This window comes from Falco rusticolus, chromosome 3 (assembly GCF_015220075.1).
Source record: "Falco rusticolus isolate bFalRus1 chromosome 3, bFalRus1.pri, whole genome shotgun sequence".
Lineage (NCBI taxonomy): Eukaryota > Metazoa > Chordata > Aves > Falconiformes > Falconidae > Falco > Falco rusticolus.
This window is the reverse complement of record NC_051189.1, coordinates 31,996,311-32,140,489: the sequence shown is the minus strand read 5'-3', so window position 1 is coordinate 32,140,489 and position 144,179 is coordinate 31,996,311. Positions and strand designations below refer to the sequence as shown.

General features: G+C 40.7%; 4 protein-coding genes across 7 annotated transcripts in view; 1 reads left to right on the top strand and 3 right to left on the bottom strand.

The window, feature by feature from the left end:
* TMEM64 (transmembrane protein 64) overlaps positions 1-12,198 on the bottom strand; it is a 14,050-nt gene extending 1,852 nt beyond the window's left edge. The window contains exons 1-4 of the mRNA XM_037379084.1: positions 12,182-12,198; positions 9,865-10,909; positions 4,101-4,256; positions 1-730 (exon numbers count right to left, since the gene is read on the bottom strand). The exon at positions 1-730 is cut by the window's left edge and continues 1,852 nt beyond it. Of these exons, the coding sequence (XP_037234981.1) occupies positions 536-730; positions 4,101-4,256; positions 9,865-10,909; positions 12,182-12,198 (1,413 nt within the window). The 3' untranslated portion in view covers positions 1-535. The remainder of the gene's footprint in view (positions 731-4,100; positions 4,257-9,864; positions 10,910-12,181) is intronic.
* Positions 12,199-41,664: 29,466 nt separating this feature from the next.
* NECAB1 (N-terminal EF-hand calcium binding protein 1) lies at positions 41,665-108,170 on the top strand. Of its 2 annotated transcripts, XM_037382200.1 has the most exons (13): positions 41,665-41,707; positions 46,240-46,264; positions 58,409-58,517; positions 74,598-74,623; positions 76,978-77,075; positions 89,694-89,830; positions 92,289-92,401; positions 95,427-95,503; positions 99,807-99,860; positions 101,489-101,601; positions 103,692-103,769; positions 104,773-104,864; positions 107,797-108,170. In XM_037382200.1, the coding sequence occupies exons 1-13, from the start codon at positions 41,666-41,668 to the stop codon at positions 107,823-107,825; spliced, it is 993 nt and encodes a 330-aa protein (XP_037238097.1). In that variant the 5' UTR covers position 41,665; the 3' UTR covers positions 107,826-108,170. The 2 variants fall into 2 exon arrangements, with proteins under 2 accessions (XP_037238097.1, XP_037238098.1); XM_037382201.1 differs by lacking the exons at positions 41,665-41,707; positions 46,240-46,264 and adding an exon at positions 72,544-73,588 and having other exon boundaries at positions 58,415-58,517.
* Positions 108,171-110,943: 2,773 nt separating this feature from the next.
* Positions 110,944-127,247, bottom strand: C3H8orf88 (chromosome 3 C8orf88 homolog). Its single transcript, XM_037381069.1, has 6 exons — positions 127,143-127,247; positions 124,733-124,825; positions 123,829-123,905; positions 120,470-120,554; positions 115,833-115,939; positions 110,944-111,207 (listed from the first exon to the last, which is right to left on the bottom strand). Exons 2-6 carry the CDS (start codon positions 124,809-124,811, stop codon positions 111,169-111,171), a joined length of 387 nt encoding a protein of 128 aa, XP_037236966.1. The 5' UTR covers positions 124,812-124,825; positions 127,143-127,247; the 3' UTR covers positions 110,944-111,168.
* Positions 127,248-140,430: 13,183 nt separating this feature from the next.
* PIP4P2 (phosphatidylinositol-4,5-bisphosphate 4-phosphatase 2) overlaps positions 140,431-144,179 on the bottom strand; it is a 24,758-nt gene continuing 21,009 nt past the window's right edge. For all 3 annotated transcript variants that reach the window (XM_037380917.1, XM_037380916.1, XM_037380918.1), the window contains exons 6-7: positions 143,141-143,231; positions 140,431-142,009 (exon numbers count right to left, since the gene is read on the bottom strand). In XM_037380917.1, the coding sequence (XP_037236814.1) occupies positions 141,866-142,009; positions 143,141-143,231 (235 nt within the window). In that variant the 3' untranslated portion in view covers positions 140,431-141,865. The remainder of the gene's footprint in view (positions 142,010-143,140; positions 143,232-144,179) is intronic.

Genomic DNA, 144,179 nt, shown 5'->3' with positions numbered 1-144,179 from the left:
AAAAAAATCAAAAAATGAAGCCAAATGGTCCCATCACTAGCTAAATAATACACTCCAAGTTCTGGAAGCAATTCTAAAGCAACAGCACATTCAAGAATAACATACATTGAATTGCATACCTTCTCATTCATCTTTATCAGTAATAAAATTCTACTGCATATAATTATTCAGCCTTATAAATAATGCTAAGGAGAAAAATATTTCCCTCTGTGCTACTCTTCTCAGTTTATAGAAGCATTTCTCAGTTTATAGGAGCAAAGGAAAAAACCTAAAGTGCAGACTACAGGCCTGACAGGCATATAAACGACCAAAGGTGCAACCAAATTTGCATTTACATCTTAAGTTACTTCGCCATCTCTCTTTTCTTGCTAGAAGTCACCCCATGTGCAATTGAAGAGCTGGTCGGTTGGTTTGTGCCACAGTACAACCTGTAACCACTTGTAATTATTTTTTTTTTAAAACTTGTTTAATTGTCCATAGATATTTCTAGGCAATAGCTTAGGTTCCCAACGCCTTACTTTATTAATACTTGATATCACACAATATTGACACCTCCTCCAGAGAATGCTACTGTCCTTTTGTTACAGTATGTTGTTGAACCACTGATGCTTGGTTGACTGTCTTTAACAAGCGATGTCTTCATTTCTATTTCACACGCTACAATAGCTGCATTCAGTTCCACTTGAGCTCGGTGAACAACGTAAAACATGAGTCCTATGCTTATGACAATCTGCAAATAAAACAAAAGAGTGCTGTAGGCTATATAAACTGTAAGCATGAATACAAAGCAACTGTTCTGAATAAAACAAAAGTCATCGGTGCAAAGATTGATGGAGGCATCTGATGACTCAATGCTTCACAGGCAAGACATCAGAAGGGAGATGAACTTAACCAATGAGTGGCTCTAATCCTACATATGCTACAAACATAAATAGCATATCAGAACACAGACATTACCTACTACTTAGGAAAGATTCTTTCTTCCATTGATATCCACTATTTGTTAGAAAGTAATCCCTTCACCTTCTCTCTCGGCAAAAATGTATCCACAAAGAAACAACATGGTGCACTTCTGTAAATCAAAAGGGCTGTTGGCCGCAAACCAAGGGAATAATAGGTTGAAATTGTACTGGGCATCTGCAACTAGCAAAACAGCAGAGACAGGATGCTGCAGACCAAAGGAAATAAGACTTCTTGTTTGTTCCCCCGGGGTGTGGAAGAGAGAGAGTAGACGTGTCACGCTGCTTCTTGGATATCAAAACTGAACAGGACAGAATCAGAGCTTCTGAGCTACTTATAGTAGTCTGTATGGGAAGAACTTGGTTTCTGGAGGATGGCTCAGGGAAGTGATAGGATGTTGGTGGTGGGGAGTTCTTTCATTTGTTTAAGGAAGAAATATTGTCCATAACTAGGGGTTTAGTTCAGGTTTTTGCTCTGAATTTTATTGCTAAGAATTTTTAAACTTTCACCACATAAGTTATCACAATTAAACAACCATTTTTGTTTTGAAATTACTCATTCAATGACATTGGCATGCACTGCACTCCCCAGAGATGGCCTTTGCTTTCAATAAAACACCAGTTAAGTTTTCAGCTGAGATCCTCCTTAAAAAAAAAAAATTAATCTTCAAATAAAAATCAAGCTGTCTTATAGCGAGAGTCCTTTCAAAAGAAGTAAATTCCTCTACCTTTTCTAAGAATGTTTTATGAAACTAGCTGGAATCTGTGACTTCCTTTCAAAAAAACAGAAAGGTTATATTGTTTACAACAGAACCTAAAGTTTTGAGTCCAAAATCTGAACTTCATTATTAATTGGTAGGGCTATGTTTTCTTTAACTTTAAGAACTACCACTTAAAACACCTGTCAGCATGACATACAAAATATTAGACTATCACCGAGTAAGATGATTGACAAGTATTGTCACAGGATAATTGCAGCTGGAAGGCATCCTAGCAGTCTAGCCCAACCTGCTGCTCACGGCAGGGCTGGCTGCAAGATCACACCAGGTTGCTCAGGACTTTTGTCAGTCAGGTCTTGAAAATTTCCAAGGATAGAGATTTCACCACCTCTCTGGGCAACACGCTCCATTGCTTGACTATCCCTGTGGTGGAAAAGATGTTCCTCACTAATTCAAGTTATACATTTCAAAAGCTGGCCAATGTAAGAGTCAAAAAGAGACTATGGACACCAAGTTCTGAATATACAGGAAAAATCCTATTCTAAAAGCTTGCCCACATATTTAAATTTGACTGGTTTGAGAAATATTACTACCAGTAGCCTGGTACCCTACATGAATAAATAAATTAAAAAAATATATACACACAGACAACAATGAAATGTGAAGGATTTTTACAGCTATTCACTAAATTAAAGTCACATCAAAGCCCAGTCAAGCAAAGCACCAGGCATACGCCCGAGAGAAAGTGGGAGAACTTAAATAATTCCTCCACTAACAGGCTCCCCTTCACTTATTCAGTCAGGTCCCAAGGACTGCTCAAGGAGGTGAGCATTCCTATTCAAATATTCAACCCTCTCTAGCTAGTGCTCATCTGAGCAACAGTTACGTTACAACCTATATAATCTTCAAAGGAGAGTCAATGTCATTAAAAAAAAAAAAAAAAAAAAAAGGGAAAAGACCGCTAAATACTATACTGGAAATAACAGTTCACAATTAAAATGAAAGCTGATCACTTAACCGTTTCTTTTCTCTTTGATCTACAAGGTTATTTACAAAAGCATTTTTAATACTCATAACCCTGTTCTATGAAGCCTATAAATTATATGGTCCATTTAAGAGCACACTAGTTTTAGGAGCAGGGGGGAATGGCTTAAACTGGTCCTAGACTTAGTTTTATATCTTAACATTGTTAAACATCAACTTTATGATTGTAAAAACTGAGGAAGATAAATGACTGCAGTACCAACTGAAAGTCTGCAAACCATGGTAACTGCTGGTCAAACACAGCCTTAAGTACTGGCACTGTCAGGAAATTTTAATATATCATCTGCTTCTGAAATACTCATGACCTCTATGCTCGTAATAGTCTCAGACTTAAGGCTTACCCCCAAGATTTACTGACAAATCACTTCATCGGCTAAGCTCATGTACGGGTACTAGATACTCCTCAGAAATTTACTTACTTGCAAAACTAGGATATTCAGATTTAGGCATTAGCAAAATTGTATTTTTACAGCACTTTTCATCCTCAATATCTATGCAAAATCTGGAGTGTTCAGTGCTAACACTGAACATTGCACAGGTGCTGGGTCTATGCACCCTGAACACACTATTTCACAGCTGGTGGCACACAGGCTTTTGCATAGGGGTGGTCTGACAAGTCTAAAAATCAGCAGGAGATTTACCACAGAGGGCAGGAGAAGAAAACTCGACAAAACTGTGGCAGAAAGGAAAAAAAAGAGAGCACTGAGTAAGTTCTGCTTTGTGTCAAGCACAGTACGAGAGAACTAAACTTTTCTAACAGAAGAAAACAAAATCAAAAGAAAACAGCACCCTCAAAACCCATTTCTCTGGGTATCTGGGAGTCAATAAGACTGTGAAACAGAAACAGCAGCTCAGCTTTACACAATCTACTGAAAATACCAGTAACAGTTATAAATTAAACACTTTATAAACCTGCTGCCTTTGAATACCACATGCCATACCTGCTTGACTCAGTCTGTAAGAGGTTGGCTGCCTCAGACTAGGAGCTGTCACACCAACAGAAAGCAGCTCTTAACCCCCGAGACATGCATTCCCCCAAACCTCCTGCAGCCCACCCCTTTTACACTTCAGGCTGTACAACCTAAAAGACAAACCAGCAATACTGAATCTGTCTCCCACCCATTTCTATGGGCATGCAGTTTCCAAAGCAAAGACTCAATGACTTGAAGAGACAGGAAGGAAACTTGTCTACTGCCTCCAGAAGAAAAATTCTGTCTTGAATCCGGCTGATACAGAAGATGAGCAAGATATTGGGGGGCTATAGAAATAAATTCAACCACAAGAAGATGACCGCCAAGAGTAATTGCTTACCCAAGCAGTCATAAATAGACTGACGTTACTGTCACCAAGGTCTGTGAAAGCAATTATTTTAACTTACCTGTAAACTGAATATAAAATAGCCACTAACACTTTGTTCTGCAATCACATCCTCCATGGTACGCAAGGTAGTGCCCAAGTATGAGTTCAGGAGCTGAGTAGGAAGCAGCCCAACTGAGGAAGCCATCAGGTAGTTGGGTAATGACAGATCTGTAATCTGAGTAAAAGACAACGTAAGAAATCAAGCACAGCTTCAACACAATCTACATGCACAAACAACCAGACTGCCACTCCCACAACCATCTGTGCAAAATAATGAAGGAATTTCTTACGTTCCTTCACCAAAACTTTCCACTGTGCATGAATCTTAAGATAATACAACAAAACAGTATGTGGCTAGTTTTCACCTGGCCTTTTTAAAGTTACTAGGTTTTATTTCATTCAATCTTACATTATGGAACATCTCTGTGTAAAAGTCATTAACTAAAGATGCAATTATACTGTTCATTGAAAATGTTTATTTCTTCATGGTGAATGGAGCCCTACAATTTATGAGAATTTGCTTGCGGGAAGAAATTACTTTATCAAATGTGAAGATCTAAAGCAAAAATCTATTTGCTTTGCATTTTACATGTATGGCAACTAATAAAAGGCAACTGTTCAAAACGTCACTGTACTAAATACAATCTAGTTAAACAGAATAGTAGATACAATTTGCCTCTACAAGGGAAGTTATATAGCTGGTTAAGATACATATATCTATCAGTGATCTCTATGAGCAATATCTATCTATATACTGATATACATGGGTATCATTAAGATTTCCTACCAAAGGTATTTTAGCATCACATTTTAATTAGTGAACAAAACAGTACATGTGGCTATAGCTTGTGTTAGTTTCTCTGGAAAAACCACTAATAATACTTCAAGGTGTTTTCCTCTCTGGTGTGAAATTTCTGTTGAGTCAATATGTGGACAGTTTATCTGGGAACAAAGTACACAGTACTAGCTAAATTAGTATCAGCAGCCATTGGGAAATACTAAATGCAAAAGCCCAGAGGTCAAAAGGTATTTATGCAAGCAAAATGAAAACAGGAGAAAACCATAGGTTAAAAATTAGTATGAAAAGGGCAATTTTGAAACAAGCAGTCTAAGGAATTTTCCAGACAATTCAGTTGATCACATTGTAATGAAACAAGTTCTAACTAAGAACAGCCCCTAACACTGGAAGTCTACGTGGAAATTATTGACCTTGACAGTTTTGCACAGTGTCAAAGACAAGAGAAGAGCAAGAAATTACTCATTTCATCATGCTATTCTTAAACTTTGGTTACTACCAAAGTCACAGTGCTGAATTCTTGGAGCTCTAAGTAGTATCAGTGGAAAGTTTTTGGGAAGGGCAATGGAGGAAGAGAATGCAATGAAGCATAACGATTAATTCACTGGAACAAGACCCAGTAAGCCAATTCCAAACTTCACACTGCAAATTATACTTCCCACAGACTGAAATATATAGTAGCATCCAAATAATACATTTCCCTCTCTATACAAGATTGATTTAGATTTATAATGAAAAAACAATACATAATTATGTCAGAACTTCACATTTGACCGATGCTTCAAAAAGACTTTTTTCAAAAAAAAAAAAAAAAAAAAAAAAAAAAAAAAAGAAGCATTAGTAATCTGGGCCATGTAATAAGAATGCACAAGCGAAACTTCCCATATTGCCAAGGGAATGAAGGAGCTGCTATTAAAAGTCCCTGAAATACTAATGCTGAGGGAAGATCTGCTAAGTAGGACACTGTTATTAAATCTAAAGGAGCTGGGAAATTTCCCAAAGATTGTTTTAACACTCCCAGGCACCTCTCATTTCTGTATATATATTAAGGACATTGTGGTTGCAGAGCAACACATCTGCACATCTGGATCTGTCCTGAAGCAACTGGACCTCCTGAGTCATGAGAGGGACTGTTTCCAAACAAAGTGGAGGCTGCCAATGGATATGCTGGACTGCAACTGAGCTTTCATTTTAGTGGGAAGCCCAAGGAGAGGGAGAGGAAATTTTGCAGGTGCCCTTTTAACTCCTGGTTTAGGCCTGCAGTGGTATCCCTTCACCCAGAAGGCACAGGAAGCAGATTGCGTTCCCACCTAAGAAACCTGAGGAATTTTTAATAAAACTTACAGCTTTCCATATTTTGCCTTCTATGAACTTTACTTGTTCTATAAACCTGCCAGACTGGGGTCTGCATGGCCAAGCTGCCAGAGGCTACCAAGACTTGTTTCTAGTGAAAGCTCGAGACAGCAAAAAATTAACAGAAGTCTCAAAGCAAGCATGGATGCAGTTGTGTTACGGGCCATACCTATGTATTTAAATGAAGTTAAGAACTACCTAATTGCTCTGGTGACAAGAGCATTAGGCAGAAACTCTCTCACTAAGCCTTGAACAGACTTTGTCTGGTAAAACTTTTGTGTATTCTTTGAAGCTGACACCTTTGGTTCAGTATTGCCAAAGAATAAACGCTTGTGTCAGGACTTTGTTGAGAACTCACATGCCTTTGGGGATTGCAGCAGATTCTACTCCCCTCAGCTTATGAATCCCCATGTTTTGGATCAGATAGGCTTAGCAACAAGAGCAAAGGACAATTCTGATGCTTTTGTTGTCCTCAAAAAACCCATGTAGCAAATAAAACCAAAACAAACTAAAAAAATCGCTATCAACTTTCCAACAAGCAGAGTAAGCAGCCTGCATGTTCCTGCAAAGCAGGTACCATTTCTTCAACTCTAATTTCACTGTGTGCATTTCGGGAACCAGAGGAGCACTCTTAGACACTCAGATATTTTTTTTTAGTCAATTTCTTCCATGTGATATTCCTCTCAAAGAGGGAAGGAAAAAAAAAACAAAAGAAATATGAATTCTGATCTAACCTACACCTAGCACTACAAATAATGTGTTTGCACAAATCTCACTCCAGGGACTCACTGGTGGGAAGGCAGTAATAACCTGCATACCAGGCGTCCTTACAGGCCTGCCTCCAAAACACTCGGAGCTGCCGAGAGCGCTGTGCGTGGGCAAACACTTCAGGAAGAACTATCACCCCTCCCCAGAGCCACGGCCACACTGGCATCACAAGGAGTGACAATTAGGCAAAACACACCCAAAGAGAAATACAAACATGCTTTCAGTTGACTGTTTTCTAGGTCTTCCAGAAAGGCAAGTAAATGCACTACCCCACTGCTCCCAATATCAGCGCCTTCCCAGAGCAGCAGAATGACTCTAAGAAGCATGTTCACATCTGGCTGGTGAGAAACTAAGAAATTTGTGCTAATTTTCTTCTTGTGCATTTCAAATAATGTGATCCCATCACTAATCAAATGTTAGGAAGCTCTTCCTTCTCTACACTCCTCCTGTAATTCAGCCTCCCCAAAACCCTGAGCAGATGGTATACACCACTGAACAAGTGCTTGTCGAAACCCATTAATCCCAGCCCTGCAGATGACCCCTCCCACATCAAGGTTATGCCTTGCCCCAGACCTCATGTGTCACTTCCTCCCTTCCTTCTCATTTATGTATTCTCAGTGTCTCCAGTTTACTTATAAATATGCACATAGAAGACACACCTAGACCAGATTGCTGGAAAATTAAAGACGCGTAGGTTTCCTCAAGTTTACTGTTCTTTCCTCTACTATTAAGAACAATCCTTTTCAAATTCATTACTGAAGTTGCTAGCTCAGGGAATGGATAGATGGTTAGGGCACCCCAAACCCCCTTGCATTTCAAACTTCAGTAAAACATTAAGTTTTCAAATAGGTCAGATCTCAAAGAAATGACAGCTCAGTCTGTGTGGGTAGCATTTTGTACTCTATATGTAGCTTAAACTTGACTCACAGCGAGAAACCGCCTTGACTTCCCTGATTTGCATGCAACGTTTTTATTTTTCAGTAATCTTGTAGTTCATATTAAATGTTCTCTGTTAAAAATGTAACGCGCCATGCTTTATTTGACTACACTGCAAAGTAGTAAATCTGGAGTAATAAATGCAACCCAAACTAATTTTAGCAGGCAACATCCAAGCTACTTGGCATAATCAAGAACCTGCTTTCATCTCATTTCCTATCTGTTATTTTAACACTGAAACCTTCCACTTGGAAAGGAAAAGATTTATCTTGCAGTACTTAAGAGAATATAAACCACTGATTTACAGCATCATTTTAATACTGCACTGGTCTGCTGAATCATGTTTCCAACAGAAATCATTTTAACTCTGTAATTGTCTGGTCAGTTCTTCAGATCCAATACTACAACATCTGCTGAATACTTCAGGTGACACCCAGAAACAGTGAACAACCAAAGCACAACAGCTCTCCCCACTTCGGGAACGTCACGCTACAGCATCTGCTACACTGGGACCCTGGGCTCTGGGGGGGACTCTGATCCCAGCTGCATGGGTTTAAGCTTCCTCAGTCCAGCAGTAACTAAATAAATGTAAAAGTAAATAAATGGAACAGCTGAGGTTCTTCTCATTCATACCAAAATACTTGCTTATAAAGAAAACATAACCTGTTACAGCTTTTACAGACAGAGATTGCAGCTCTTGAGACAAATGTCCCAGCACACCCAGTCTTACACATAGCAATTTTAAATATTTGATGCTCTCTAATTTGATCACCTCTAAAGATGGTGTGGATTAATTTTTTTCTGAAATGTCAAATTTGGTTTTCAGTAACCTACTGATTTCAACCAGATAGACCTGTCAAAATTAAGCAAGTGCTTCAGAAGGGAACAGGATCAGGACTGCAGACAGGAGAAGGAAAGTGTGCTATAAGAAAGTGGCAGACCAAAACACTTTTTTGGAGAGTCTTTTACAGTAAAGAATGTAAGTTACTGTAAAACATTTAAAATATTTCAGGATCTGGTTTGCTTTAGTATCACCAAGTTAGCAGACACAACTGAGGCATAACACACAGCCAAAACCAGATCCTTCAGACAAAGCACTCAGGAAGAGATGAGGGTCTGAAATTGTCATCATCAGCATGATGGTACTCAAAAGCGCACCCTCCATGTTCTTCTCTACTTTCTCTTTTAAGATGATCAAAGGGGACAGCAAGATTATAAATTTTAAATAACTAAAGAACATACCAATCTGCATCCAGAAGTAGAAAGAAAAGCAAGACTAATCCCTTTCCAAACTCAAATTTAAACTTGCTTTCAGTTCCATTCTGCTGCACAGTCCCTTTTTCAGCTCTGCCACTGCATCTCACTGCTCTGCCCAAGATACGCGTCCTCTCTCACGTGCACGGACTTAACATGCTGTATGGATTTGCCAGACGTATGCTACAAACACCAACCAACCAGAGTAAGAATTTTAATCTGTCCGCTTCTTTCTTTCCAATATGATTGTTTATACAAAGTAGTTTAGGGAGATCTGGCAAGACTGCTTACAAATACAACTTTTCCTCCCGCTTGGATGACTTTAAAAAACCAGGCACTTCAAAACAGTCGAGTTCTCCGCAGACTTTGCTACACAGCACCCTGGTGCTTCGTTCTAACACTGGCACACAGTCTTGAAAGCCCGAGAGCAACTCGTAACGCAATGTCACCAAGCAAGGCGCCTCGAAAACCTGCCCGCCGTCCCTCTGCAAGCACGGACTAGTGCAAGCAGGCGGGGGGGGTGGGGGGTGGGGGGTGCTTCTGCTGTTGTTAAAAGAAACCCAGGTTTCCTCCTGGGAAAGGAGGCAACCTCCACCAGCGACAGCGGCCACTACACTGCGAGCCATCCTTCCAGCCAGAGCTTCTTCCTGGCTGCAGGGCCCGGGCCGGGACTCACCGCGAAGACGGCGTTCTGCAGCCCGAAGGGGATCGGCGTCAGCCGCGCCAGGGCCACCACCTTGAGGCCGCTGCCGCCCTCCACGACGCGGACGACGGCGCTGAGCGTGTCGCTGCCCTGGATCCGGGCCCGCGCCCAGCGGGCCAACAGCCGCTTGCAGGCCACGTGGGCGACAAAGGTGCCGACGAGGACGCCGAGCACCATCAGCCCCATGCCCAGCACGAAGCCGTAGAGATAGCCGGCTGCCACGTTGAGCAGGATGTAGCCCCAGCCGCAGGGGAAGGACACGACGATGAAGCCCACGGTGAAGAGCAGCACGCCGGCCAGGCTGTCCAGGCTCTCGGCCCAGAGCAGCAGGTCCCGCAGGTACTGGCGCACCAGGGCGAGCGAGGCGAAGCAGAGGGCCGCCAGGACGCACACGCTGAGGCAGCTCTTGCACCAGCAGGTGCCCAGCAGGCAGCAGGAGCAGCGCCAGCCCCGGGCCTCGGCCAGCCCGGGCCCGCCGCCGCCCGCCTCGGGCAGCTGGCAGAGCAGCAGCTCGGCCGGCGGCAGCCCGCCCTGCTCCGCGTAGGGCCCCAGCAGCAGCCCGCCGGCCCCCGCCGCCTCCGCCGGGACGAAGCCGACGGCGTCCCCGCCGCCGCCTCCCGCCGCCGTCCCGGCGGCTCGGGACAGCCAGCGGCCCAGGTCCTGCCGGGCCCCCTGCGCCGCCGCCTGCTTCACGGCCCGGGAGAGGAGCTGCAACGCCGCGGCCCCCGCGCCCCACATCGCCCCGGCCCGCCGGCCGGCTCTAGCGCCGCCGAGCCGCCCAGCCCCGTCGCTCCCCGCCTCCCCACGCAGCCTGCGGGCAGCGGCGGCCGCTCCCTCATCGCCCCGCCATGGCCCGGCTGCCGGCGGCGGAGCCCAGCCGAGGGCCGGGCGGGGGCGGAGAAGCGGCTGCGGGGAGGGCGGGGAGCAGGGGGCCGCGCTTCGGCGCCGCGCGGGCCCGGCGGGCGACGGGGACGCGGCGGTCTCCGCGCCGCCTCCCCCCTCGGCCGCGCCGCCGGGGCTGCGGCGTTAGACGGCGGCGCCGCGCTCTCCGTCCCGGCGGTGGCAGCGGCGGCCCTGGCGGAGCGCGAGTCCCGGGGGGCGGCAGCGGCGGCAGCAGAAGCGGGGCTCCATCTCCCGGCACGCTGGGCTCCCGATCCGCTCCGCGAAGCGCCTTCTCGGAGCGGCGGTGCCGATGTGGCAGCCCGGGCGCCGCTCGCAGCGCAGGGGGCGGGGGCTGGGCTCCGGCAGCGGCGGCGGCGGCAGCGCCCGGCCCCGCTGCGGGACTCGGCGGTAGCGCTGCGGCCCGCCCCCGCCCCGCCCCGCCCCGCGCCGCGCCACTCCGCCCGCCGCGGGGCGTGGGGCCGGCCGGGGTGTGCGGCGGTGGGGCCGCCTCGCCCGCCTCGCCCTCGCCTCGGGGCGCCGCACGCCGCCGCGGTCCCGCCCCGTTCTCAGCAGCCCGCACCCGCGGCGGAGCCTTAACGGGCGGGAGCCGGGGGGCTGTGCCGAAACGCTGCCGGGGGACGCGCGGTGGGGACCCCTCTGAGCGGGGGGTTACGCCTGGGCTCCCGCGGCGTGCCGGCCGCTCGCCCTGCCTCACGGGCGGGCTCCGCGGCACCGGCGCCCCGCGTCCTCCGCCTCACAAGCGGGACGAGCCCCCCCGGCAGCAGCCGCTCGCACCCCGGCTGGCCCGGACGCGCTTTTGGGTGGTTTGAGCTCGACTCCTGAGCCGATGCTAGACAGAAAGAAAGAGCCGGAACGCGCAGCGAGGGCTCCGTTCCGAGGGGTGTTTCCTCATGAGCCTCGCTGAGGCCTGACAGCTTCGTAGGTCGCTGTTGCTCTGGCGTTACTAATGAGAGGAGCCGCGTAGGGCGGAGAGGGGTTTGTGTTCTTCACAGTGCTTAAGCGTACAGCGTGCTCCGGTGGAGCTATATTCCTCTGCTGGGAAATTTGCAAGCCTATACAAAATGAGAATGCGCGTGGGAGTTGTAAAGGTTAAGGGGTGATTTGAAAAAAGCGACCCTGAGCTGCATAACGAAGAGCGTATCTTGAAGAATGTGTTGCAAAAATGTTCACTTGCAAAATGCACCATTAGAAATGATACAACCTGGGCAATCAACACACCCGCCTAAAAAAATGACAGATGTCTTTGAGCACCACAGCAGAATAAAACGATCCTGGGAGACTGTACAACGGGGAAAGTTGTGGATAAATACCTCCAGCATAATCTGCTTTCTTGCCTTTACCTGTAGGCGAATGTGAGCACTTGATTTTGTGTGTGCTCCTTACTTACAATGCAAATGCATCCATCATCGTAATGATAATGGCAAGAAAGCCCTGCGTTACAAGGATCGTGGGCATACCTGTACATTCAGGAAGGCATTTCAGCAAACTGGGGATGGCTGGAAGTTCTGTAGAAAGAAAAAAAAAAAAAAAAAAGACAACAGAATATTAATTTCTGGGTTTATGCTATGAGCATGTATGTGGATTCAGCTTGTGTTATATTTATGTTCAGTACAGTTGCTTTCACAGAATATGAAAAAGCCTGAGTGGAAATGTCCATCAGAGTTACACGCTTTATGCTGCCACTACATTTCTGCATTGAAAGTGCATAACCTTGTGCTCAGAGCTGGAATAAATCTCCTACTGCCACTCCTAAAAGCTACAGGGTTCTGTATTTATAATTACAGAAAATGTACTTGAAAAGGGACCATGAAAGGGTATGAGAAACATAATGGTCTATCTAAGTGACAGTCCTGACATTACACTCCAACCTATAAAAATATTGTAACTGGTTAGTGAGCAGAGATGCTTCTCCAGTCCCTGGGAATGTACAGGCTGAAGCCTGCCCCCCCTAAAATAGCTAATCCTGGCATTGTACAGATCCTTGGAGCCGCAGCTCAGAAAGGAAAGGCAACAGGCAACACGCAGTCAAATTTTGAGTGACACAGTGCATAGTCGTGGAGCACAAGCTGAAGAATTTTTGGATAAAATCCAAGCGAGACCGCAGGAATTCAGCAAGACTTGGGCAGAGCTGGGATCCTCTCCTGCACGCAGAGCGGATACAGCTACAGAGCTAAGAGGCAGTGTCAGCTGGCTCCTGCAAGTCTTCCCAGCACTCTCACTGTTTGAAGGGGGAAAAAAACAACCTCACACACCCTTGAAAATGCACCAAATTGGCCCATTGCTGGACAAAATGCTGGACTAAATGATCCGCCTTTCAGGCTTACTAGTCGGTGAATCATAGGATATTCCCATAGTATGGATGATGCAATTCCAATGGTCTGATGATATAAGCAAGGCAAGATCTGTAAGGAAAAGCAGTTATCTTTTCATAGACTAATCACTACACTTAGAAAAACAGACAAGCTCTTGAGCACACAGCTGCTGGGCAAACAATCTGTGCTGCAAAAGATTGCACTTACCCCCCCCCCACCCCCCCACCCCCACCCCCGTTAGATTAGTTGATTTAGTGAATAATTTCCAACAGATGTTGTCTAACCTGTTCTTTAAAAAAGCACTGGTGGCCTGGTTAGCTTCAGAAATTGTTTGAAGTAATAGGAGTAACAATTACAGGTTTACTATATATGCATTTAAATGATTACATTAAATTAATTAAAACTGCTTTTATACTTGTCAGGCTGAGTTACTTAGATTCTCATTAAACTTGTCTGTCATCTGAGCTGCTTTCTTAGCTGTCTTTATATTTAATTTTGGTATTTGTCAGCGAAGCAATGTAAAACCTGAGAGGCACAGGGTAACAGCCAGAGGACTTCTGCTTCACGAAAAGGTGTTTCTAAAGATGCTCTCATGATGACATAGATAGTAATTGGATATTGAAGAATTTTTGCCCATGCAGGTGTTTTTTCCAGGCCTATGTTGTAAATCCAGGATATTTCCCTGATCTGGCATGAGCAACTGAGAAATGCTATTTTGCGTGGAATATTAGCATGCAAACACACCCAACTAAGCATGTGAGTTATCTCATTGAAATGAAAGACATGACTCATTTAGGCCCATGTAACTGGTCTGCACTGAACAGTGGTCCTGAAGCCGGAGAATAGGATATACTACGCCATGAACCAGAAGACAAAATAATTCTGAGTTGCAAGCTCCTGAAAACTTGCCATAGTTATTTCTGAATTGTTCTTTGGGAGAGAGAGAAGCACGACTTTTCTGAGAAGGTGATATTAAGAACCATAACTCCAGTGTATTGCTAAATGCCTGTTCTGTTTAATTTTGTCCTTTTAATGTGAAGGTCCTTTGGTGGGAACTGCAACACCGACTAATTTATGTCGGGAGTAACCGTTCCTTGGGCACAGCAAGCTGTTACTAGAGGTGCCTCCATCTTATCTGCAGTCTTCCTTGTCATACTTTCCTTTACATCCACATGAAGGAAACTGCATACACTTTGCTCATGCAGGGAATACACTTTTTGTTGTTTAACAGAGGATGAATTGCAAGGATTTAGGGGAAGATACTAGCAAGGAGCAAGCCATGACCAGAGAAATTATTCTGGCAGACCAATTTAGGTGTGCAAGCTACAGCCTGGGCACCAATGATTGGGTTGTTATATTTTAAATACATGTGCATTGACAGTTTTGTCAAAGCAAATTAGGAATATGCTGAAACAAGCTATCGAGTAGCTTTATATGAGATTGATTAAATTCCCAGTGAAAGGTGATAGTTCTGAAGTTGCTGCATCAGTAACAGGGGGTGTAAGAGAAGAACTGGCATTATTAGCAACTGAATGTTGCTAAAACAATCCAGTGTTTTAATTTTTTGGACAAATATCAATCAAGATGTAACAAAGTTTGCATTGCTTTCACCTGGAGATGTCTAGTTCAGAAAAAATCTTTAAATAAAGGATACAAACATAAAAAGTTAAATGCCTGTGAAACTCAATAAATGTACCCATTAAAGAGTGCAACTTTTAAAGTCTTAGGTTGGGAATCCAGACTGTGTTATTTTGCAGCTTGATTGATTAGGTGTCTACATGTAGGACTGGAAACTTTATTGCTTTATTTATAGTACCAGCGTCCCGAATAAGTGCTATACAATCATGTTAAAAACATCGAATGATTTGATATACTGTCAAAAACTCATATAATTCAGAAAATTAATGTGTTTAGTTTCTTATGAGTTTATACATAAAAGATATGGTTAATACAATGATTTTACAAGAAACGTTTCAAGCAGATTTTATTACAAAACAATTTATATGTAAGGCATAAACAAAAATTAATTACAGTAGGCAGTGTGCTGAAATATTTACACTGAGGGGAAGATTCTGAGACATCACTCTGGTATTAGTTATTGTATAAATAGTGACACACCTAAAACAAGTCCATTTCAGTAGAACTGAGTATTTATGACGACTTGTATAGTATTCCTGAGAGTGTCCTAGCCCAGAAACAGCAAATGGGAAACCTTAAGCATCCTTATAACTAAAGGCAAAATATGGCTATATACTTCATACATTTATAGCTGCTTTCAGTTGTCACAGTAATGGAAAACTTAAGCTAATTCATCTTAAAGACTCACACGGGATTCCTCCTTGTAAAAGGATATCCTGAGGTTAAAAGAAGAAACTTCCACTGTTTTTTCATTCCATGAAATGACTGCTTTGTTGCCAAAAGTAGCCTACAGTTTGGTAGTCATAAAATTGCTTATGAGGACTAGACTAGCACTGGCAGCCCTAGGAAATGGTAAACCATAGAAGAAAGATTAAGTTTATTGCATTTGTAGTGCCCTCCTGAATTGCACAGTGTAAACATCTTATGCACCATAAAATGTTAACCATGTAATTACTTACTTCTACCATACCAGGACCACAAACTAGGAATCTGCATTTTCATGCAACAGAATACTCGAGGCAGTTCTTGAGAGCGCTAACGTTTAGAAGGTATGCTTTCAAAATGAATTTTGGGTATCATGAAATAAGGTACCGTGAGCAAAGCATATGTGAGGAATAGGAAACTCAGTCAAATAATTTATTGAGGTTGTTTACACACAGATTATTCTCCACTCAAAAGTAACCAAAAGAAGTGTATCTAAACGTATGCCATGCTCAGGGCACTTTTAATGGGAGGGGTTTAGGAAAATGGAAATGTTAGCATATCCTTAGTGTCCTGTTTTCATCAGTTCCCACATATCTCTGTCTTTCTAGCAATACACTTTGATATTCTTCAACAAGCTATCACATTCCTTTTGGTTACATCTGCAACACTTCTTATACAATCCCATATGTAAAAGCTATATTTATCTTCTTTATATATATATATATATTTATAAAATTAAAATATTTTAAAGTATATTTACAAGTGTATATATATTATATATATATATATATATACTTTTAAAGTATACTAGACTAAGTTGCAAAGCAAATAAGACTGCATTTTCATTATCTCCATGGCAAGGATGTAGTTCTAGTAGGTTATGGATTGGAGGTCAGTTCCTCCTAATATTTTTGGATCAATCAGTGATTTTTGTAAAAGTAGTTAACAACAAAGTTTAACTCCAAATACAAAGATTCTGGTTTAGCAGCACAGTAATATTTGACTGAGTTTTACTATTAAGGTTTATCAAGCAGCTTTAAGGTTAGCTTCAAGTCAACACTGAAGCAGAACATCATATTTGAGTTGGGTTGGATAAACAACAGGTATTTAAATTTGATGGTATAAAGCAAACCACTGATATCAGTTATGGCAATATAAGATCAGGAAGAAGCTCATGGATTTATCTTTTTCATGTTGCCTTGATTTATTATTAGCTTTTACTTAGCAAAGTTTTAATAGCCCTTTCCCATCTTTGTTTTTCTTGCTTTGTGTGAGAAACCGCAATGTTGTAACCGCTGGCAGGCATTGAATATAGCAGGGTTTTATGCCTCTGTAGAAGGATGAGGATTGAAAAAATCCTAGCTTCTAAAATCAATGGCAGAACCCTTGTCTGCGTGTTACAGCGTATCACGCACTCTTGCTGCAACAAAGCACAATTATATCAGTCTACATGTTTACAATCCTTGTTGTAGTATATCTACTAAATTATTTATTTTTCTTAGTTTCCAGCTAGGTTAACCGATGAGTTACAAACCTCCTCTGAGGGAACATTCACATTTTACATTAAACATCAGTGAAAACAGGATCTGAAGCCTAATTTGCCTCCCCTTCTAATTGTTATGGCCCTAGTCCCAGGCAAAAAAGCATCTTGATTAGAAGCCTCAAAAGTCAGAGTTCAGCAGGCAGCCTGGCTCTCTGCTCTGTGTAGATTAAAGGACAGTCAGATTATGAATGAGTTTGGAAAACAGTTCCCAGTCTCTTCTTAATGGTCTCACTCTTATGTGCTAAGACTGCAAAATGGAAACTCCACTTCTTGCCTGCTTTTTCTAGGCTCTGATGTCTGCACCACTACTCCAGCAGCTAAGATCGGGGACACAATGAGAGCAATCCATTAGGTTTGTGATAAAGATTTTGCCAAAGTCTCGGAATGTCTTCTCTTTCCTCTGAAGCATTCAGTAGTCCTCAGCAGGCTTAGCAGCCACTCAGGAACTCACAAGAGGTGCTCCACATCAAGCAGCTTAGGAGATAGACACAGAACACAAATAAATGAATGGTCAGATTAGATAGTGAGGGCTCTCAAGATTTAAAAAATGTTAGTGTTTATAGGAAATACATGAAAAAGGGCTGTGTGTTCTTTTCAGTCCTGTTCCCCCTCTCCCCCAGCCACAAGAGGTGCTGTAAAAAATGCCTTTTAGTACTACTTAAATGGAGTTCTACAGAAGGTAAGGTACAAGACAGGGTAGAGGGACAGGGTCGGTTCATGAAAGAGCCTGCTCACTACGGCCCCAAAACCACTCTATCTAAGGCAACCTCTGTGCTCCCTTTCTGCACTTGAGGGCAGCTTTTCTGTAACGAGAAGGAGGAACCTTTAAAATCATAAGAAACAACATTGCACATAGTAATTAAGATCAGTGTGTTTGCTAAATATGAAGCCTGTGTACAGAGCAGATCTCTACAGGGCACACAGTTAGGCAATTAGGAGTCCAGGTGCATGGCAATTTGGACTTTTGGAAACAAACATCCCCAAATCACCCCTCTTATGAGGTTCAACAGAGCCACAATAGCTATGTTTAAAAATATTTAGACATGTTGAAACTATTTATTGACTTTGAGACTGACTTAAACTGCTCATACAGCGATACCCAAAAGCATATGTTTAAACTGAAGTTATTTAGTAAACCTCATTCAAATGATATTGTTAGATAAAATCAGAAAACGTTTTCCAAACCTTATCTTGCAAAGACATAGCAGTACATGGGTTTTTGTCATATTAGTAGATACTTTTGTCTGCCCTCTTTTGACTGTATCCTGGGCAAAATTGTGCTTTCTGTAGCCAATAAACCCCAAAGGAATATTGTAAACAGTTGCATACAACATTATTAAACACACAGAAAAATTATACATGTCACTGGTAAATGAGTTGAGGTAAAGACATCCACAAAACCTGAAAGCATCCAGAGATTTTGGTTGATATGCTCTACAGCTCATCTCTCCTTTAGCTCATGTCTTTGCCTGGATTTAGAGTTTATTTGTGAGCACGGTTGTTTGGGGTTTTGAGCCATCTGTACCATTGCTGCTCAGCTTTTATTATAACAGTTTCAATTTCAACATTTTTCACTGGGCTACAATAATTTTTTCAACTGTCTGGCTCTCCTGTACTTTGCATGCTCAAAACACTATATAAGAATTTTGTGTTGGATTTGTTGCCTCCATCTGTCCCCCGAAGCACTTCAAATTACCTTTATAAAATAGGAATACATTAAATCAAACACGCTGTACATTTGAATGAATCTGCTCTAAAGTGCTTTCCAAGTCATCAGGCAAAACAGGCAGTCTGCAAACCCAGCTATTCCCTTGGAAAATAAACACACCAGCAGCACATCAAAGATATCCCGGGAAGATGTTCACAGCCTAAAGTACAGTCTTTCCACATTATTCCTCCAAGTAACAGAAATGATTATGTGAACTGTTGTAGCAAGTCTTAATTTAGGTAGAGAATTTCTTCTTCATTGAAAGAGGACCTTGAAAGCTTTCTCTGACATTGACCTGGCTATCTTTATAAAACCTCCATGCAATGTCTGCTTGCTTACTTCTCGGGATCAGAAATAAGGCAGAAGGGTAAAGTTAGGCACAAAGGGAAGCAGTACCAAGTCTGGGATTTGAAATCAGTTCTTTGCTCCCATTATACAAATTCAGATTTTTGTGATTTTTTTTTCTTAAAAAATTTAAAGAGGATCATATTTTTTTAGAAGAAAGCTTGTGCAACAGTAAAAGTTCCCAATTTTTTTTTTCATGTTTTTCACAATTTCTTTAACATGTTCTGAAATCACTCTTTCAATGTAGTTTGTATTCCTTCCAGAAATAACATTTTATTAATATACAGACACTTCATACTTTTCCATCTGTAGGAAAACGTTAGCTTTCATCGTTAATATACAGTCCCAGTGGTAACACTTAACATCGTCCTTTATTCCCTGTTTAATGTCGATAACAGTGGGAGGTTCACCTCTTTTCCTTCCTCCTCCGTCTCCTTTCTGGCATTCTGCCTATGGCCATGGTGTAGCCGGCATATATTATTTCCTCAAGCAGTTGCACCAGTTACTTCAGGCATGCATATCCCATCAAATTAACTTCACCATGCCCCTTAGCATCTGTTGCTGCTTTATCACGTTACTGCCAGCTGGGCAGCAAGCACCAGTCCTGAGGCAGCACCAGTCGAGATGCCATTCCATCTTTACAGCAGCACTGCCGTTCAGTTCCTTACTAAAAACTGAATAACCTGATCAGCTATGTTTTTTTCATTAAAACCTAGGTTTATTCTTCATGTGTGTTATTAATATTTGTCAATAATTTTATACCAAAGGAAATACTGAAGAGCTATTATGTAGACATATATGTATGACTTTTATAATGAGTTCTGAATGCAACTCCACACCACTCCAGCACAGAATTTGCCTTAATCTGTAGTATTCCTAATTTTCCTCTTTATGTCTCAAGGCCTTCCAGATTAGTCTCACATCTAGCAAGACATGCAAAAATATTGAAAAGTTTTTCTATGAAATAGATAGATTTTAATGAGTAACATCTACCTTATTTCCTATGAAGTGCACAAAAATTTCCATAAAATAATTAGTTGACAAGGAAAAAAATGACAAAAAACATTTGGAGGTGACTTTGATATTTAATAACTTGAACAAATAGTTACAGTGTGTGATGCCAACGTTATCCTTCAGTACAAAAAACAGATGAAATTACACTGCTAAACCCAATATATGTACTTTCATAGAATCTTAGAATGGTTTGGGTTGGAAGGGACCTCAAAGACCATCTGGTTCCAACGACCCTGCTGTGGACAGGGACACCTTCCACCAGACCAGGTTGCTCAAAGCCCCATCCAACATGGTTTGATATTCTTAAACACATTATATGGTGTGTAGGAACTAATATGCTATGTGCTAATTATGGCTGGTATAAGACCTCAGCGTGCTCTATTATGAGCCTTTCCATTCCACAATAGCTTATTGCAGTCATAAGAAAGAGGCAGTGGTGTCTTTTTTCTTGACTGATGAAGTTATAGACTTTTTCTGTAACATGTCACCAATGGATAGCAAACACAAGCAGGGCCTGGATCCAACCCTCATCCACATCTGGGGACTGTGCTGTGTGTGAGCATTCACACCGTGTGTCCAAATCCATGTGCCACACTGGAAGAGGCTAAAGAAGGGCGGACAGGGAGAAGGAGAAGGTTAAGGGACATGTTACCTATCTGGTCTCCCTCCCGGTCACCCTACCTCTTCTAGTAAGCCCTACCTGCAGGGTACTGTCCTCTCATTAGGAACTATTTCTGGAGGAGGGAGATTAATAAAAATCCAACACAACATGTAGCTACATAGCTGAAGACGTGATCTGCTTCAACAGAGCATTACGATAGCTCTAGGACAAGTTATCCTCCTTGACGTCAGAGGTTTTACGTGAGCAGAAAAGCAGGGAAGCAGAGAAGCAGTCAGGCTTACCTAGCCTTCAGTGTAACAGGAGGCTGCTTCAACAACAGAGGCAGTAAAGTAGCTGTAACCGCTGCAATGAATTACAAAGTTTCTGATTATGGAGAATTATTTAGGATTTCCTCCAAGGAGTTAATTTTAAAGAATACTGGAGATGATCTCTAAAGACCTCTTCTAACCTGTCACACTTAAAAGCATTCCAGCTCCTCAGATGTGCTGCTCAGGGGAGCTCTTTCTATTTTATTGGTATCCACTAGAGAAAAATAAGCAACGGCCAAGTCATAAAAAGGTTGGTTTTTATTACTCAACATCACAGCAATTTGCTTTTGCTAAACTCATTGGGAAATTGCAGGAAGCTGAAGATGAGTGGATGAGCTGATTCACTGGGGAGTATGATTGATTGATGGTGGGGAAATAATGAGAAGTCCCAGGGGAGCACATAGCAGAGAGAAACTTTAGCAAAAGGAGAGTTTTACAAAGAGGTGTTCTATTTTTCCTTTTTTTTTTACCTGTTTTATTTTTATTTTTTTTTAACAAAAGCACCCAGCATCTTCATGATACACTTTGATCTGCACAATTTGGACAGTTATATATATATATATAAACATTTATAAAAAAATGTATAAAGTCAGTTAATCCAAAGATGCCACACACTGTTTAGGAGAGGTTCAAAGTGAAACTGATCTGTTATTTGCAGTTATTTTCAGGTGCAGAAGGCCCTTTTCCCTGCGTGAAAGTGAAAAGGCTGTGCTTGCCACCCCTGGAAACAGCTGTGGGATTCACAGTTCACCCAGAGCTCCTAAGACAGTAGATTGACATACCTAGTGTGTATTTCTTTCTTTCTGGCAATGTAATCACAGCTGTCTTTCAGGTATTTGTCAAGAGTCTCAAGTAGGTCACCTGTGACTGGGGGAAGTGGACATATGCCACATACGATTGGACAACAAACTGCTCCTCCCCACGCCAGCATCCAGATCAGAGCACAGCACATGTTAAAAGCCCCAGAATATTTCTCCACCTGTTTCCTGCCCTTGCACAGGCTGTAACAGTCTCTGTGGTGGGGACGCGAGACTGAAGAGGGAAGCTGTGATTTCAAAGCAGCACAACGTGAGGGAGACGTTTGGTGCGGCAACGGGGTCTGCGGTGCCTGCTGTCCTGTGGAGGAGCGAAAACATTGCCCTGCCACTGTGGGACACTTGCAGATGCAGCATATCTGTGGCAAAGATCAGACTTTGTGGTCTGGAAGAGCATCTCTGCTTTGCCGCGAGGGGAAAAGAGGGAAAATCTGGTCAACTGGGGGGGCAAACTACAAAGCCAAGGGATTTCTTCTTTCTCAGAGTTCAAGCGAGACAAAAACATGGCAAGGGATGAAGACACTTCATACCAAGATCCCAGGGAGGAGAGGACAAGCATGCGTGAGTGTTAGAACAAAGCCATGATGGAGGGAAGCCAACCACCCTGTCTCCAGCAAACCTTTGCTTTCAGGGGAACTCAGGAAACAGGCAAACTTTCTGGTTCTTCCTCACCACTGACGTATACAGGTGGTACCGCATTAAGTCCTACCCTTTAATGTATAGATTACCACAAAACCGCAATTCTCCTTTTTCATTTTATTTTAATTAAATTTAAATAAACACTGTACTAGCACAACTAGTGTTACTACCGCTGAGGGGTTTTTTAGCAGTTAATTTAAAGCAATTATGCTTTATTTCCTATATTTCTGCAACAGTACGATTAAAAATCAAAAGAATGAACCTGATTTTAAGATAGAAGAGCCTCCTGCAAAGGAAATAACCTCATCAGCCTTCTGAACTGAACTAAATAGTCCTGTTTCAGTGCAGAGCAGACCAAAATTGCTACTCCACCAAGGTGACTTCAACTTAAAGTTGAGCCTTATGCTTTCTCAAGGGACTGCCACATGGGAGCTTTCTTGAAGGGTTTTTCAGAAGCCACATGTCTTGGATGTGGCACATCCCTTGGCCACACCACTGTCAACAAACACACAAAATCACCTGATGTTGCACACAAAAACCCCTCATATGACAGCAGAATCCAATGCTGAAATATACATCCTGAGATACAAAGATTGTAAAACTTGGCTGGAGGCTGCAAGGCTACTTTAGCAGCCATGCAAGTCAGCATGTACTGCGCAGCTCTGGAAAAGGGGAGCAGTTGTAAAGGGATTATTCCCAGTGTTTACTTCAGACATCACTTTTCAGCCTAACTATAACCAAAAATAAAGAAAACAAGCACTGTATCGTCATTAAGATGTTAATTAAGAAATGAGACAGGTTAAAAATAGAACAGGAAATTATTCTTTGTTTTCACTTCCCGAGTTTTATTAGCTCAGTGACGCAGGCCAGCTCCCGAAAAAGCACTTGTTTAACAATTGGACAAAAATCAAAAGATAAATTTGAAGGCCATCTCCTTGGCAGTGCTCATGGCAGGCTCTCTTCAGCGTGCAGTAAGACTCCTACAAAAATGTTTAAAGTCAGTCAATCCAAAGATGCCATGTACTGTTTAGGAGAGGTTCAAAGTGAAACTAATCTGCTTAGAGCCATCGTGACCCCGCACCAATTTATGCTGTCTGTCCTCATCTAATATTCAGAATATCAACATGCCAATCAGATTTTCCCAGAGCATATTATTAATCTTTGCCCTTTATAATAAAGTCTTGGGTTTAGCTGTATTGTATACAACATGAGCCCAGGATCCTGTTAAGGACTTATCCTCTATGAATCTCCCACAGCTTAGCAACTTGGGGTCCTCTGAGACTGAAAAAACATCCTTTGTGATTTACTTTAGCATATGAGAAGGAGGAGAGGAAAAATGCTAGTAACTGTACAAAAAGGAGTGTAACTCGCAGAGATTAGTGCCCTGTGTGTGACCATCTCTGCAGCAGTTTCAGGTGTACAGTGGGATGCATACATTGCAGCAGGTGGAGACACACTCGCACTTCTCTGTGGATGGACCCCAATTACTCCCTGAATTAGGCCAGGTTCCCTCTTGGGAAAAGCCCCAGGAATTAGCAGCTCTAATTGCTCGCTAGCTAGATTTTGGCCATAGTGAGTAGGGACAGCCATGAATGAGACCTTGATACAAACCTTTAGTATCTTGCCCATCTCCAGACACTTTTTAGAAAGTTTACCCATTCTAAGTAGATGTAATTTAGCATAATTATAGCTTTGTACAGCTAGCCTCAGTGCTGGGGACTGAAGAAAAAGGAAATAGGAAGACTTGGAGCTGTAGAGCCTGAGAAATAGAGCAGTGCAAATACAGCCCATCCAAGAAAAGATATGCTTGTATTTCACTTAAGATTCTGTTGCCATTTGTTTAAAATAATCTGATTAGTTCCAGTTATTCAGTACCTGGAATGTTTTCTTTACTGCTTGCCAAAAGTAAATTATTAAGCCTTATTCTTTGTGATAAAGTACACTGGAAAAGGAATCCATGGAGAAAAAGAGTGGAGAGTAGGCTTTGAGAAACACTCAGAATACTCAGCAATGGGTTTGTAAACATTTCTAAGTACACCTGAAGCCTATGAGAGACCAGGATTTCTGGTCCAGGTCTGGACCACAAGCATGAGAGACTTCAGGAGCTGCTCAGCTGGAGGAACACGTCTCACGGGAATGCCAAATGGTGAGGACACCTGAACCCTTGTTGTATCCTTAGTAAGGGAGAAAATGAGTAATTCTGTAATTTTCCCACCGATTAAGTATGAAATTCTAAGTGAAATCGAGTGTCTTTATGCTATTTCCCTGCTCACAGGAGATGCTTCCATGCATAGTTCGGTTCATATTTAATGCTATACCAACAAATGTGCATCAAATGCCTTTCCACTGCTGCTTTTTCCTCAGAACCTCTGCCAACCCATACAATCAATTTTTTTTTCAGTGTTTGCAGACAGTTTGCGAGTCTATAAACTGTACTTTCTGCAACGTACACACAAAAACAAAGGAAAGAGAGGCATAAAAAATATCTTGCCTGCTTTGATGGCAAAATTGTCTGTACAACAAGAAGGTATAAATTCTTTTATTCTTTTCTTTTAGGTTTCAACAGCTGCCAAATTCATCTTCTTCTAAACTCCAGTATTTCAAAACCAGAATGACCTAACTGCAAGGGATTTTGCCCATGAATTGGAGTCCCATGCCTCTAGTTATGAAGCTGTCTTTTCCAAACCAGTGTACACAGATACATTTTGTATCTGGGTATAGAGGTTCTCCCAGCCCCAGTCTCAGACGCCATCTCCTGCATTTAATGATCCTTCCTCATATTCTCTTCTTTATCTGATCAAGAACTACTTTCATCCTTCAAATTAAAGCTGGAGATGTTAATTTGTACTAATTAGATTATTATAGATGTTATAGTTAGTTACACAAAAGACTTGCCAGTGGAACCTGGGGAAGGAAGAGGGAAGGAAGAGGAGGAAAGGGAAGAAAGGGGTTTATTTGTGGAAACCACTTCATAAGCACCAAGGATACCTCCGGATGCTATTTCTGAAGTACAAAACCAAAGCAAAAATTTGCATTTAGACCCATAAGCCCGGCTGAAACCAGCACAGCTGCCAAATAATTAGGCCATCTTGGGAAACTCTTTCACTAAGCAGTGCTCTCCATTATACTGTTTGCAGAAGGAAAGGTTCCTGGTGTGAAGAGATGAGAAAGTCTCCAACAAAAGGGAGAATGCAGTTGCCACTAATACTAATAACTGCTATAAAATATATGATAATGAATAATAAGTTACCATCTGGATAATCAAAAGGTAATTTCCAAACCTATGGGTGTAAAGTAAATGGAGATGTTCTAACCCAACTGAAATTTAGCATACCCTTCTTCTCTATAGGTTTGCTTGAATTTGCTTGTTTTGGAAACAAAGCAAAGCTCTAACCTCATTTGTTAAAACTGGATAGGCAGCAGAATTAGCTGGTATTTTACTCTGCCTCATGACCTATTAGTAAAGTTCCCAGAATCAGCAATTTCCAGGTGCAGAAGTTTTAACTGGTGACAATACAAGGGACAGGAGTGATTTGTGCATTGTGAGATTTACAAAGAAATAACTAGCTCTGATGTATGTCCCAGTGCTGTATTCCACTGGTAGATATTTACCATTTTAGACCAGCACGTTTTTGTGAGATGACCTGAAGGTCCCAGGCATTAAAATTAAGACAACATAGTTGTCACTTACAACAGTGCAGATCTACATTAACATGAGTATTAAATGTACATCAGCAAGAGAATGTGAGACCAAGAGCATTTGGCCTTTTCAGGAAAGACCCAGAACAAAAAATGTTCATATGGCCCACAAGATTTTACATTGGCAGAAGTGATGAAGAATGTGGCAACTAATTCACCACCACAGAATTAATTTCTGAACTTCATTGTAGTCTCCACTGAGACTCTCAAATTACTTTTGCTATAACATCATTCCAATTATTTTCAGCTGCTCAGCAACCAGAATTTGTAGGAAAGTTCTGACTCTTTGAAAGCTGTGCTCGTTCTGAATGGGAACAAAATCAACTTTTTGTAGTTTTTTAGAACACAAGTTTCTGGAGGAGATGCTGTTTCAGGAATTTCGAAATGTGTTACTCTAAGATAATTAACTTGTAAAGAGCTTTGAGTTTCAGACATGACAATTTATTCTGAAAAGGTTCTAAATTAATCACACTGACATTGTTAAAATGCTTTTCAATGCTTTTCATTACAGAATTTCATGAAAAGCAATACATTTTTCAGATGATTCAGTTGTTAATGAAGCTTCATTTCCCAAATGAGAAACTTTCCTACAGCAAATTTATTACCTTTTTAATTTTATCCTTTGTTTTCTATACTCTGTTCATCTGACACGCAGTTATACAAGTACTGAAGACAGACAGACACTTGTACCAGCACCACTGCCACTTTTTCTAGGTATGAGTCTCTTACTCCACCTGCCAGTACAAAAATGTATTACAACACAGACTTTACAGCTGTATGTATATGGGATTTTATAGTATGAAGATTGTCTAACGGTTAAATATTGATAGAAAACTATACTAGTAAATGCTGTAAATCTACAGTACACCCCAGCTTTAAATCTAGTTTTGCATACTGGAAGTGAATGCTAGCTAAATGAGGCCCTTCTGCCTTTTAAGAGGTGATCAGAGAGAAATGGGTAGATTAGGAAAAGAAGATTATCTAAAAAAATTAGGAGGGAGGAATAAGGATTGAAGTTGCAAAATACACAGACAGTATCTCAATAAACAGGGAAAAGCTTTCCAAAGAACGGATGTACTTGGAGCATGGTAAAAAAATTAATTGGTTCCTTGAGGTTAATAGGGAATTAGACAGAGGATGGAGTCACATTGCAGACCTGTTGTGTAATTTCCCTGTCTGCTCTTACAAATGAAGTGGGTGGTGATTTGCTTTAGCTGGATGTCCATTTTCCCAAAGACAGGGAAAAGAACTAAGAAATAATGCTCAGCTACATGTACAGGCAGGACACAGCAGGGCCAAAGGGAGCTGAAGCAAAAGATTTGTAGCTGGGAAGCTGTCAGGGGTGACCACGGGCAAATATTTGCCAGGCTGGTTTCAGTAGATTCAAATCCAACGTCTGCTCTGAATGACAGGAAGAAAACAGTGTAAAAAAAATACCAACACAAGAATCAAGGCTTATTTGCCAGAGATTACAGAAATTTATGACTGAGCACACATATGGAAAACTGACCTTTGGCAAGAAGATACGATTAGACAGAGGAGCATGCACACTGCAGAGCACAGCTTTCCCACTGGAGGAAGATGCTAGAAGAAGCAGCGGCTGAAGTACTCTGGGGTTATAAAGTGGAGACCAATGCGTTCTGAGCATGTCACCCTCCTAGCAAACAATGTACGTGGTCCTTGGGAGGAGTAGAGGGTGCACACCCTTTTTGCAGCTCTGGCACCCCACCAAGCCAATGAGATGCATAAGATCTGGTTACAGCTCCTCCAGCAAGCCCAGGGTCTTCATCTTCTGCAGATGCATCTTTGCCCTTACTTTAGATAGTCCAGAGTTAGCAAAGGAGTTATTCCCAGGCTCCCAGAGACAGCGGGGATGTTCTTTTACTAAGGGGTGCTTTAGTTGCTTAAAAATCTCTTAGATATAAGTTGCTTCCTTTTCAAGTGAGATCCACCTGATAAGTACTTCTGTTTTTGTTCAACTGCCTGCACATTCCTCATTGTTGAAAACATAAAGCAAGAAGGTATGGTAAATTGTAGCTGTTAATTAAGGCTGTGCTGAGAGTTAAGGACTGTGCCATAAATGGCCATTTTGTTGCCACTTGCAGGACCCACGGAGCACAGTGCCGAGCATCTTAGTGTGAGCTACAAAATGTGAAAGGATAGTTTACATAACTCATCTGCAGCTGTCCTTAAATGTGTAGATGTTCCTCTGGTGCATGCTGCCTCCCAGGCAGACTCCTGTCTTCCACATATGTCTACTAAGCAGGCAGGCAGGATGGTCAGGACCAGGGTGGTCCGTGCAATGCTTTGCAGAGTGCAAAAAAGTTTATGGGAAGGAAGCTGGCATGGGGATAACACAGCTGCAGAGGTAGCTGAAAGGAGAAGTTCTTCTGGATCAAGGCCCTGGGGCTATAAGGATCCTGTCTGTTATAGACAAAAGAGGCATCAGCTGGGATCCTGCAAACGTTTATCAAAAAAAATATAAAAGGGCAAAAATACAGCTGCCACACATCTCCATAAAATTTCTAATATATACAAGGGTTTCAGCCATTTAAGTTCCCTCTCAGTCAAGAAACTGGAATTGTCTAAGAATATTCACATTGACAAAACAAGTGCTGCATAAAGGCAGATGGGGGAAAGGATTAAATCTGGCACTTTTATAATTTTTTGTGCATTGTATCTATCACAGATTTTCTTCTTATACTCATCAGAATTAAAGCTCCCTGATTGTAATCTTTTCTGATAATCCAGTCGCTTTCTGCCTTGAGAAACAGAAACAGGAGCTGACAGCTTTGAGTTATTAAAGATGATCCAGTTAAACACACAGGGCTACTAAGGAGAGAGCAGCATCCAACAGGCTGTGCCAGCTCCTGCGAACAGTGCACATGCTTGGTCTTCATATGGCCAATGCGGAGGGTGCCCTCTGCGTAAGCACTTCCCCTGCTTTAATTTGTGGTTTGTAGAAACTGATAGCCCATTAGTAAGTATCTTAGGTCATCATCCTGTTATCTGCTTTCATGGTTTAATCAAATACACAACAAACACGACTCACCCTTGCTAACTCCCAGATTCTTATTTGTGAGGAAGGCTTAGTGTGGGCAGTGCTCTTTGTGCAGATGGAGTTTGTACATGTATGCATTTCAGTTCCACTGCTCTCAGTTAACCTGGGCATACACTTTCAGTTGTAGAAATTTAAATGCAAAATGGTGCAGGAAAAAATATAACATGGGAACCAGATATGACTGAATAACCTCTTTGCATGAACCACAGCTTTCTAAAGACTAAACAAAATTGCTGAATGTCAGGCAGAGGGGAATAGGAGACTAGCTTCTCATAGCTTTAAATTTCTCATTTTAAGGACTTGGTCGGTAAGATTCTGAATTTCGGAAGTGTTCCATTTCAGAAACTCACTGGGAATGACAAAGCCAACAGAACAAAGTTACGTTGTTCAAACCACCTTTGTGCTGTTTCATCAGATTACAATTCTGATTTTTATTTACATATAATAAGCTCAAAATGAGTTAGAGTGAATATAGGCACCAGGTTTATACTTCAAAATATAAATTGGAGATTTATAAACTCTATTTTCTAAAAAGTTGACATAAATTTCCTGTTCCTTTTACATTTTAAGGGACAGTGAGCTGAGTATTTGTCAATGTCATTTTAATGCTTTACAACTTTTGTCAAATGCATTATTCACAAGCATGGTTGATGATTTACTTTTTTAGTTCTGAGCAAACACTTCAATGTGGAAAGTTGGAAAGATTATTCAAATATTATTATTCTATTCAGCCTACTCTTTGGAGAGACAGAAGAAGGCACATTTGCTGAAAATATGCTGTTCTAGCACTTTAATTAAAAGAGACTAGAGAAAATTCCCTAAAGGTTTTGGCTAGACAGTATTAGGCTGCGTTGTATAAAATAAAATCTAAATTAAAGGAGGAGGACTTCTTTCATAGCAGATTAGAGTTCAGATGGAAGACCAGAGCGTGCCTGCAGCCTGGGTCATTTTGGTCAAAAGGTGAAAACAGCTTGGGGTTTGTATGCTTTTTACAGCAAAATCACAACAGATGAGAAGAGAAAAATACCAGATTTCTGAGAGTTAAGACAAGAATAGACTAAAATAAAAATCTGAGAGCCATATGCTACTCAGAGACTCGATGGCGGGGCCCGCTGGCGACAGAGCATTTGCTCCTGCGGCCGGAGGAGAGCCCGTGGTGGTGCCCAGCTGGGGCACGCAGAGCCCTAGATCGAGACCCTTTAAAGCCTGTCATCTCTGTCCCGACCTCTCCAGTGCAGCCTGCGGCAGATGTGAGCGTAGCATCCCCTACGGCTGTAGCCTGTGCTGTACCTGATCTGTAGATTAATGGAGTCCAGCAAGCCCAGTCGTTAATCTCCTGCTTTTCAGTAACATATTATGTATATTTGTTTATAATCGCACTGATACTCATGAATGTATAAGCAAATATGAAGGGGACAAAAGGATACCACTAAAGTGGAAATAAAAATGAGACTCGTGGGAACTCTGATTTCTAATTAGAAACACTGTACGTCTATTATCATTTTTGCTCACAGAGTTTAATAAAAAATGAGATCAAGGGCAGCATGTGTTTACCAATGGTAGATCATGCCAGACTAAGCTGCTTTGATGTTCTATGAGATCTGAAGAGGAAATGCAGATCTCATCTATCTGAACTTCAGGAAAACTTTTAATGTGCTGCCGCTTGGGACCATATCTGTTAGATGAATGATAAAGGAACTCATAAAAGAACTATAAAAGTGCATGAGGTTTGGAACAGGGCAGATGACAATCTGATTCTATGGAAAGGAAATGACTATGCTGGAAGGAGGTTAGTAGTGGAGATCCTTGTGGGTTTGTGGTGGGTTTAGTCATCTTCCGTAACAGTACTTACACTGTTCCTCCTCCCCCAGCCCTATAGGTTCCTGAGGGTTGGGGTTTTTTTACCAGCTACTCCAGGGCTGCTCAGCGAAGGAATGCAGCGCTGCCCTGGACACAGCCAGTGAGAGCCCATGTTGCAAGCCCCTTCCCTTCCTCCTGGGGAAATCCTCACCCCATCTGCACCCGTTTGCTCCAAGGAGGGCTTCAGGACCCAGCAGGTGTGGGGATGATGATGCCTCCCACCTTCCCTGAGCACGGACACTTTCAGAAGAGTCCCACAGGGCCACACAAACACCACAAAACCTTCTGGACTCAAGTCCAATTAATGGATAGCACTGCCAGATCATCTTTCAGCTGGTAAAGAAAATATGTTCCAGTGTTGAGTGGAAGCAAATAATGAACACAGAAAAATGACTTTTGTTCATAACCTTAAAACATTATTTTCAATTGAAATTGCAGATGTGCCAAAGCAGAAGACTGCAATATTATTCAGAAGTAACTAGAGGACCTTAGGGCATGAAGTCACAGCAGTGTGATGAGCTTCCATCAAATATGTTGTAAGACTGTGCCCTTTGGACCTACAATGAGATTTGTGTTACAGACTGGAAGTTCCTCATTTGGGAAGATGATGGACCAGGGATGTATTTTCACAGAAGCAAAGACACCTAGAAAGTATTGTCTGAATTACTTCTAGCAAAAAGCAGGAAACATATAATGGCATTTTTCTTGTGAGCTCTTGCTGGAAGGTGGCATAAAACTCTTGTCCCTCGCTTTGAAAAAGAGAAGCAAACATGAACCAGAGAAGGCAGACATGATGAGGCAACTGGAAGCTTCTCTTAATGAGAGCAACACTAAAGAGTTTAACTTAGTCTAGCAAAATCAAGGCTGAAAGAAGAAGTAATTATTTTCTGTAAAGCTGTCAAGACCAAACTTCAGGGGACGAAAAAGACTTTGTAGCTGAGCAGAGCAAGACGTGGGAATAAACTGGCCATGAATATGTTTAGGCTGGAAAAATGGGGGAAAAAATGAACTATCAGGGAGCAGGGTTGTCTCCTAGCAGAGGCCAATAAAAGCACATGCAATTTTAGGACAGCAGCTAATCAGCATATGGAAGGACCACCTTGAACACTGCCATCCTGCAGCAGGGAAAAGAAACCATAAGAAGCCATAAGTAATTTCTAATTTGCACCTGGACATACAGAAGCCCAAGGTATACCTGATTACATGGCAGTAAGTAAACCCACCTCTTCACTCAATGGGAGAGACTACTCTGTAAGCACAGGTTATTGACGCTAGGATTAAAAGGCCAAACCTACATGAGAACAAGTAGTTTCTTTGTTCTGGAGTTATAAGTGAAACAGGAATCAAATCTATCCAGACCCTGTAGACGCATCTACTGCTGCTCCTAAAAACAAGGAGCAAAAAGAATGACAACAAGAAGAGCAACAATCCCACAATAAGTAATTTCAGACAACATTCAGATCCATAGCAGAAGCTGAACTGCAATAGCAAAGGGTTAGTTATAAATCCCCTGCTTTGTTAAAAATGCAGAACCTTATAGAAAAGCTTACATACACTTTTTCTATGAATTATTGAGACCCCAGGTACGACATGCATGCAGCTGGAAGACTAAAAGACCTCTGGACATTACCACAATGACAGCCCTTGCTCTCCCTGCCTGCCAAGCCAGGAGCCTGGAGATCTGAAACTTTGGTTTGTGCACGAATCTGTCTGTGAAGCATCCTCCGCTTAACAGAGTGGTTGGGCCATTTCTTAGGGGGGTGCCATGGGATTTGTGCCACCTTGGCTGTGGCAGATGACAAGTTGTTACAGTTCTGATCAATTTTCAATGATCAAATCATTTCCAAGCTACAAAACATTATAAGCTTTGTGCAGACCACAAGATGGCACAGCTGTAGTAGCTGTATAGAACCACATAAGGCATCCCAGCATGAATAGATTAATAATAAAAATGAACATACTATTTAACATCAGTTAGCGATGGGGTAGAGCAAAAAATATCCTATTCTGCTGGAAAAGCTGTTATTTCTAATGGAGGGGCAGTGCTCTCTGAACCTATAAACAACAGACAATGCTAAAATCTTTTATTTTCAATAATCATCTGCTTATATATTTACCAAAAAAATTAACATTTCAATGCAGAAAGGACTTTTGATCAAGGAAACCAGTTTTGTCTGAGATGTAACAGAATCCTATGACTTTAGATTCTTTTCAGCCAAATGTTGCAATGACTACGGAATAGCTTTGTAGAGATTTCGGGTTTTAAGCTGGAAAATTCTTTAATACCAACAAACTGTCTCTATCCTACAGACAATTTCATTTGCAATGACTTTCAATTTTTTAATAGCAAGAGTCTGAGAAAAATCCCTAATTAGATGTCAGATACCAATGACCTTTTGAAAATAGTCTTTGTATGATACAATCCACAAGGCAATGAATGCATTCTACGAGACAATAATTTTAGTAATATGGATTTATGGGATTCAGATTCCCTGTGCCGAATGACCCAGAAAATATTATGGAAGTTTAACCCAATCATCACTCTGGCAGCATATCGCAAGGAACTGAACAGTATAGGTTTATTGCCTCTGGGATATTTGCTTTTATTACCCCCTAACTACTGAGGAGATGATCTGAGGTGAAGAGAAGCAGACATATATTGAGGACTATGCAAGGAGTGGAATTTCATCATGTTTATGTTGTGGGGCTTTTTAACAAAAATGATGTGATTTGTATCATTCACCAGTGAGTTCTGCCATTTGTCCTGCAGCTGTTCAGCATCTAGCATAACAGGGTGATAACCCATGCTTAAGACTTCTAGGAGTGTCTGCAATAAAAATATTAACTTTCTATCCATTTATGTACTGCCATATTTGTCAATAATTGTCACAAATGCCAGGGATTTGGAGAGGTCCCATTATAGCAGAATAATCAAAATCTAAATATAAACTCATCTAAATACTGACATATGTCCATCAGAAATACTTATATCTAGTCATCTAATCTATATCTGAAGGGGAGGGAAATAATAATTTTATGAGTCAGGTCCTCTTGTAGTAAACCAGAATTCCTGATTAGCATCCAAATGTACAACTGGCCTTTCCAAATCTGCTACATTTCATCCAGGCAAACTGTTCTCTGACTTGGACAGTGGGGAGATTCACAAAAGCCTGCAGTTTTTTAAATGAGATCTGAAATTTTAATTCACAATTTTTTTTTCATTTGGGTTTGCAGTCTTCCTTATTTTAACTGGGAAATGGCTGTGACTGCTCTTGCTATGCCTCGTATAATATTTATAAAGAATGTCCTAGTAAGTAAGAATTTAAGACACTGAAATTCACTAATAATCATGCATACAATTTTCAAAACAACCTGAGGGATTTGAATACACAATGTTCTTCCACCTCTAACCCTTCCCATACGTCTGTCTTTATCATCCACTGCAGTGTCGTACCTACTTCAGGGCTCACTCCTCCAAACGCATAACGCAGTCGCAGTTCCAGGAAGCCAATAATGATGGAGGGGGGTGTGTGTGCTGTGTCTTCAGAGTAAAATCTTTCCCGGGGAAGGAATGCACACACAGAGCTCTGTCAGCAAACAAAAAGAAGGGAAAGGAAAAGCAGAGAAGAAATGGTGATTGATTCCTACAGCTCTTACGCTAACTGAAATGAGTCAACTTATCTTATGCTGTTAGATCCTCTACCCACATCAGCAGCATTGCTTCAGGGGGCTCTCTGGATCTCAACAGATGGACACCAAAGATCACAATTATTCTTTTCTTATGTTAATATAACTCGGCACAGAAACAAATCAAAAAAAAGTATAAACTGTCTGTTTATTTTTTAAGTCAGGATAATAAAGAGTCTTTAAAATTTCACAGAGAAGGGTACGTATCCCACGTAGAAAACTCAGTCTTGCAGTTCCCGTTAATTTTAATGTGATTTGTACAGTCAGTTCGTGAACGCCAAAAATACCTCTCACAGTGAAACACATACATGACCCTGTTGTTTTATTGCATCCTTTGATGATCAAGTTTGTGTATTTTGCCCTTTGTAGACAATACACATCCTAAAATCTTGTTTACAGTTCCCTGTTAGTATTACAGTGACTGACCACATTTTAAGATCATATGCAAATCTGTAGATTTTGTTTTCCTGCCCCTATCTGTATAGTTATTTGCACTGATGAGATCTCCCCCCTGAGTCTTCTCTTCTCCAGGCTGCAGACCCGGCTCTCTCAGCCTCTCCAGGCCAGCTGGAGGCCAGTCACTAGTGATACGTGCACCACAGGGGCTGATACTGGGACCACTACTATACAACACCTTCATTAATGACAAGGATGATGAGACAAGGGTGCACCCTCAGCAGCTTTGCAGATAATCCATGGCTCTATGGGCTCCCAGGCTCACCAGTGCTACCAAATTATTCATCTAGGACCCTACAGAAAGTCTGAAATACAGCCAGGAACTTACCCTAGTTGTCTTGGCATTGGGCTAGCATCGTGGCATTGAACCAGCCTTCAGAGGCCTGGCTCCAGGATAACGACAGCATTAGTGGGAAGTGTTTGTCCAAATCACTTACTGCTATTCTCAATCTCAAGTCCCATCTGTAAGTAGAACTTGTCTGGGAATATTTTATGCAGAATTTCTCCAAAAAAGCACAAAATTCAGAAGCAGGCCAGAACTTTGACATGCATTACTGGAAATTATCTCAATTTCTAATACAGTTTTGCGTTTGGATAGGAATTTCCCCAAAACTGCACTCTGTTTGAATTAAGGGGTTTGGTTCTGCCATTTAGACTGGGGTATTTTTTTATTATTGTTTCAAGTAGATGCCTATTAATTATATCAATTATTGACCTATATGTTGTATTAATTATTGTTAAAATTGATAACAGAGAAAATCACATCCTAACTCCCCTCCTCCTTTTTTTTGCATTTTGCTACATTATTCTCCTTAGCCTAGGAGCCCCAGTAACAGCTGGGGAGCAGAGTGCTTGCCACTGAGTGCTCTGGCAATATAAACTGCTAGAGATTTTATTCTTTTTTTTAATAAGATGGTTCCGTATCCACTTTTTCTGCAAGAATTCAGTTCCTGAAAAAAATTCCCTGAAAGCAAAAGAGAGTATCAGCTCCTGTTGTAACAATATGATCACACACATCAGTCAAAAAGACCTTGAAGAGAGCCCTTGGCTTTCCTTGAGGTGAGAAGTACCAGATGTGCCACCAGGCTGTCAGCATCACCTGTCTCGGGCAGAGCGGGTTGCCCACAGATTCTGAGCTGTCTGTGTGGCTCTCAGTGATGAAATCACTGAACTGGAATAAGCCAGGTAGCCGTTTCTGACAGCAGAATTTCAACAACTGCCAGGCTCTTTCAAACTGAAAAGCAAAGAGCAAAACTAGCATCATCACATCAGATACTATTTTGTGAGAGAAGTGTGTGTCTTTGAAGCAGCGGCAGCCTGGGAAGGGTACATGAAATTCTTTATTTCACAAAGCTGTTGGAACAATACAGTTTTTCTCAAATCCAGCTATAGAAATGAATTTGAAATACTCTTCTTCTCAGATCCACGATCTTGTTATTGGATTCATGTAATCAGATCCCTGTTGCATATGAAGGGTGATGGCCTGCACCTAGAAAAATATTTGGGCACCTAAAGCAGAGCTTAGGCACTGAAGCTTTGCCAACCCCCTACACCATGAAGCCACGTCACTGGTCTCAGACACGCTCTCAGATTGCTGTGCCATTCTGTGTACATGTGCATTTCCTTCTGGCCCTTTTGGGAAGCAGAAAGCCTCTGGCATTTGTCACAGTGGTGATCCTCAAACACTTCTTAATTCAAAACATGTTACTCAGAGGTTGGCATTGGTGGAAGGGTACATAGGTAAGGAAGAAGAAACACTAATTATTTACACAGCCCAACAAGACTCAAGAACCTGAATAAATTAACCAGGCTCCTAAAATTACTCTGTGGTCAATGGCTGCTTCAGAGCCAATATAGACCAGGACCCTTAAGACTGGACTTAACCCTTTGGTGGAGCCTCACTCTTTTCTTCAGCTGTATGGGAAACTGTCTTCCCAGGTTTGACAAATAATTAGTGACTAGAGTTTTGCAATACAAATAACCTTACGATCCCCTTTCTGAAGGAGGAGGGAGCTGGGGCAAATGGACTGCTCAGGACCGTTGCTCATATCCAAGTCTGATAGGTATTGTGAACTGGACCTCTTTGGTTTTCAATTAAATACGAAATATTTTTAGTTGCAGGCTAACAGTAGCAGTTTCCTTCTACTTTTTTTTTTCCTGGGAATGTTGCAAATAACAAAAAAAGCATCTTTTTTATTGTGCTGTTGTGTTGTTATGCTTCTGACTCTCTGTCATGTTTTGATCTTTTCCTTTGTTCCTTTGCTTAGATCTTTTAAGTAAATATCTGACTTAGCCATCCAGCCACACAGTAGGCTTTTTCTCCACATGAGCCATAGTCTCTGCTGGATACCCCATTAAAGTCATTTTTATTACACTGCTTGCTTCCAAAAAACTCTTGCAGGGCTGGTCATAAACAGAATGTGTGTAGGAGAGTCTACACGGTATATTAATTCTCATCACACATCTTATGCATTTCACATGTCTTTAAAAAGTTGCTCTAAACTCAACAAAATTGTCTGAATCTACCTGAAAGAGGGTGTAAAAAAATGTGTTTTACATCTTGCAAGGAGCAGTCAATATTCCATGTACAGGGATGTGCATATAGTTCACTTAGGCACTTCCAATGCACCACTGTGCACTACTGACCCAGAACTATTCCATCTTTGCTACGTTTATCTTTATAATGACACTTTTCTATCCTGGGAGTATTATGTGTCCCCTACAGATAGGAAGGGGGCCAGTAAAGAGAGACTGAAGTTCATAGCTGCTGGTCTAAAGACTGCCTTTAGATGCTGGGAGATCCCAGGCTTGGCATTTCCCACTGGCTGGGAAGAGTCTGTCAAAGGCATCAAATTATTAAGAAAAGTTAAGCTTGGGAATCTACATGAAAACTGAGTTGAATGAGCAGGTCTCCAACGATCTTCCCGAACATTTCTAGGAAGAGCGTGCAAATAAATAGAACAAAATAATGTTCTAGTGCAAGCTGTGTGGTTTCCTCCTGCAGGAGCTCTTACCAACATGAAAGCCAGCATCTCCCTGAATTCCTCTTGCGTAATTATGGCTTCACATTACATTTGTTTTCCTGATGATTTAGGAATGAGCTCCAATACACACAGACTGCATCCGATTTCACTTGCTGAGGTACATCCCACATCCCAGTTGTCTATACTGGATTGCCATTGGAACGTGATGTGGCTCCAGTCCGGTTTGGGTTTCTTTTCCACCAAAGGGTGGGTATGGGAGCAGAGGAGAAGGGCCAGAAGGGTATGGACGTAGGCTCAGGTCTTGCTCCAGTAGGTGTCAGGATGCAGGTAAAGTGCACTCCTGGAGCTGAGGACTTTGAGGTAATTTTCATCTGATGAACTAGATGTAGGTAGCCACACACTCCCTGTAGAGGTGGTTGACCCAATGTTTTTCCAGGCACACCATCACTCCTTTGGGAATTGAATACATCTATCCTTGCTGTCACTGGCACAGATACCGTATGGAAGGGCACTTTTCCACCTTCACAATCCTATTTATGGAAACATGGAGTTGTAAAGATACTGGCTGTTCACTTGGGTCAGATTAGCCCACGTGCACGACACAAGGTGATGGAAAAGAAAGGTGGCTTCTAGCATCCCCTGTTACTGCTCATATAACAAGCCATGGCCACACGCATACTAACTCTGAAATTTCTCTGTTTTTACAGCTGATGATCAAGAAAAGCCATGCGGGAGCTGTCACAGGGGGCAGCATTTGAGAACTCAAACCAGAGGCTCATTTAGCCTACAGAGCACCAGACCAGGTGGTCAAACCATGACAAAACATGTTTTGAGAGCTGACGGGAGACATCATATTATGCTAACTCAACTCTTTAGGTAAGTACCAATCAACTTCTGCAGTCAAAAAAGGACCATAAAGCAGATCCATTTCCTTAGCCAAGGGCAAATAGTACTTTTCACTGCAGACCTGTGGGGTACCCGAGTGTGCAAGCTGTTCCGTTGCTGGCAAGGTTGTATTTTGATGTAAGCATTACATAGTGTTTTTCTTGTCATTTAGAGATAACACACATAGCTGACCATTGTGGATTGATTTAGAAACTTGATCAGACAATCAGGCAGCTTGCATTTCCTCAGTAAAAAGGAAGGTTTGCTGTCTATCTGTCCAGCATCACTGGCTCTTGTTGCACAGCCCACTGCATGATGAGTGTAAGGTAGCTCTTGCTGCTAGTTTCCATTTCTATGTTTTTCCCAGATAAAAGGACAAAATCATTAAACACTGGCTGGCCATTTCGTTTCACATGAGCAAAGATGATGTCACAGTATGCTGGTTTCTAAATAAAAGTTTAATGATTTGACAATTGGCAAGAAAAAGAGCAGGCACTTTTAGGTTATATACTCGTACACACAAGAAACAACTTTATTTCTCGTAATAGATGATGAGCAGCATGGGTCTGTGGCTGCCAAAGCGAGCGTACCCCTGAGTGCTGACCTCTGCTAACCTCACCTGGCTATTTCACAAAGCCATCATCATCAAGGCAGCAAGTACCATACCTGTACTCCCACATCACGGGGAACCATGCGGCCGCATTTCCCTCTCCCCTGTCTCACAGCCTCTTGCTCAGAGATGGAGGGAAATCATTAGGAAGCTGGTAAAATTCAGAGCTTTCATCCTGCTTATGTTGTTAAAATTGAAATACTACTTCAGATAATTTTGAAGTGGTATAAAAAATTATTACCAGTAAGTTACTCATATACCCTACCCACAGATTTGCTTGCTCACCTGAACCTGAAAACTAAAGTCTCTGAAAATGGCTACCTAAACAGTACTTTCATGTTCCCATGTTAATGCCAAGGTAATTTGCAAATAATCTTTTTAATACTGTAAATAATGCTTCCTAATATAGTAAAAGGCCTATGAGTTGGTTTTGCTTCTTAAGTTTTAATTTTTGCCCTAAAAATGTCGGGATTATGCAATCTTTTTCTTGCTGTTTTTAAGGAACATTTCTCTAGACAAACTTTAAATATTCGCAGCGAATGTTAAGATCAAAGGGGAAAGATACCAGTCCTTCAACAAAAGTCTTTTCACTCCAAGATAGTAATTAACCAATAAAGTTAAACATGTAAATTATTATCGTTGTTGTTGTTGTAACAGTTAACAAAACCAAGTCCTACAGCCTAAAGAAGCTTTTCCTCGTCTCCACTCACCCTCCTGGCTCTTAAGACAACCTTTGGACTTTTTTTTCTTTTTTTTCTCTGGAAAGAAATAGATCCCCATACTTCCATCATAACAATCAGATTAAATAAAAGCCTTTCAGTATTACTAAAAAGCAAAAATAGCCTGAGATCATTTTTCCATCTCTTTTTCAAGCCATCTTTAGGAAGTGAGATAAAAATTTGTCATCCTGTGAAATGCCTAGTCTTTCCTGTTGGTGCTTTCTTCCCTCTCCCAGGTCTTCTCTTGAAATCAGGAAAGGGAGGTGGAAGAACTAGGAGCACCCATGGACAGCAAGTCACACCACAGCTGAGGCTTTTTATACAGGAAGGTGTGTTACCGTAAAAACTTCACTCTAACATTTATTATGGAGCATAATATCATCTATAATAATATATAATAATCTAATATATAATGTATAGTGTATAGTGTATAATATTAGGGTAATATATGATGCAATGGCATCCACTGGTGGTGTGTGGTGGGAGAACCAAGACAAAGCCCCATTACGTGATGTCCACATAAAAACCTCTCCGCACGTGTCTGAGATAACATGGGGGGATGTCCTCAGCACTGCTCTCTGCCGCGCCTCAGCACCCTCCTCCTCGCCTGGCCTCACCTGCAGAGCCTGCTCCTGCCCCATCCCTCAGCTCCCTACTCCCACCCCTCCACAACCACCAGCACTCCCAAGCCCCCCAAGCTTTTTGGCCAGGCCACTCTGAGGGGCATGCTGTACTCAAGGGCCTTATTTTCAAGCTCGAGCGCTTCTGCAGAGCGCAGCTTATCGTGGCGTCAGCACCAGCCGCGTGCAAGCACAGTTTTGCTCCCCCATCCCCGTCCTCCCCCATCACCCCCCGCAGCGCGGAGACTTCGCGGGACGTTCAGCCTGGGGTCCTGTGGCTCCAGAAAGATGTCCCCCAAGTGACTGCGCTGCAGGGGCAGGCGGCAGAAACAGATGAACGCTTGACCCGCCAGGCTGCAAGAGCCGAGTGTCTCTCATGGACAGAAAGCAGGTGCAGCCACGGACACACTCTGAAGATGCAGCAAGGTGGCTGCAGGGCAGCAGGGGCAACCGGCCCCGTGCCCTCAGGGGCGCGCAGCGCCCAGCGCTCCCCCCCGGCCGCAGTCGGGGCGCTGCCCGAGCAGCAGGCGAGGCGGGGCGAGCGGCTCGGCCCCCGGGGGCGGGGGGCGGTCCGACCCCCCGGCCCCGCCGCCGCCCCCCGGCTGCGCTGCCGCTGCGGGCGCTGGCGCGGCGGCGGGCGGATGGCGGCGGAGCTGGGAGCGGGGCTGCGCATCTTCCGCGATGTGAGTACGCGGCGCCCTTGGTACGACCCCCTCCCTCCAGCACAGGCAGCAACTGCAAGCCGGGGGGAGGGGGTGGGGGTGGGGGCGTCTTTTTTTTATGTTTTGCCTTTTTTCCTTGTCTCTCCGCTGCTTTTTTTTTTTTTTCCTTTGCCTCCCCCCCCCCCCCCCCCCCCTTTTTTTTTCTTCTGGAGCCACGATTACCTCCGTGGGGTGTAAGGGGGTGTAAGCCCCGCGAGACTGTGGGTCTTTCCCCTTTCCTTTTCATTTCCCTTTCCCTGTTCCCTTCCCCCTTCCTTTTTTTTTTTTTTTTTCCCCCAAAAAATGTTTTTACCATTTAAAATGTTAATGAGGGGAATGAGTTTGCTTCTGATGGCATGCATGCATGAGGAGAGCAGGTTAGCAGTTGGGGGTGGTTAGGAGAGGTGCTGGGTGAAAACACTGTTTGGATTTTTATTACTTTTAACTTTTTTCCGGGCTTTTCACTGAAGAGTTTCTCACCCTGCAAAAGTTTTTTCCCAAACTGTGCAGGCTCCCTCCCATCCCATTAGACCCTGACGGCTTTGAGGTTCCCAGGGTTGATGTGCAGAGCAACCCTGAGACCCTCTGCCCTTTGAGATAGAGGCCAGCGAGGTGCTGCCCTGTGCACCCGGCCGGCCTGCCCTTCAGGGATGCTGTGCTAGAGCATCACCAAGGTCTCAGCATCTCACAACATGCAGCTGGGAAGATTTTTGTCTAAATTTGCCCAGTACAGAGTGTTTCTTTGGCCCATGGCAAGTCCTGATGAAAGGCAGGCTCCCACCCAAAGATGTCCAAAGTATCCCCTGTCCTTGGTGAGACCTACGAAACTTTAGACCAATTCTGCTCCCAACTCTGATCTACTTCAGGCCAAATACTGGGGTTAGTCCACAGTATCAGCTGGAAATGACATGTTCTGTATTAAAGGATCCTTCATCTAGATGTTTCCTTGTATGTGCCCAGATTAACTTCCCTAACCTTTTCCTCAAATGATTTCAAGCAGCCCTCATCCACTTCTCTCCTGATTTCTCTAGCCTCCATGAGAAATCATTTAAATTAGACTCTTTGTTTACTTTTATTATTATTGTTCAAGTGTGTAATGCAAGTGCAGCTTTTTTGTCTTGTAAATACCACTTGTAAGAGAAACAGGACAATTACAGGCACACGTCACAAAGACAGGAGAGAAACCTAAGTTGCTAGGAAAGAGTTAAAAAACATGGAATGGAGCCAACTCTCCAGTTCAGCTCAGCACACTGGGTTGGGAAACTGTACATGGTCAGAATATCTGATAAACTGAAAACATTTAATTTCACCCAAAGGTTTAAAAAAAAAAAAAAAAAGGAAAAGAAAATCAAATTAAAATCTCTTGTTTAATTTTCAGCAATTTCTTAAACCAGTGTCAGGTTCATATTTATAGAAAAGCAGGTGCCTTTCGCAAAACTGGTGAAGAGGAGGGAGGGGGCTGCTGCCGTACTTCTGCACTTACATCTGGAGGAAAACCTTAAATTCAAACCTAGTCTCTGCCTGCTTCAAAGCAGGGACAGGACCCGGGGGGCCCTTCCTGTGAGAGTACACCCATGTCATAGGTATTTGGGGGTGTGCAGCCCTGTGATTACCACTCAGTGAAGCACCTCCACCTGCATGCACACTTAACTGTAGATTAGACCAGGCAGCAAGAGACAGGCGATAAGGCTGCACAGAAAGGGCAGGTGGTGAGGTCCTGGTCCCACTGGGGGACAGGCAGAGACCTGATTTCTCCTGCAACCTCCTCCCTAGTTTTGTATCAAAGTCCCTATCAGGTGTCCAAAGAACATTAACATTTCCTTAAGGGTTGGTGCTTTAAAAAAAATATTTAAAATTAATTATCCCACACTTTTAAGTAATAATAAAGACATAAAATTCATTAATTAATTTATTAATTAAAAAAAGGAAAAATTACTTACGCAGAAACTTCTGCCACCCTTGACCCATATTTGTGGGGCATTTCTAGTTGATTGAAACTCCGTTGCTGCAGCTGTCCTAGTCCTGTACATCCATAAGCCAAGTGTGAGAACCTAGCGCTCTTGCTCACAGAGAAGTCTTGAACAGGTGTGGGCTGCGTCACCTGGTGTGGCTGTAACACCTGTGTGGCTCTGCTTGGGCCCTTGCTACTTGCGGCCCAAGTCACTAGTTAATATAATATAATACAACATCTGTTAATATTGCTTGGGTTCACGCCGGGCGTATTTATCCCTTTGCTGAAGGACGTCTTGCTCTTTCCCATCAGACGTGCTTGTGCAGCGTGCCCGCAGCAGTCAGCTCAGCCCAGGCACCTGCAAGGTGAGCAGTGGGGTTTCAGCACTGGCCCCTTTGGTGTGCATCTACCTGGGGGCACCCACCGTTCCCTTTTATCAGGTGTAACTGGGCAGAAGAAAGCCATTAGATCTCAGAGCACTGTGTTTCTCCACCCTCCCCAAATTTCACAAATCTCTCCACTTCCAGCTGAAAATCTGCAAAACTTTGCGGCACGCTGGCTTTGCTATCTGTTAACACGTAGTTAGTAACTGCAGAGCAGGACCAAGTCCTACGGGCAGCACGGTGCTTGACAAGCAGGCTGATTTTTTCCTTCAGGTGACACAAAAAGGAAACGAGGCTGCTTGCCAGTGAGATAGGAGAAAGACGAACATTTCCCCAAAAATTCCAGCCAAACCTGCCAGGAATCTAGGAGTGTATTCTACCTGTTAGGGATTGTAGAAAAAGTTTTCATTTTGTTCTACTAATGCCTTTAATGATCTTTCCTTTGCTCTGCATTTAGTCTTTAGTTCTCATTAGGAGAAAATTTCCAGTTTAAGAGTATAAATTTTAAACACCTAAATAGTCCAACCCTCATACTGAAAATTGAGTTGCAAATGTAATTTATTTGGATGCATAGGGAGCAAAGATGTCATCTTGACTGAGTTTATTTCATACTCTGTGCTGTGAACTTGGTCCAATGCAAAGTTCAGCTTAGAGACCATCGGTGAAGTCCTGGATGTGGGTCACAATGCCGTTAGTTCCTCGCCAACCCCACCCTACAGAGTACAGTCACAAAGATGCTCTGACAGAGCTTGGTACCTGGATCCTTGGATTTCTCATTTGGTTTCACCTCTAGGAGCAGAGCAGTTATGGCATGTGCTTGAGAAGCTGTTTAAATACTCATTTCCATTGCCATCAGCTCTCAAAAATATGTGCCCATTTTGAAGCTCTTTACTGATATTCATAGCAGCAATAGAAAATACATTCTGAAGATTTGCTTCCTTCCCTTGCCAAAATTTGTTATAGCGCTGCCTGGATGACTCCCCATTGCGGTTCAGGCTGAAGGAGCAATGGGGACTACATATGGCAACATAGTAGGATGACAACGGATGGCAATTGCACATATCTGAAGTGTCACGTGGTGACCCATGCCACAGCAGAACCACCTCATCTGGAGAGTAGGGAGCAAAGAAACTGGAGGAGACCCCCTCTGTCACTTTCATTCCCTATCCCTGACCCCTTCTCCAAAGTGTGGAATAACGTGGTGGTACCAGCGGTGGGACTCCAGCAGGGACAGATGGGCACGCTGGCATGTCACCAGCAGTCAGAGAGGGCCAGTGCACCTGCATACAGTCCTGGATGGGTTGGTGCTGTGTCCCCTCACTGATAGTAGGGCTGTGCCTGAAAGGCTCTGCCATGTCTCCTTGTAGGATGCATCTCCCAGTATTGTCTTCTCAGACTTTGCGCAGTGAGTTGCAGACTATTGCCTACATATTTAAATAGCTTCTCCAGCAGGTGCCATTTACATTGGTGAGAAAAGGCAGACCTGCACACCGTGAGGGTAAGCTGGGGTCACACACAGTTTTTGTGGCAGAAGTATTGCAGGGAAGGATCTGCAGCAGGCACTCTTGTGCTGCCCTTGCCTTCCCAGCTTATAAACCTCTATGCTTTCCTTCTCCCCTTTCTTCTGTATCAGGTTTCTACTTGCTGGCAGAGCAGTCCTCAGATTTGCTCCCACACATCTGATCTGGCTGCCTCCCACGCCTAGTCTGATCCCTTCATGCCACCCAGCTCCTCACCTGACTTATCCCTTTGCTTCTTCCACCCACACAAACCCTGAGTCTTTCTCACCATCTCAGATGCTCAGCACATCCTCCCAGCTATCATCCTTGCTCTGTTTCTTTAAACCACTTCTCTCAACCCTGAATCCAGTATCGTGGTACCATATGGTATCAGGTTTTGTGCCCAAATATCATCCTTAAAAGCCATGCACAAACTAGAAAATAAAGATGGTTCTTGTTATGGTCTTGTTTTTCAGTGCATATGGTACAAGAGGAGTTAAAGAAAGCAATACTATGATGGAAGGATGGAGACACACTAAGGGCTTTTCAGTTTTATGTAGCCCTGTGAAAATATCATGCAGAGCTCAAACTATAAATGCCCACTAAATATAGCATTGTGTGTGATTAACTCATGAAAAAAAAAAAAAAAAGTGATACTGTTCTCTTTCTCTTTTTGTTTAGATATTAAGAAGAGCAGACAAGAATGGTAAGACCAGCCACATGTCTTTCCCCCGCCCCTTGGAAAAAAAATCCATCATTGATTCAGCATTTTAAGTCATGCTTTTAACATCTTAACAGGAAAACCAACCATCCCTCATGTCATTTTATGTTTTCTACAGGTTCAATGCAATGTATTTTGTTGTGCAGTGATCCTTTCTATGGGTTCTTTAAGGGCAGGTCTTGTGGTTTCACAATTTGGCGTGTGTGCTTGATTTGCACTTTGGGTGCATGTAGCTGTTTTCTTAATGACACTGTGTTCACAAGAAGGTTTGAAATACTTGTTAGTATTAGCTTCATCTTATTACATTTTAAAAACACCATAAGCTATATCTAGCAATCAGATTTGTTCCCTACATTTTGCAGTTATATATTTGTTCGGCACGTCAGTAGGAAGAATAAAGTCTTGAATTCAACTCACGTATTTATAACACAAAAGTCATGAGTTCTTTATTATGTTCTTAATCGAAAGTTTTGCCCTCATGCTACTAAGTGATTTTCCTTCCCTGTCTATTTTTTCCCTTTTTCGAATTCAGTAAATTGGAGCATAATACTGTAGGCTTCACAAGTGCTCCCTTTTGGCCACAGCAGGGGAAGGTCCTTGCTATAAGGACTACAAATGTAACCACTGGATTTTTTTGCTGATATACATAGTCATGGTCTTTAACCTGAGTTGAACTCCTTTTCCCCTCTCAGAATTGCTGCACAATTCTGGACAAGTTACGTTGTTGGTTTTGTGCCACATACCCTAGCAGAGAAAAGAAGCCACTACCATGTCCCTGTATCAACAGAGTGTGAGATTCTGTATGTTTGAGACTATAAAGAGCTTCTGTAGCTCTGCAGTTACCATAATAGTATTTATACTGAACTCAGATAACCAATTAGATCTTACAGGATGAGAAGGAAACATAAGCTTGCAATTATTTAGCACTGTAATACCAAAGTACTGGATGAAGGGAGATGCAAATTCTTGCGGAAGCATGGGCCAGACTTTGGTCTTTTCCTGCAAGCACTGAACAGTGTCAAACCCACAGCTCAGACAGGTTTAGCCCTGACAAGTAATTCCCAGGCCTCAGAAAACAGGTATTGTGTGGGTTTGGTAAAGTGTACTCTCAGGTGTCTGAAGGCAGAGGAATACCATTGAGAAAATCAGAGAGAATAACTTTCAAGGAAGAACTCTTGGACAGTAAGGGGCCAACTGTGCCTGTTGAGCAACCATTTACTGTTGCTGAGAGGGCAGTCCCACCCCCACAGCCCACCTCTGGTTGTTACTGCAGCCCCAACTCATGCAGCAGCCGGCACTTCCCACAACACCACAGCAGGCTCCTTTAGAGCTCAGAAGCCACAAAATCCATCACTGTAAGAGTTTTTTGGTAGTGTTTTTGTTACCTCCCTCAGTCAGCTTGCCCGTGGCTTGCAAGGGCAATGATGGTGCAAGTTGAATACTAAGGTGAGGGCTGGGGTGGGGAGAAGAAGGACCTTTCCCTTCACCAGTGCCTTTCCAGCTTAGCTACATACCAACCACAGCCAAGCTCGGCTGGCATCCTCCACAGACCTCTTTGTGGTGTTTGCAATAGATGTTTATGTGTCTACCCTGAAGACTGATGAGAGTCAGAGCGCATGGCACAGAGCAGCAGTCATCACCCCCCTGAAATCACAAAGAGCCCCTACAGCTCCGTGTCCCTGCTCTGGACTTTGAGCTTATGCTCTGTCCCAGTCCTGATGGATCCTACAACACTTTGGTGGTCAGGAGGACTTACAGTGCTCATTGGGGTTACCCCGCAGCTTATTATTTATGTGTTGCTATTAAAAAACAGGAAACAGCTCACATGATCAGTGACAAACTTGCTTGGTCCAGAACAACATGAAACCACATCAGCCCCAGAGGCTTTGGTCACTGGCATTCCTACCTGTATATGGATGCTTTACAACTTATTATTGGGACAGCAGTGGCTAAGTTCAGTCACTTTAGTTCTATTAATTTAAGTCCATGCACTTGAAATGGTTTCAGCTCTTACGTGCTTAACTTTGTTTGCTCAACCATCATTTGCCCTTCGGACTTCTAATCTAGCACTGCACAGGCTCATGCTGTATTAATAGGGAGGAGATGATTTGTTTTAAGGCTGGGAAGTTAAGTACCTTCTCAGAAAGGTTACTGGATATGCGAGCACGTTTACACTGTTGTTAACACAGATTATTAGCTTTTGTTAATGACAAGGATACTTACACTTCCAGTGTCACCCTTCTGTGCTACAGGAAACCAAGTATTAGCTCTACAGTAACAAATACTGTGTTACTGTCCATGACACAGCCCTGGTAAGTTCTCTCATATGCTTTTAATAGGACCCTCTCAGAGCTGCCATATTCCTTCTGTCTGTGAGACTGAAATACCTCCGAGAAATTTATCATCACAAACCTTACTAGATACTTGCCTGTCAGCAAGAAAAAAACCCATCCAAAACAGTGGATCAAGCTGATAAATAGGAATATTACAGGAGACAGTGTTCTTGCTATGAATTTAGGAACTGTGGAACTTCAGGTTAGCCATCCACAACCAGGAAAGGCGGTTGTTCTTGCAAAGACAATATAAAGTAAGAGATCAAGAGAGCCAAGAAATCCTGCTGAATTGCTGTTAAGTCAAAAATACTACAGTGGTTTCTGACAGCTGGGTTTAATTGATAAAGTCCTTTATGAAACAGTTATTCCCCTGTTTGAAAGAAGCTATACAAATATTGTTTCTTTTAGGGTGGTGGCTTCTTTCATTGCCAGCCTAGGTACATATATCATTCTGTTTCTTCCCATTTCTTCAAATACTTGCTGTACACTGCTTCCACAAGAGGATCAGATTCATAAACTCTTACCTGTAGTTCTTATTTCATGGCTGAGCAGCTCTGCTCTGTATGGAGCAGATCCATACTCCTCCCTTAACTGAAAAGGTCATGTGGTTTTCTTAGAGGGAAAACAGGGCAGCAAGGGAAAGAATATTGCATTACTAAGAAATATATGGTTCTTAATATTGTCAAAAGCAACAGAAAACCCTGAGGGGAGAAAAAGCAATTTCATAAAGGTGAGACGTTGCACGTTGACCTTTTGGAAAGGAGAAGTTCCAGGTTTGCATATCAAAATGAAATTTTGGTCAGGTTTACTTTGCAAAACTCCATGCATTTGAAGGAAAGCATGTGGATTGCACACAGAACTAATTTGGAAAAATTCCAGCTAAAGGGAAAGTTCTTCCATTTATTTCATTCCTTTTGCTATTTAAAACAAACTTAAACTCATTAAATTCCTCTCAAAAAGTAAAATCTTGTCCCTAGCCTGTAAGGGAGGGAGTAAAGAAATATGAGAAACTAGAACTGCCAAACGTAGTCCTTCCTAATAAAAAAAAAATAATTTATCTCCCTCATCTCACAGGCAACCGCAGTTGCCCCACATGTGTGACTGCAGCACCTGTATGCTCTTGTCTGTGGTGGTGTTTCTGTTCTGGTATGCTAAGAGGGACATGAGGCACCTCATTAGCCTTGCAGTGATTTGCAATCAAGTGAAATGGTATCAGCTGTTGGTAAAGGTCAGCCAGGGGCCTCTCCCGACCATGCAGCTTTGAGATACGCCCTGCTGGTATCGCCTCATGCTGTTATTCCCTCCTGTTAGCACAGGAATAGAAATTCAAATATAGACTATGTTGCAGAAATCCAGTCACAAACAGTCCGATGGTCAAAATGGAGAATATAAAAGGTAATAATCTACTGAGAACGCAACTCTTGGTCATGCAAGATTAACAGTCTTCCTTCAGCTGAGGGAAGTTGAAGCATCGACTCTGATGGTTCAACACTGACCAGAGGTAAGGAGTACCACAGAATAACGGGAGAGCAGAGCCCTGCCTTTGCCTGCGTCAAGGTGGGGATCATTTCTGTTCCCACCCTCCTGGGGAAGAAGGGGGCTGCTCTTTGCTTTTAGCAGAGTCTTTCTGCTTTATCGTCTCCTGCTTTCTTTTGTTGAGGGGAGCCTGGCTGCCGCAGATCTGTTCTCTTCTAACAGTGGAAAGAAATAACTCTGCGCCCAGTGGCGGGGCTGTGGGCTTACCTGGCTGTGGGCTGTGGAGTGTATGCGCCAGCACAACAGCCACCCTTTAAGGCCATGAGCCTCTTATCCTGCTCTGGGAACCTGGTGTTTAAAACTCCCTTTAACACTTTTCCGTGTGAAAACAGCCATCCAGTCAAACCTGGAGGGAGGAGGGAGTGACCCCCAGCCATGTCCTTCAGAAGGAGGACCTCATAGCTGTCTCTCTCCTCCACAAGTTTAGAACTGGTGTTTGATTATGGCCTTGTTGCAGACCTCCAGCTGCCACTCCCTACTCTCAGATCAGCTCCAAGCAGGAGCCCCAAAAAGGGCAGCTCTAAGATGACAGGTTTAGAAAAGATGGTTTGTGTAGAGATGCTGTTATTGACTTGCAAATAAAAGCCAGCTGTTAATGAGAAAGCATTGAGTATAAGCTATATCTCAAACATCCTTAAAGCTCATAAGAGGACGGTATTTGAAAACATAGTAAGTAATATCTGCTAGAGAAGCAGAGACTTTCCAGAAAAACAAGCCTTAACCGTGAGGAACACAGTAAACAAACAGTATGCTGCAGGCAGTCAGGAATGACTGCAACCAAATGAGGGGAAATTTAAAAACTGATTAAACAAAAGAAAACTAAAATTCTAGAGATGGCTTAACCAGAATATCAAACACCCAGCACAGGTCAGCAACAAAATGTTATTAATGCCAGAACCAGCGCATTTATGTCTGATTTCATTTTTTCTCTGACATTTCAAACAAGCACTCATTGAAAGCTTCCCCCCCCCCCCCCCGAAAATATATCTTTTATAATGTCATTGAACTAGAATCTGTAAAATTAAAAATACAGTCAGATGAGACTAATCTTGTTCTGTCATACATCTTCATTCAGCACCCCCAGATGTCCATACAGAGCAGGAACATCACACTTTCAAATGTAGTATTCTAAACCAGTATAAAATAGCACGATAATATACACACTACCAAAATTGTTGTTCATCACAGTGGTCTGGGAATTCCATCCCAGCTCTAAAACTATGCAAACATTAACCTGGCAAAACCCTGTGGGTCATAAATAAAAGATTCTTTATAAAAAAGCAAGTGCGGCAGTAGCATCCTATTGCTTCCACTGGTGTCAGTGACCAGAGAGATTGGTTCACAGAGTGTAAGTATTTGAGTTATCTGACAAGATGTCCACAGAACAACCACAAAGCCACTGAGCTGCACCTGTATGATGATCAAGGGCAAATCTTGTAACGCAAGAGTCAGTTTTGCAGAGACCAAATGTTTTCATATTCATTATTTATTGGCAGGACAAGCACTGACTTTGCAGGTGAGTCTTCTACCAGCTGCATCTGCTCGTGTCTCCAGGTGAGCTGTGGCAGGATGATAGCTGCCTCACTACAGCAATCCTCAGACAGTGACTTCTTAGTGGCTCTAGCTTGTATCTCAGAGTGCTAGTTTATGCCATTCCAGAGGACTGAGTGAATGCCTGTGAGAGGCAGGGGATGCACCTCAGGAAGGGGATCTCTTGAATCACCTCAACCTGAACTGTCAGAATTGGGCTGGAGGCTCTCTGAAGATTGTCACTTAGGGGATTAAACTGTTTCTTAAGGAAAATTTTAGAGTTGCACCAAAGCAAGGCATGCCGAGTTCCTGATTTCAGTATTTTTTCATCAGTCGGCATCTCCTAATCTGGGGCCACAGCATCCTGACATCTCATGAGGTCTTTGGCTAGCCCATGGACTGCCCACAGCCAGGCTGCTCGGTGGCAGCTCCAGCAGTGCATGGGCTCTTCCCTCCATGCACGTGGACCTGGTCAGATATGTCACAGTATAAGAGGGTGACCCACCTTTTGTGTGCCATTCCTTGAGGAAAAACAGCCATGTGCAGGAATCCCTCAGGGCAGCTCTATGCACCATGATACCCAGAAGGTATGAGCAGCCCATAGTAGCCACGTTTGAGCTATACATTTACTGGATGACTACAGACTATGTATTTTGGATGGGAGCCAGAGCACAGAAATTCTCTCAACTGCAGCATCACTGGTATGAGCTCCCAAATTATTCAGTCAGTACTGGTAAAATGGATGAGTAAGGCAAAGCCCATGTAGGACAGCCTCCAGGGACCCTTGCCATGCTACTGTTTGCTTCCTGACCACCTGGACAGACTGCAGACACCACCCTGGCTCCTGTTTCAAAGCCCCAGGCACTGCCTGGGTGGATTCCCCATCCCACCTCCCTGGGCTCTTCAGGTGCTGCAGGGCTGGAGTCTGTGCTCCAGATTCCAAACATTATTTCTGTAAAGAGAAAATGCCTACTTTAAATCTGAACCCTCTCCCTGTTAGCCTAGTCCCCTTGGGACCATTTGCTAAGCTTTTCCAGCATAACAGCTGGAATAATAGCTCAGAATAATTATTTCTGGTTAGATCAACACATAATACAGATCAGAGGCAATGAAAGCTTAGTGCATTTGCCCGGAATCTTTAAAGATTCAGCCTATATCTGTGCTTTTTTTTATGCAATCCCTTATGCCTAGACCCTAGTGGATATTACCAGCATACTCTTTGGCACACTGAAAATTATTATTTTGGCAGCTCTTCCTTGGTCTGATTCCAACCCATATGCCACTAATCAGGTGTTTTTCAACTTTTTCCGTATGTTTCGGTCCATCCATGCCTGTTGTCTTGTGTCCCCTCCCACTGCCTCATTCTCTCTGTATGTAGGGAAATACATTTCAGCACTCAAGTGCTCTGATCCAAACCTTTTACAGCAGGTATGGACTATCAGTTCCTTCTAAAAAGGCAAGTCACGCAGCAGGTCCCCAGGCGCAGGTGAGCTGGAGGGAGGACCCCCGTATATATTGCCTTCCCGCTGTGGTTGCTTCAGCCCTGCAGGGGACTGTGGCCCGAGTGAGGTGCTTTAAGGCTTTAAGTTCTTCAAAGCAGCCGTATTTCAAAAAGCTATAAAAGGGCTTTCACAACTCCCACGAGGGCTTTCACAACTCCCACGAGGGGTTTAGGGAGTCAGTTCCCATTGAGAGCTGTGAGGGCCTGGCTGGGGCTGTGGTTTTGGCCCTGGCCTTTCCCATGGCAGAAGGGACGGCTTCATTTTGAGCGCTGTCATTTCCTAGCCTCTGTTGTATGTTCCTGGAATGAGATACTTTCTGCCGCAGTGGATTTTGGTTTCACTTGTTATCTCTTCTCCCTCTGCTATTTTCTGCCCTACAAGGGCAAAGGGCTGTGCCTGTAGAGCCCCGGCCCTAAAGAACCGGACTGCCCTGGCAGGGCGCACGTCGCCAGCCTGGAGGCAGGCTGGGCACTGTCTGGTTGGGCAGGGACAGTGCCGTGGGCTCTGCTGTCCAAATCCCATCCTGCAGAGGTGAACCCCAGGATGAGCTTTAGCCCAGTGGGATTTTTCCCTCTGACTGCCATGAGCTCTTCCATGTGACTCCTCCAGTTGCTGTAAGCCCTAGGGCTGCCTTTCAGCCATATGAGCTTCATCTGATGTGGCTCCTGCTATGGAAACACTGCTTTGATAGTCCTCTGTGGAGCCCACAGGCGTGTCTAACTGCTAGGAAAGGCTCACAGTCCTAACAAGAAGCTGTTTTGTGGCCTTCCAGCATTTGGTGGCATCTCTGTGAGACATCCGGCTCCTCTGCATCACCATGACTTCCTTCAGTGCCTGTAGACTCATCATGTGCCATCGTCTTCAGGCACGTAGACTCCAAATATATATGTGGCCTTGCTCATTATTTGCTCAATATCTTCTCACTCACTGAAGTCATCTTTCAACTAAAAAGAGAGTATGGCTGTGACTTTCCTTTGTCACTTTTGCTGTTGTCTGTTAAAGTCATAAGCTATCCAGAATATGTCCTGGAGATGACTAGTGTTTCTGGAGCAGCCTGGGTGGGGGGTATCACTTGGGCCTATTTTACACCTAAAAACATCTGTGCAATAGAGAGGTGAATTTTACCTAAATAAATGTGAGAATGCAAATGTAACCCAAGGGAAGGCTCCCCTCAAACACCATGTAAATAGATTTCTAAACTTGCAAGTGCTACATGGGGAGATTACTTTTATTACTTGTATTTTTGTCTGCCATTCCAGAGAGTTTTGGCTCCAAGGAGGATGAGCACCTGTGCCTGTTTTTGAAGAAACCCTGCTTTTGAAAGACATTACAGAAATGTCTAGCAAGCAAGGCTTGCAGAACAGCTTCTTTGAGATAATGTTGCCAAGGCAAACACTGCTGAAGGTTGATTTGTCTGAGGAATGCATGGCTTCAGAGGAGTTTGTCTTTCATGAATCATCCATCTCCTGTTGCTTTGCCAGTGGCAAGGACTGAAGCATCTGTAGTAGAGGTTTCTGCTCAGCTGCTCTGAAGCACTTAAACCAGACAGTATTTATCTGGGTGCCCCGAGGGCAGCGAGGTGTGCCGTAGGGAGGCAGTGCTGAGGATACATAACACAGCCTTTAAAATAAAAGCTGTTCTTGACACTTGAAAAAAGACACCTGGCTAGGCAAATATGTCTTCAGTTAATCAGCACAAGGAGCACTTGTTAGGGATTGGGTTTGAGCTTCGTCTGAGCACTGAGGGAGCACAGGGGTGGCCTGGACCACTGGCAGCTGAGTCCCCTGCTGCACAAGCAAAACATTTACACTCATACAAAATCAGAGAAATGCCCTGGGGAATCAGAGCTTTTTTCAGTAAATGTAACTGTATGATGTCTGTAAGTAACCGAGTAAGTTCAAACCTCCTTGAGTTTTGCCAGCAACAAGCTCAGTGATGTGTCATTCAATGTCAATAACATTCAAAATGCTACTGAGAATAAATAGCAATGAAGCAAAGGCAATGTCTGCTCTTGGATGATAAAATTTAAAGAAAATAGCTAAAGTGCCCAGTCTGGCTGTTGGCAGATCATTGATTTTCTGGATTGATGTAAAGCCAGTGATCCTGAAGAACAGAGATATACAGATGTTTCAGGTTTTGTGTCACACTCAGACTGTTCTATGAGTGAACTCATACTATGTGTATCTCAGGAAAGTTGCCAAAAATCACTACTTTCTTGAGTATGTGTATAACCTGCATGTAAATACCCTTCCGAGCAAAGGCTAAAGCTGCAGCGGCAGTTTGGTTAAACAATGGATATTATCTGTATGAGCCAAAGGAAGCGTAGCTGTGAAAAGATGCTCGTTTCAGCACGCTTGCTGTTTGATATTCCGTCTCTGTAGCCAGTGCCAAACAGCAGATGTATTTAGATTTTCAATTAGGTAATCATGGCAGCTCTGTCAAAGAAAATTGCCTACCTTCAACACAGTATTCTGCCATCTTGGTTTTTAGCTCTTGTGGATCTCGACATTTTATTTTGATCGTAATGATGATTATCTCCAGCTACAATCTGTCTTTTCATATCAAACATTTCAATATGATTTTATTGAAGCAGACACTTAATTTGTACAATTTTGAAACTTCTTGAAGATTACATATTTGAAGCCATATATTTGAGTCAAAGAGATTATGAAATAATAGCAAATAAAAGAGTAAGAAAAGTTCTCAATTCTGATCTTCAAATTTGCATGCTGTAGTACAGCATGTAGTTACAGGATTCATACACTGACTTTACAATAGATTCTTCACCACTATGAAATTAGGCCACAATATGTTGTAGATTAGTCTGGTTCTTAGGACATCTTAATCTTACCCTGTACTGTTGTTTAGTGTCCTGTGAATGGCTCAGTATGCTACTAAGAGGCAGGTGAATTTAAACGTAGTGCTACCCAAAAGGCTATGAAGGCTTTGAAATATTCTTTATGCTTCATGCAAAGGGTCAATCAATTCAGATAAATTATTACTTAACTACTGTTTAACCATTTAGAGTTCTTCTAAGTAAAAGCAAAAGGTGGATCTTTGCCTTTTGTTTCCTGATTATCAGTCTTGCATATAAAACTTAACTGTGCTAGTCAATGAGGAACAAACTGCCCTAATTGTTTTAATTAAAAGGTGTGAATTTGCCTTGTCCTGACCCGTGCACTTCTTCTGAAGTCATGCCAGTACAGAAAATAAAATGGGGCCATTGTTTTTCAGGACAGAAGCAAATGTCAGCTGTTGCTGAAGGATCCCTAATGAAATCTTGTGGACTTCTGTGGGGTCAGCTTTCCAATTGCAAACTTCTTTCATTTTTTTAAACATCCTGCTGACAAGCATTGATTGGTTTCTTGCATCACCTCCTGTACAATGTCATTCAAAGCCCCATCCAGGCTCTAGGTAATTTCAGCATGCAGAATTGTTTTATGTATCATCCTTTAGTTGATTCCTTTTCCTCAGCCTTGAATCATATACTCAGGAAAAATATTACCTGTGCTGCCTGTCATATGTTGTTTAAATAGTCATTGTGATATGATTAGAGGCCAGAGTTAAAAAAGGCTAATGCTCCTTGCACCCCAGATTCCTATTTTCCAAAACAGACAATAACCTAAGTCTGCCACTTCTGTCACTGCAGCCATGGCACATTTTATCCATTTTTGACATCACTAATTTAAAAAAATCCCAAAAACAACCATGGGAAATCTGCAGTATAGCACCTTCTCTGGGATTATCAGACATGTAAGTGAGGTGAAATACAAGTGTGATCCCTCCTTCAATGAAATACTGTAGGAGTTATTTGAGTACGCCTTAGAAAGCATTGATGGTTGTGCAGTTTGATCTGACAAAAAGAGGGTAGACCCTCAATGTGCAGTGGTAACGTCCTGAAAATACCAGATGAACTGATCTGCTTGACACATCTCATCTCAAGAATTTTGCCTCATGTAGTCAAGGGCTTGCTATAATTAAAGCTAACTTAAGAAACATATGAAACAGACTCCACTAAATAACGTAGTAGGGATTGCAATAAGGACTTTCTCCTCTTGAATTAATGTACATCCCATTACTGTTCTTCTAAATATTATCATATGGTACTTCCCTTCCCTCTGAGTCTCATCAGTCCTGCAGACACTTCCTATCTACATGAACAGGTTATTGATGATAATCAGGACCCATGTGGTGATGATTGATTTTGTCCCAAAGAAATGAGAACAGCAGATACTTAGGAAATAAAGCCAACTGCTACTGTATATTAAATGGATGATTCAAACTCCATCTGAAAATCCATCTGAGGATTTTGACTGACCTCGGTTCTATGTCTAAACCAGTTTTCTCATTCCTATATTTTGGTGTAATCTCCAGATGAATTACATGCTGGCAAACAGAAATTTATTATTTTCTGTGCTGACCAGAAAATTAGCTGAAATTCTTTCCAATGGAAGAGGACAGAAAGCTGGCTTCCTATTCCATAGAAATCAAACTTCTCTTTAAATTTATTTCGTTAATTACATACCAAGCATAGAGCTTTTTGAGAAAGGTGCGTTTTATGAGGAGAGAGAGAATCAAAATGCTGCAGGCCAGTGCGTTGTATTGATTAGCATCCTTCCCTAGAGAGGAGAGTCGAGGTGAGATCCCTACTGCTATCGAATTGTGCACTTGAGTCTCAGTCTCCCATGTGGGAGGCAGGGAGCAGAGGAAAGAAAGAGGAGGAAAAGGAAAGGGAAATTGATAGCCCTAGGCAGCTGAAGAGATTTTAATTGAACATGTTCCTTCAGCAGCTGTTTGCTTTTGCATTTGCCTGGATTTGCTCTGTCCCACTCAGTCTCAGGTCACTGATCTTCTATGCAGAGGTGAGGACATGGCAGGGAGGAAGTAGGAGAAACACGGGGCAGTACAGGGAGAAGCCACAGTAAATGGGATCAGAGCAAAGACAGGACTGTATTCATGTGTTTGTCAGTAGGGACTTACCAAAACCAAACTATCTTTTCTTGAAAGATAAGAAAGAAGAATAACAGAGTTATCAGGCAAACTGAGAACTCTGATACAACAGTCAGTGCTTTTAGCATTATGTTCTTAATGTGTCTTGATCAAATATGTAAAGTTTCTACATCTAATCCAAAGAGCTAGTTTTTAATACTTTAGTCTTCTACTGCATGAAGTAAACAAGTAAAACTAGAAATGAAACTAAGGCACTTTCCACTTCTTCATTGTTTCAGATGATGGAAAACTGTCCTTTGATGAATTCAAAGCTTACTTTGCTGATGGAGTTCTGAGTGGAGAAGAACTGCATGAACTTTTTCACACCATTGATACACACAATACTGAGTAAGTGCCTCCTTGTTAAAATTACAGTGCTACTTTCTGTAGCTGAGAATGGAAAAAAGACATCAGGATGATTTTAGTAAGCAAGTCTAAGGAGAAAGCTGCTTCAGGAAAGCTAGGCTGTGTCACATGGGCTCTAAACTGTACAAGAGAAGTGTTTCTAAACGTTGTAGAAATACCTGCACGTTCCCATAAATGTGATTTAGGTACTGACAACACAGGGTGGAAACTGGATTCCTTCTGTGTTCCCCATCCATGATAATAAGGAAAAGGGTCTGTGGCCTTAAATACTGAGTTCCTCAATTCTTGATCCCACTTCTGTGATTCATTACATGAGGTGAATACTTGAACCAGATGCTGAGCAGGGTTAAAAATAAATGAAGCAATCATACGTAGTAAAGAGCAGAAAAAGCCATCCTGTCTGGTGCTGGCATGGTAATTGTGTTGGTGCTGTCACTTAGGTTGTTTGGATATCCCCATTACGGTCGGGCTTAACAAGGCCACAGGGAAATGAGCTAACAGGAACTTAATGAAGTTCAACAAGGTGCAGAGTCCTGCACCTGGGGAGGAACAACCCCATGCACCAATATGTCGTGGAGCACCCGGCTGGAAAGCAGCTTCACAGAAAAGGGCATGGGGTGGACAGCAAGCTGAACATGAGCTGACAGTGCGTCCTTGCAGCAAAGAAGGCAAATGGAATTCTGGGCTGCATTAGACAAGGTATTGTCAGCAGGTCAAGGGAGCTGGTCCTTCCCCTCTGTTCAGCACTGGTGAGGCCACATCTGGTGTGCTGTGTCCAGTTCTGGGCTCATCAGTACAAGAGAGGAATGACATGCTGGAAGGAGTGCAACGAAGGGCCACAAAGATGATTAAGGGACCTCACCCATGAGGAAAGGCTGAGAGAGCTGGGACTGTTTAGCCTGAAGAAGAGAAGGCTCAGGGGGACCTCACCAGTGTCTAGAAATACCTCAAGGGAGGGTGCAAAGAGGACAGAGCCAGGCTTTTTTCAGTGGTGCCCAGTGACAAGACCAGAGGCAGTGGGCACAAAGTGAAACTCAGGAGGTTCTCTCTGAACATCAGGAAACACTTTTTTATTGTGAGGGTGACCAAGCATGGGCACAGCCTGCCCAGGGAGGTTGTGGAGCCTCCATTTTTGGAGATATTCAAAAGCCAGCTGGACATGGTCCTGGACAGCTGTCTCTAGGTGGCCCAGCTTGAGCAGGGATGTTAGACCAGATGACCTCTAGAGGCCCCTTCCAACCTCATCCATCCTAAGATTTTATGGCTGAAGAAGAGAATTCATTTCCTTCTAATTTGCTTTCTGGCCGTCAGCAGTTACTCACAACAAGTCTCCCATTTACTGTTAATTAGATGGATGTTACTAAGCTAGTGTTTTTTAAATCGAACTATTCCTGTGGTAAAGAAGGTCCTGAGGAGAGGCCGTTTATTGCTTTTGCTAAGAGGTTATGAAGATATCGTGTAGCAATCATGGTGTGGGTCGTGGTCCTGTTTACAAGGACCAAGCAGACAGTGAGTCAGTATTGCTTTTCTCGGCTGTGTACAGTGGAGCAGCAAGTATTAAGATGCTGTCACTGCCCTGTTCCTACAGTTACTGTCAGAAAAGGTAGGAGCGGTGTAACAGGACCTTGCCTCATCCAAGGCCAAACTCCAGTGTCTGGGATTTTTACCTTCCACAGGGAAACAAAACCAATAGGCTGTGATTTTGTAATTCATCTACTTTGTAAATGTCCAGACACTAAGTCACAGTGAAAGTGAAATATTAGTAGCCTTGCTCCTTAGACACAGGAATTTGGCAGTCACCTTAATACTTCAGGACTTGCACATTACCCCAGATAGTTCCAGACAAGTATTTTCCTTTGGCCAGTTCTTCCTGACGGTGACTCTGGTATGTCTTTTTCACCTTTGAATGTCTATGCCACAGCCTCACACCCCTCCTTGTTCCTCTCATTCTCAGCTTCTGCTAGTCCTCCTCTGCAAACACCCAATTGTCATGACAGTTGTGTGTCATTAGCCCCAAATGCTGACCCAAGCCCAGGCTCGTCACCCTGGTGGCCTGTCAATGACCAAGCATGTCAATGACCATTGACATGACAATTACCCTTGCAGCAGAAAGCCTAGAAGTCCAGTCAAGGGCTTTTTGGGGAACCATCTCAAAGCTCATTCTTCTGAAGAAGCCTTACTGAAAGCCCTGTGTGCTTGGAAGCTTGTCCATGTTTTCTACCATTATCAGCTAGTCCAATTGAACATATTCTCTCTGCTTTCAAATTTTGCCTCCTCCGGTCTAGATGGAATTACTAAACCACTTCATCTTTTTTGAAAGTATAAAGAAAGAAATCAATTGAACTCTGAAATCTGATTGATATTGTAAAAGTATATGCTAGATCAGGGGCCCTCAAACTTTTTAACCAGGGGGCCGGCGCGCGGATGCAGTGGCAGGCAGTCATCTGCGGCTGCTTGGTTTCCCCCCAAAACCCCCGGCAGGGGCAGGGGGGTGGGTGGGGGTGGGGGTGTCTGTAAATACCAGGGGCCGGATTGAGGACCTTGGGGGGCTGTATCTGGCCCACGGGCCGTAGTTTGAGGACCCCTGTGCTAGGGAATGTGTATCTCAATCTATGTATCATCTTTTATGAACAGCTTCCAGAATATAAATGTCAAATTTTTTAAAAGTTTCTGTGTTTTTGTTAGCCAATATACAAATCTTTTTTTGTAAAGAATCAATAGTTGTATGAATTCAGATATTAACTATTCAAAATGATGCTTATTTCAAGCCATTTAAATATACAGTCTATATGCAGAACCATATTTCTTTGCTGTCTTAAGAGCTTGGCTGCTTTTTTATAAACATGAATGAAGTACTGTTCATGAGCAGTATTGTCTTTGTGATTACAGGGAGCCATGAAATGCCTACAGTTAGGAATCCTCTTTTAGATCTGTTCTCCACAGTCCTAAAAGCATTCACACAGGCACCTGATTCATATAATCAGAGTAATATATCCCCTAGAAGTAATTGCCTAAATAACTCTGTGGATTTGCTTTTTAGCTCTGATCTCCTTTATGTTGCTATAAATCAGGCATAAGCTCCCCAGAATCATTGGATTTAAGCCAGAACAAAATGGAAATATGGAATTGGTCTTTTAATCCCAACGCCATCCTAAAACATCCAGTAAACCATCCTGTGTTGAAGACTTTTGGTACTAGGATGCAACAGAGACAGAGAAACAGATGTGTCATTCTCCTTAACAAACAGTACAGGAGAAGGAGCAATAAAAACAGGTCTTGTCATAGGAAAAGAAGAGGAGGCTGTCATTTCCCTAATTTGCCATATTTCCCAAATTTTGTCAGAAGTACTTCCGTGCTATAAATTCAAAGCAGAAGTTGTAGAAATACTGCTATATAAATAGGTATTGTGTGCAGAAGTAGTGTAACATTTTAATTTCCTCAGGTTTCTTAAAATCAGTGGCAAAAACTAAGACACAAATATGATATTCAAAAAATACAATGCTTGCAGTCTACTTAATCCGAGCAAAATGAATCACATGCCTCTTAGAACACCATGGGAATTTGCTTAGCAGATTAAGAGTCTTCATGCAGATTTTTAACCCAGAATCAAAGACTCATTTCAAAGCCAAAGATGCATTCATACAGCTTTGGACTTCCTGGTGTACCACATATCTGATTAAGAGCCGTTTTATTTTACCGTGATTCCATTTGTCTGCATTTTTCAGGGATCATCCTGATTACTGCAGATTTCCTTGATGACTATGTAAGATTTCTAAGAAAAAAACACAGATGTTCTGTGTCTATTTTTCATTCTTTTTATTTGTGAAGCTTGCTTTTATTAGTAATTTTTTTATTATTTTTAAACCTTTTTCTCTTTAACAGAGAATATCTGGACCTGAAAAATATGTAGAAAAGTGAGAATAACATTATGTTTTTCCTCCTGGGAGACAGGCATACCTGAAGAATAGGTGTGACTGCCAAATGCTATAGTTTTTTAGCTGAGAACAGGTAATGACACTGGCACAGCAGCCATCTGAGAGAGGGATCATTCTCACTGTCTGGGAAAAGCCTGGCAAAAAGCAGGGTACAAAAGTCGCAGAGAGTATGTACTGTGAAGGATGGTATTGTCATGTATTTCAGGGAAGTGAACAGGTGGAAGACTAAGAAAACCTACTAAACTGCCTTTTAGAACCAGAAGAAAGGGTGCTTTCTGTTGTCTGGTTAACATTTGTTATAGAGTAGAACCTAGATATAGCTAATAAGAAAACATGCTTAAAGTTTAGATTTAAAACAGCAAGAAGCAGCTTTTTGAGTAGTTTTTAAATAAAGTCTTTAACGGATAAAAGGCTTAGTGCCTGACTTTTCAGCTGAAGAGTGTTCCATATCACTTGATCTTTCTCTTTAACGGAGGCAAATAAATTTTAAAGGCTTTCCCTTATCACCTTTGAAAGCTTTTGGGAACCCTGTCATCATGCAGGCAGCAAGATGGAGCATGCCGAATATCAGATGGGTATAGCAAAGTGAGACAGTTCAGACACTGTAATGCAAATTCCTTTGTAGTATAGCTTTCCAGCAAAAATCACATGAAGCAGATATAATAAGAAGGCAAAAACTTTACTCACTGGCATTTGCTGAAAAGGGCAGATTATGTAAAAATGCTTCAAATTAACCAACTGGCTAAGAAAAGTAGCAAAATGTTCATCGAACCTTGGGAAGTTTTGTAATGTAAGCATATAGAAGAATCACATACATATCAAACAATCCCCAAACCACCTGTTTTGCAATGTTTTCACTTGCAAATTACCCAAGGGAATGAAATTAAGATCATGGTTTGTGTCTATGAGTCCCAAGTAGTTTATGGCTGGTTTTTAGTAGGGAGGGTGAGAAATTCTACTTGCTCATATATCTAGTTGGAGAAGGTTTGCACAGATTATTTTGTCTCTCTTATCCAGTTAAGATACGGACTCTATCAAACTCTGGGCAAATCATTTATCTTCGCGCTGCTTCATTTCACTATTTACAAAATGCAGACTGTACTTCCCTATGCCAGAAATATTTCGTAAGCATGGAGATTATGCAGTGATTTACACCACATGTAAATGCCTAAGACAGATGGCTAGGGAAGCATGTCATGATCTGCTGGATCATTTCTTGGAGTATCTCAAGATTTTGTACTCAGCTTGCCACAAGAGCAGACTTGGGGTTGTTTCCACCTGCTTTAAATCTTTTAGGGTATCACCGTCATTCAAACCCTCACTGTCCGTGTGCATGAGTCTTTGTACTTCAAAGCCTGAAGATAAAAAAGATGTGGACTCGGGGTGATACCCATGGGCCACAAGCTCAGGAAATCTGAATTCCTGTCACAGTCCTGCTGCAGCAATCTTTCAAAAAAACATTCAAAGCATATGAGACTTACAGTAGCTTAACACTTTTTAAGGGAACTAAAGTAACCAGGTACTCAAACCCCGGTACACAGATCCTAATGTCAGTCTTGTTGAAGAGAGATTTGGATTATTAACTTTCAAAAAGACTAAGACAAGCTAATGTAACATAGCTGTTATGGAGCAGATAGGCTGTGGAAGACTGCTAAAATGAGCAATTACCATTTTCAAAGTGATAGCAGGGCAAATAAAAGAGGGTTTAACTTCCTAGTAATTAAGGTTGTGTCTGCCTAACTGACTATGATCTCTGGACCTTGCTGTTTGGTGCAGACAGGTGTTACATTTTCACAAAGCAAAAGAAGAATCAGTTGGTACTGCAGGGACCATAATCACCAGGAAAAAAGATGAGTAGGAATTAGTGAACACCACATAATGTTTCCGAGTTCATTATGCCAGGATGAATTTATATTTACAATTTGTCTAGACCCTGAAGTACAGGTTATTCATACAGGACAGATCACTGCTTTTACTGAAGATTTGCATTAGCTACAATCATTCCTCGTTACATCACTTTGATATATATATTGTGATTTATGAATGTACTTATGTTTAGACTGGCTATTTTTGCCTTTCTATTTCATAAAATCTACATTACCTTTTTATAAGGTTTTAAATACTAAACAAATGCCAGTAAAGACGCGCCGTACAAATTAATTGCCTGATTTTTTTAACTTCCATTCCTTTTCCCTTTTGATACAGCTAGAAACAAATGTATAAGTTAATATATACTGCGTATGTCATAGATTAATAATAATGCTATCACTATCTGGACAACCAAATTAGGTGAAGTAGTGTGTCCGTACAAAAAGAAAGGTGTTTTTTTTTCATATATTTCAGTACTGCTACAATGCTTTACCTTTCTGGAAGATGTTTTAATGCAAGAATTGTAAGAACTGGCAATCAAAAAGATATGTTGCAAACAATGAAAGCTGAGGCAGGTTCTTCTGTCCACTGAATCATAAGCCAATATAATAATTAGTTTATAGGGCAGCTACTAGATACACAAAGTTACACAGAAATTCCCATCATGGGCAGACTAGCTCATACCTGTTCACAAGGCCTTAAGACAGTGCGTTGGGGTTTTTTTACAGCCTCCTATGACCACAAAGAAACAAAGAGGACTTTGGACCAATGGGCCACTGTGGTCAGCCGGGGAATGCCAGTCTCCTGGTTGGTAGTGAAGGCAGGGAGATAATACCAAGAATTAATTAATACATTAAATTAATTTTAGCATTCTTCAGTAAAACAAGCAAATCCTGATTATTCAGAGATACCATGATTCAAATGCTACGTAAAGAGAGCGTAGAATGCTTTGATTAGGAGATACAACTAGCATTCCTGACATGTAATTATCACAAGGTGACTGCCTTAGGGGGGTAGCAGTTAACTATCCTTTCTAAAATGCAGTTTCCAGTATTATCATTACTTCAAACTGAAGCTGAAAGCCAGTTAGGCATTTGACTTCCACTGAAAGTCACTTCTATTTGTGTTTTCCAGGATGTCATGAAACCTTTGGGCAATCCCTATTCAATCACATACCATTCAATAGCATAAAGAAGCTGTTATGGAGGGTCCCTACTCAGATGCTGTCATTGTCAGTGTAAGGAAAGGCTTCATGTTGATGCAGCAGTGATTAGGTATAAGATTATTCTTATAATTCTTGCATTAAAACATCTTCAAGAAAGGTAAAGCATTGTAGCATACTGAAATATAGGAAAAAAATAACTTTCTTTTTGCGTGGACACACTACTTCACCTAATTTGGTTGTCCAGATAGTGATAGCATTATTATTAATCTATACCATACCGAGTATATATTAAAAAAAAGCCAGGTCTCCAGGTTTTCGTTCACTAGCATGCACTTAGCACTTGCATCTGCTGCAAAGCAGTGTCTTGTATTTAAAGACTCCTAAAAAAAAATATGAAAGTATAGGCAAGTAATCAAGAGCAGTGATTATTAAAGACTTGCTTCAACCTATAGTTGTGCAATGATCCTTCTCCCCTTATTCATAGCGGTTTAAGCGGTTTGCAGATGACCCAGAAATAGGCACACTGTAAGCATCTGGGCAACATCTTAAGCTGTGTTGAAGGTATCAGGAGGCCAAGGTAGATCCCCACAGTGTGTGGAGTAGGAGCCAAACCCCCACAGCGTGCGCTAGACCAACATGAGGGCGTGGCTGTGAGCAGGGAAGGAGCAAGAGGAAGAGCTTAGCTTTGCCTCCAGATTTGACACATCTTTGATGTGACATCTATGTTGTACATCTGTAATGTCAGTTGGGAGGTTGTCAGAGCTTGTCCTGAGACCTCAAAAACCCTCAATGTACTCTACTTGAAAGCTGAGTTAACCTTTTCGGAGGAGTTTTTTGAGAGTGAAGGAAATCCAGCGTGGTTCCTCACCCCTCTCTCCCCCCACAACCTCAGCTCCAAGCTACACACCACTCAGCAAGACTCTGCAGGGCTGGTGGGAGCAATGAGAAGGGTGTTGGAGCAAATGCAGCTGCTGCAAAGGCACCAGAAATATTTCCTGGGGCTGACTGACAAGAAGGGTGACAACACGCAGCTCATGGAGGACATGGTCTGCAGGTCATAGCTGGAGTAATTTTGAAGCTGAACACCCACATGCTCTTCTGTTTTAGAGAATCCTGATTATTAACTCCTCTATCAAATGAATGTGAAACACTAATTTTGGTTGCATAGTACTTTGTACTGCCATGGCACAAGTGTAAATCAATATACAGAGCTCAAGGCAAAGGCTATCAAGGACTGATGCTGAAAGCCACCTGAAGATAGAAGTGATCTGGTGATGTTAGCTACAAGAAATGTTAATGTTTTCCAAAATTGCCAACTTTTACAAAGGCTGCGAAGAGTGGCATTGTCTCACAACCTTAAGCATTGTGTTTCTTAATATATTCTGTTAAGCACTATTTTTAGGAGCAGGTTGGAGCACAAGAATATTTTACATCTTAAATAAGAATAATAATCATGGAATGTGACTGGCTTTGCTGACTTTCCACTTGAAAAATACTGAAGTTTTTTTTGGTGTTGTTTCTGTTGCTATTTCATTTCTCGGCCCTTTTGAATGACTAAATCATAATGTATGCATCAAATTCAAATCTGAAGATCTTCTCCCTCCCATATTTGCATCTATTCAGGAACAAAAGTCATATTTTTACTATAAGCTTCACATTTTAAGTACTTTATAATGTGTGCATCATTCCTACTAGCTAGTTTGTATCTTAACATTTCTGCAAGCTTTCATCTGGTTTCCAGATCCAATGTGTGTGTATGTTCATTGAAGCTGCCTGGCAGTTGTAATACTCCTGAAGAAGCTATTTAAGCTCCCTGTTACGCCAGCTCAGAAAACCCTAACTTGTGGGGTTAGCATGCTCTAAACAATTAATAGATTGTATTACCTGGACTTCACATCTGTCTTTACTGAGTGCTAAACAGCTTGTATGTAAGAGAGTATTGCAGCACAGTTCAGCTTCAGAGGAGGTAGTTCTGCAGAAGTACGGGTGTTTTTACATGTGTTACTGCCTGAATAATTGTACTGAAACTAGAGAAAAGTATCATCAGCACTGGTCTTTTTATACATGGAGAGAGGTATGCAGGAAAAGTTTGAAATTTGTGGCTTGTGGGGTGCATGCTTTTACAGCTCATTTCCATGGTAAATCTGCCCCTGCTCAATTTTAGTGTCAACTCTGATGAGCCCATGTTTCAGCAAAGCAAGAATCCTTGGCATGGTTAATAGTTTAGAGAATAGGTTTTAGCAGTCATTGCAAATGTAAACCTCCCTTTTATCCTTCTTCCTTCCCTCCCCTCACTCATAACTTTCATGGAAATCATTTTTGCATAATGGCATCCTCAGGGAAAAGGTGTCAGAAAATAATGAGAAGATTTGGCAAAGTTACAAACTAAGAGATATGTAGAAGATCTCAAGGGGATTTAGTCTGCAGCACTGCCAGAGAGATAGTGCAATAAATGCTTCACTGATTACTGACTTCTATGAGTCAGTGGGGAATCAGACTTGTTTTTCTCACTCTTCTTGTCGATAAATTGAAGTCTTCAGCCAAGAACCTTAGTTACAAGGTAGGAGGGATGCTAGAAGTATTGGCGCAGAGCTAGGGCACAGGCAACCTCCCAAAGGTAGGGAGGTCCCATTAAGCCTTTGTGTGTGGCACAAGTTAAACTATGCATGAGGCAGAGATGAGTTTGGTGAGGACCTGAGAGCTTTGGCCACCTGCAGAGCTGAGCATATGCTGGGCATTTGGGAGAGTCTGTCATGCTGTATGTACTGCACATGTAGGGGTGGGACCTCGCACTATGGAGGCATGTGTACACTTGTGTGTGTGTATGTCAGCAGGGTGTCTAAGGCTCCCTCATAATGAAATCAGTGGCACCTAAGAAGTAATTCTGCTGACATGGGCTTCAGCACCATTGCCCAGGAATAAGGCATTTAAAATGCTCCCACCTGAGACAGCATCCCAAGGTGGACAGGATGATGAAGGAGAAGCAGCTGGGATGTGGGTGGCGGGAGAAATGCTAGAGCATCTGGAACAACACTAGATGCCTGTGGTATATCCAATTACTCACACTCATGCTAGCTGGTGTACTCACACCCCCCACACACACACACCCCCCACCCCCCCACACACACCCCCACACCCCACACACACCCCCCCCACACACACCCACACCCCCCCGCACCCCCCCACCCCACCCCACCCCACACACACCCCCACACCCCCCCAATTCCACTGAATGCACTGGAGCTCCTTTGCCTGGCAGGGGAGGTTGGACACCATCCACATCTGGCTGTCTAGGACATTTAGGACTCAGCCCCCAAGTGAATCCACCTCCCTCCCAGCTGCCCAGGTCTTCATTAGCAGAGCCCTGGCTCCTTCCTTGGATCAAAAGAGAAATGCTGAGATCATCTGCCCTAACAGCAAACTCCAAAAGGATGCCAATTTCATATCTGAGAGCAAGAGGCTGGTTAGCATTATCCTTGCAATGATGGGAGCCCATCCAACTGCATTAGCCTGCACCCCAGTACCATACACTGAAACTAAAATGAAATGTATGTTGTATGAGACCACAGTGCTTCCTTCAAGATTCTGTTGTAAAGACAATAATGACAAACCCTCAGCAGTTTAACTACTACTAGTCTAAGGATAGTAATTACCTGTGGCTTGGGTTGTTTTCTTCTGTTTCATTTGGAAGGCATGCTTCAGTCTCATGCTATTGCTGATTTACCATGGTTCAATAAATGTACACAGAAAATAATAATGAACGTCTAAGTACAACGAGGGGAAAAAAAATGATCTATTAAAACAGCATGAGATACAGACAGGGTCTTTAATTAGGTGAACTGTAGGTGAGTGAAAAGTACGTTCTCTAAGAAGGAATTACTGAATGCAAAATATTGTACGAAGGAAAATAATACATTGGGTTTTGACCATTTTTTAAAAACTAGATGTTTTAGATAAGAGTTTCAGGCAGGTGATGCAGCACTGAACAGAAAGGTGTGTTTGCTACTGTTTAAGAGACATAATTTCAGCTATTGGCTTTAACTCTTAGATTTTTCAAGTCAGTAACTACAGAAATCAGTTTGGAAATTAAATACAAAGGCAAGATACTGCTCAGAATTGAGCTGATTATACAGTTTAGTATTTCATGATTGAAAAAAAAGTTCACAGAGAATGATTTACACGGTCCTGATGCTAACAGATAGTCCAGTCAGACAGACAAACTGCAAGAGATGCTTGGAAGTTTTCCATATGAATGGTTATTTTTAATGGGAAATTCAGCTTTCTGCAAGAAAAATGAGAATCACCCACACTGGGAAAATCAAATGGTAATGAGTAGTCTCAGTTGCATTGACCTAAATGGAGCTGACCTAGAATGTTTCATTTCAGTTCAGTTCTTCAGAAGACGGTGTTGGCTTCCTAGCAGTGAGCTCATTGCTTAAGGGTAGGTGTAGTTCAAGGGCCTAGTCCTTCTATAATCCATGTTTCTCAGAGAACGACAGCAGTTTGGGTGTCTTATCAGCATGTGCATTTCCAAGGAATTCAGTAAACAGAAAAAAAACCCCACCATTTTATGTTGTGTAACAACAAATAATTTAATCTCAGTTTTTTAAAAAATATAGTTTGGGACAAAAATAGAAGTTGAAAGAATAGCATCTTCTTTGGGGTCAAAACTCTGAAATTTGCTCCTTGTGGCAACAGAGCTACCATGATGTTGCCTCTCATCTCCTTGTTTAGGTTGCTGTCACTCAGACTGCTAAAAAAATCCTAGCTCTGCAGCCCTTGTACTGTTCTCTACAGATTGTAGCACGTACCACAACTTTTAATAATATTATTAAGGCTCATTTAGCAACACAGAGACTGTTACAGCTAGGATGATTAAGGTGGCTAGCCAGCTATGTAGTCATTGCATCCCTGTGAATCATTGCCTAATGCAAAGGACTAGCAGGGGGTCTTTTTTCAGACAAGTTGTTAGGAAAAAACCTTTATTCTCTTCTGTAGGCCTGCCACGTGCAAAGCAGTAAGTGGCGATTCTGAAGCTGTCACTTGGCCTGGAGCTAAGCATAAGCGAACTAGGCAATTATTTAGTGCAGCAAAATGTGGGACGTTAAAAGAGCTGTGCCCATGTCAGAGCCCAGAACACCAAGCTGGGTGCTGCCTTTGGAAGGCCAGAGGGTGCACAGTCCATCTAGCTGTGGGGCTGACGGGCAGCAGTGTCCCTGGGGCAGCGGGAAGTTTGGCTCCCCAGGGACCAGCCCCAGGAGCTCTGTCCCAATTTTGCCTCTTCTTCCTCCTCTCCCTTTTCTGTGGCAAGGGGCCATTGCTTGGGCTCGTCCCAGCACCACATCCTACTGGTGGCAAAAAGGTGGTTTTGCCTCCACTGGTAAGAAACTTTGACCAAACCTGAACAAAAAGGTCTTTGCTGTTGCAAAAGAGCAGAGAAGCAGAACGTTCTTTAAAATGGAAATGCACACATAAAGACTGCTTTGCACAACGCCTTCTGTAGTGTTGGAGCACTTACCTCATTTTGCTGACTTGAAGTGGGATGGTGTGCAGGCTTTCTTGTTGCGAAGAGCTTACAGCTTTTTGCCTGAGATTGTCCATAGATGACTATTCAGTTACTCTTGCACAATCTAAGTAACACTTAATTCCTTTCAGTCACAAATTATATGCTTCTGCTTAACAATAGGAGATACCAGCCTCAGACTTTCCTCCCTAAAACCAAATTTAGCAATGAGACATGCAAATGGGCCAAAAAAAAAGAGCTGGTTCAAGTCTCTGAAATAAATCCTTCTCATATCTGAGAATGAAGAAGGATCCGAAGAAGAGTTATCTTCCTCCAGCTATGACAGTCATGGCAATGAATTTCCTAAATTTAGTTCATAAAGTCTTTCGTATGGTATCAGATTCTTCAATAAAATAACTGCTTTAGATGCCAGAGATTTTGTACATAATTCCTGTACTGAAGAGGTGTCACTGCCTCTTCTTGTGGTCCAGCAAAAACATGCAGCTCTTCTACTGCTACCTAGAGGTGCCTTTCATACCAGAGAATGGTGTGGGTGAGGACAGTGGATGGGGCTGTGGATCAGTGGATTCATACCAGTGGATGGATGGAATAACTCTAACCTTCCTTCCTCCCCGGCTGGCCCCAGCCCACAGCTGACTGTGGTGGGCACAACAAAAGCGAGATCGTAGCTGCCATGCGCTCCTACACTTTGGACCAGTTCCAGAGGTACCACAAACAGCACTTTTGCCACAGTTCGTTCAAGTGGATTTGCTTATGTTTCTGTCGCTGAGCGATAGGCATGATCAGCTTTGCGGTGATCAGGACTGCTTAATGGAATATTTGCAATAGTCCTTTAAGAATCGTTCACGTTATTAGGTAGACAACATTTTAGACACAAGGTCAGACATATAGAAGGACTGCATTTAGTAGTCAGAAAGCAAATTGAGAGCAGTTCAAAAAATGATCATGTTGACATGATGTGAGTGCATTTGGCTGCTCACAGAATAGGATTATTCTTTGGGTGCTTATCATGAGTGGAGTGCTGGCACTTGTATGTAGGCATCCAGCAAATATTGCAAATAACATGTTCAACGTTGCTAGATTATAGGTCTAAGCATAAGCATCCTTGCCATATGTACCCACTGAAATGATGAGCAGGTGTCCACTATAAACCCGAGTATTGAGTTGCAGAAACAGCCCTTTGGTGTGCAGCTCACTCCTGTACTGTTAACTATATTCCAGAATTCATTAATTGTTTCTGTAGCGTCCTGCAGGGAGCTCAAAATTGTTTGTATACAGAAAAAGAATTTCTAGGCTTGTTCACGACTGTGTTTGAAGCAGTATGTTATTATTTCTGAGAGAATGAACTAATCAGTGACACAAAATTATAGTTTGCCTTCTTGGAATAGCATTCCCTTCAAAGAGGGTACAGAGAACAATGGAGCCTCAGAGGGTATTTATAACAGAGAAGGAAACACTATGAGTATGCGAGACTGAAGTCTGTGCTTTTTGTGTCACTTCTATGTTCTGATACAGGCTTCCTGAAAGCTGCTGCGCAAATCACTTTGGACAATAACTTTCTCATTATTCAAGTTCCCCATTCTAACTGAAGATAAATTCAGCACCTAAATACTTTTCCATTTTTACTTTTAGTCCATTTGCAGCTGTGTTGCTCCTGTCAATAGGACTAACAGTGATGTTCTGCTGACAGCAATGCTGAAAGCCTCCGAGCCACTCCCTTGCTGTGTTGCTACCGCAGTGCTGAGGATACTGCAGAAGAACAAGGACCAGAATGGATTTTAATATGAAATTTGAAAAGAGAGCATGAATGTGACTGGCTAACAATGTGAGAGGCCATTTTAAACACAGATATCAAGCTGTACTTTAAGAAATGCAGAAATGCCTTTTACAAACAGAAGGTGTTAGGGCAGATGATGTGATGGGGCAGGAAATGCAGGGACAATGAACAAAGAGAGGGCATCATAAAAGCAAACTCCTGACATTTAACATCATCCTGTTCTGTCACTGCTTTTTGACTCAGGCAGTCTTCCAGCTTTCAGGTTTTCAGTTTGCATCCAAGGAGTGAACATCTGGACTGTTCAAAAAAGAACTGCTGGACTGCAGAAGTGATTGGTCAAGTACATTTGGTCATTCATGCCATAGTGGTCCATGGTGGACAGCATTAAGGGGTCGCAGCCACTTTTTCTCATCACGTTTGTTGTTGTAAGAGTTAAGTTTCTCAGCTTCAGCACCAATTCTTACAGACTATGGATTCCCTTACACCTGCTACAAAAGCCACTGGAAAAATCAGATGGAAGACTCCATTGCAGCCATCCAACTTGGCCAGTTCAAATGCAGATAAGGTCACCTTCAGTTAATAAAAGTTGTGGGAGAATCTCGTTTACATCATCAATTAAAAGCATTCAGAAGTTTTTACAGCCCTGAGTATGAAACTCTGTGACAACCCAGGATCCTGCAATTTCTGTCTGTTTCTCTCCCTCATGAAATAAAGGTCATGTATGGAAGTTAGCATTGGTGAAAGTGAATTTAAGATAATACTGTGTCATCATTTTATTAAAAGGTCAGTTAAAAATACCATTAAAAAGATAAGTGAAAAAATGTTAAGTGCAATCAGCTGTTCAATATTCACCCCTCAGCAAGATTAAAAAGGATATTCATGCTTTTAAGTTTCTTTAATAATCAGTTTCTTCTCCTCCTTGGAAGAAAGTCAATATGCTAACTCAGAATTGAGCTGTAGGTCAAAAGTGGTTTTTTTTGACTGTTAAAGCCTCAGAGAGGAAATATTGCTAATGAAGAGGGAAAATATCACTTAAGAGTTGATCAAGAGGAAATCTGTTTCAAGTGAACAGTTTTGAATTGTATAGAATACTTGCATACATTTCTATATTTATGTAATACTGGCATGGGAATATAGCAATACAGCTATACTTTTCACATCACTGATTTTCTGAAGTTAGTACTGGTGAGATGGTTTTGTATGGCCAGAAAGTCTTAGAAACTATGTGTGCTGATGAGCTATGTCTGGTTTTATTCTACTGGTTATCCCTCCCATGGAACACTATTGCACAGTGAGGATTACAAAGAGGTTACTGGGGTTTCCTTCATTTAGCATGGAGGGCTGAGCTCTCTGAGCCACACTGCCCAGCATGACAGCCACAAAAGAGGAGCACCAGCAGAAAAGGTGGTGGTGGTGGGGAACAATTTCTAGTGCTTAGATGGATTTCTGCCAGGACTGGGACCAAATGTGTAAAGCCTGAGCAGCAACTCTGCACCACGATGCACAAAGGTTGGGTGAGGAACTTCAAAGAGGGTTGTTGGTGAGTAGGATGGTGCCAGTGGGAATGTGATTGGGAAGAGAGGCTGCAGCACAGCTACAGCCTTCAGCTTCGGACAAGCCTCCCTAAGGCAGCAGAGCAAGGCCAGCAAGTGCCAGGCACTCACATCTCCTGCTACAGCCCAGGTGGGGAGGCTTCATACCACAATCAGGCTAATCTTTGAGTCCTGCTGTGTACCAATCCAACAAAAAACTATTACTAAGCTCACTAACCTTCTTACTCTTATCTTCCCAGCAATCTGGACACAGAAGAGCTCTGCGGTAAGTTCCTTCTTGGGCAAGAACAGTATCTATGCCTGTGGCAGACTTGTGCAAGTAAACATATCATGTGATAAGATTTTTTTTTTTCTGTTTAATCTTTGTAGCTCCAACAGAAAATAACTTCAATTGAAAGAAATCCCGGGAAAACACAGATGACTTACAATCTTTTCAGACTGTCAACCATTCCATTAAGAAATTACTTAGAAAATATTTTTCCTAATACTTGTGTTCTCTGATTTTCAAGATATGTTCTGATATAAAAATAGACATAACTTTTACCTGACTTCTCTTTTATGCAAGATATTTTTTTTTTCTAGTTAGTTTGTCACTTCCAGAGGTATGAGTGCTTTTGGCAATTTCAAAAGCAACGGTCACATTAGTACTCCTAGAGTAAATTCATCCAGTACACTGGAAGAAAATTCATTACTTCCCTCCAACTTGAGTCAGTGAAAACAGTAAAGCTCTATTATCCTTCATCACAAAAACTCCTGTAAGACCTAGAATTTGGCTCAGTTACCCATTTCTGTACCCTGTTCTGGGCTGTGAGTCATTTCCCCACAGCCCTGTTTGCTGATCTTACAGCACCTGATTTAAGTGTGCTGCTTACAGCAAAAAAACAAGTCACAGAACATTTCTGCAAGTCCTCCCACAAAGTGACAAAGAAACCCTATTATACTTGTCAGAACTATCCTATTTCTGAGGGAAAGATAATAGGCTGATAAATTTTCCAATAGCCAGCAACTCTGAAGACCTGCAAAGGTTGAAAATACTACCAGCTCATTTATCCACCCACAGAGTAACTCCACCTATGACCAGGACCCCACTAAGCATCATCTCAGCCTGTGGCTTATAAACATATAAGACTCAGCTGAAGTGAATTGGGCTGTGATGATTTCTGCTGATTGAGCATCTGGCCAAAACTATATCAAACTGGCCAAGGAAGGCAGATGCTTTAGTTCCACAATGGACTTGCTGCTTTGATGCTGCGCTGGCTCACAGGTTTGCTTGGTACTTGACCCCACCAGGAACCTTAGGCTGGCCAGAGAGAGGGCTGAGGGGGCTGTCTGCCCTGCACTGGCTCTGTTTGCTGTCTGCTTTGACTAAGCATGGCTTGCTTCAGTGGCCTTTTGAACCTTTCATAGGTTGCTGCTGGGGTGTTTCTCATCTGTGAGTCTGGTACTGAGCTGAGGCAGCTCTTGCTAAGCTATCTCAGTGCACCTCAGAAATGAAGCTTTGCTTCCAGGGTACTAATTCATAACACATTTTCATTCTAAATCAGTTTATTCAATCTCTCAGCAATATCAAGTTATATCGCAGTGTTCCTGAAGCCTTATGCTTTCATGACTGCCCTGAGAAGCTCATGCTGATCTCTTAAAAGCCTCAAAGTATTGCTATTTATTATTTCAAAAAGCACCCATCTAATCTTGTTCTTCCTGTCTGCCATTTAGATGTTGTTTTTCATCCTTGTTCAGGTGATCTGGTGTCTAAATGCATTGTCTAACACAGTGTCTGGCTTTCCACATAATTTTCTTTCTTTTTCACACTTTTTTCTTCCTGTGTCTCCCTCTATTGGATTTTGCTGCATCAACCGAATGGGAACTTGGGTCATGATTTCCCAAGTTTGCCTCCAGCACCTGTTGTATGACTGAGTTATGCCCTCAGATTTAACATCAGCTCTTTCTGTTAAAACACACTTTGCTTTGAGCAGCTATGCAAGGGCATCCTGCATCTTACGTTATTTCCATTATTTTTGTTAGAAGTATTTTGCATGCACCGTATTTGTTGAAAATATAATCATAGCACCTGGCACTAGAGCTTATCTGGCAGCTCATGGTCTCCATTTCTCAGAGAGAAGCAACCATTCTCAGCTGACCTCAACTCACAACAGCTCCCACTTGATCTTACCTCCTCTAATGGCTTTACTAGAATTACTCATTTTTGTAGCAATATAATCAGATTTAGTACATACACATGAAAACTTCATCTCCTGCTACTAACCCTAAAGTAAACTATTAGACTGAAAACCTAGTTTAGAATAAAACTGCAGATACTTTGGGAAAAAGTCTGTTTCAGCATTCAAACTGGTATTTTAAATTTTTGTCAATTTGGCAACTCGTTTATTGAAAGAAAATGTTTTGAAACACTGATTTTGATATTTTAACTACTCCAGGAATGATTTTCAGGGGAAATAATACAAAAATAATAATAAAAAAATCTTTTCATTTTAGTTCTCATTCATTTTATATATTTAGATAGTTAATACCATAACTGAATTCAGACTTTATAAAATTATTTAATGAAATACTGGTTTTTCAGGTCATTAACAAGTGATGTGGGTTTTCTTCTTCTTTTAGAATATTTTTCCCAGCACTTGGGAGAGTATGAAAATGTTCTGTCTGTCTTGGAAGACTTAAACTTAACCATACTGAAGGCAATGGACAAAACAAAGAAAGTAAGTAAAAACTGAAATTTTCTTTACATTGTATATTTTGTTTATTTGAACATGTATCCAGTATTTTTTGTATCTAAGTAGAAGTTCTTGCAAATAGACATGTTTGTATCAAAAGTCCAGTAGGACAAGGCTTGCCAGAATGGTTCAGTCTCAGAGCTGGAAAGCTCTGTCTGCAAAGTATTACAGTTTGGATATAATCAATATTGTCTTAGTAAATGATCTGAAAAATGTTCTTCCAATTGTGGTACCAAGAGGTATTGTGGTGCCAAATGTGGGTATTATCAGCATATCAACATGTGGAAATAGTCTGAATTTGAAAAAATAATTGTGGTGGGTTGACCCTGGCTGGATGATCACTCCCCTCCTCCACCAGACAGGGGACAGAAAATATGATAAAGGCTCGTACATTGTGATAAGGACAGGGAGATCACTCAGCAATTACAGTCACAGGCAACACAGATTCAACTTGGGGAAAATTAATTTAATTTATTACCAATCAAATCAAAGTAGGATAGTAAGAAATAAAGCCAAATCATAAAAGCACTTAACCCCCACCCCTCCCTTCTTCCCAGGCTTAGCTTCACTCCTGATTTCTCTCCCTCCTCCCTCCAGCAGCGCAGGGGACAGGGAATGGGGCTGGGGTCAGTCCCTCACACGCTGTCCCTGCTGCTCCCACCCTCAGGGGGAGGCTCCTCACACTGCCCTGCTCCAGCCTGGGGTCCCCCCCACCGGGTGCCATCCTTCAGGCACAGCCGGCTCCAGCGTGGGTCCCTGTGGGGTCACAGCCCGGCCAGCAGCCCTGCCCCAGCCTGGGCTCCTCTACCCATGGCGCCACAGGCCCTGCCAGGAGCTGCTCCAGCGTGGGCTGCCCGTGGGGGCACAGCCTCCTTTGGGCACCCACCTGATCCATCGTGGGATCCTCCATGGGCTGCAGGTGGATATCTGCTCCACCATGGACCTCCATGGGCTGCAGGGGACAGCCTGCCTCACCGTGGGCTTCACCATGGGCTGCAGGGGAACCTCTGCTCTGGCTCCTGGAGCACCCCCTGCCCTCCTGCACTGACCTGGGTGTCTGCAGGGCTGTTGCTCTCAATCTCACTCCTCTCTCTGGCTGCAAGGGCTGTTGCACAGCAACTTTTCCCCCTTCTTAAATACATTGTCCCAGAGGGACTACCGCTATCACTGATGGGCTCAGCCTTGGCCAGTGGTGGATCCATCTTGGAGCTGGCTGGCATTGGCTCTGTTGGACATCGGAGGAGCTTCTGGTAGTGCCTCACAGAAGCCACCCCTGTAGCCCCCTGCTACCAAAGCCTTGCCACGCAAACCCAACACAATTTCCCACCAAGAGCAACTAGAGTTTGGCTGGGCTATGGACTCCTAGACTTAAATGAAGGTCAACCATATTGTCCCCATCACTCCAAAATATCTCCATGTCTAGATATTTTTAACCCAACAGACTGGCAGATAACTGACTCCTGCGAGGTAATTGCAGCATAATTTCTGCGTACTTTGTTGCCCTCTGTGGTCTGAAAGGGCTGTCCACCCCAGCTTTCTTGAACTAAGCTTTTCTGTAGTCTGCCAGCCCTGCGCTATCTGAAAGTGAAAATACTGAGACGTCTATGGGAGAAAACATTCCGGTGCCTCAGCAGGTTCAAGAAACTTTGAAACCAGACTTCCTTGGACCATTCTGGGGCCGGATCCCAGCAGCCTAACCAAACTAAATAGAACCTGGAAAGACAGGAAGCCCTTAAGGGTGTAGGAGCGGTTCATGCCCTGTTGCTTTACGGGAAGGTGCTGAGCTAAAAATGCAGAGAGACAGATACAGCAAGGAGCATCTTTCAGCAGGTAAAAGGCTGAGTTGCATTTGCAAGCAACACCTTAATACAAAAAGCATCTTACTGGAGGATGCTAGGGGAGCTACAGTCCTTCTGTTTTGGTCTTTTGTTACTGGCCTTTTGTGTTTTAACCTTAAACAAGGAAGGGGAACGCATATCTGAAGATTTTTAGAAGGATTTGTGGCATTTGATATTTGATCATTTCTCTCCTTGGGATGGAGAGAGTCTGCATGAGTTACTTACACAGTAGTGTAAGGACAGATTAATCATTGGCGTCAGTTGTTGTTACTGTACCTGCCAGGCTGATATTTTCCTGATCAAAGTACAAGCTGGGATAGTTCTGTTTATCTTGTTTCTACTTCATCTTTATATGCAGGAAGCATTAACAATTAAAGACACAGCAAAACTTTACAAATGCATTGGAAGGCTTGTTTGTTTAAGCCTATTTTTTTCTGACTTTTTTTTTATATTAAAACGCAGAAGTGTATTTAAATAAATATTTAATCTTTTTTATTACCCAAATAGACAATATTTTCAGCGAGCTGCATTTTTATTATATTATAAGTAGCTTGCAGTCACATATAAATACATTTAAACTTTGCAACCCAGAGCACAGTAATAAATTCTGTCATTGAATAATGACATAGATAAAAATAGACTAGTTTTTTTAAGGTGCTTGACATTTCCATTCTATTGATGTGTGAATACTGGAAATCAGAAACTTACAGACTAAAGAACACGTCTGAAGTTATCAGGCCATAAAGCTGCAATTTGTCAGCTATTCAGTAAGAACAAGTTTTGCTCTATCATTTTTATTTCTGGTATAAAACAACCTGCTGCTGGTGGTGAACTATTCTGTACTCAGTAAACTAGCAAAGGTTGTTTAATCACCAAACATGTAATTTTCATGTGAAGCAAAGCTGAAAATATAGAAGTATTCAGGGGTTTAAACAGGCATCTAGTGGTATTTTAGAAAACCTGGGGTATTTGAGGATGTCCAAGATGTCTGCACGGGCCTGACAAATAGCATGCAGGACCTTTAGGAGACCCGGGAGCAGGATGAGACCTCCTTCTAGGGCAGCAGCTGGAAACCAGCTGGGTTTCTGTAGAGCACCAGACTCCAGTTTAGGTACTTGAATAACTCTGAGGTCTCTGAAGGGTTTTTCCCAGAGGAGCTGTCTCACAGAGGAAGAACTGATGATGGCTTACCCTGACCTGACAGTGCCTTTTTTATCAAAGCCATAACACCCATTTGAAGTTCCATTTTCTTTCTTTCACCAGCTGAAGAGCACTCCCCTCTCCTCCTGTCTCCTGCCTTCCCTTTTGCCAACTGCATGGCGTCATTTTACAGCCAGGATGTACCCTCATGTGTCCCCACTGTCACTGTCACCTGCACCGTGAAGGCTGGCAGCAGAGGCTTGCAGGGAAGCAGGGACCATTTTGGATTGTTTTAACCCCCCCCTGCTCCAGAGGGCAGTTTATACTGCAGTGTTGGTGACAGTCTAACCACAGCTGGCTGGTGGCCAAGCGACCATGCCAGGGGGATTTCAGGGTGGGACATGCTCCCTGCTCCGTGATTTCAGTGACTGCTGGCTTGAGCCTCACCTGACCTGTTAAGTCTGTCATGGATCTGACAATAGTCTTGACATACAGAGCACCAGCTCTTCAGTCACTGGAGTGACAGCTAAAGTTCAGACTGTCTGCACTGGCACAATGATGAAGTGGTGGGAACTGGGAATCCCTGAGCGAGCACCTGAGCCCAGCAGAGATGCTTCCTCAGTGTGGTTTCTTTTTCACTGCAGATGCAGAGTTTGTGTGGCACCCATGGAGGCCACCCTGTCAGCTGCCTCAGAAGTGACTTAAGGCCACTATACCTGTTGTAAAAGTAATCCAACCTCCAGCAGCAAAAAGCTTCGTATCTACACTGTTTCTTAGGTTATATTGTTTATATGTATTAGATGGTACATTTTAATTTCAAAAGGAAATAGTGCAATAGATTTTTTAAGTAAACTGAAACTGTCTTTTATAGCTAAGAGTGCTTATAAGACAAAATTTTGATCCAGTGAGTAAGACTAGAGCTTCACCCTGTATAATTTTATATCTGACGTGGAAATCCTGTAACTATAAAGCAACAGCAACCTCCTGGATGGATTCGGGCAGGACTATTGTACAGCTACTAGAAAGCATTTATGAACAGCAAAATGAAATATTAAAATCTAAAGTAAAGGGAACATCAAAATAACCAAGGACTGTCAGCACAGTAGAAAATTGTTTAAACAAATCTCGAAGATTCTCCCCTCAATGTGTTTTTCTGTCTCATCATCCTTATTTCATTGTTCTCATTCCATTTCTTTACATCTCTTATTCCTCACAAGTACAGCAAACCCTTTTTTCCATAGATAAAAGCCAGGCTTAGGATGGAAATGAAAAGCCTAAGTTTAGGATGAAAATGAAAGATAATTTTTACTCAACAGAGCAATCAAGTTCTGGAATAGTCTTCCAAGCATTTGGGGGCGAACTGCTTTTTACATGTTGCTTGCAAAAACCTAGAAAGGGGAATGTGTAATGTGCAACAGCAAGATGCTGGATTCAGTGACTGGGACAGCATGTGTCAGTCAGTTCTTTGCTCCTATGAAATCATTCATTTCTGTGCTTTGCTCAAAAACACCCAAAGCTAAGTGAAATTAATGCAGCTTCTTATTACTGGGAAACCTCTTGAATAGTCTAAAAATAGGAGCTGGTCAAATTAAAAAGATTATAGGAGCTGAAAGAGTAACACAGGGACATGCAATTTAGTTACTGATGGTGCATTTACAATAATTATGTAAATTAATGCACTCTGTGAGGTAGATACCCATTATAAACCAGAATACCTAGATCTTTTTAATAGCCCATTTGAGTAGTAGTAACAGCAGCGATTATGCAAATTATATTGCAAAACAAAATAACTGGGGAAAAGCTAGATAAGCATATGTCAACAATAGAGTTCCACAACTAACATGTGTTTGAGCAAAAAAGAAGTTTCAAGATTTTTTTTTGTTTTCACAAAATCCATGTTAAATTTTCTGACACCAGTTTTTGCATGTGATTAGAATTTATTAACATTTTTCACAGAATCAAGTCTTGTTCTCTTTGAAATAGCGATTTTTACAAATGCACCTTTCACAGTATGAACGTAATGAGTAGCTTGTGTGTAGGAGTAACGTAAGGCAGGTATTACTCAGTTTATCCTGATTATTAATTTTCATGCATTGGCTTTGAATTTACTTAATTTGTTCCTTTATGTTTATCACTACGTTTTTTTCAGTTCAGTGTCAAACAAAAATCATAGAATCACAGAAATATTCAGGTTGGAAAAGACTTCTCAAGATCAAATCCAACTGTAAATCTAACACTCCCAAGTCCACAACTGAATCATGTCCCTAAGTGCCACATCTACATATTTTTTCAATACCTCCAGGGATGGTGTGTCAGCACTCCCTGGGCAGCCTGTTCTAATGTTTGACAATGCTCTCAGTGAAGAATTCTTTCCTTATATCCAGCCTAAACCTCCCATGGTGTAACTTGAGGCCATTTCCTCTTGTCCTGTCACTTGTTACATGGGCAAAGAGACCATCACCTGCCTGCCTACAGCCTCCTTCAGTGAGTTGCAGAGACCAATAAGGTCCCCCCTGAGACTCCTCCTCTTGTCCAGGCTGAACACCCCCAGCTCCCTCAGCTGCTCCTCACAAGACCTGTGCTCCAGACCCTTCACCAGCTCCGTTGCCCTTCTCTGGACACGCTCCAGCACCTCAATGTCCCTCTTGCAGCGACGGGCCCAAACCTGAACCCCGGATTCGAGGTGTGACCTCACCAGTGCTGAGTACAGGGGCACGATCACCGCCCTGGTCCTGCTGGCCACACAGTTTCTGATACAGGCCAGGATGCTGTGGGCCCCCTTGCCCCCCCGGGCACACTGCTGGCTCATGCCCAGCCGGCCGTCAGCCAGCTCCCCCAGGCCCTTCTCCCCCAGGCAGCTTCCCAGCCGCTCTGCCCCAGCCTGCAGCGCTGCCTGGGGCTGCTGTGACCCAAGGGCAGGGCCCGGCACTGAGCCTGGTTGAACCTCCTACAACTGGGCTCGGCCCATCGGTCCAGCCTGCCCAGATCCCTCTGCAGAGCCTCCTGCCCTCCAGCAGAGCAACCCCCACCCTCAACTTGGTGTTGTCTGCCAACTCACTGAGGGTGCACTCGATCCCCTCATCCAGATCACTGATAAAGGTATTAAACAGGACTGGCCCCAGTACTGAGCCCTGGGGGACATCACTGTGACTGGTCACCAACTGGATATAGCTCCATTCACCACCACCCTTTGGGCTCAGCTGTCCAGGTAGTTTTTCACCCAGCAAAGAGTACGCTCATCCAAGCCATGAGCAGCCAGTTTCTCCAGGAGATGCTGTGGGAAAGTCTGTCAAAGTCTTTACTAAAGTCCAGGTAGGCAATATCCAAAGCCCCTTCCTCATCCACGAAGCAGGTCATCTTGTCATAGAAGATTAGGTTCGTCAAAATACCATAGCCATCTCCCATCTTGATGTTTTTAAGTGGATAAAATATCCAAATTCCATTGGAAATGAAAGGCCAGAGTAAAGAGTTACTAATTTTATTATTCATTATAAAGAAATAGAAATCTGTTCAGGATGAAGAGCACATAAAGTGCTTGAGCTGCAGTGGTACCATTCAGTACATTTTTTCTTTTGGCCATGGATGACTTGACCTAAATTCCTTGGGGGTTTGGGCTTTTTTTACAATTCCCTAATTTTTTATGAGACAGGCCAGCAGGTGGTTTGAATTGGAGTCTGGATCCTTTTTGTATAAATCCATGTAATCAACTGTTCAGCAGCTCCTTGCTGTAAATGCAGCTGAAGAGAGGAATGCTGGTGATAGTGTGAAATGTATCATGAGTTGTACCCTACTACAAGGCAGAGAGGACACTATGAATAAACAGCTATTTTTATCTAGGGACATTATTAAATGAAGTTTTAGAATTTCATTTCATAGGATTTTCTATCTATAAAATTTATTAAAGATTGTGACTTAGTGCAAATGAAGTCAAACACAGATAAATTCAAAAAGCTGCAAGTGATGAATTTTGAGCAGTTGTGCAATTCCAGAGATTCACCCCTTCCCTCTCTTCCTAGATCCTTATCAGAGTAATGAAAACTCTTGGGAACTTCTTTGATCTTTTTTGTGGAAGTCTTGTACCTACTGGGTCAGAAAGAGGCAATGTTCAAAATTTTGCTGGTAGCAGAGATGATGTGTTAAATAGAATTTAAAAAGCCAAACAACCAACCCTTAATTAAGTTAATATCCATACCTTTAAACATAAAAATGTGTAGAAATAACTTCACAGCAGAAAAAATAAAATCATTTAACCTAGCCATTCTCCTGCAAATACCTGTGAAACCCACCAACAGCTTTGATGTTTTCCTTGTATCCTTACAGCCTTCTCCCAGGAGCAATGGCATTACACATATCCTTGCTACCTGCTGAGATAAAACAGTTTCTTGTCTCTAAGCTATGTGGTGCACTTAATAGCAATTAAATAGGAGTTACTTTTTATCTATGCATGAATTTTGTACATAATATTACTGCAATAAGAGTCTATGACTCCTTCAATAATGCCAGTAAAAGAAAAGTGATAGACTTTTCTGTTCTGATACACGCTGTTACAAGTGTGCGTCAATATTCTCCTATAATCGCCCATGGGTGCCCATTTTATTTCATTGCTCTTTATGTCAGCACTGCAAGTGTTTAGTAGGATTGTCGCTGTTCCAATTCCCTAGGCGGAATTTAAACATGTAATTTATTCCAAATATAATACTTCAATAAACTTGTAAAGCTTGTGCCGCACTCTAAAACTGAAGTTGAATCTATTTAATAGCTTAGCAGGTAATGCCTTTACTCAGTCTTACAGTGAGGGTGCTGTAAAAGTTGCATTTGTGTGAAGTCAACACAGTGCACATCTCTGGATCTGGCTTCTGATGAAATTATGATTTTATTCTGACCCTGTTCTGATTCTGTCCTACAGTCTGCAGAATTAGATCTTACGGATTGAAATTGAAAAGCCTTGATTTCTTTTTCATTTTAGTAGTTGTTCTGACTTATTTTTTATCCTCAATTTAAAGTTGTAAACCAGAGTGTTGTTCCACTAATGTAGGACCTAAACACACAGGGCAGGAGACATTCCATAATCAAGGGAAATTTAAATAGATTATTCCTTGCTGAGTTTTACTCGATGATAACTACTTTTCATTTGTCCTGAGGGTATTTTCTGTAAGGATAAGCATAAATAATTTTTATAAAATCATTTTCATATGAGATATAAAACAGGAAAAAGAAATTGGCAGAGTAATATAACACTAATAACTAACTACTATAATGTTACAAATAAAGTACAATAAAGTTATAAAGTGTTATATAACAAACTACTAGATAGCGAAATAGCAATATAGAGAGGGGGGCAAGGGGACTAGATTTGTTCAACCTGGAGAAAAGGCTGAGTGAGGGAATATGTAAATGTATTATCTAAAGAAGGGTTATACAGAAGACAAAACAACACTGTCTTTTTCAGGGGCACATAGCAAAAGCACAGGAGGCAACAGGTACAGTTTGTGGAAGGGAAAATGCTGACTAGACATTTGGAAAATAACTTCGAGCACAGAGAGTGCAACAGTGGACCAGAGAGAGAGCGTAATCTCCATCCTTGGAGTTATTCCAAACTCAGCACAGTCCCCGTGCAGCCTGAACAAGTTTTGAAGTTGGCCCTGCTCTAAACAGGAGGCTGGACTAGATGACAGCCAGACATCCTTTCCCACTAAGTCTGTGGAGCTCTTGCCCGAGCTCCTACCCATTCTGAGAGATTTCAGAGTTATTTTTTGTCCCAACCAAGATTAGTTTGCTTGCCCCAAGTAAGCAAACACAGGTATCTCCCTCCTTCCCCATCTGAAGGAGCTAGTTTTCTGTTCAGTGGATCAGCATGGTGTCCCGTCACCCCAGGGGAGATCATCAGGGCTGGCCCCAGGGCTCGAGAGGGTCAAGAGAGTTGCTGAACCTGTGGTAGCCCTGAAATGTGGATTCCCTTAGGAGGTACCTAAGGTCTGCCTCCTCAGCCTTTATAAAAGGAGAACCTCTTCTGCAGCTTTTAAGATAGCCGTAAGCCAGTTTTAAAGGCCATGGTGACCTTTTCTGCAGGGAAATTGCTAATTGTGTATTTTCAGTTGCATTAATGGAAACTCCCATCTTAGCTGCTCACAAAGGTCACAGTCATCTCTTGATGAGGAAGATGTGGAAAATTACCCTCGTTCACTCACACTCAGTAAAACTAACAAACGTAATATGTTAACACAGACTTACTTCATCTGGACTGCCCAAACTGCTGTGCAGTATAATGTATATGCTAATGAATGGTAATTTACAGCTAATGAAATTAAAGAAACGGACCATTTTTCTAGTTTACACACAGATGCTATCAGCGGGTGTCATTATTAATTGGTGTCAGTATACTGACAATACAAATGCTAGGCATGCCAGTTAAGCTGATTCTACCATAGTATATATTTAATAAATTTATATACTTTTTTTAATTCATAATTAACATTTTCTTTCTTCTAGTGTGATCTTGTACCAGTGTGCCTTTAGTAAAATGCAAATGAAGGCACTTTTCTGTAGGAAGTAGCGTGGTGAAACAATAACAAAGCATGGCTGTAATTCCTCATTGCTGAGAGATGGAGTTGAGGTTTAAGTTGAATTGTAACAGACAATCTTTTTTCCTCCGTAACTTAAATTATAATAATGCTGACAGTTGTATATGTTGAATACCTTCCTCTAGGATCTTTGAATAATTTTAGAAGGACTGGTAGGAGTAGTTATCTTTCAGTGGGCAGGAGTCAAAGTTGCCCAACATTGCTGTAAGCTCAGGACTGCTGGCCTCAGAGCCATTACTAAAAGAAAAATACTGAGTAGTCATTTGCCCAGCTGGCTGCATTAAGAAGGTTAAGTAATTCTGCATAGAAGAGTTGTAAACACCAACATTTGGGTAAAATATACATAAGGAAAAAATCTTTGATAATTCCAGACTCCCACAGATTGTTAGCATGCTGCCTGCCTAGCCCATCATTACAAAAAAGCTCTGTGTACCTGATAAGGTAACTCCAAGCCATATTTAAAGATCACAAGGACCTGTTCCACAGGGAAGCCTTTAAATGTAGAACTTAGGGGAGAACAGGGCGGGAAGAGAAAAAGACTAAATCCTGGTGCAGTGCACAAACCTGAAGTAGCTCTGATGAAAAAAAAACCCACCTCAATAACTTTCAGATGCAGGAAAGCATTTCTGAAGAAGCCAAAAAGCAGCAAGCCTCAGACAGTAGCAAGTATTACACAGCTAACGTTTATATGATACCCCCCATTAGCAAGGACCCACCTGAACGGTTTGCAAAATGAAACAGCATTGATGTACTGTTTAAGTTGTAATTCAGCATGCCAGTATCAGATTTACCATGATTATGAGCAGGAAGCTATATGGAGGTATCTGTAGCATTAACTTTTTGGATGCCCGGAATTTTAAAACACTTTGATTATTTTCCTCTTGTGAGGTTGCTTTGGTATTCAAAAACTTACAAGAAATGGTCAGTTCTGTACCGTTTTGTTCACTTACTTCCAAGAGCACTGGCAAAAGCTGAAAAATTAAAATATAACCTGGATTTCTACTCCAGGGTTTTACTTAGCTGTCCATGCTACACAGATTCACACACATTGTTCTAACATGCCACAGAGAATCAAAATTTTTGGAAATTAAGTGATCTTTTTAGGTGCACCAAAGTTTCAAATCAGTTACAATGGAGACAATTTAGAGGAAAAAAACCAGCTTTCCTATTGCATACTAAGATTTAGTAATCATAAAGGTTGCCATAAATGTTATTTATAGGACTGATGTGAGTCTCTCAAAAGGTGAGCTACTCAAAAGGTAGACAGCCAACCTCCCATGAGTACCTATTTTAAAAATGTGTAAATAAGAAATTATTTGTCAGAGGGTGGCTCTCACCTGATTAATCTGAAGACAGAAGAAGTAAATATAGATGACCATAAAGCTCCTATGTAATTAATTTCTGGTGATTTATGGGTCGTTTAACATCTGAGGTTTCTGTAGCAGAAGTCTTCCAAGAAGAACTAACAATAACATGCATACGTTGTGAATAAATTGCTCTTATTAGAGAGCAAAATGCTTTTAAAGTTATTATCTTAGATCTTCTATTTTATGTTTAGATTTCAAAACATCCCATATTTATGTTCTGATTGCAAACACATACTTGCAAAAATTCTAAGTCAAAAAGGCATTTCAGCTGTAATTCACACTGGGAAGAACAGGGAAGAGCTTAAAAATACCCATATGCATTGCCAAAAATACTCAAATGGGTTCTCGGCTAGAGGAGGCAGCAACACCATTCAAATGACAAGTTTTCTTTAAAGCTTGGAGATAACAGACCATCTATCTTCAGATGCAGTGACCAGAGAAATCTTATTCAATGCACCTCATATTTTATGAAACCGTTTTAGATGAAATGGTACCCAAAGGCTTCCAAGATCAGCTTAGTGGGTTTTCTGCACACATAAACACTCTAGAGCATATGAAAAATGGATACCAGCATACTTTCATCCAAGTAGGAGGCAACAAATTAATTCAGACTTTGAGATGGAAGTGCATTTTCCTTCTCTGTTCCTGATGGGAGCTATACACAGTAAGCAGAGGCTCTAGGGGTCTGCTCTATCCTCTTTATTAAATTTATTAACGAGAAAAAAGCAAAGAGGATGTTTATATTATTGTGTAGGTGACCCCCCTCATACAGCATTACCTGCATGTCACTGGGGTTTGTAGATCTGGGATTGCCAGAAAAGTTACAAGTTGACTCGATCCATGGAAATATGAATCATTGGGCCAGGGAGAGAGCAGGTATAAGAATTTTTCTGAAATTATCTACACAAAATAGGCATAAATATTTTCGAACACATAAAATATATTGGAAATGTTGTTACACAAAGAACCATTACAGACTGCTAAATATAGGTGCAAACTTTTCTAATAACCAAGCTCCAACTCAAAGAACATTTAGACATGCATTTCATGTAATTGTGAAATATACAGATACATGGTTTCAAAAATAATTAAACAAGTTAAAGGAACAAGCATCAGTCAAAGACTGTAAAATTCAGGAGGCAGTCTCTGTGGCACAGGCAGTCCGTCAGTCAAACTGCTGGTGGAGTTTTCCAGGGGGAGTATCACTAAGCACGTGCTCTGCTCAAAGGCTATTCCCGTAATCACCGTCAAGAGACAGGGCAGACGTCTTTTCACAAGAGTGGATGGGAATAAAAACTTTAAATTGATTTCTGCATTTGTCAATATGCGCTGGCTTTTCCACACTTAAGAAGTAATGTGGTACTGCCATCAACTGGAGTTAAGAAATCTAAGAAAAAGACGTTTTTTTGAGTAGAATCTATGCTGTGCCACTGTGTACCTGGGCCTCTCTCAGCTTGGGTGGGATCAGTGTCTACACCTGGAAATTCAGAGGACTTTTTGTCCAGAAACATGAAGGTTGCTTACTCAGTTTGCATGTATAAACATGAGAACATCCAAACTGCTTCCTTTCTGAATTAAGTCTAAATCTCTCCTGGCATATTTCTAACTTAGTAGGCAAATCCTTACCGTTTGTTTTTTGGTGTTTGGTTGTTTTTTTTCCCCTCATGTGATTTTCAGGGCTATCAGGAAGCTTCTAATTTGGAGCAGTTTGTGACTCGCTTTCTTTTGAAGGAAACACTGAACCAGCTTCAGTCCCTCCAGAACTCCCTGGAGTGTGCCATGGAAACCACGGAGGAGCAGTCTCGGCAGGAGAGGTGAGAAAACCTGTCCAGCTGCAGTGAAGGGGGTGAAGAGTCAGGTCACTGTGAACCTCCAAGGCCATTCTACATTTCACCCAGCAACCTGTTGTAGGGAGTAACAGCAGAAACAAGGATACACTTTTTGTTCCATATAGGAACTTACTAACAGTTTTCCTGAAATTGAATACAGACAGGTTCCAATCTGATCCTGTGGTCACTGCATGTAGAAGGACCTTTTTGTCACATCCTAGGCTTTGCTCCTTTGACTTCTTTTTAAATCCATTGACTAATATCAAATGCAAAACCCAGACCACTGCAATGTGAAGAGCTCTGAAATTACTAAGATGACTGACTGTCTCCTTGTCTATTTCTTCCAGCTTTATTTTATTTTTTTTTTCATTTCTGGTTGCACAACTGTCTGAATGTTAAGAGGAGAAATACTCAGGCTCTTGCTTGTTACAGCTTCTTCCTAGAACACAGGGTCATAATCTTGGCTAACATCTAACTCTATCCACTCTCAATCACCTGGGTAACTTATATCCATCAAGGGTTTAGCTGAATTTAATACCATGACGTCATAGGTGAGGGTTTGTAGGATCAAGGATCAAAACATTTTTGAAAGGTACTTGGCTTTATGGATTTGTTTTCCTTAGTATGGTATCGTTAAAGATGATGGGGAAAGTGAAATACAAACTCTAGTGTTTCATGAACAAATAAGATCTTAACATTTCATATGTTTTAAAATGCATTGCTTTTTCATTCTTTCTTTTGGAAATGTTATTTTCTTGTTTGTTTTGCTGTTGGTTTTGAGCTCTCTGAAGTTCATGAATAATACACTGGGGGTTTGCGCCAGCAGCTTGACCACAGGAATCAAGCAGGTTTTGAAAGGCTGAGTGTGCACTGAGTGTGCACAGTATCTATCTATCTATCTATTATTTATTTATACACACACCCGCACACCCCTACCTTCATTCATGCCTACGTCTTTCCAGGCTCACCAGACAACTGATCGGAGAGAAAGAAGTACTGAATGGCCTGTTCAGAGCTGGAGCCTAACTTAGATGCTCTTACGTGCTCTGGAGTAATCACTGACTTCTTCTCTGACTTGCCTTTTAGGACAGACTCTAGAAATGCAATCTAGAAAGACCATCTGAATGCCTCAGACTACATGGTTGGGTGTATAGAATGGGGTAATATGAACATCCCTTTTGCTGCCAGCTTTCCCGTCTGCGTTGACTGGTAGGGTATTGTGGAGACTTCCTTCTCTGGTGATATCAGTACAGTTGTCCAGAAGTATCCTCTTGGATGGGAATCTGGTTTATGGCTAAGAAAATGAGAGAGAGTTGTGACGCTGTTATGCCAAATACCATCTTCCCCATTTTTTGAGGTAGCAACGGAAAAGCCAAGCAAACTCAGTACTTTAACTACAGCTATTTTTGAGAAAATAGTTCCTAGTGCAGATGCCCCAGTTCCTATGTAAAATCATCTTCAGTTGTGTTTAACAACTCAGGGGCAAACTGTCCGAATCAAAATACCATCAAGACACTCCTAAAGTAATTTAAGAGTGCTCACAGTGGGGAACTGCCATGATTTGGCTTACTGTGAAGGGATCTTATGCTGCAGAAAATACCATCTTAAAACATCCCCTTAACATATTGTTTGAGCTTTTGGTGACCCTTCATTCTGTGCTTCAAGAGACCTGATAGCTTTCCAAAGCAGTGACCTGGGAATTATTTACCGAACTGTTTAGGCTACTGTCTAATATTCTTTGCAACCACTCATAGAACTAACTGTTTAAAAGTAACCATAGTCCTGGTCCTTCACTGCTCTCCAGCTGGATGATGAAGGAGAACCATATAGAGACAGCCTTCAGTCCTCACACAAACTATCAAGCTTCAATGACTGTCATCATAGTACAAATTCGTCATTTCTATATCTGCTGTGTTTCAATACTAGTCCCAGAAACATACCTGCCTGCCATTCAATATTAACTAATTCTCATCAGTTTTCCTTCTTTATTAACATATGTATGTTGCTGTTTATCTTTTCAATCTTTAAGCTGAAGGGGCCAATGTTTAAGGTTCATATCTCACTTCTAGCTGTTCTTGTGACTCCAGTTCCTCTGCAGAGGTGCTACGAAACTCCTGTGAATAAAGAAACGGTGTGAATGGTTCCTTAGGTCAGGTCTGAACCACATCACGGACAGACACTGACCTCGAGCTTTGTCTCCCTAAAAGATACATTTACACCAGTTTAACCCTCCTATTTTTTTATTTTTTTTACTTCTCTACTAACTAGCAACCTAAACACAACTAATTAGTAATAGTGAAAATATGGAAAAGAATTCAGTGGTCTCAATAGGTATTTCTCCTTTTTTAATTCAAAAGGGAACACTGAAGAACATTTTTTAAGAACAGAGAGGAGAGCTCCCTCCCATGTTTTACCTTATGAAGTCTCCTGTGTTTCTCTGCAGACAAGATCCAACAAAACCAGAAGTGCTCTCAATTCAATGGCCGGGAAAACGCTCAGCTCGAAGGCTTCAGAGGAACAACAGCTTGTCGCCAAATAGCCCTCATTTTAGCACAGGTATGGTATTTCACATTTTAAAGGTATTTAAAATACATGCATACATACACACATACAGAAAAAAATACATGTATCTTCCTCTCAAAAATTTAATTTAGACATGGTAACTAACTCAGATACTTTACTGACAGCAATCAATCTTCAATTTAATATAGAAGTTATTATCTCACACTATAAGGAAAATAAACATGTACCCATAGATATGAACTGATAAAAAATACATACATAATTATGGGCCAAGCTGTGATATTGTCTTGGGGCTCTGTGTTGATTCAACATTTCTTAGGTAGTATTTGTAGTCTGCAGGTAAGCATGAAAAGGTGAAGGCTATAACTTTTACAGAACCAAGTTCTCTGTCATGACCTACAGCCCAGCTGAGGGGAATAAACAAGAAACAGAGAGGGAAAATATAAAACCTGAAAGAAAAAAATATTTAAGGTGATACAAAAAAAAAGTTGAAACAGCATTTCTGCTTTGGAAAACATGAGAGGGTACTTTGGTAAATAGGATTCTCTGAGGCAGCAAAATTCAGCATGAGGCCACAATGAAGACATCTCCAGGCTTAGTGATGTCTCCCAGAACCAAGGCATGAAGATGACCAAAGCACCAAAGTACATGATGAGTCAATCTCACTTCTTGACCAGCCATGCAGATCTCACTGCTTGCAGCCATGTGCTTAGCTCTTCTTTTTTAACCCTGTTTTGAAGACCCTTCTGTCACACACATTCATGACTTGTTGACTCACCAGATGATGCCGTTCATTCAATGCAATGATGCAGGATAATGCCTTGTCCCTTGCTGTGAGTTGCCAGTGTTCATAACAAGGTCACACAGCCTTGTTACTGCGCTCCTAATGCACAGAGTTCAGAAGGAACCCAATCATGGGCGAGTAGTACCAAATCCATTTATTGTATTAAAGTAATTCTAAAGAGTGAACATCTTCTTCCACCGCTATTCTAAGAGCTGCTTATTTACCTAGACAAGATTTGTGTTTCTCGGCACATGGTCTTCCTCCTTACTGCCTGCTACCCACATGCACAGTAACACTGTAGGTGTGTATACACACCCAGCACTCAAGCCAGCATTTCCTTAGCCTTTGTACTTGTTCAGGTAAAGCCGCACTCTTCCTCCTCTGCATATGACACCTGTGGTACATCCCCAGCATTAGGATTTCTTTGGTGACAACATAGTCCAAGTGTCAGAAGAACTCTCAGCTGGAAAATGAGCAGATTAATGAACACATATATCAAAAGCATGTGTTGAAAAATCTTCAGTTTCTTCCTCTCTCCATAGAGCAATTACTTACTTACATTCACACTGTGGGTGATGCCAGGAACTACTCTCATAATGTACGTACTCGTTTCCTTGAGTACTGTCCTTTCCATCTGATTGATAGACAATTTTCTTGAGAGTTTAGAAAAGCAAAATTTTCAGGAGACTTCAGAGAGGCTCAGAAATGCTTGTGCCTTTGTAGAACATTTTCTAGCTTCACCTTTGCTATATGACATCAAGTCATTATACAGTCATGAATATGACTGCAGTAGAGATGGAGAGAGCTAGAAGTCTTCTGAAAAGGGGCATGTCCTATCCATACAGGGAGATGAGACACAGTGTCTTTAGTCTTTCCTCTGCTGCTGGATTGCATAGCTTGGGAGAAAAGTAAACGTAGGAAGGGTATTATGATGAAACATAATCAGTCTTGAGTTGGTCAAAATTTTGCAGTCACCACAGGCAGAAATTACACATCTCAAAATGAAAATCTTATTCTAGAAAAACCTAGTGTAGGAAGAATCAATCCTAATAATCATATTGCGGCAATTCATCAAGCACCTAATAACACTGTTCTGTTGGAAAGGTAAAGAAGGATCTTTAGCTGCAAGGGACATCCAGTTATTGCTATTAAATCAGCTATAGAGTTTACTGCAAGATTATATCTGTAATTAGTGGAGGAACACATAAAACCCCCTAAAACAGCATATTGCAGATGACTGTAAAAAAGCTGAAAACCCCTCACAGTGCAAGTATAAAAACAGTTGTTGCAGCTAAATGAACCTTTTCTGGAGGAAGAGAAAGCCCCTTATTCCCCATGCATATGAGACATTCTATGATTATGCTAGGAGACTCCTTCAGGAATCCCTCAATATCGGGATTTCTCAACATGCCATGCCAGAAACCTAGATCATTTAGCTGTGCGTATACATCCAATTCTTTTCTGCTGTTCATAAGAATGTATTTTTTTTATTGGGAAGGAACATACATACTCAACCTTTCAATAACCCTGGAATCCTGCTGGAAGCATCCTGTCAGGGCCCAAAGAACAGCAGCAGGCTGACCAGAGCAATGTCCTTGCAGCCAGGGCCCTACAGCAGGTCTGCTGCCTCTGCAGGAGGAAGTAAGATCCTATCACTTAAGCTGTATTGGCCATGCCAGGAGATTTTAAGACAGTCTTGGCTGCCTTTCTTTCACCTTGCTCTCGGAGGAAAGAGGAACTGCAGACAAGACACAGTACGTGGTCCCTCCATGGGATGCATTTGAAAGGAATTTGAAAGACAGGCTTGCTATGCAGTACAACAGCTGACTTATAGAAATGTTCACATAAAGAAGATAAAGAAAGGGCAAACTAAGAAAAATACTAAGACACGGAAAGCTTTAACATACCTGCCCCCAAGATGATTCTGCATTTTGAGCAGAAGGTGCTCAGGTTATGAGACAGTTCCATCTGCACAGGAAAGCATTCCTTTCTTCAGGTATCAGCATGATTTCAAAAGTACTGGCATTAATCTAGAATGTGGTTTTCATTCTGTATTGGGTTTCTATTGAATCTTAAAAGGAAAGAAAAAAATCATAGTCAGAATCAAGCTTTCCTTTAGTTACACCTAAATGAACATTGAACTAGTTGCAGCACAATCTTCAAGAAGCAAAATAAACGACAAGCTAAGCTAAAATTTTTATAAAACAAATGAATACACCATTTTCCAGTATTTAGTAACATTGCATAAACCTTCATTATTTATATTTTCCAAAGGTTGGATTGAGGAAGATAGCCAGTGGATGACCCAGATAAACAGACTTCAAAAGCTGATTGACAGGCTGGAAAAGAAGGTGTGCATATCTTTTCACCTGTTTGTTCTCTCACTTTCAGTAAAGCAATCCTTAAATCACAAATGCTTTCAATGTCCAGTCACAGTCTTTCCAAACAGTAATGAGTGAAACTTCAGCATCACCTAAGACAGCTAACACTCATTAAATGCCTACAGTTTCCTTCCACCTTCTTTCCTATTTCATGAGCATCATGTTTTTTCCACACTTCCCTTTCCCCTTCCCATCACCACAGATCCAACTTTTCATAAAGATCTGAAAAGTCACATTACTCAATTACTGAAGGATGTTACGGTATTTAGTTATGCTTGTTTTGGGAAGCATGGGACAAGCCTCCCTTTTTAGGATCTAATTTTTTTCTCTCCTCCAAACTTTCCCACTAAAGCTTGACAGAAAGTCTTGTTTTCTCCTTTGCCATCAGGAAATACTAATGTATAAAGGTTAAAACATTTTCCTAATAAGTACAGTTCAACCAAAAGCTGATGCAAACCCCACCATCCTGCCTGGGAGCCAGCTGCACCAGCTCCCAGAGCCCTGAGACCGCCTGCAGTTCCCACGCCAAAGCAGAGCCCTCCGGGAGTCCGACCAATGACTCATCTGATCCAATGATACCAAGGTTTCTCAGGGCTTGTAAAAACCTGAGTAACATCTGTCTGTACAGAAAATATTTTTTTTTTTTTTTCAATCAGATTGATTGCTACCCTAGGTTTTAAAAATTGGTTTATGTCTGTGTCTGATTTATCTTATTTTTTTTTTTTTTTAAGAATAGCAGAGGAAAAAGTAAGGTTATAAATTCCTTTGTTGCTCTCTACATAAAGTGTCCCTATTGAAGGACAGACAAACAATTTCAGAGAGGTGCTGAGGCAGTGGCTGAATTCAGTGGACTTTGGGACCCAGGATATTTCTTCCTCCTGGTCCACTAGTGGTGAGGTTTTAGGCTGAAGTGCTCTCGGACCCAGGAGTTGCTCCAGTCCCAGTGCGGCTGATGCTGCTCCTCCCTGCAGGTCACTGCTCACCAGTATTGAGGCTGTGCACATACTGCAAGGACATGGGCCCACACACACCAGCACGAGTGCTTTCACCAGCACCTGCAAACAGACAGGCAGGACTTGCAGAACCATGAACATACAACAACCTGATCCTATTCCTTCTTTCCAGCTGATGAGAATGGATGCTTCCCTGTGAATATTATCATGGGCTTTAGGTCTACCTAGTATTTGTGGCAGGACTCATGTCCCTTACCCAGGCTCTGTCTTAGACCTTGGGCCCCGGAAGACAAGCATCCCCTCCTACTTGCCCACTAGTTTAACTTGAGTTCAGCAGCAAATTATACACACAGAAAATATGTAAGGGATTTAACAAGAAAACAGAATAAATGGTGGTGACCCAGCACAGGGCTGAGCATGACAAGCATACTGACCTTTCTTTGCCATTGCTCCCTCCCAAATGAACAAACGACCCTTAATTACTTTTCCCCTTTGGCCCCAGTTTGGAACCAAAATTTGGTATTTCCGTTATCTCAGCCTTATTACCAATTAGTTGCAGCACTGCTGGCCTTCAAGACTGTTCTCCAAAAGAAGCTCAGTACTCCCTTCGGTTATCCCTGAGGTCCGATAGTCTCTTTCATCACTTCTCCTTAACCAGCTGTGAAATTCGGCCATTTCTTGTGGCACTGTCTGTAACTTCTGTCAGCTTCTCTGCTCCTTCCTATGCTCAGCAGTTCCTTATGGTCTGCTCTGTCCATTAAGCCTCTGGCCAGGGTATACCCATCTGCCTGCACACAACAGCTTCCTCCCAGAGGTCATTTCTGCATAAGAAAAGCAATTAAACAGCAGTTGCCACATTAATGACATTTTAGTAGCAACTTGATTTTTTCCAAATAGATATAAATAGGATTTTGAAATGTCAAAGTCCATCAAGAAATGTAACTGTCCTCTTTGGTCCAGCTTTATTCCCAGCTCTGCTCTGGAAACAGCAGCTCTCTGCCCTGCCACAGTTGCCTCCTGACATGGACTGATGCCAAAAGGAGTTCAAGGAAACAATATTTAAAAGAATGTTACTGAAAGAAGGAACCTGGCATGCAGCAATAATGCAACACAAACGTTACAGAGAGTAGCCAACCATTTTGTAGTAAATAAAACTTACAGCAGGGATTTATAAAATGATCAAATCTGCTACAGAGAGATGGAGAACCTCAGTGTGAAAAAGAGCTGTGCCAAAGGGAAACAGTGGCAGGACACAGACCTGTAATTATCTCCTTATTGATGTAAAACTTGATTAATAAAACATAGCAATTAGATAAACCTAGTTTTGCCAGTAGACAGCCTATATCCACCTTTGCCTATCTTTGCATCTGCTTAACTTTGTTATCTCATGGCCAGGCCTAACTGTAAGAGCTGTTAAATATCAGCCGTCTTTCGGCAGCTACTAAAACTCCTCTTTTTGACTTTGCCCTGAAACAGAATAGAAAGGATCAAGCAGTCATGCCAAAAGGCAAGTTCAGAAGCTACCACTCTCAGCTGCAGTGAGGCAGGACTGCAGAGGCATTTTAAAGCCCCAGCTCTGAGCTGCATCGGTTGTTATTGCCAGGCTTCACGATAACTGTCTGGCAGGATGGCAGGACCTCTGTTCTCCACACTGGGGACTTCACTCATGCTCAACGTTGAGTCAGCCGATGCACAAGACTCTTTCTGCACTGATAAGAACTATGTGCTAGTGGTCACATGCTCCAAGGTCATAGCAGGCTGGCTGTGTAGATTTACGACATCTGTGTAGTCATGCCCTGTCTAATAACATAACATTGCTGAAGAACTACTGTAGATTATTTTTAACTTCTGGAGGAGGCCAACAAGTTATCCACCAGTGGTTCCTACTGGAAAACTACCCGGTGAAGGGTTGATTTAGTGTTGTCTAACTTGTCTGCCACCTTCTGTCAAAGGTGAATTTAGCCATAAATCAGTCTCCCAAGTCATCCTTTTTTTTTTCCTCTCAAGTTCTAAATTTATATATACTGGGGAAAATAGAATTTTTTTCTTGCTACCTTAAGAGAAAGTTTGCAGTACAACATGAGTCATTCCTTTCCTCTTTTTTTCCATTAATTTCCCTAGAAAAAAATTACACTGAAAGTATAGAAGAATCGCAGGAACACACGTTTTCCCTCAGGGTTTTTATCTGCAGTGCCTGCACTGACCAATGAGCTATTAAAGCTGGGCATTTTTCCCTCCACACACACATTCATGCCTTTCTATGCACATTCAGCAGGAGAGGTACAGCGACACAGTCATTACTGTGTGACTGCTGCTTCCCTCCTGCCTTTCTGTGCCCCTTGCCGCTGGTGGAGGTCCCCTCCTTCATTTGAATTCTACCTGCACACCTCTGTGTTGGCTTTTCAGCAAGTACAGTATTTGTGCTGCTACCTGAGGTTAATCAATCCTCACCCAGCTGGAAGCGGAAGAAAATGTTTTATCTTTGTTACACAAGAGTTGCATGCAGTAAGAAGTGAAGCACCACTAACAAAGGGTGCATTTTGCTCCAGCTGCTTATTGCGAATCAGTCTGCCTTTTTTCAGGCACATGGGTATTTTTCAGAATATACAGACATTTTTCAGAATGTCCATATGGCAGTGGGTTAGAAGGTACTGCATGTGCCTAGCATGTAAAGGATAATTTCTTGTGCATTACTAGATGGCACTTGCATGAATCACTGATTCACGAAGTGCGCATCCAGACTGTGTGCCAAACAAGCATACTGCTGCCTCACAGATGCATCTGTTTGCTGCTGCCCAGCCTGTCCTCAGAAGAAAGTGCAACAGCTGAGAAACCTGACTCAGAGCATGATGCACATCTTTTGCAATGCTAGAAAACTCTTGCAACCATACCCACTCACACGACGCCCCCTGTAGAGAAGTTTCTTCTGCATCATTTTATGATTGCAGAATAGTAGCTGACAGTTCATTTCAAATTACCATTCTTGCTTATGTCCATAGTCCATGTGACAATTTGAGAAAGTATCTGTCTTTTCTCAATTAAGTCCAATATACACTTTAGAACAAGCAGATGTGTTAGAAATGAAAATGCTGCTCAGCATTCTAAGTCAAACTTTATCTAACAGCCTGGGTTGGATTTAACCCACTGAAGCATACAAGATTTTGCAAACAATGCTTGTGTTTGACATAGCTAATAAAGAAGGGATTTAATCACAACTTCTGGAGATAAAATGGAATCTAGCTATAGGAATAGTTCTTTTAAGAGGTAAGAGCTGTAGTATTGCCTCTTATATTTCTATTTTCTTTTCAACTGCCTCAAAGGACCTAAAGCTTGAGCCATTCGAAGAGGAAGTTTTGGAAGAAAATGCAAAATCTGTAAGTGCTTTTCAAGATAATGATTTTGACATTTGATTCTGAATGCCAAGTATTGAGACAGCAATCTCACGTGGCCTCTTTTGTTAAAAAAATTAGTTAAAAAACCACCATCCTCACTTTTTCCAGTGATAAGAATCCATTTTAGTTAGCAGCATACATTGTGCAAGAGGCAACAAAATAAAACTTAGAATGTGTAGGCAAAACTTTTATATTAATTTTTGCATTGTTTTCTAAGGATACAATGAGCCAAAACCTCAACTCACATAAGGAGGAAAAGGTGTCATTCATAAGATTTACCAAATTTGGCAGAAGTGTTTATGGGGTGGTAGCTTCTTGCTCCTGATCATCTAACGCTGTGTGTATGCTTTAAATCAGTTGTACAGCCTTCCTGCCTGCCTGCATTCCTCCCAAACTGCTACTGGAAACCTGATCAGGAAAGATGGGAGAGCATCTAGTACTAAGCAATCATCAATATTACAACTTACAAAACCAAAATCATAACCAGAAATAAATTGTTAAGTAAGTTTATGTCCCGCATCTAGTACTAAGCAATCATCAATATTACAACTTACAAAACCAAAATCATAACCAGAAATAAATTGTTAAGTAAGTTTATGTCCCAAGATCAAGCTATGTTTTTCAAATACCATAGCACTCCTAAATTTGGAGCTTTGCACCTAGCAAAAATGCAAATCAAATAAACATGAAAAAATAAACAAAATAGATGATCCATCAAATTCCTTATTTCATCACAGGAGTTGAATTAGATTTCTTCTTGTTTTCGATGAGTTTATACAATATTGCTAGACAGGCTGCTTATGACAAGAGGGATAATCCATGAGATAACAGCATCAATAATCAAGGCAGAAACAAGTCAAAAACCTGTATAAGAGATTAAGTTGTATTAATAAAGAAGCACATGGTGTTACTTTAAATACTGCATTAGTAAACTGACAAGCTTCAATAGATGAATCAATATGTAAATTACTTAAAATAGCTAATTTTTAATCATAATAATTGATGATAATACATCTTCTGTACTTCTGAGTGTTTCCATAGTCCTGCTTATAAAGATTGTTCATTTTTTGCAGAAAGGTGGAGGAAAAATACCCCTCTCTGTTCCACATTTAACATGGGCTACCTTAGGCATCTCATTCAGGTGTTAAGTCGGAGCTTTGAAAAGTCAAAGCTATGAGAGCACCTCAATAAAAGTAACGGAGCATCCAGTGCAATCTTACCTCAGACCTCATACCTGCTTGCATACAGATCCGTCCAAGGAAACACACTGACTTTATTATTGAACATTTCAAAGATGAACATCTGACCACACTCTTCTGAAAAGACTCTGTCACACAGGCTTCAGACAACTCTCACTTTCTCACCTTAGGGTGGGCACTCACTCTGGGTGTTTCATTCTGTGCCTCAGCCTGCCTAACATAAAAGCCACACTTGAGCACTTCCACTTCTCCACTCCAGAGCACTAAACCAGGGACTGCAAACTTCAGAGGAACTTCTGTGGGTTTTCTTTGATGACTGTGTTTCTTATTTTTTTATGATAGACTTTTCTGAGTTTAAAGTACAAGGAATTCAGAGAATAATGCGGTAGTAACGGTCATGTTTTTTATCAGCACATAATGATTGTTCAACGTCAAATGTCTGTGATAGAAGAAGAAATTGAGGAATTCCAGCTTGCTCTGAAGCAGTATGTGGAATCTGCTTCTACTCAGGGTGGCTGCTTGCAGTAAGTACAATGTAACTGTCATTGGGCTGAAGGAAGGAACATGGTCAGATTTCTTGAACAACTGTTCAGTGGAGCTGAATTATTTATGAAGGGAGAACCTGTAATATCTTTTTTCCTGGCTGGTTATGCATGTGTGCAAGACAGAGCTTTGGGGGTTGGAACTAGATGGTCTTTAAGGTCCCTCACAACCCAAACCATTCTCTGATTCTTTGAAAACCAGAAAGAGATGTCAAAGTATCCATGCAGCCTTCTAAGTAGTACCACAAAATGACAATACAGGCTATCCCAAAGATGCTAAACAATCCTTCAAGGCTTCTCAGCTCTGCAGGTCATCAGTTCACAGTTTCCAGAAGCTCCTAGGGAAAACTCATTTGCCATCCTTCATTTGTGCTCACCTGGCAAGTGAGAAACTTACCAACTTGTTTGCTACTTCTCTACTTTCAGAATCTTCCCTTTAGGTTGTAATTTCAAAATTTTCTTTCATAATAAAATGGGAAATTTTCAATGAAATGTTCTATTTCTCCTTTGCTCCTTTTAGAATTAAATAAAATATTAGAATGGAATTAAGAATAAATTTTAGTGACTCACCACTGTACTGAATTTCTTAATTTAACATATTGGAGACAGCTACCACCACACACACTACAGACCACTATGAAATAGATATTTTTATAGTGGCTACACAATCAAGGAACTTCTATACATTCAAAGGCTGCCTATTGCATCCCTAATTTATTTGCCTTGCTGCTATGAGATCATCACACTTAGGATGGTATCAGTTCACACCGACCAGAAAAAGTAAGTTAAGCTGGACGATGAAAGTGACCTTTTAGCAGCGGTTCACTTGTAGAGGCAGACTGATGAGGAAAATAAAATCTTATTGTGGGCCAAGAGCTGGAAAAAACAAAAAGAATTCCCCCAGCCCCCTTCCAAAACGGAACATCCGGCAGAACACTTTAGTGGCTGCAAACTTGTCAGGGGGGAGAGCTTACATGACACCGGAATGGAGTTTAACAAATGATGGGAAAAAATTACTCGTTCCCAAGTTTACAGGGCTTTGGTAAGTCTGTAATGCCACCTACCGGTTGGTTTTTACTGTAGCTGTTTATGACATTGATGTTTTTTCCAACAGTTCTTGATATTGCTGCAATTTTACAATGTACTTTCACATACAGCAGGAGAAAACCAATAAATAATATAACTTACTGCTTATTCGAGTGTGAAACATAATCTGAGACCAGTTTGCGAGCACATCAGTAGTAAGATCAGCAGTCTCACACTTGGGCACTTGAGAGAGACCTATATATACCTTTTGTGCTATATGTACATCTAAACACCAATTTAAGTACCCAAATGCATAAGTACCCTACATGCTGTAAAGCTTTTATGCTTAGGATAATAAGCAGGATGACTCAGTGTAGAAGATCAGTAGATATTCTGTGGGTCTTTTTTCACCCATGATAAATCATTACCTGAATATCATAAGAACAAGTAAATCGTACCCGAAAGTATTATTTTAAAAGTGTGCCTGCACACATCAGCCTATCTGGCTTTACAGTCCATTATATATTTGCTTTCAAAGCACCTAAACTGCCACTTTGATTGATCTCTAATAAAAAAGGATGAATTCTCAGTGTAATTCTTCACTGAAACAGCGCAAGTTACTCTATAAACTTACTTGAACTGTTCTCTATGCGCAGTATGCTGTATTAGCTGATTTTCCCTGAATCACAGTTGTTTGATTAATTTTCTGTATTACTGATTAGCATTTATTTAGATAAACTATAGCATTGGAGAAAAATGGGAAGTTTCATAAATGAGTCCATCATAAGTGTAGTAATTTAAATTTTAAAAAAAACATTAAAATATACAAGAGGTTGGTTTTTTTAAAAAAAAACAGCTTCAGATAATTTGCAGTATGTGATCACATGTTTGTTAAATTTATTACTTGGGTTGGTTTTTGGTTTTAGTTTGGCTCTTTTTCAAAAATCACTGCATTTGGTCCTACTCATAAGCACTTTGGAATAAGATGTGTATGTCCAATAACATTGTCGTCTTCTATTAAATTAGTTCTATCCTACAATTCTTAGTGTTTCCATACAGAAGCTTCCAAGTGATTCCCGGTTCATTATTTATGAGTTCTGGGAGAACAGCAATGCCTGGAATAGGTAAGTTTTGTGGTTCTGGTTTGTTTGGGGTTCTCTTTGTAATACAGAAAGTTTTGAAGGTTAGAAAGCAGTAGTAGAAAGACTGAATACAAAACACTTTAAATACTGCTAACCAATCTCTTACTAAATATATCACAATTAATACTTCAGAGCAATACTTCAATTGCTAAAGCCTAAAATATACTGAAACATATAAATAAAAACGTCAGAAAGACAAAGCTAATTTGAACAGAATAGAGTAAGTCTGAAAGTGGATAGACAAAGGTATGGCATCAGATGGGTATTAGTTCATCAGTTTAATAATGAAATATCACTTTAATAATGAAAGAAACAAAAGGAGCCAACGAGTGAGACAGGAGGTGTGCCATCGAGCAACACGCTTAAGCATGCAAGCAGTCATGGGTAGCTCTCCCAAAGCTTCCCAAATCCACATCACAAAAATCCATCTGACAGATTTCCAGGATCTCTCTTTTGGGCCCAAAATAGAAGTTATAATGATTAAGTCCTACTAGCTGAATTCTAGCCTGCAGCAGGCAGACGACTAAAAAACTTGAGCAGAGACAAAAAGATTTTCCTTAACTACATTTACTGTTAAAAAAACAAACCAACCCTATGATCCCAAATCTGTAGACAGAAAAGACAGAAACCATTCTGAAGGAAGATTAAGTCCCTTGAAGCTTAGTTGCTTTCTTTTTGAACAAAACCCCAGTTGAAAGGTTACTTTCGCAAAGACTGACAGAAGTAACACACATCAACACTATACTGGGTCACAACCAAGAAATGAGCATCAGAGTAACAGTTAACTATACAGAAGAAAACCTGTGTTTAATATAACATGCAAGCACTTCACAGATTATCTGGTCCCCTCCCCCACTATCATCACCTGATTTTTGAAGCACAAAATCTTTGTTACAGCATTAATTTTAAAAATTCTAATGCTCATGGGAAAAAAAATAGGCCCTTTAAAAAACTTGGTATGTTCTTATTTTTCACAATTATTTAGCCACCTCCAAATGAGTTACAGCAAGACATTCCAAAGAAGTAACGTGGACTTCTTGGAAACCCCAGAGCTCATCACAACAATGCTAGTCCCTGGTAAATATCTATTTTTCACATTATTTTGTTTGTCCATGTGAAGAGTTCTGCTATATTAGTGTGTTCCACATGCAAGACCACTGCATAATATCACCCTTAGTCAGATCTTCTTTGGTAAAGTAGGTCTCCAAAACTAGAAAGTAGAAAGGAACTCCAAGTGGTTTTATTTCAAACACAGAAATGTAAAATGCATCAGCAAGAGTAAGACTCACAATACTTTATTTTATATGGTGTAAAGTTATGCTAGCATATACTATTTAATAAAATATCTAGAATAAACAATACTACTTGTGATTAGTAAAAATAGACCCCATTTAAGATTTTCAGGCAAAAAACCTGCTTTCTGATGAAGGCTTCAACTTAATCATACTTACATTGACCAAAGGGAGCCTTAATTATTAATAATTTATATTTACTAACCAATTTATTGTACATACTTCCTGCTATGTTAAAAAAAAAACCAAAAAAACAACCTACTTTGAAAAAGCAAGGTCTTAAAGATTCCAAATTATTATTTCTAATACAAACAAATGAGCATGCAACATCTTTCTCCTAGAAATGATAGTTGAAAGAGACAGTGCAGGATGAAGCAAAGCAAGCATCAGTCCCATATCTGCAGCAGCAGGATGGCAAATTTTTTGTCTTAGGGAACACAGATCTATTGCAATGAAACCCGGGTTTCCCCTATGTCTGAGTACAGACTAAATTTAGAATGATTAAACCCCACCTAGTAGTAAAAAACCCTACATAATCCCGTACCTGGGGTTTCTATTTAAAAGAAAACAGCCAAGACATTTTCAGACCTCTTGAGCCTGATTTGGACACACAATTACATGCCAGGGTTTCCTGCAGTACCAGGAGACTGCACTTAATGAACCAAGAATCTGCTCAAATCTTGCCTCTTACTGGGAAATTTCTGGAATTAAGATAAACTTGGCTGTAGGAAACAATGCAGCCTTTTCCCCAGCTTGTGTCCAAAAGCTAGACTGTGTATGCCCCAGGAGCATTCCGGGGTGGTTTACTCACAGCTAATGTACAATTAACATAACATAAAATATAATCATAACTTTAAAATGCCTAAATATACAAGTGTCTGAAATTGGATTCAAAACACTTGTTAAAGCATCAGCTCTGCTTGCTAACAAGGGTTTCAGTCTGCAGCACTCCATTGTGGCAGACATTTCTCACTGTGCTCTCCTTGCGGGGAGGTGGTGTGGTGGGGCAATGGGAAATAATGCATTCACAGTTATTTTTACAATATTATATATTATCTACAATTTAGAAATCTGTGCAGAGATTTGCACGTTTGTTTCAAGGGAAGTACTTCCCATGTCTGACCTATACAAATCATACTGGTATTTGAAAGACAGAAAATTTTCTTGAAAAAAAAAAATCATGGCTGCAATCCTACCAGTATACTTTATGAAGTTTTAGACACCACTGTAAAATCAGGAAAAAAAACAACCAAACAAAAACAAGCTGCCTGCAACTAGCACATAGATAGGCTCTGTCTTAAAAACAAATCTACCCTAGCTCAGGCACATTCACACTTTTTTACACATCTGGGTAACACAAGAACTTAATTCTAAATTGTAATCTGAATCTGATTCAATCAAAGATTACAACCCATGAGTCCTTACTCTGCCAATTAATTAAAACTGAGAAGGACACACTTATTATGTGTCCAGGAATGACTCAGGAAGACAGGAGTTTTCAAGACTGTTAGATCCAATATTATCCTGAAGTAAATACATTTACCATCAGTTAACAGGAACCACAACCTATTACAATCACTTGTACACCTCTTAACCAACCAAGCTGCTTCAGGCCAATCTACCAGGGTGGCATCAATCACTGTTACTCTTTAATGAATACCTAATGTTTATATAAGATCTGGACTTAAGGGCACTAGAGAACCTTTTGATGAAAAAACCAAAAGCATGGGGAAAACTGTTGAACACTTACACTATAATCCATTAAATAAACCGTTAAATTGGAAATTTTTTTTGCCAAAATTCATGAATCCACTGATGAGTCAGAGACTACTAGGCTTTCATAGCCCAAATTCAGGTAAGATTCTTAAGTATATTCTCAACATTCTTCTTAAAAGATAACATTTTTCATAAAAATACCATAAATTGAAGGATTTATGGACACATTCACAGAAACAAGTTGTGTTAACGAATTTAATCCCCAAACTGTGTAATGCGAAACCTAGTGAGCCTAGAACACCACTCTGCTACGGGGACTTGGTATCTCGGATAGTCATGATTCCTTTCCTTCTTTTGGGTTTCTCTCTATAAACCTTGTAGGTAGGAACTGTGCAGAAGTACAAATGTGTATCACTCCAGCCCTTTGTATAACCTGGCGATTACAGATTTTCTTTTACCGGAATGACATTTTACAAGTCCATCAATTACCTTATTTTGGGGGCAAAATGCTCTTAATTCCTGGAACTGTGTAAAAAGAACACCAGGGTTTGAATAATATTACAAGGAACGAAAGTCACTAAAGGCAGCACAACCACCCAGGGGACAGATGCAGCAGAACAGGAGTAAGAATTTATGTGATTTGCTCTCTGGGATCTGGGCACTTAATTCTATGCAACTGCACCTATGACATGTTAATGCTTCTTTGGATGTCATCAAAAGGAGCTATAAAATCTTGTGCTAAAGCCATCCCCCCACCAGTTATACTCAGCTCTCCTAATACTTTAGTTATTCTTCCCCTGCCTGGAGAGGTTTTGTCCTTGAAAGTATGCTGCTTTCAAATAAGAGTAGTATTAGCTGCATATATAAATTCATGTTTCTTTATATTTTTTCTATATATAAAATAGCTTTTAATTTGGATTAAAAATTTAGTGTTTTATTTTTACAAAAGGTGGAAAAAGAAATACTGTTTATGTTAATGAATAAATTCTCCTCTCTTTCAGCATCATGGTGGGTCCTCAAAAACAACTAGAAGCTATGGTTCCAAGTAGCGTTAATGTTGCATTGTTTTTCATTATGGTACCATTCATATAGCAGTGTACAGGTATGCTAGGTTATGAATTTATGATGTGGTATTGTTTGTTATTATGGATGTGATCTTTTCCATTTTAAAATATGGGAAATTGCATATTTATTACCTTCTCATGACTAGTTCAGTGAAAAGATGCATTCTAAAAGCTGAAAAACAGACAACTATGCTAAACTGTTTATTGTGTATATTCAGTCCGAACTGTCACAGAAAATCACAACTTGACTGGTATGACTTAAGTATTTGTGAAAAGTTTTAGTCTTACATTAATAAACAATTGTTACTTAATGCTGCTGTTTTCTCCTTTTACAGAAGAATTGGTTATGAACATCAACACACATTTTCATACATCTTATACTTTGGAGAAGCTGTAAGGCATTAATTAGGAAAATAAATAATAGGGACAACTTTTTGTGTTAATAGAGAATCTCACTCATACAGGCTGTTTTCTGCCCATAACAAAACCAGGCAGTACCTTTTTCTCTTCTAGCCCCTACCGTCACAGGAGGAAACACATCTGCCTGTCCGTCAAGCCAATGTAGATCCACAGACTTAACACTTCACTGCCAGTTTGCTTTGAACCCTATGTCCTGACCGCTCAGAAAATGTCTTCATTGGATCGTTAGTAGCTCACTAAAAACTCATTAGAGAAACTTCTGTTAAAGTGTAAATAGCTATAAACCTAGAAGCAGAAATACTTCATACACTAACAAGTCTTGCTGTTGTCCACTGCATGAGCAGCAGGTGTGTCCTCCAGCCCAAGAATGAAAGGCTTGTAACCTCACACCTCCACAACAGGCTGACAAGCTCTACATGCTTAATGACCTGTCTCTCCGCTCATCTAGCAGTCCACAGGGACAAACAGTACCCAAAAGTAACTTAACAGTCATATTTCATAAAATATCTTCTTATCTATTTTTATTTCAACTCAACCAAAACATAACATATGTGATTAAAAGTGGGGACTTTAGATAACAAACGAGCAATCTTCATTGCAGTAAGGTTCCGTATTCCAGAAACCATGAGCAGGATTCAGCTCAAGATTAAGAAACGCATCAGATTTAGGTACCTGCATGTAACCAAGACATCTTAGCTCCTACTGAATCAATGGAGTTCTGAAGCAAATTAGTTGCCTAAACAAAAGCATCTAGTACATGTGAGATGCTCTAGGGTATCCCAACTGGTCTCCAGCTCCCAGCTGAGAAGGACATGAGTTACCTATAGGTTGTGTGACATTTATGCCAGCCCCATGCAGTTGCTTCAGATATCCTACATGGCTCAGGTGACGCCAGATGCCTGCCCTTAGGCAAGTGAATCAAACCCCTTGTCAATGAAGTCAATGGAGCCTAAATTCTCTACGCAAAAGGCAATGTCAGAAAGCGGTAACTTACACACCTAAATTTAGGTGCCTACGTTAAAGGCAAGTTTCATCTTTAAATATTCTTACAGTAACTTGGCAAACGTGAATGTTTTTAATACTGAAGTCCAAGCTTTCCCATATTGACATAATCCAACTACAGATCCGTTCATTCTTAAAAAAGCACCCGAACAGCAGTATTATGTTCACAAATGATGTATCAGTGAAAGTTTAAAGATTTCTTGTCTTTAGCTGAGTAAAGCTACTCAAACTCCTGAAGATCTGGCTGGCTTTCCTCCTATGCCAAGATGTCGGTCTAGTGTACGGCATGTTCTCTTTTGTCACTACTGATCTACCAACAAAGGAAATATAGTGACATGCGACACTGCTGCAGGGTAAATCCTTAAGTGAAGCTGAGACACTACACTGAGGTTTATAACATTTTTCCTTTTCACTGGAAAAAGGTATTAAAATTACTCTTAAAATAACCTGCTTTAGAACTTCATGTCAACTAGGTGCTAGAAGGGGGAAAAGAACATTCTAGTAGGTCCTATGTCCTTCTAACAGTTGTTCTCCTTTGTATACTTAAACACTTTGATGAATCATACACAAGAACAAGTTTGAGAAGTTTCACTGAAGAGTTTTAAGAGCTACACACAGAAATTGCCTTCAACACACCAGGGGAAAAGATCTGCAGAACTCACTCTGAAGAACTTCCAGTGATTAAAAACCAATCAAACGAATAAAAAAAAATATTTCAGTTCTTTGTACCATTACTTGTAAACAACATACAAATAGAACATACTTGCAAGCTTGTTTTAATTGACTAACTGCTGCTAAACATAAAAAAAACCTGGTTTCAAACAAGTTTATTTGCATAGTTCAGGGAAAGAAACCTAGTGTCTATCAAATGCAACTTGAAAGTTTTCTGCAATATTGCAATTACCATTCAACACATTATCATTTAGCTTCCATTATCATTTCTGACAGAGGTTAAAAAATTGCCTTCAGTGCCCAAATGATGTTATTGTAAGTCTGAATACAGGTTCTGAAGGTAATTATATTCATACAAAATAACTATTAGCAATGTGTGTCAATGGAAGGATACTTCCAGGAAATATCCATGTTACTGTTTTCCACTTAACTATAAAATACTACATTATATTAAGAAAAAAAATTACAGAATTAACTATGCATTGGTATACCTACTTACCCATATAAGACATATGATTAAAATCTCTCTTGTTTCTCAGTTTTGCTCATTACTTCCACTTTTCAAAGTCAAAAATACTGGTCAGTTATTTACAAAGAACTTCATGGAATGCAACACATTTTGATCCGTGATGAGAGAAGATTTCTCATTTTAGTGAAACTATTAGTAACAAGAAACTTTGTACCTTGAAAGAAGGTATGTATCCACAAAATATTAAGGAATCTCTTGTGTCAAGACAGAGATTTCAAATTATGAAAGAAAACAAATTAAATTTGTTGGGGGAGGGGGGGAAATTAAGCTAGAAGAGTACATACCCTAAGACATCTGAGATTTGACACAGCCAGTATTTGTTATTCCATTATTAAAGCTAAGGAAGGGAGGTAGAAACAAGCAAAAAGCCCCAGTCAAGTATTGGTTTAGAATTTATGGTCAGAGAAACTATATGGCTACATAACACAGACAATTCAAGGACAAAATTCTGTCAAGCAAAATGCAAAATTATTTATTTTCACTTTAATTGTATTACCATCTCAGGCATTACAAATTAAAAGTTTGTCTTTTAAAGCTTTCAGGCAATTACAGGAAGAAACAGGCATTTCCCTAAGTTTCATAGGGTCCTACTTTCATCTGTAGGCACCCAAGTACCTTCAAAAATCTTAAAAGATCTGCATATGTAGCTCCTTCACTAACGGATTTCTCATTTTCCAAACAACCTGTCACTTCTTGCACATGTCAGTAAAAGGGTTGCTTTTTTCCTGTAAAACAAACAAACCCTCAAATTACTTCAGTTGTAAGAGGTCATTTAAATGAAGTTTTCATGTGTTTGCTTATAACCCTTTTGTATTCCACATACATTTAACAATTTGATATTTTGGAAAACAGTTTACTTTCATTAATCATAAAGACTTAACCTGAAATCTTCCTGGAAGACTTTGTCAACACAGTAACATCAGTTCAGTTCAAATAAGCGCTATGCATAGGTAGGCCTGATTCCCACATCTCAAAAAAACCTGTCTTTTGGGACAAATGCAACCCACAGCCGACTAATTCTAACAACAGCATCTCCCTTGTATGAGTCACTCTAGGAAGCTTTCCCTATCTGAAAATACGGCTTTCACTCATAGATGGGCATATACTTCAGTAATGACTTCAAAAACTAGGGAAGTCTTAAGAACTGCCCAAATACTCAGTTCAGTGGCAAACTGCCACTAATAAAATACACATATACTGACATGTTGTAGGATTGTCTGCTCATCATTAGACATTTACTTGGAGGGCCTCCTGCCACTTTTAAGAATCATTCAATTCATACATGCATTTCTTTGATCCCTCTGATTTCTGTGTAGAAAAATGGGTGACATGGGATCAGTCAACACACTGGAATTTTCCCATGTAGAACCCGCTGCATGAAGGAAACTGAAGTGCAGAGGAAAGATGACAGATAATGGAACAACCAAACAATGTTCAATGTCAGTAAATCAAGTGGGTTTGCACACTCCGCTGAAAACAAATCCTGAATAACAGTATCATCACGACACAAACATTCTACTGTCATATCTGGTACTGCTCTACCAAAGGAGTACTGTCTTTAGGTGACTTGTTACCAGTATGCCACAAGCAAAACTGCACAAAAATCCACCTCAGCACTTACCTTAGAGATCTCAAGAACAGCAGTATTCAGGTAATTTCTCACTATCATGTCAGCTCTGCCACAGGATGTCCTTAAAGTGAGCCTGTATCTCTCTCACCTTCTAGAAGCCACAAAGGCTATGAGGAAGATTTTAGATTTATTTTTTCTTTTTAACTAATGGGAACATCCAGTACGATCTGATGAAAGACACACAGCTTTCATAGCCTCCCCAAACCAACTGTTTTATCACTGTGAGGGTGACCAAGCACTGCAACAGGTTATGCAATCTCTTCACAGAGAGGCTGGGAAGTCTCTGCCTGTGGACATACTCAAAACCTGACCAAACACAATCCTGAGCAACCTGCTCTAGGTGACTCTGCTTGAGTAGAGGGGTTGGACTAGGTGATCTCAAGAGGTCCCTTCCAAACTAAATGATTCTGGAAAAATTCATTAAACACTACCAAAAACATACTTAGGAAAGAAAAACAAACAAGCAAAAAAACCCTAAACCAAAGCTGTAGATTATAACTCTGTCTCATCACTAAACAGAGTAGAAAGAAACAGCACCCAGAAAACACTGTTTGCATCAAAACTAAAGCTGTTTGTACTTGCCCTATAGGATTGCAAATTTTAATCAACCTGTTCTCTACCTCAGTGCGGAATGCTCAAACGCTTGACATCCAGTCTCAGTAAGCAAGGTGCCACACAAAGCAGGCAATTTAACATGACAGGTTGATGTCACTGTACTGTACCAGAAGGAGCTTGAAATCACTGCCTTTTCTGGATAAATTAGTTCTGAATTTATCTTCACTTTTTCCTTGATTCCAGGTGCCTTCTCAGATTACATGGTCAAGAGTTATTGAGTGCTTTTCCTCCAATCTACACATTATAAGTAGTATTAAGGAAAATCCATAACAGGCTCAATCCTTTTATGGGATATTGGACTCAGACTATTCTCATTTGAGATAAAACAGTGTCACTGAGTAAGCAATTTTTTTCTTGCCAGGAGAGGATTTAGGAGGAACTGTACACCAAGGAACCCTGCATTCTCAAGAGGCCTCTCCTATTCTGATGCTGACTAATCAGTCCTGTATTTCATGAAAGTCTCACTAGTAATGATTTCCAAAAGATGCAGCTATCTCAGAAGAGTTAGTAACGCAGGTCTTTGTCCCACAAAATGTTGATAGTTATTGGAGTTTTATCTTTTAATTTTGAAATGTGTTTTATCATCTTCATTCTTGAAATTCATCACGTATCTTTTCACACTAATACATGAGACCTGAAAGTAAGAACTATTTGCTGACAGGCCAAGTCAAATCTAAGGCATTCTTGGGTAAGATTCAGCTTCTATTCTATTTGCAGATTCTTATATTTGGATTCCCATACAGAAAAACTTAACATGTCCAAGTGCTTCAATCTTTTTATAGAAAATAACTAGCTGGGTAGGGTTCATGTATGCCACATACAACATTTTTATTTCAGTGTATACCAGGGGTCCTCAAACTTTTTAAACAGGCGGCTAGCGCACGGATGAAGTGGCAGGCAGTCATCTGCGGCTGCTTGGTTTCCCCCCCCATCCCCTGGCAGGGGGGGGGGTGGGGGGTTCTGTAAATACCGGGGGCCAGATTGAGGACCCTGGGGGGCCGTATCTGGCCCGCGGACCGTAGTTTGAGGACCCCTGGTGTATGGCAATGGGATTTCTAACAAGGTTCATATATTTTAACTGAGATCTTACAATGTTCTTAGTAACGATGTTAATTTTTTCCTCTTCCTTGCCGATATGAAAACTGCTTAGTGAAAAGCAAGCAGGTATATATCCACATAGACTTACAAAATACATCTTAAGACAATCTACATCCAAGGAACTTAGTTTAATTTGTGTTAATATGCCTCCAAACAAGCTCCAAATTAGTAAAAATTCAATGTCTACACTAAAATTCAACACTAAAATACCTCAGTGCATAGTTTTATCTATATTAACAGCAAAACATTTATTCTAGTCAATTCAGAAAAAAATACAGACTATCACCAACCATGTTTCATACTTACAATGGGGAACTACCTTCTGAAGTATGACTGGCAAGCTAGTAATATCACCTTCATGTACTAATGAGATCAGTATACTTGCAATACCCTCTTCAACACTGCCTCCAAGATCACACAGCAAATTCACCAGCTTTTACTTTCTTTTAATAACAGGTTTTCTTTCCTTTAGCTTCCTATTCAACCATCCATACTTTGCGCTTAAGACACTGATAATGATGGCTGTGATACACTGCGCGTTACTCTAACACAACATCCTGACTAATAAAGGTTCGTAATTTACCCATCCCCTTTTTTAGCTGAGCAGAATTGGAAAACTCACTGCTTTTTTATCTGTATGACAAACTAGCATACGCAGGTGGGGGCTTACACACATAGACTTAACACAAAGCAGAGAAAAGACTTTAAAAGCAGGGCTCACAAACAGTGATATACTCCTATTTCTAAAGACTAATAGATTGGATACAGTTACAACATCATCCTACAGACACAGAACCCCTAGCCCCCAAACAATTTCTTCAAATACATGCAATAGCATTTTTACTGTGTTTCTTTCCCTCTACCCAAACTGTTTGCAATTTAGCTACCATGAGCAATTTTGGAGTTCAATTGTCCACTGATTCAATTTCTGCAGGAATATAACAATGTTAAAGTGTATATATTATCAAAATTTGCCCCCTTTAGAAACTAAGGGGGGAAAATGCAAGAGATCTGACAAAAGTGACAAGAAGAGTGGGGAAAAAAGGAAATTCAAGAGCTCAAACTTTCCCATCTGTAGGCAGGTTTTCCAGCAAGTAAAGCTTTCAACTTTGGGAAAAATATAAGAGATGTAAAAAGATAGATCACAGAAGGCTGATTACTGTAATGTATTAGTTTAACCTAATTTTTCCAAAGAATAGAAATCTTAGAAGTCTAAAACTGTCTAAAATTGTGGCCAACACAGTAGTCACCTGGACACACTTCTTCAGGACAGGAATCCTATTTCTAGAAGAACTACACCCCAACGGCCTCAAAAGCAGCGTAGTACATAGCTTAATTTGATACTATAATGTTTATACCCAAGAACATTTTCCCACAATTGCTGTATGGAATGCAAACCATGAGATTTTTTTCTCTTAGCATACAAAGTGAGGATTATTTCATCTCAAAGGTTAAGGTTGCACTTAGATATCCTTCACATTCATCATTTATTTCTATTCATTTCTCTCCAACAACACAGACCACAGACAATGACAACACAAACTGCATTAAGCTCATTAATAGTTTTGTAGTGGCCACTGGTGTATGGACAACTTGAACACTGGAATCAGATTTTCAGCAAGCTGGAATCTACCATGATTGTTTTCTCATTTTGAAAAGAAAAAGATGGAATTCACATATAATACCAAAGCTATGTACTGTAATTTCACAGTAGGAAGCTTTAATATGATTTCATATTGACTTCAGATTTGGAAACATATGTGATCTTGTTCCTGAAAACAAACAAAAACCCAACAAAACCTCTTCCTTTGTATGGTACTTGCCATGGTGAGATGCCAAATACCAAAACTGGGGAAGTTATGTACAAAAGTAGCAGAGCTGAACTGTCTTCTGAAGGTTTTGTCAATTTGGCAGGCTAGTCTGAAGAAAAATGTTTCCATCAAGTGGGTAGTCAAAACCTCCACAACTGTTTTTATAACTTCACTTAATACAAAAAAATGCACTTACTGGCTTTTCAAGTACAATTGGATGATCAGGAAGAAACTTTGGCTTCTTCAGTGAGAGAGAAACACTTGAAAGTTTCAGAAGGAAATCTCTGCTGTATTTGATCCTTTCTGTAAATACACAAAATTACTAAATTCAACATTGCCTTTTAAGGCATTAAGGTGGGAAACACAGAGTAGTGATTTATCTTATAAAAGGGTGGAAATGCTGCATGTAGAATATAAAAATCTGTATTAAAACCAGCAGCAATTCAAGTCTGACCTTGCATCAGGACAATATGTAGTAAATTACAGAGCATCACACTTTAACTCTATCAAATTGACTTAGTAAATATGGAGGACTATTCCAAGCTATTAATTGTTTTTATTCCAAGTTGTTTTAATGCAAAAGAACAGAAAAGGGTAAATCCAACCTTACAATACAGACAGACTCCCTAACAGAAACACCAAAACCTGGTCTTGAAACCCTATAGAAAATCTGTTTATAACTCACACCCAAAGTGGCACATGTTTCCATGGGACAAGAGAACAAATCCTGAGTGTCTATTTTCGTGGTGCTATTAGGTTGATGACTTTCAACAGCTAAAAGTAATTATGAGATCTGCTGCATACAAATGGATTAATACAAATGAAATAATTTTGGGTGTTTTACACTGAATCAACAACAGTGAGGGGCTTTGCTTAGAACACACATGTTGAAGTTTTAACACCATCTCTCCTCTAGCATAGCCTCAGATGTAATTCTACCCATATAAGTACCCATACCCAAATAAAGTCTGTATTTTAAACTGATATTCTTAAACAAGAGCTGAAATAAGAGGAAAGAAATTCGGCAAAGAAGGAACAAAATTTATCTCTGGTTCTTAGTGACAAAGTTTATTCCTTTAATATCGTTACACAGACACTGACTACCGTTTTTGCTTCTCAGGCTGTAGGCCGCTGCAGAGAGATGCCACAAAGTCAACTATGATTGGATTTTTTCCTGCCTTCAACTACAAATGATTGTAAAAAATGCTGAATCTATGTGAGGGCACAAGGATAATTATAAAAATAATAAAATAAACACAAGCAAACCTGAAAACTTAGGGCTTGCTATTTTGACCCTTGTTTAAAAATGTATCAAGATGATGATTTCTGTAAGGCCTTTGACACAGTCCCTCACAACATCCTCCTCTCTAAATTGGAGAGATATGGATTTGATGGATAGACTGTTCAGCAGATGAGGAATTGGTTGGATGGCTACACCCAGAGAGTAGTGGTCAACAACTCAACATTCAGATGGAGATCAGTGACAAGTGGTGTCCCTCAGGGGTCTGTACTGGGACAAGTACTGTTCAACATCTTCATCAACGACAGACAGTGGGATCAAGTGCACCCTCAGCAACTCCGCAGATGACACCAGGCTCAGTGGTGCAGCTGACACACCTGAGGGATGGGATACCATCCAGAGGGACCTGAAAAAGCTTAAGAAGTGGGCCCATGTGAACCTCATGAGGTTCAACAGTGCCAAGTGCAAGGTCCTTCACCTGCGTCAGGGCAACCCCCAGTATCAATATAGGCTGGGAGACAAAAGGAAGGACTTTTGGGGACTAATGGATGAAAAACTTGACATGAGCCGCAATGTGCACTCACAGCCCAGAAAGTCAACCACATCCTGGGCTGCATCAGAAGAAGCACGACCAGCAGCTTGAGGGACGTGATTCTGCCCCTCTACTCCACCCTGGTGAGACCCCACCTGGAGTCCTGCATTCAGTTCTATAGTCCTCAGCACAAGAAAGACATGGACCTGTTGAAGCAAAGATGATGGAGGGATGGAGCACCTCTCCTTTGAGGAAAGACAAGAGAGCTGGAGTTGTTTGCTCAGCACGGAAAGGTCAAGCCTCCAGGGAGACCTTATTGTGGCCTTTCAGTACTTAAAGGGGTCTATAAGAAAAATTGGGATGGACTTTTCAGTGAAGCCTGTAGTGATGGGACAAGGGGTAATGGTTTTAAACCAAAAACGAGTAGTTTCACACTAGATACATGGAAGAATTTTTTTTTATGGTGAGGGTGGTAGAACACTGGAACAGGTTGCCTAGAGAGATGGTTGATGTCCAATCCCTGGAAACATTCAAGGTCAGGTTGGATGGGGCTCTGAGCAACCTGATCGAGTTGATCACTGAAGGGGGCTTGGACTAGATGACTTTTAAAGGTCCCCTCCAACCAATGCCATTCTATGATTCTAAAGGAAAGCAGCATAGTGATTGAGAGAGCAGTAAAAAGCTTTTAAGAACTGCAGAGGCAGTGTCCTGGTTTCAGCTGGCATAAGAGTTGATTTTCTTCTTAGTAGCTGGTACAGTGCTTTACTGTATTTGGATTTACTATGACAATAATGTTGATAACACACTGATGTTTCAGTTGTTACTAAGTAGTGCTTACTCTAGGCCAAGGGACTTTCTCATGCTCTGCTAGTGAACAAGTGCACAAGAAGCTGGGAGGAAGCATAGCCAGGACAGCTGACCGGAACTAGCCAAAAGGGATATTCCATACCATACAATGTCAAGAACAGTATATAAACTAGGGGCGAGTTTGCTCTGGGACTGGCTGGGCATCAGTCAGAGAATGGTGAAGAACTGTCGTGTGCATCACTTGGGTTTTTTTTTTCCCCTTGGTTTTTATTCTTCCCTCTCCCTCTCCTCATAATTACAATTATTACTGGGGGGGGGTGAGGGGGTTGTGGTGTTTGTTTGAGGTTTTGGTTTTGGTTGTTGTTGTTTGGGTTTTTTTTTTTTACTTGATTTCAAGTATTAAACTGTTCTTATCTCAACCCCTTTTCCCAATTCTCCTCCCCATCCCACCAGTGGGGGCTGGGGCAGCTGCAGAAGTGACCAAGCAGCTGTGTGGTACTTAGTTGCTGGCTGGGGTTAAACCACAACAGATAACTGAAGGCATACTACCACTGAACAGGTATCAAATGGAAATTATTATATAGAACTTAAGGTACAGCTGGAGATAAAAACGGAGTTCCAGTGGAAATTTCACAGTGTGATGGAAGAAAGGAGGGAAGAGAAAAAAAGAAAGAAAAGGTGGGTGTGTGGCGGGGCTGGGGCAGGGAGACTTCTTTGTAGGCATTAGCTGAACAACAGGACCTTTAAAATTGTGTTAATCTGAAGGAAAGTGTTACAACAACCATCAAAAAAATAAAAGCCCTTTGAAAAATGCTGGGAAGTTTGACATTATGGACAAATGTGCAACAGACTTAGGAAGGCATCAGAGAGCAATTAACCACTAAAAAAAGTTCCAAAGTGATGGCTTATAAAAGAGACCAGGATCTGATGAGAAGCCATTTAAGATCTTGTAGAACACAATCTCTACATACCACAAGTACAACAAATGAGAAAGGATCAGAAAGTGACAACCAAACAGACAGAACTTTACAAGCCTGACACCAAACTAGATCCAAAGAACAGAACATTATTCTGTTTACCAAGATCAAGAATAAACAAACTCAAGCTTGAAAGGGGATACATGTTAGACTCACTTTCAAGTCTGTAACACACTACAGTATAGAATTACTGCTCAAGAACCTTGGTCTTGGTAACCTCAGATTGAGGAAAACCAGGAAAGGCTCGATAAAATTTAACAGAATTCATTAATTTCTTGATTACTAAGACCAACAGAACAAATGAAGTCTCCAGAGATTACTTAGAGACTGGAGATTACAGATGGATATTTGAGATGCCTGATTACAGGAAGACATGAACAGAAAAAATTGCCTCAATGAACTGATGAGCTACCCTGGATCACTGTCACAGTTCCACTGACATCTTTAAGAATGAAGAATTAGACAGGAAGCAGTGCACAGGAAGACTGTGCGAATATATTTGGAATCTGAGATTATCTATTAATTTAAAAAACAAAAAAACCAAAAAACCATAAAAGTTTGGCTTGTTTAAACTTACCAAACCAAGACAAGAAGAGTTATGCTTAATGAGTACTGAATGACAGGCAGTACAGAAAGAAAAGCATAAAGAACAAATCTTAAGGACAGCCAGCGTTGACACACAAAATTGTCCAGGACTAAACATTAAAGAAATTAAGTGATTTCTAACCATCAGAAAATAAGTATTGCAGAAGCATTGTAGTAAGAGTAGGAAAAAGACGCCAAACTACTAAATTCTTAAACTGGTTGCACACACTAGTCTGTATGCCACAACATATCCCTGCAACAGGCTAAACGATGCAACTCAAACATGTACTTCTACACACAGAAGTAATTTACACAAAACCCAGGATTTTGTGTGAAAAGAAGTTTTATGCTCAGGTTTTTGGTTTGTTGGTTTTTTGGTGTGTTTTTTTTTTAAATCAACCAAACAAAACCAAAGAAAAAACCAAAAGACACAGGTACACCCTTTTATGTAAGCAAGTCCACCAGTGGAGGTTTCCCACCTCAGTTATGGCCAAGTTTTACATTTTCACTACAGTGTTATGTGAAAAACAGAAAGGTTTCATACTGCTCTCAAATTGTGGTACAGAAGGAAGCCAAACTCTCAAAGCAATGGCTAATTGGAAAAGTAATATGCACCCCACATCACTTCAAAGTTCAACTGTCTCCCATCCAGAAAATACAATTCTGAGACAGATCTCCATCCAATGTTTTACCTTTCTTTGCTTCTGATTCATGCTGGTTTGGTTGATGGGGCATCACAGTTTGAGTTAAGATCTTCACTTCAGTCATTTCCGATAACTAAAATAGGGAGGAAAGAATTAAACATTTTGTGATATATTTCACAAAATCAAGTCATGAAGTCCATTTTCTTTAAGCATCCTTCAAAACAAGGATGCATGTTTCTGGGTTTCTTAGTTAAAAATAACAGCTGTAGCACAGTTTCAGTAATCAATTTAGATTTTGGACAAATAATACTTTCTGTGCATGAAGAAAACTGGATTCCGTTCATTTTTTCTACTCCTTGAAACTGAATCACTGTTGTCTTTATAGTGTAAGAGCAGTCTGAAAAGAAACAGTCTTGCACAAACCAAACTGTAGTCAGAACTCTAGCTATTTATAACAGCTGATGCACCTCCAATATGAAAGATTAAGGTCCTCCAAAAGAATTGCAAAACCACCTACAAATAGGAATATTGATAATGTTAAATGCTCGAGAAGCTTAATTTGAACGTGTAGAATGTTTGTTACTCTTGATTGCCTACAATAAGGAATAGTTCAATGACCTACAAAGCAGTATAGGTAAGCACAACTGAGACAGCAACCAGTGCTTTTGCTAGTTTTTAAAAAGAGCACAATTACCTCCTCCTTTTATCTCACCCAGAACACAGCCAAAAGCTGCTACACTGGCGAGTAATGAAAGCTGGAAAGACGTTCCTTAAGACAAAAGAGACTTGGATTCTCTAACTTAGCAAAATGTTTCGTAAGGATCAAGACCCAACACCCGCAATATACCACCAAGTTCCTTTCGGTTGCTAAAACCTTGAAGTTAGCATTTTGGAAAGCAGGAAATAAGTTTACCCTCAGCATTTTGTCTTGGCTCCCAAAAGGCTCCACAGGTTTGACTGAGGAATTTTAATCTCATTTTCTGTACCTCAAATAGATCTGAGGTAGTAGACTCAACACTTTGCAGATCTTCTGAAAAGTCTTTGCATACCATGAAGGAATAAAAATTATTCTTTGCTTTAAATTAGCCAGTTTAGGGCACAGTGAGTATTCAGGCATTTTTACTCTAAACACCAGTTTGGTGGAAATTCCCTAGAGTCAAGGCTGACACCTTAAATACAATCACTATACTCATTATTATTGTAGCTCTTCTCCACCTCCCCTAAGGCTTAAGACTACAAGCTTCAGACTACAAGTTCATCAGACAGTAGTTTTAATTCTGTAATTCACTGTTCTTTACACTCACAGTTGAATCTAACACTGACCAGCACTCCTGATGTGCCATAATGATGATTCTTTTTTCCTGGCAGAAGTCTAACCAGCTTTAAGCCTGCATACTAAATATAACAGAGTAAAGCAGTTTGGAGAATTAGGTTGCCAGATTCTTCTTCAGTTCTTTTACTGCTTTAAGAACCTAGTTTGCCAGTTGGCTTTTTTTTTTCTTTTGTTTCTAAAACCTCCTTTATTTTTTAAAATCTATTTATAAATTAGTGGCAAAACCAATCTGTTTTACTTTTTAAAATCTTCACCATTCACCATACTTTCCAAAAAGTAACCTGCATCCTAACTTGTATATAACCTGAATGTTTATTCTGTCTTTAATAGACACCTGGTATGTAAGACTATGACTGGTATAAAAAGTTGTAACAAGCTGGTTTTCCTTTAGCAGTATTAACTGTATGCCAACAGTTGTTCTTGTTTTTCACCTTAAAGCGTGTTTAGCGTTATGCTCATTTATCTTCTGTAAAAGGAAATATACTGGAGGAGGAAGGAAAGGGAATGAAGATAAGTTTTGTGTCTGTAGATACAAAGCACTATTACTGTCTTGATGAAGAAGCAGAAAGATTTAAAGTACCTGAAATACAATTAAAATTTTGAAAAACAAATCCTTGAAGTGGAAAAAAAACCCCATTACTCTAGGAATAGGGTCATTAATTCACCCTATCAGGAGCCAAAGAGCAAATGGATAACAACATACAAGTTTCTCAGATAATCCTGATGCCTTCTGAAACTTAGAGAATGTTCAGCAACATTAATTAAAGGGTGATAATACATCACTATATTATCAAATTCAGGTCCCAGTATCTTCAGAACTAGATACTGAATGTTCCTGCTTGGAACAATATTCTGTGAAGCTACTATGCCAGCCTCCAGGCCAATGCTGCCCACCAAGTAGGGGTTCATAGGGTACTAATCAGCTGGTATTTGGAGGTACTCATGAAATAGCCAACAGCCAAAAGTATTAAAAAAGCTTTTCAATATCCTCGGCCAAAGTTTTTAAAAATAATAATAATACGGACACATTAACTTCAAAGAAATGCAGTATTTAGCTATATGTAGCCACATATTGATGACACAAGAGTACTACAAAGACCACAGGCCTATTCAAAAAGGGAATAGTTTACTCTCCTAAATACGTATCACTCAAGAGACAAGTGTAACTGATAATTTCCCTGTGTGTGATCAAGGATAAGCTACCAACCCTTTGACATTTATATTTTTTTTTAAATTCAAAGGCTGCTCCCACACAGTTCATACAATAAAGGAAAGACTACAGGATTAGTAGACGTCTACTGAAATAAAAAAATGAAGAAACAGACACTTGGTCTAACAAAAAAAACCCAACAACAAACCCCAAACAAAAATTGTCAATATGCGCTGAAGAATATTCAAATCAGTATCAACAGAAAATCAAATTCAGACTATGAAACATTAAGCATTCCAGTTGGAACACTACAAACTTCATTTTGCATCAAATAGCTACAACCAATTTCAGGTTTGAAGAACACATTGTACCATGTCTAAACCCAAGTATTTCTGGCAATAAAGCACTAGTGCTTCTGGTTTTCTGAATGTTAACATCTGTTTATTGCCTGGTCCAGCATAGCCAATGAAACAGAACTACAGGATGCACTGGAACTGTTTAATTGTCTAGTTTTGTGACGTTTGCTGCCTAAAATGAATTTGGACATTTGCTAGCAGAACTAAAAAAATAGTTATTTATAATGTTACTCTTTACACATAATCAGCAAAGACTGAATATGTGTATTTTAAGTTTAAAATAGCTGTTTTAAATTCAGTGAAGGCTAAAGAGACACCACACAGATTTTCATAAGACTCTTAAGTAACTCACAAGATAAAACTTTTCAGCTAGTAATATCATGGAAGGGCATTCCCAAAAGTCTTACTTAACACTTCTGGTTTATAACATGTGGATTCAAGGACACTCCTAGCTGGAAATACAGTTTACTTTTCATTTGGTAACAGAAGGGATCAGCTGACCTCCAATTTATAGCACTCTAGAACACACTCCATCAACTTTGCCATCTACTATGTACTCAACACTCACCCTGTCAACCTTACTCTGCAAACATGCTTCAGTGTTGCTAGGTAGTTCAGTCTGAATGTTAAAAGCAATGGCTGATGCTGGTGAAGATAAGAAAAAGCATTAAGAAAAAATACTGTAAAGACTCCATGTTTTTATTTTGTGACACTGTAAGAACACCGAAATCCAACTGCAACGAGATTATACAGGTATTTACTCACAACTTAAAAGCTCTAGATCACTATAGGACCACTTTTCCATTTCTTCCATGAATTTAAAAAAAAAAAAAACCATAAAAATTTATCATCTCACCTTCTGTCATCTAGGTGACATCAGCACAGTTGCTACTGTTTCTCTGGCCACCAAAAATTTCTAACTTAATGGTCATAATAGCTGTAGTATTGCAATATTGAGAAGGTATACAGAGATTTAAAAACAAAACCAAAATATACATACCTGACATAAACAATGCATGATTTTTTTCCTTAGGCATTTTTTTGTTTGTTTCAAACTTGTCTGAACACTAAACAGGAACTGTATGGTGCCGTATATTGTACTTGCAATAAAACCTAAACAATAATCTATTTGTTTAATGATGTGTATTTTGTTTTCAATAGCAAGAGTCAACCAACCCAAGAAATCCAAATTTATTATATAGAGAAGCCTGATCCAGCTTTCTGAAGCCAGAATTTCACATGCCAAGCTAGAACACCTCAAACAGTTCTGCATAAACTTAATGTAGTTTAAATTCAGATTTCATCACAAGAGATGACCTAGCAAGATCAACACACAGCAAGATATACACCACTGTAGCTTGAACAATCATTGCCAAAAAAAAAAAACCCAAGTCACCTTACACGTCCTTGCTATCTTCTTAAAAGCAACTGAAACTTTGCAAAGTGAACTGTATCTTAGCCATGCTACTCACCTTGTTTAGAAGGCAGATGACGCACAGGTCGTGCTGGCTGAAGGGATTTACCAATAAACGTTTTAGTTTCTGCTAACATTTTGAAGCATCGCACTTTAAAAAAAGCAGCAGAAATCAATACAGAGCATTCAGTTTCACATACAGATGTTAAGTGAGGAGAGCAGTCTATCTATCGCTCGTTAGCTGCATTTAACAAGAGGATATACTGTATTTTAGTATCTGGGCATGAAAAAGAAGAAAGGCCTAACACAGAAATTTTCTTAGATGATAGAATATGCTGGACAAAATCTGCATAAAGACAGAATCAGACATCTCATTTTTCCTTCCAATTTAGCTACTCTAGCTTCTTCTCAAAAAGTTGTTTTTGTCCTGTATGTATGTCTGTATGCTTGGAGAAAGGAGATGGGGACACATAATGGAATATTTTCTAACAATTTAATTCCATGGGGTAGTTAACATCAGTGTACCCTTAACAGTCTGCTTGCTGCACAGGGGTTCCTTTTATATATATCCACGTAAACTTGCATAATTTTTTTTAATATCTGATTAAATTTATATTGTTTTGCATCTTCCCACTCAATTTAGCTGCTATAGAAGCACCAAAAACTGCTAAAGTGGTGCTGGGCTAACAAGTCTCCTCCTATAAATAAACCATCATTTGTAAAACCTAAATTTGTAGTATCCATTTCTTAATTATTCTCCTTCCCAGCCCTATCTCCTTTGCCAATTGGGAGATTTCATTATTTCAAGGAACTTCAGCTTCTTTTAGAGAAAAAGAATAGCAAAACCCACAATCCACACAGTAATAATGGTACTGAAATTCTGTTTTTCTAAGACACTTTACAGGACAAGGGAATAATTGTTACATCAAAAAAGATTCCAAGGAAACTATCATGACTTCTAGAGATGAAACTATAGAGATTATTATCTGATCTCATTATGGAACAGGAAAAGAGAGGTTGAGCTATTTAAAATATGATCCAGTATCACTCCCCACTTTAACTGGTCTTTGCGTTATAGCAAACAAAAAAAAAATCATCTGACCATTTACTATGTTATAATCTTTTGAACTTGAACACTGAACTTTTAATATACTGAAGTAGAATTTTCCAACATAGCCAGTTTGGACCCATTCAGGCAGGTCTAGAAACCAACTATTAAATTGTTACAGTCTGAATTAGAACACTTGAGATAAAGGGAGAATAAATTTCTGTTTTGATTCCCTAGTTTTCCTACCTTCTCATCTTAAAAAAGAATGACTTGAAAGCTGTAGCCAAAAACAACTGTGAAAAGTCCTGTAGCTGAATGCATTGAGACTACCGACATGCAAAATATACTTAATTTTATCCAGATTAGGAATGCTTCTTTAAACCATATTTATACTAGATACTAGATTTCTGCATAAAGCGATGCAGTAACTTTTGCATCAGAAGGTTAAAAAAAGTGTTTTCCTCCATATCCTGATTGCAAATGACATGCACACTTTTTAAAACCAGGAAAAAGTGTTTTAAGCAGCTGGCTATTTTCTAGAACGTAGCACACCTGTATTTCTTTAAGGTATTCTCCTGCTAATGAAAACAAAATGACCTGTGGTGACAGCAAAACAACATATTTTTTCCCTTCTGCTGCCCCCTGAATTTCCATTAGGAGGATGCCTAAGCAACCACTTACTCCCAAAGCAAACAAAACAGAAGAGTATGAGAGAGAGGGGGAGTCTGAGCAGGGGTGAAATCTAGTACAGCGCTGTAACAGCTCTATTTCCTCTTTTAAGCAGAAGAGCCTAGAAAAGGCCTCAAGTTATCTAGCACAACCTTCTAAATTAAGTGTTCTATCTGACTAGAATCAAGAAAAGCGGATAATGGTTAAACAGCTGAGAAATACACTGCTTCCATGAGAGATTACAGCGGCAGGGGCACCTCCTGCTCCCCAAGACATCCCCCTACAAAGGCCATATTGCTTCTCAGGAGTTACCCCAGCTGGTGACCTGCCCACCAGAAAGGCGCCTTCCACAGTAGCTCACAGGCCTAGCAGGATTTCTCTATGACTTTTTGGGGTTTTTCTGGCATCTTAACAAACTGGACATTTGCAGCAGCTTATGAGGGCCCATCTGAAACGTTCTTTGGAAGATTTTTTCCCCCCGAGAACGTAACACAAATTTTGTGAAAGATCTCCCCATGAGCAACCCGAAACTGACCACCTCCCCTTACCCAAGGAGGCACAGCACTCGGAGCTCCGAGCGCACACCTCAACCCACAAGGAAACACACCGGCTCGCCCCAGCCTGACAGAAGCCGCCCCCTCCCCGCGCGGGGCAGGACCTGGCAGCACCCCCCCCCCGCCGGCCACCTCACCGCCGGCAGCCCTCCCGCCCCGCTGCGGGCCGTGGGACGCCAAGGGCTGCCCCGGCCCACCTCTGACCGCCTCCCCGGGCAGCCTTCCCCAGCCGCGGGCAGCGCCTCCGCCGCGGGACCCCCGCCGGGCAGGGGGGCGCCGCTCTCCCTCAGCGGCGGGCGGGACCGGCCTTGGCGCGGCTCCAGCCGCAGCCGCGTGCGGGGCGGGGGCGGGCGCTCGGGCCGCCTAACGGTCGCGCCGCTGAGGGGGTGGCGGTCGCAGCCGAATGGCGGTCGGTAGCGTCCCGTAGCGGGGCCGTCGTGACTTCTTGCCACTCTCCGTTGTGGTTTGGGGTCGTGGTGCCGGCCCGCCCAGGCGGAGGAGAGGCAAGCTGAGGTGCTGCTGCCACCTCCGTCTTGTGCCACGGCTGAGACTGGAAATAAAGGTGGTGGCACTTGCGGGCCCACACAGCGTAGTCATGTTTCACCAGGGCCTTAACGTGGAAACAGAACAAAATAAGTGACTTTGGAACACAAGTGTGAGGCCTCCCTCCGCAACTAAGCTCATCCACAACAAAAAGGAAAATCCCCAGGCCTGGGGGAGCCCTTAGGTGTGATTTGAGAATCTGCAAATGGCCCTTGCCAACCTGCCCAGTTGCACCAACTGGTGACACGGGTATGAGGGACCAGAGAATGGCCCCTGGTTTTTCATTTCTGTAAGTAAGGGCATTCTGCATGTTTTGGAAATGATTATTTTTTTCTTAGAACATGCAATCAACATGGAATCAACAGTATCAATTGTTCAAAAACATCAACAATAACAATGGAAACACCCTGCGAACTCCCAAAGGGCCAGACTGATATTCGTGATGTTAATTTGTTAGGTTCCAGATAGTCTCCTTTATTACTTAAGTATTCATGAAAAGTGCTTAACTTCTTTGTAAAATGTTTTGGTTTTGGTTTAATATTTCATAGCATCTACTACCTGACTGCAGAGGTTCAACATAAGTAGGTAACGTCAACTATGTGACTTCATTATATAAATAGCAAGTAAAATAATAGGTATTTAATTATTAATATCCAATGTTAAAATTTACAATCCTGGTTTGTTACATAATAAAAACTTATTTTGTTCCACCAAGCATTTTGGTTCTTCTTTGCTGTGGACTCTTGAATTTATTTTTCTTAAGTTAGGTACACAGGGTTGAATACTGTCCCTGAAAGCGTGGTTATTGCTGATGTCACGCTTCTATAGCCTTTTCTCATAACACATCATCTTCCAGTTAGTTTCCTGAGCTGTTTGTGCATGGTGCATCATCACATTGTTTTTGCAGACATTGATGCAATACGACTGCCTGCTTGCTAACCCACTTGCTGCTGTTCAAAGTCTGGTTTGAAGTAATTTTTCCCAAGTGAATTAGTTTATACTCAGACGTAACATGTTTCTTCTGACCCATTGTCTGTTCTTACAAGATCATCATGTAAAAGTTACTCCACTACTCATGTCAACCATTTTCCTTAGCAAAATCAGAACTAATTATCAACTATTAATATGTAAGTGCACATCAACATTAAATGGCTGCTGCTACTCCAGAACCATTACTGACAGGAAAGTCAATGGGGCAACTGAGATAAAGGTACGTTTTTTACCTGGGCTGTTGTGGTTTTTGCAAGAAGTGTGTCGGGTGCTACAAACCAGATTTGCACAAGATCAACACAATCCTTTTTGTGTTTGGCATACCTAAACGGCATCAAATACAGTGATGTAGAATTACATATCCTTCATATTTTTGCAGATTTAAATATGCTAAGGATGAATTAGTAAAAAACCTCACTTGTGTATTTCATAGAAGCTGTAGACTGGGCTGCTGCTTTTAATATATAAGGGAAGGAGAAGGAGCAGGAGCAGAAATTAGGTAAGAGGAAAGAAAGGGAGTGTGCCAGATATTTTGAAAGCTTGTTGCTCCTGGGCCTGCTGGGAAAATGGGAATATTAGGGCTGGTAATGGCTGTTTTCTGAGGCACTGACGATCCCAGCAGGAATAGTTATCACCTCACACACTGCCACCCATGAATTGGCAATACTAGCAGTAGCACAGAAGCCAGCTTTCCAGCAGCCTGGCATAGGTGGAGGGAGCACTGGACCGCAGCCATTTCACAGATCCCAGCAACCTGCCGTCCTGAGCAACTTTCTCTGTGCCTAGAGAGAATCCTGCTTCTGACTGTAGCAAACAAAAACATAAGCTAACGTTATTTCCACTTTATCAATTGTCTGCCGGTTTGCCTGATGCTGGTGATTACCCTACTGGAAATTCATGATGATAATCTAGTGTTCTCTCAAATACCTGATATATACAATAATTAATTTAAAGAGCCAATGACAGGCCTAGCCAAGAAAGATTTATTATATAGAGCAAAATATAGCTATTAAAGGTTTTATTGCTGTGTGAACAAAATGCATATATGTAGTGAAAACCCACCCCAAAACCAACTGGCTTTTGCTGCTTCTGCTCCTAAAGGCTGTAGATTGCAGAAAGCCATAGAGTCACACTTACTCCCTTTACTAGATATGGTTTGAGAAAGTGTAAAGCATGTATGAAAGACAATATCAATACAGCACGTGTGAAAATGAGCAGTTGCACATCTAAATGAGCATGTAATTGTAATTGCACATGAATAGTTTTGTAAGGGATGGCACTTAATAGCAAAGTAATGGCTTTGTGCTGAAATGAAAGGACCCTTGGGTCAGCCTGGGGGCATACTTTTAGCTACAAGTTTGAAAAGCTGTTTTTAGTGTAATTTGTTACTCAGTTGTGCAGCCAAATGTAATCAGCCTATTTGCATATTGTGATTTATTTAGCAGTACTTTTGGGGGGAGACTTTTTTTTCTAAAGCTACTTTCAAAGTAATCACAAAGCTAAAAAAGAATTATTTCCAATGTTACATGCTTTATTACTCAGTCAACAGAACAAACACTGAGAGACAAGAGTGACATGTAAATGCGTATGTGTGCACACAGTGTATTTTAGTCATATGCTTGTGAAGCACCTACTTCAGCTAAACTAGTGACTTGTTCTGTAGCAGCTGCAGAGGGAAAGAGTGTAAAAGCTTTTTCACCCCCTGCATGTTCCTGAACTATTTACTATATTGATGCCATTTTTTCAATTGATTTGATAATTCAGAGTATTAGTAATATTAATCTTGTTTGTTTTGACTAGAAAAACAGTTGAGTTAGAAGTGGGAAGTATTGCTCTATTTAGTGCTTACCATGTGTAACTAAAAAGAGGTTTGAGTGTTTGTGATCAGCTTACACTACTATGTACATTAATATATGCAAAAAGATTTTATTTACCTAAAAAACTTCTTTCACTTCTGTCAACTGTCATGCTTCTCCTGGATTAGGATTTTGTATTTTTCCTTATAATTAATTTCCTGGGATCATTAATTACAACAGATTCTCAACATTTTTCTACAAAACTTCTGATTTCTGTGAATGGGGAGAATGATCTTGACAACATGGATCAAAGGCACCACACAAAGACCAAAAACTCCCTAAATGGCAAATCAAACAAATTTCATAAATATAGTTATTCAAGAGAAGAAAACTCTTATGTGTTCAGATGTGTGTATATACATATAAGGGTAAGAATGACCTAAGTGAAAGTTAAGCCTTTGTAAATTAATCCATGGGCATGTACCCTGAGAAATCAGATTTGCTTTGTCCCCTTGAAATATATTATTGTAAAATTACTAAATGCAAATTACCAAATATTGGAATGGAATAATTCTGACCTCTTTTCGCTTTTTCTAGACGTGAGGTATGGCTGATCTATAAGGAATCAGAATAAAGTTTCTTATTACCATTTATATTTTAATTTACTTAAAAGAGTAAGAGATTAATGCTTCTATGGCTTTTAAGTAACTATCTGTCTTAGTTCACTGTTCTTCTAGGTGGTAGTGTATATCTAATAGGTTTTAAAAAAGAACTATCAAGAGAGCAGTCAGTATAACTTTAGCACATACTAATCTTTCTGCATGATGTAGTGCATCGTCTCCGTTTGTGTCCTTCTGTGTACATGTGTATCAGGATTTTAACAACTCTGTCCAAAAAATCTGCTTTCCAGCCCTTTCTGTCTTTGCACCTGTATGTATACTGCAGGACAGATAAATGCTTCATGTAGTATCCGGCAGATGTTAAACTTGTGGAGAAGGACAGGGAGAACTGCTGTCACTTCTTTGTGGTTCACACTCCCCGTTCCCTCTGGAAGCAGGACAAGGAAGAGACAGGGGACGAGCCGGTCTTGCCATGAAACAATCTGGAGCATACACCTACCTACAGTACAGAGATAATTTGACTGCTGTGTGTGTTGTTGAAGACAGTAAAAATGTAAGAAAGAATGTAATTGTGTGCTTCACTGTGGGAATTGCAATCTCTTGCCATGCAAACCAGCATGAGAGAATTGCATTGAACTGATCTGAGAAATAGCAGTTAAGGGGATTGCAGAAGGAAGCCTAGCACTGGAAGTTTTGTATGTCCACATAGCAGCTGCCTTTTCTCTGCCAGAAAGAGCAGTTTGATAGAGTTAGTGAATAACTCCTGCCCGGGCAGGGACTCCTTGCAATAGGAACTTAACTGCCCGGAGCAGGAAGGCAGGCTCTGGCAAATGAAGACTTGCGCTGGGGTGCACTAGGGGAAAATTAACGCATTGTGGGTCTTGGCTTGGAATTGCCTACTGGAGATTACCCTGCTAAAAGAAGCCAGAAACTGTACTGTTTCTGCTCCAATACACTCATCATTTACTTACTCTCAGTTATCTAAGCTTGCCACTTCATTGTAGCAATGGACCCATCAAATTTCAGCTGTTTTTGTTAAGTCGGGACAGCAGGTTCTTCTGGTGGAGGTGGTTTTTCTCACCCGAATAGTCTGGATTTTATCCTGTAATTTACTGTGCCTCTCAAACACTGACAAAGGTAGGGAAAAAGCAAAGGTCATCAAACAGCAAATGAGAATAAGGAACAAGAGCAGGCCAGAACGAAAGAATTGTTGTTATTAACCAAATATAGGATTAATTACAAAAAACAAAAAAGCAAAAATACTACCTAGAAACCTTGTTCTGGAACTGAAGTCCTACAAGCACCCCAGGAATCAATATTAAGTTGAATTTCTGAATACACAAAAGTCTTTTTTTCAGTATATGAATTAGAAAAAGATGTTCACTGCCTGCAAAATGAACAGTTGAAGTCCTTGATATTACTGAGAATAAGCACAAAATGTGGCCCCCTAACTAGCAAAATCTAAAGGGTTTTCAGTTCTTCTTACTAAAAACAGAAAGGAAACACCAAGAAAAAAATCAGTTCAGGTTCTTATCTATTCTCTGAGCATATGCTCGCAGAGACGTTTGGTCCAACAAGGTAATTACAAGTACTCCATTGTTTAAATTTATAAATGTTATTTTCTAGGGCTTTAGAAGTATTACAGTAATAACTTGTCTTGGTCTGGAACAAGTTTATATCAGTGCATTGTATCTCTCTATTTTATATTATTCTACCACATCTTATATTACAAGTTTTTAAAAACATATTTTGGGATAAATATTTTTACAAAGAGCTTTAATCTAGATTCAATGTTTATCATGGAAGTGTAGTGAAAGAAATCTGAAAAAAAGCGCTTCTCTGTTTATAGTAAATGTAGCAAAAAAATGACATTTTTCCTCAAAGATTGTAAATTTAAAATATTTTTAAGCAAGTATTTCAACTTTCATGTTTTTAACTGCCACTGCCACCTATATCCAAGGTTTATGAGAGACCTGAACTTTTCTGGAATAGTCTTTTTAATTATTAACTGCAGTTTAATCAACAAATATAACCTGTTTTCATATTTATTTAGTTTATATAGTAGTATACCAGTTTTTAATCCGAAGTTTTTAATCAAGCACAAAAGCATTTAGGAAGCTGAGATTTTGAAGGGAGTCTTCTCAGCCATTCTTCACAGGTGTATCACTAGGATATCCGTTTCAATGGGAAATCTGTATGTGAGCTGCTGTGACCCTCTCTTTGTCCCTCCCACCACAACCGGGGTAGATACATGTTTTGAACGTTAAACACGGATGTCAGTATCCCATTCTGAACATAAAGCACGTGCTGCCCTCGGTCAGGGATCTGTTGTTCAGTCTGATCTGCTCTCTTGGAAAGCAACTTCCAAGGACTCTAGTGGTATCAGTCTCTTATCAGCAATGCCATTTTTTGCAGAAGTAAATCCTAACTTTTGATGTCTTTGAATCCAAGCAAAATTAGCAATACAGCCATCATTGAAACGATATTACAGATAGTTGTACTGAACAGAAAATGCTGTATCATTCTAGTCAAAGTATCATAGAGAAAGAAATGGTTCTATTCATTAAAGCATATATTCCTCATCAATTTAGAAAAGATTATAGACTTAGAAGAATGACAGAAATTCCACAAATAATAATGGAATAGGAAACGTAGGGTTCAGTCAGCTCACTTAAATATCTCATTAAATCAGCTCACACCAAGGCTTTCCTTCAAGCCAAGATTAGGATCTGCTGTTACTTGAAAATTCCATTCAAGCTTTCTAGCTCAGCCGGCCTGGGTGCTTACAAGTGTGAAACTAAAAGCAGATAATCCTGGTAGGGAAGTAAATTAAATTTCACAAATATAAACATTTAAATTGTAAATTTTATCATTTTCTTCTTCCTCTCAGAAATCAAATCGGTATTAGCAACAGTCCAATACACTTAATGCTGTATTAAAAATACATGAGCTGTTTTGGGCATAACAAAATTGTAAATTGTGCTTTGGTAATACCATCTTTTCCATCAGTGCTGGAGGTTTTTGCTCCTGTGCCTGTACTAATGGCCAGCTACAGCCAGGCTACGTCTCTGGTGTAGAGAAGGGCAGTGTCACAGACAGTGCAGTGCCACACTGTCTGTCCGTGACAGAAACAATTGCTTTTCCCACATGCAGTGAAACATGACATTTTCTCCACACTCATGACCTGCTCTGTCGTCTTAATGCTAAAAGCATAGGAAAATCCAAGTTTGTTTGACAAAGCCTGAATTAGAGGAGACAGTAATATTCCTTCTATAATTCGTAATGTAGGAAATGTATAGAAAGCTTTAATTTACTGTCTCCCAAAACGAGATAGATCCCAAGGTTTCAGTTGGGATTTCTAAAAATAACTATTTTTTTTTTTATTTAAGCCAATTGCACTAAATTTTTGGTTTAAACTAAATTGAAACAAGGGACATGGAGTGTTTTTCTTATGGTTCAATGACATTGGTTTAAAGTCACTATATTTAACAGATCATGTTTTCTTCTTTTTACTTTAAAACAAAGATGAAGAAAAAAGGTTTATTCTCACTGATTTTTACTTTGTTAATCTGGAAAGTATTCTTATTAACCTTCCTGCCACAAATGTAATACCAGAACTACACAGTGTCTAATGACTACACCATTTCTGCCTCCGCAAAGTAAATTACTGTATTTCTGTACATCTAAGGTTTATTAACAATAATAGTTGCTACGTTGTGTTTTTCAAATTTGGAAAGAGAACCCCTTTTTTAAGGTTGTCTCTTCACTGTTAACAGTCGCAAAAGGTGTTAAACTTGCTGTGAGCTTAGCAGTCGGTGAGGTCTGTTGGTATCACCTCGGATACTGGTGACAGGCCATTTTAAACAAAATTGGAAAAATTTCATCAACCTTGTCGGGGCCAGTAACGCAGGCTGACTGCAAACCAACTTAGAAAGGGATTAATGCATAACAAGATGAGCAACTTTTCTGTGTGTGTGTGAGAGCCAGATCTCTGAGGAAAATCTGTTTCATAACAGTCTGAGATTTTTTTTTTGCTTTGTACTGTGCGTGCATTTTTAACCATTTTGCTTAACTCCATTAGCTTCCTAACATCCCTATTAGACAATCTAGATAGAATGTTAAATACAACAGCTTTGTAAGTGACATGTACTCATTTAAAATTTAAAAAATGCAGAAATGAAGATTGCCCTGGGATTTCTTGTTTCTTAGTTGTTTTGGCCCTTGAGGGTGGATTTAACTCTAAATTTTATATTGCCTCCCCGTTTTCCTGGGACATGCAGGATGTCCCTGGATGCTGTCAAGCTGAGAGCATTTCTGTCAGTAGCTTCGAGGTCCCATGGTCACATAGGAGAGTGTTGATGAAGGGAACCTGTGAGGATCAGAAGTGTGCTCTTAATCTCTTAATTAAGAAGCAAGGGAATGTCTTGCTTCTACAGGTTTTCCAGCTCCTGTTACCTGATAGGGTTGACTGATGCAACTGTGGCAGGATCAGAGAGAAATCTCAGAAGACCAGCTTGTAGCCCAGGTTGTCTCCATCCTCATCCTTTTGCTGGAAAGTCAGGTGTATGAAGATCAGGAGTACTAAAAGCATCTTCTCAGAAATGCTGCAATACTTTGTGGGTTGGATATTATATTATGACAGTCGTTACACCACACACAAAAAAAGTCGCAGTCTGTATAAAGGTTGGTTTAAGTGGAATTTAATTTTGTTGAGAAATTATTAGGTGTTTCTCATTTTCTGTAGCGTGACTTCCCTCTGTAAACAGATTGTGTTTTCTGCCTCTGTTTTGTATCACTATCCCCTTCCAGGCTCCTTCTTCATCTTGACTCTCCATGTCACTTTTTTTTCTTCCTCTGTGTTGTCCAGTGTTAGTACTGGAGGAGGCAGTCCTTTTCTTCTTTCAGGTATGGTAGAAGGAGTAGTTACGGGAAAGCCCTGTGTGTTTCCTGCATCTCCAGAATGAAGGTGCCCGTTTGACCAGTTCAGAGGAAACAGATACCCAGTACAAAACAGCTGTTCTGAGAGTTCTAGCTGACTACTTCTAACGAACCTCTACAGAGAGCACACAGGTGATTTTTTTCTTAGTCTCATAACTCAGCTGTATTTCAGCTCACTTTTGCAGGAGAGTTGAAAACATGTCTGACGTCATGCAAACTGATCCTGCCGAACTGCTCCAAAGCATGGGGCAGGGATAACTGGAATTTTCTGGCTATGTGGTTTTATTTAAGCATAAACAAATAAACAGTTTTTCCCCTGCAATCATTCCTGGAAAACTAGTACTACTTAAACTGAAACCGCACAAAAAATATGCCAGACAGCTAGGATGGAAAATTTTGATCTAAAAGGTTAATGTTTAACATTATAAGCATGAAAACAGAAATAGAGAGACAATTAAAGCTCAGAAGATGGAAAAATTAGGCAAAAATATTTTTCTAAGCATGCTTTCTAGTTCATTGACCTTTCCATCAAAAGAACAATAGTGTGCATTTATATTAAAATGAGTGTAAAGTACCGTTTTCTTACTCCTAAATAAGAAAGGTACACAAACTATAAATAAGACTTTAGGCTCAGCATCCTTCAGCACTAATTGGAGCTAGCCGAATAATTTTTGGTAGGGAAAAAATATAATCAGAGTGCCAGTTTGTCAAACTCATTCTGAAGGGAAGACTAGTAGGGCGATTTCATTTTCAATGAAATATTGCCAGAGAACTCTTGTGAAAACTCATCTGGTGGATGTTTGGGGTTCCTTGCCATGCAGCCTGCTCAGGGTGAGAGGCTCCAAGCCTGAACAGCTTTCTGGGAGGTGTGTTATACCTTTCAAATTGGTGTTCAATAAAAATTCTGTATTAAAGATTCATCTCTTCAAGGTGCTTTATGTTTTCTCTCTCTGAAACAGTTAGAAATTATGTTCAGCATGTCGTAAAGGCATCCCTTAAATGTGCAAGAATTTGAAGTATTTCACATGTTTGACTTGAGAAACTGGCAGATACTACATGCACCAGTATCACTTACAGATATAAAATTAAAAGTATCCTAAGAAAAATATGATAATTACATTACAAAGATAAAGAGGACCCCAAATACTCCAGTAATATTACATGGGCAAAATTCTGGAAGCAAATAATAATAAATAAATTTTTCTCCCAATTTTTCCAATCTAGGTAACTATGCTAATTTTTTAAACAAAATGAATTTATATTTTATAACATATAATTTTTTATTTTTATATTTATGAATTTATTTATATTTAAATTTATATATAAATTTATATCATATACAAAATAACAAGAAAGCTGTACTATACATGGGCAAGACACTTAAACGGGGAAATTAAATAACAGTGAAAGCTTAAAGATGTTCCTTTGAAAATTCTGGAAATTCAGTCTGTAAAAGTAATATGCTGTATGTCATCTGGCCTGGACCCATAAGCCTGCTAGCAACTTCTTTCTCACAGTTTAACTCAAATCAGTCTTGAAATTCCATCAACCACGTAATTTTCCCTAGGAAATACTGCAAGAGAAACAAGAAGCATGCCCTCAGAGGTGTTTTTCTAACCTCAGACTCTTTGTCCCTCCCTCATTTTTATTTTTTTTTTAATTAAGCAACTCACTTAAATTTAAGTAAGTTGGAACTATAACCACGTCATTACAAATTGATATAAAACTATGCCAGAGAGCTAGTATTGTTTCTCCATTACAAGATATGCTGTTGGATAAAACCATAATATGCAACTGCTCTTATGACCCCATGTGTCTCATCCAGTTTTATCTTTTAGCCGTTTATAATAGGTGTTCTTAAACCCATTTGATAAGCATTTTACAATGTCATTGCAATGATACAACACAACTTGTCACCTGGATCAACAATTTCCAATCCATACTCTATCACATCCGTTAATTTTGTTCACAAGATTTAGCTGAACACACTTCTTGCTAATGACCTGTAAAAAGGAGTCATACAAACCACTACTCAGGTCCAGATCCAAAATCTGTTTAGCCCAATGTCTTTTTTTTTTTTTTTTTCCAAAAGCACTCGACAGTGAAAGCCTACAGATGAATATAAAAGCAGAGGAAGCGATGCAGCTATACCTCCCTGGTAGACCTCAGATTCCAGTGATGTGTAACATGATGAGTTGCTAGCTAATCAGGCTAACAAGTAGCTTTATTGTTCTAAAATAAAAGCCTTTTTGTGGTTAAAGCTGTAGAAAACTGAGCCTAAATATTCCTTTCTTGATGGCTCAAATAACTATAAGAAAATCTTGCAAATAACTTAAATCGGATTAAGTTCCTCTCTCCCCTCTCCTTCCTGACCTCCAGCCTTTTGTACCTTCACCTTCATGCAGTCTGCTGCACATTGAGTATACCAGTAAAATCAGTGAAAGATATCTGCATTAGGGAGGCACTTTTAAAATTATCTTCAAGCAGGCTTTCCCCCACGCAGTGATGGCTGTACAGTGTAATCGCTCACGCTCCACTGGAAGTACAGTCTGCTGCAGAGCCATGGTATAGGGATGGACAGGACGGGAAGGCTGAGGAATGGGAACAATTTAATCTGATACGTCTACTAAGACAAACGTGGTTTGCAACTCCACTATAAAGAAAATTATCTTTGGTATGAAGGGGAATTTAATATAATGAGAATCCAGCTCTCAAACATTAGACATTATACTAAATGCTATGATTAGAATTTTCTATTCCAAGTAGTAAGTAATTTCTCCAACACTGATCTATTTCTCCACAACAGATGTTTTGAAAGGGAAAGCTCAGTCCCTGGTGTTGTAACTCTGAATCACACATACGGAAATTAAGTAGGAAAACAGGATGAGTTATTCCAATCATTCAGCTTTTTGTCAGTTTCTATCAGCTAGGAGTGAAACAGATTAAGTAAACAGCACGCTAACTTTACAAAAAGTATTTCCAAATAGCTGGCATGTATTTGCCACATCCTCCCCCAGTTAGATATATCTATCAGAGCCTTGCCTGGAAGAACGTTTCACAGATACTTTTAGAAGGCATACTGCATTCAGTGCAGAATTCTTGCCCCCTCACAAAAGGCAGTTAAATCAATCTAACATGACAAGTCCTCTTTCCTGCTACCCACCTATTTATTATTGAAGTTACAGGGATTTTCTAGCATTTGGTATTAAGCTGCTGCCCTGGCTTTCCCTAGCTAGTTTGAAAGACTAGGAAAAAGAAAATACTGTTAATCATCCATTTCTCAGCAACAACCACTAATGGCTTCATGGTTGCTTCAGCATCTTCTTCATGCACTTCACAGTGAATTTATCAGGTTGATTTGAAACCTCTAGCTTCTTTCAACATGCTACTCATAGCCCAGATCTGGTAATCCAGTTTTCAGAAACACTAACCTCTAGTCTTTTTTTTTTTTTTTTTTTTTGAGACGACACATTAACATGTATGACTGATACAGACAAAATCAATAACACTCATTAGTAGGTTTGTAATTAAAAAATAAAACCAAGCTTAAGGTCTGAAACATTTCCTAGTCAACACCACTCATTTTGCATAAAATCTCTTGGACGGGAAGGAGTGTAAGGAGGGTAGGAAAGGGGGAAGGTAAAAACCTGAAAGCGCAAAAGCCCTTCACTGTGACTCTAGACAGCTCCTTCCTTCATCTAACACAAAATACATTGAGGAAAAGACTATTAAAAGTCAATAAAAGCAATGAGTGATTATAAAAGCTGAGAAAGTTTTTCTCGTGGTCAGTTTACAGAGAACACTATTTAATTTTATTTAACTTGAAGCTTAGAGAATGGACGGAGATGTAGTTCAGCACTGAATGTCATGACTACCTGCAAACAAGCCTGCACCACAAACAGAACTATTCCAGTCCCCTGTAGAGGACCTTCAGATTCTACCGTTAATCTACGTGGTTAAAATACCATGATTCTTTTGTACCCAGGAACAGTTGAAATATATGAAATCTATTGTATCATTATTCTATAGAAATAACTAAAGTGTTTCACTTTTGCAAAAGGAACCAGTAGCAAGTATCGTGCATTTTAATAAGAAAGAGGTGAAACGTGAGAGTAAGTGAAGTACAGCTTAACGCAGGGAGGAAAAGTAGAAAGTCCTTTGCTTCATTAATATAACATTATATCCAGGCTCGCCCCACCCACCCCCACTTAAGTTACAAAGGCAAGGGATGATTTTCTGTACAGCCTGAGCCTACTGTATTTTGAAATACAAGACAACTGGAAAAAGCACTCAAAGGTTTGAGATGCAAATGAGCACAGCAAATCCCTACAGTGAAGGGCTGTAAATAGCATTAGTAAAAGAGAATATATTCCCTCAATAAGCCATTGACTAAAGAAAACGTAATCGCAGCAGTGGTCTCATTCCTTATTTACTTCTTCATTCTTCCCAAAACATCAAGAAAACATCAAGTGGTTTGTTCTTGCTCTCTTCAATTCCCAAGGCTGCCATGTGCTGCACAATACCTTTGTTGCTCCTGTATTGCACTAGGACATTCTTCCACTTGTGTATTTTTATTTATATATAAATAACAAAATATATTAAGTTTGAATAATAATCTTTATTTCTTTATTAGTTTATTTGTAAAAGGTACATTGTAATCCTGAGCTACTGCTTTTATACATTTAGCATCATACAAAGACAGATCATTTACAGTTTGATCATTTACATTTATTGTGCTCCAAAATCCTTATCTGAATATCATTTTGTCCTAGCAGGAACATAGATAATTTAAATTACATGTATCCCTGAACATCCACATTAATTTACCCATCTGACCCCATTATCTAAATTACTACAGTCATCTAAATCACTTGGGACATTCCTTCGGAATTTAGCAAAAACTTGTTTAAAACTATAAAGATGGGCAGTGCAAGAACTGGTCCCTCAATCTTTTGTGAATACATCATTAGAAAAAGCTTTCTGCTTCCATATTCTCGTAGCAAGTCAGTGCTAAAGTACATCTAGTCAATTTGATGGAATGGTCCAAGTAATAGTTTACTCATTTCCTTATTACAGCAGTTACTGTGAATTTACAGTGTCTCCCTTTGCAGTGACCAGCGTATAACTCTCCCAAACAAGGAAAGTCTGACACAATCAGAGGAAAGTGAGACAACCCATCACCATCTTATTGTCACCTACGTGACACTGAAGTATTACGAAACAAGTCATATGAAATGCTTCCCTTAGACCCTGTAAAGGAACTTGTACGAATATCCAGAGTTAAGTTCCATAACCCGAACATGGCTTTTAGGATTTGCCAGTTTAAAAAAAAAACAAAAAACCAACCCCAAACACCTAATTCCCAGGATCCTTGAGAAGAAAGCATTTATCCTAACTTAAATCCAATCCTGGATAAATGGAAATTTAATTGGACTACCAAAATAGCATCTCTCTACCTGAAAAATCTCAAAGCATACAGTGTTTACAGATGTCTCTCTAGCAACAGTGTCAGTCTTTTAAAGTACAGTCATAACTTTCGTTTCCTGAATAAGGTCACTATGATCTTAGGCAAAAGATACAGTAAGCAGTTCAAGCAAAATGCTTATTGCTTAGGTTTTAAAGCAAGCCACTTTAATTGTATTTAAAATGTTAAGTACAAATGTGAAGCTATTGTAGAAACACTTATAAACACTCTTGCTTTTGAATTCTTACTGATCATCTAGAAAAATGACGGATTTTAACATAACAAAGGAAATGTAAAACTTAATACTGTCTGTTGAAATAAAATTCAACACCTATAAAGACAGAATTATGAACATGTAAACACAGCTTTAGTATTCAGAGCTAGGGAATCTAGCAGCAAAACAAACTATTTGCATATTATGTAGTGCAATGAACATTTGTTCTTAAGAGACCCCCAGTCTTAAAACTACTTTGAAGAGAATGGAATCCTTACAGGAAAGGTTTTAAAAGTGTCCAAGTTGTAATATCCCGAATTAGTAGATGTTCACCCACTATAATCTAACAACTTCTCTATGCAAAACTGTGCTCTGGATAACTGACTTTAATAGCTCCCCAGTAGCAGGCTCGAATGAGGCAGATTAAACCTAAGAGATAAGCAATAGCCCAAGAAACGTACGTTGCGTGAAATCGCCTGGCAAAATCTTGCGTACCAACCTAAAAAGAGAAAACAAAAATGTCAAACATACAGTACTATCTGATTTTCAGAAAAGAGCAAATTATATTAAGGAGAAGTATTATGGCACCTTTTTAACTCTGATAAGGATAAATCAGATATTAGCTTAATTTTACACAATCATAGGATAATTGAGCTTGGAAGGGACATCAGGAGGTCTCTAGTACCAAGCTCCCAGTCAAAGCAGGGTCAAGTCTCAGGTCAGACAAAGTTGCTCAAGGTTTTAACCCAGATGGGTCCCAAAAAACTCCAACGATGGACAAGACTACAGAAGCCTCTAAGCACACCTCATTGAGAAACATTTTCATAATTTTCAAACTCATTAAAGTTGTTAAAATTGAAAAATAAATCTGCCTCTTATTAGGGAAGTGGAAAATACTTCATAACTCATTTAAGCTCACACAAGAAATTCGGGTTATAATGCAAGTTAGAGGTACAATGAGAATCACATTTTGCAGGTATTTCCTCATACGTACTTTTCTGGGACTGGCAGGTAGAAAGTTGGCTCTAGTAACCAGCACCAAATACTCTAGAGCCAAGCAAGTCAGACTGTTGTTGCTCCATTACTCAGAAAAATGTGTGAGCCTTATGATTAGTAAATAGCTGGGTTTTGTATTTTTTAGATATTAATAAATATCTGGTTTTACTACTTACAGCTTGTACCAATTAAGAGGCATACACACATTTCTAGATTTTAGAATCCCATTCCCCTTCACTGCACTGGAACTGACATTCCTGGCTATACAGCAATATGTACTTCTGGAAACCTGGAAGTTCTGAGAGTCCTAGCAAGAGCAAGGCATTCTAGTATTTCTACAGGCAAGTAAAACCATTTTTCATAAAACTGATGTTTTTAGGGAGAGCACATCAAACTTAACATCAGGAAGAAGAAACTCTCAAAGTGCCAGAAAAAAATTTTTTAGGAACATTTCATTTTTCTGGCTAACCCAGATGATTAAGTCATGGTTTTTAAGAGCGATGACAGAAAACACACAAACTTTTGAAGATTTTACTCAAATGCTGGGGAAAGAAGTGCTGGTAGACAAAGGGAGCTCCTTTGTACATGCATACCCTTACACACAGTTGCAAGTGTGTCATAGTACATCACTCACAGTTAATCCAACTCCAATGAAGATGCATATCATTCCAATCGTAATGTATGCACAGCAGCGCCTCCGTGGCAGTGCACTTCCAACAGAAGAACTGTTAGAAAATAAATGGTATTTTAAGTTAAAAAGAAAAAACCAAAGCCCCCTACACAAATAGTAACTCTTCAGCCTAGATGGGGGAAGGGAAAGAACAGCAATACATATACACCATCTTAAGTTTATAAAGTTGTAGGCAAAGTCTGCAATTATACTAAGCAGTAAGAGTCCACATGTTTGTTTTAAAGGGGAACTATTGGTGAAGGCTATCTAGGTGCTTACAACAAAGAGAGCGATGCCACACCTACAGATTGTGTCTACCTCTTATATCCACAGCACACACGCAAGTATCTTGAATAGCCCCTGGACTGCAAAACTAGAGTTCGCTTTGTAGCTTCTATGTAGGTTGTAAGACACCCTTCAGACTTAATACATCAGTACATGGCTTTAATACTTTCACTGCATTTGTGAAATCACTTCTGCTACCTCAAATGTCATTAACAGTAGCTTCCTGCGCTATTTCCTGGAATAGTTCACTCAATACTCGAGTGAACTAGTTCTCAAAGATAAGGAAACCAAACTATTTTAGTCACAAACGTGAAAACTTTCTCATGTTCAACACTTGGAGAGACTGAAATTCTTTAGGCACACTTCAGTCAGTTTTAGTAACTTCAAAACATGAGAAGTTAATTATTTATTTTTTTTTAAGAAAAAGTTCTACCACAAGTTACATAAGCTGAACAAATCTCTGCTGACAACCAAGGTGAATAAAACCCCTGGAAGTTTTGTCACCCATTGTCTAGACTATAAACTCAGAGACAGACAGCTTTGTTTTTACCTGCTGCATTAAGCTATTACAGTGCTGCAGTCAAACTGAATATGCAAATAAACATTAGGAATCGTTACTATAGGTCAGAAAAATTATTCCAGAAGCTTAGCATACACATCTTGAGTCACACATACACCATCACCTACAGCTATACTAATGAGGAAAACAGGAACATGA

What these genes read in the sequence shown, in the direction of transcription:
- NECAB1 (XM_037382200.1), top strand. Translation starts at nt 41,666, where the DNA reads ATGGCGGCGGAGCTGGGAGCGGGGCTGCGCATCTTCCGCGAT. An exon ending in TTGACAGGCTGGAAAAGAAG is followed by an intron (nt 95,504 to 99,806) that starts GTGTGCATATCT and finishes ACTGCCTCAAAG; the next exon opens with GACCTAAAGCTTGAGCCATT. An exon ending in ACTCAGGGTGGCTGCTTGCA is followed by an intron (nt 101,602 to 103,691) that starts GTAAGTACAATG and finishes TACAATTCTTAG; the next exon opens with TGTTTCCATACAGAAGCTTC.
- C3H8orf88 (XM_037381069.1), bottom strand. Translation starts at nt 124,811, where the DNA reads ATGTTAGCAGAAACTAAAACGTTTATTGGTAAATCCCTTCAGCCAGCA. An exon ending in TGCAGAGTAAGGTTGACAGG is followed by an intron (nt 120,555 to 123,828) that starts GTGAGTGTTGAG and finishes TCCCTATTTTAG; the next exon opens with TTATCGGAAATGACTGAAGT. An exon ending in CAATTGTACTTGAAAAGCCA is followed by an intron (nt 111,208 to 115,832) that starts GTAAGTGCATTT and finishes TTTGTTTTACAG; the next exon opens with GAAAAAAGCAACCCTTTTAC.